The sequence below is a fragment of the Salvelinus sp. IW2-2015 genome, unplaced genomic scaffold (genome assembly GCF_002910315.2).
Source record: "Salvelinus sp. IW2-2015 unplaced genomic scaffold, ASM291031v2 Un_scaffold944, whole genome shotgun sequence".
Lineage (NCBI taxonomy): Eukaryota > Metazoa > Chordata > Actinopteri > Salmoniformes > Salmonidae > Salvelinus > Salvelinus sp. IW2-2015.
The window spans coordinates 163,435-306,453 of NW_019942659.1; the positions used below are offsets into that span (position 1 = coordinate 163,435).

General features: G+C 43.0%; 8 protein-coding genes and 1 pseudogene across 12 annotated transcripts in view; 2 read left to right on the forward strand and 7 right to left on the reverse strand.

Annotated features, from left to right (window-relative positions):
- LOC112069234 (epidermal growth factor receptor kinase substrate 8-like protein 3) overlaps window positions 1-9,816 on the reverse strand; it is a 12,999-nt gene extending 3,183 nt beyond the window's left edge. The window contains exons 1-17 of one of the 2 annotated variants that reach the window (XM_024136524.2): window positions 9,595-9,816; window positions 8,550-8,646; window positions 8,349-8,419; window positions 8,140-8,204; window positions 7,840-7,998; window positions 4,402-4,551; window positions 4,215-4,291; window positions 3,987-4,117; window positions 3,590-3,771; window positions 3,355-3,469; window positions 2,820-2,893; window positions 2,632-2,706; window positions 2,279-2,424; window positions 1,972-2,149; window positions 1,843-1,874; window positions 1,645-1,741; window positions 1,386-1,493 (exon numbers count right to left, since the gene is read on the reverse strand). In XM_024136524.2, coding sequence (XP_023992292.1) covers window positions 1,386-1,493; window positions 1,645-1,741; window positions 1,843-1,874; window positions 1,972-2,149; window positions 2,279-2,424; window positions 2,632-2,706; window positions 2,820-2,893; window positions 3,355-3,469; window positions 3,590-3,771; window positions 3,987-4,117; window positions 4,215-4,291; window positions 4,402-4,551; window positions 7,840-7,998; window positions 8,140-8,204; window positions 8,349-8,419; window positions 8,550-8,623 — 1,734 coding nt within the window. In that variant the 5' untranslated portion in view covers window positions 8,624-8,646; window positions 9,595-9,816. Of the gene's footprint in view, window positions 1-1,385; window positions 1,494-1,644; window positions 1,742-1,842; window positions 1,875-1,971; window positions 2,150-2,278; window positions 2,425-2,631; window positions 2,707-2,819; window positions 2,894-3,354; window positions 3,470-3,589; window positions 3,772-3,986; window positions 4,118-4,214; window positions 4,292-4,401; window positions 4,552-7,839; window positions 7,999-8,139; window positions 8,205-8,348; window positions 8,420-8,549; window positions 8,647-8,797; window positions 8,879-9,594 lie in introns of those variants that run through there. The other variant, XM_024136525.2, reaches the window with a different exon arrangement.
- A 521-nt stretch (window positions 9,817-10,337) lies between these two features.
- Window positions 10,338-18,961, forward strand: LOC112069235 (TRAF3-interacting JNK-activating modulator). Of its 3 annotated transcripts, none has more exons than XM_024136526.2 (13): window positions 10,338-10,426; window positions 10,812-11,199; window positions 11,486-11,627; window positions 11,786-11,861; window positions 11,988-12,015; window positions 12,347-12,376; window positions 12,514-12,609; window positions 13,762-13,833; window positions 15,524-15,664; window positions 15,860-15,997; window positions 16,087-16,285; window positions 17,948-18,039; window positions 18,212-18,961. In XM_024136526.2, the coding sequence occupies exons 2-13, from the start codon at window positions 10,831-10,833 to the stop codon at window positions 18,386-18,388; spliced, it is 1,560 nt and encodes a 519-aa protein (XP_023992294.1). In that variant the 5' UTR covers window positions 10,338-10,426; window positions 10,812-10,830; the 3' UTR covers window positions 18,389-18,961. The 3 variants fall into 3 exon arrangements, with proteins under 3 accessions (XP_023992294.1, XP_023992295.1, XP_070294564.1); XM_024136527.2 differs by having other exon boundaries at window positions 11,789-11,861; XM_070438463.1 differs by lacking the exons at window positions 17,948-18,039; window positions 18,212-18,961 and adding an exon at window positions 16,479-16,600.
- A 488-nt stretch (window positions 18,962-19,449) lies between these two features.
- On the reverse strand, window positions 19,450-23,324 carry LOC112069236 (interferon regulatory factor 6). The gene is made up of 8 exons (XM_024136528.2): window positions 23,082-23,324; window positions 22,164-22,346; window positions 21,803-21,998; window positions 21,553-21,645; window positions 21,048-21,296; window positions 20,516-20,908; window positions 20,215-20,333; window positions 19,450-20,052 (listed from the first exon to the last, which is right to left on the reverse strand). Exons 2-8 carry the CDS (start codon window positions 22,335-22,337, stop codon window positions 19,816-19,818), a joined length of 1,461 nt encoding a protein of 486 aa, XP_023992296.1. The 5' UTR covers window positions 22,338-22,346; window positions 23,082-23,324; the 3' UTR covers window positions 19,450-19,815.
- Window positions 23,325-26,172: 2,848 nt separating this feature from the next.
- LOC112069244 (guanylyl cyclase-activating protein 1-like) lies at window positions 26,173-58,863 on the reverse strand. The gene is made up of 4 exons (XM_070438460.1): window positions 58,488-58,863; window positions 52,107-53,378; window positions 33,224-33,399; window positions 26,173-26,321 (listed from the first exon to the last, which is right to left on the reverse strand). The coding sequence occupies exons 2-4, from the start codon at window positions 52,403-52,405 to the stop codon at window positions 26,173-26,175; spliced, it is 624 nt and encodes a 207-aa protein (XP_070294561.1). The 5' UTR covers window positions 52,406-53,378; window positions 58,488-58,863.
- Window positions 58,864-68,048: 9,185 nt separating this feature from the next.
- On the forward strand, window positions 68,049-84,080 carry LOC112069237 (uncharacterized). 2 transcript variants are annotated; one of them, XM_024136529.2, is made up of 5 exons: window positions 68,049-68,267; window positions 77,129-77,217; window positions 79,394-79,484; window positions 81,337-83,362; window positions 83,620-84,080. In XM_024136529.2, exons 1-5 carry the CDS (start codon window positions 68,189-68,191, stop codon window positions 83,705-83,707), a joined length of 2,373 nt encoding a protein of 790 aa, XP_023992297.1. In that variant the 5' UTR covers window positions 68,049-68,188; the 3' UTR covers window positions 83,708-84,080. The 2 variants fall into 2 exon arrangements, with proteins under 2 accessions (XP_023992297.1, XP_023992298.1); XM_024136530.2 differs by lacking the exons at window positions 68,049-68,267; window positions 77,129-77,217 and adding an exon at window positions 78,987-79,102.
- A 3,874-nt stretch (window positions 84,081-87,954) lies between these two features.
- LOC112069238 (methylosome protein WDR77) lies at window positions 87,955-93,645 on the reverse strand. The gene is made up of 10 exons (XM_024136532.2): window positions 93,327-93,645; window positions 92,623-92,808; window positions 92,296-92,434; window positions 90,293-90,342; window positions 90,091-90,161; window positions 89,841-89,898; window positions 89,216-89,284; window positions 88,989-89,097; window positions 88,838-88,906; window positions 87,955-88,695 (listed from the first exon to the last, which is right to left on the reverse strand). The coding sequence occupies exons 1-10, from the start codon at window positions 93,433-93,435 to the stop codon at window positions 88,539-88,541; spliced, it is 1,017 nt and encodes a 338-aa protein (XP_023992300.1). The 5' UTR covers window positions 93,436-93,645; the 3' UTR covers window positions 87,955-88,538.
- Window positions 93,646-101,224: 7,579 nt separating this feature from the next.
- On the reverse strand, window positions 101,225-109,588 carry LOC112069246 (prefoldin subunit 5-like). Its single transcript, XM_024136543.2, has 6 exons — window positions 109,493-109,588; window positions 103,032-103,134; window positions 102,817-102,848; window positions 102,125-102,199; window positions 101,578-101,683; window positions 101,225-101,449 (listed from the first exon to the last, which is right to left on the reverse strand). The coding sequence occupies exons 1-6, from the start codon at window positions 109,556-109,558 to the stop codon at window positions 101,370-101,372; spliced, it is 462 nt and encodes a 153-aa protein (XP_023992311.1). The 5' UTR covers window positions 109,559-109,588; the 3' UTR covers window positions 101,225-101,369.
- Window positions 109,589-124,054: 14,466 nt separating this feature from the next.
- On the reverse strand, window positions 124,055-128,625 carry LOC139024071 (integrin beta-7-like; annotated as a pseudogene).
- A 3,412-nt stretch (window positions 128,626-132,037) lies between these two features.
- LOC112069245 (ATP-dependent 6-phosphofructokinase, muscle type-like) overlaps window positions 132,038-143,019 on the reverse strand; it is a 27,107-nt gene continuing 16,125 nt past the window's right edge. Inside the window, exons 8-20 of the mRNA XM_070438461.1 lie at window positions 142,974-143,019; window positions 142,748-142,812; window positions 142,592-142,655; window positions 142,281-142,427; window positions 139,933-140,003; window positions 139,658-139,745; window positions 139,282-139,434; window positions 138,575-138,739; window positions 138,385-138,446; window positions 138,139-138,250; window positions 133,456-133,555; window positions 133,035-133,140; window positions 132,038-132,651 (exon numbers count right to left, since the gene is read on the reverse strand). The exon at window positions 142,974-143,019 is cut by the window's right edge and continues 80 nt beyond it. Coding sequence (XP_070294562.1) covers window positions 132,498-132,651; window positions 133,035-133,140; window positions 133,456-133,555; window positions 138,139-138,250; window positions 138,385-138,446; window positions 138,575-138,739; window positions 139,282-139,434; window positions 139,658-139,745; window positions 139,933-140,003; window positions 142,281-142,427; window positions 142,592-142,655; window positions 142,748-142,812; window positions 142,974-143,019 — 1,333 coding nt within the window. The 3' untranslated portion in view covers window positions 132,038-132,497. The remainder of the gene's footprint in view (window positions 132,652-133,034; window positions 133,141-133,455; window positions 133,556-138,138; window positions 138,251-138,384; window positions 138,447-138,574; window positions 138,740-139,281; window positions 139,435-139,657; window positions 139,746-139,932; window positions 140,004-142,280; window positions 142,428-142,591; window positions 142,656-142,747; window positions 142,813-142,973) is intronic.

Consider the following 143,019-nt stretch of genomic DNA (forward strand, 5'->3'; position numbering starts at 1 on the left):
GATGCCAGGAAAACTCTACCTGCCCCAATGCATAGTGCCAACGGTAAAGTTTGGTGGAGGAGGAATAATGGTCTGGGGCTGTTTTTCATGGTTTTGGCTCCTTAGTTCCAATGAAGAGAAATCTTAACGCTACAGCATACAATGACATTCTAGACGATTGAGTGCTTCCAACTTTGTGGCAACAGTTTGGGGAAGGCCCTTTCTTATTTCAGCATGACAATGCCCCCGTGCACAAAGAGAGGTCCATACAGAAATGGTTTGTCAAGATCAGTGTGGAATAACTTGATTGGCCTGCACAGAGCCCTGACCTCAACCCCATCAAACACCTTTGATATGAATTGGATCGCAGACTGCGAGCCATGCCTAATCGCCCAACATTAGTGCCCAACCTCACTAATGCTCTTACATTTACATTACATTTAAGTCATTTAGCAGACGCTCTTATCCAGAGCGACTTGTGGTTGAATAGCAGCAAGTCCCTGCAGCAATGTTCCAACATCTAGTGGAAAGCCTTCCCAGAAGAGTGGAGGTTGTTATAGCAGCAGAGGGGGGACCAACTCCATATTAATGCCCATGATTTTAGTATGACTAGCAGGTGTCCACATACTTTTGGTCATGTAGTGTACCTACATGACCAAAACAAGCTTTTTGGGAGTAAAAACCTGAGAAATGCCTGGGCATATAATTAAAACATTCTAGAGTGCATAAATCAACTAGGTAGGTTGAGCCAAATGTCATCCCCGTAAATTGTGTGAACATACAATTAAAATTGGGAATAACGGCAGAGCTATTTATAGCCTAATTCACTGTGGAAAATGGGCCGAAATACATGTCATGTTGACATGAATTATAGTTTGCTTACATATGACTGGCTTCACATTCGTCGCCAGCGATAAGGAAAAATCATCTAAAACATTGGTAATTACAATCCCCTTCTCCAAACAGATAACTAATTTGCCTAACTCTTATCAATGTATACATTACAGTGCATGGAGAATGGCGTTATTTCTTTCTGAAATAGTAGATGTTTTTTCACTTGGAACTGACAGGTGCTTAACCGTATTCATGGTTCCTCGCGAGTAAAGGTGTTGGAATTATTAGGGAATTAAGTCAAGGTCAGAATAGGTGTATCTGTAGACACACCTCTGCCACCTCCATTTCTGTGATCACCTCCCCAAACTAATATCTGGCGGTCACATGCATTTCCTCATGCTTCAGATGAAGGTCAGAATACGCAGAGAGAAAGTGAATAAGAGAAAGGGAAATTAAGTTCCATTTACGCAGGCGTAACACGGGTCTGAGTTCCCCACATGGAGCAAACACAACATAATAACACACAGCAGGCTTTCCACTATCAAGTGTTGCTGAGTGTTGGGGTATCTTGCCTGCTTTTCCTGCTCCTTGTGCACTGACTCCAGTATGTTGTTGGGCACAAAGCCCTGCTCCCCTCTGTCGCTCCTTACTTTCCACCATTTCTTGGACATGTCCAGTAGCTGTGGAAGCACAGAGCACACACACGCTTCTGTGAAAACCTTCTCTTGGGCGGGCAGACAGACAGCAGACAGACAGACAGAAAGGCAGGCAGGCGGCATGCAGGCAGACTTCAAAGTGCTGTTGACATGTAGTGGTGTTGATGAGGCTCACCTGAACCACTTCTCCCTTGGAGATGCTCAGCTCTCTGTTGTTCCTTGCAGTGAAGTCATACATCACACGCATGTAACTGGGGTTTAGCTCATCTGGACTGAAAACACATACATAGAACTGTAGACACACACAGAACAACATGTATCCATAATGCTTCCATGGCTTTTAAATAGTTTATAATTGTTTCTTAATGCATACCGTGATGGTGGAGGCTTCCATTGGGCCGAACTCTACAGGGGAACATTTTGAAAGAACTTATCGAAAGAAACCTTATTGAAACTACCCAGCCTATAGAGAACTATAAGATGCAGCTCACTGGGTATTTACCTTTTCAGGGGTGGAGAATGGACTCTGACTCTGATTCTGACTCTGCTGCCTACTCTCAGGTTCTCTCTTCTCTGGCTCTCTTCCTGGGGGAGAGTGGGTCACCTCTGGGGGCTGCCAACCATCGTAGAACTCCAGAGTGTAGGTAGGGATGTCCTCGTCATCCTCGGGCCATTTTGTACTGGTAACCAATCAGGGACATAGGAACACATTGTCAAAATGTATGAAAGTACATTTGTATGCACAGAGCACCCCTGACTGACAGTAACTCCCCCAATTCCCTGATAGTCTACTAATCACTGATTCTCACCTGGGGATGTTCCAGGCGTCTCCCAGTGATTGCCACAGCTGGTCCTCCTCAGGGGTGGCTTCCTCACTCAGCAGACGGATACACGCAGGCTCCAGCAGGGGCGCAACGATGGTGGGGGGCAGCTCCTCAGGGCAGTGGGACACCACCTGGAGGAGGGAGGGGGTAGAGGAAGTGTTGGGAAACAAGCGCACAGAACTCATTGATGGGACGTTATCATACACTGTCAATTATTTGCTCATATAATCAAATGGGACAGAAGGTAGGCTGGTTCAAAACATAACGTTGAAAAAGATGATCATGTGTGAAGCCCTTTGTTGAAAACAAAGATGGAGTAAGCAGTAGGAGTAACTTACAAATGCCAGGGTGGAGAAGAGGCAGTGGACGAATTCCGGAGCGTTGGGATTACTAATCTTTCCATTGAGCTCCCCCTATCCCAGTGAACAGACCAAAGGTACTGGATTAAGCTCTCATATTAAATGAATAGCATTTATTAAATCATGAGTCGACAACAACAAAATAACAGAGATATTTGAATACACACCAGAAGGTTGAACCCGTATTTGATTTTGTGAAGACAGGTTTTAAACTCCTCTGCTGGTGGCATGCCGTCAATGCCTCGGAAATGAAACAAATGGCATCAAAAAACTCAAACCTTAGACCATAGTTTTCCCAATGTCATCTTGCACCTGAATATGGGATATCCTAGGGGTTAAATAATGGGTACAAGTTTTGGTAACCTAACTAACCCTGACCCTAACCCTAGCTTCATGTCCACACCCCAGCTCAAGCCTTACCCTATCCATTACCCTGACCCTAACCCTAGCTTCATGTCCACACCCCAGCTCAACCCTTACCCTATCCATTACCCTGACCCTAACCCTAGCTTCATGTCCACACCCCAGCTCAACCCTTACCCTATCCATTACCCTGACCCTAACCATCATTACCCTAACACTTACTTTGGTTTATCATACCTTTATTCTACTTTTCTCTTTGGACACATACAGTAGCTCTGGCCCAATTTAACCACTGCTGTAGCCTTTTTTGGAATAAGGGGAAATACATTTCTAAATCACCTTTATCTTTGTTCTTCTTCTTTTTTTTCTTTTTTTTCATCTCGGCTTTGGCTGCTGTAGCAGCGACTTGGCCCATAAATATCTCAATATCATTGAAAATATGATTCAAGATGTCCTGTGGAAAAAACAAGAAAATGTTGTACAATATTCATATGCAACCCACTAAAAGTACCTTAAGCAATCGTCCACAGTACTGCTAACATGAATAATATATTGATAGAGGCAGAGTACTGACCACATTCCTATCAGTCTCTGCGTATGGGCGTGGATGAGAGACAGGGGTTGTCTCGGGCTTGTCCTCCATAAAGAGGGGTTGGACTGGGGTTTCCTTCCTGTGAGGAGGTGGCTCTTCTCTGGGCATGGGCGGTGTAGGTGTAGGTGTAGGTGTAGGTGTAGGTGTAGGTGTAGGAACTTCATCTATTGAACACACACATTGATAAATGTTTTCAAGATATTTGGCATCACCTTGACTAAAGCTATTCATCTGTCATTAACACTGGAAACAAACCCTTGACCAAATCGTTTCAGGGTTTCTTACAGTGATCTAAACAAGCTCACAACCGTAGTCCTCTTGATCAATGGTTTCCAATGACTACAGAGGTATTTTGGGTTGGAGCATGACATTGACTTACCATAGTCCGGAGCGCTCCATTGAGCTGAGGGTTCTTCTGGAGGAGTCCATTCTCTCTGCTCAGGGGGTGGGCCAGTTTTCTGAAGATTCCCAACAATTTGATGGCCAGACATAACTTCTAGATTGCCCCTGCTAGAGAGGAGAAGAGGTTTACCCAGGGAAAATGAGCATATACTGTGATAACCTACAGTAAACCACCAATTTATACGCATTTGTAGACTGTTATTACCTGTTGTTGCTGTGATTGCTAACGTCATCTCTCTGGTGAGGGAGTGCTCTCTCTAGGTCCCGTTTTATGAAATCGGCCTGAAATGAATCACCAACATCCATTTAAAACCCTTTTGAAAGATGAGAGTAACATAATGATCATAATACAGGCTGGTGACAAGCTCAGGGATAAATAACAGTCTCCTCACCCTGAGGTCCTCACACTGGAACATGAAGACACTGGTGGTCCTCTTGCTGCAGTCCTTGACGGTTGCGGTCAGCAGGGAATTGTACACACAGCTGTCCATCACAGCCTTCAGCTCCACAATGCTGCTCAGAGGCAGGGACTCCAGCTCCTCCTAAACCCCACACAGGGAGAGGGGAGAGGGGGAGAGGGGAGGATGGGGAGAAGGGAGGAGGGGGAGATGATAAGAGAATAGTAGGTCATGAATCAGAACTGATAGAGATTTTTAAGCCATCTGTACATTTGAAAAGGCAAAGAGAAATGTAAAACGACAAACAGAAACCATAGCTATTACTGCCTGTATGTTGTGTACAGCCTGTATGTTGTGTTGTGTACAGTATGTATATTGTGTTGTGTGCAGCCTGTATGTTGTGTACAACCTGTATGTTGTGTTGTGTACAGTATGTATGTTGTGTACAGTATGTATTTTGTGTTGTGTACAGTATGTATGTTGTGTACAGTATGTATTTTGTGTTGGGTACAGTATGTATGTTTTCTTGTGTATAGTATGTATGTTGTGTTCTGTACAGTATGTATGTTTTCTTGTGTATAGTATGTATGTTGTGTTGTGTACAGTATGTATGTTGTGTACAGTATGTATTTTGTGTTGTGTACAGTATATATTTTGTGTTGTGCACAGTATGCACTTGTGTTCTGTACAGTATGTACACTACCGTTCAAAAGTTTGGGATCACTTAGAAATGTCCTTGTTTTTGAAAGAAAAGCACATTTTTTGTCCATTAAAATAACATCAAATTGATCAGATATACAGTGTAGACATTGTTAATGTTGTAAATGACTATTGCAGCTGGAAACGGCAGATTCTTAATGGAATATCTACATAGGCGTACAGAGGCCCATTATCAGCAACCATCACTCCTGTGTTCCAATGGCACGTTGTGTTAGCTAATCCAAGTTTATAATTTTAAAAGGATAATTGATCATTAGGAAACCCTTTTGCAATTACATTAGCACAACTGAAAACTGTTGTTTTGATTAAAGAAGCAATAATACTGGCCTTCTTAAGACTCGTTGAGTATCTGGAGCATCATCATTCGTGGGTTCGATTACAGGCTCAAAATGGCCAGAAACATAGAACTTTCTTCTGAAACTCATCAGTCTATTCTTGTTCTGAGAAATTAAGGCTATTCCATGCAAGAAATTGCCAAGAAACTGAAGATCAATGTTTAACCATCTAGCGTTCAGCGAAATAACAACACAATGTCAAATACAGGTAGCCTAGTCAAATAATAAACAGCCAATCACATTAACCGTTACTCTCTCGCGGGAAACCTTCACTGTTGCGCAGACATTTAAAAATTAAACATGACAATTTGAAAAATAAGCCAGTTTTCTGAGCGAGAATAAAGACAACTTTCGAGTAGTGAGACATGTATAAAAGCAACAGATACCATTAATAAGAAGGGGCTAGAAGTGTCTTATATGGTGAGTAACTGAGTGGCTAGGACAGGCAAGCCCCATACTATTGTGGAGGACTTAATTCTTCCTGCTGCCTGGGATATGGCTGGGACAATGCTGGGGGAAAAGGCCAAAAAAACTATACAGACAATGCCTTCATCAAACAACACTGTTTCACGGAGCATCTGTTACACGGCAGGAGATGTTTCGAAACAATTACTGCTTCGCATACAAGCCAGTGAACTATATGCGTTACAGCTGGATGAGTCAACAGACGTGGCGGGCCTGGCACAGCTCCTGGTATATGTCCATTGCTTTTATGGGGGGTCAATTAAGGAAGACATTCTCTTCTGCAAATCACTGGAAACCAGGACAACAKGAKAGGATATTTTTTAAGTACTGGACAGCTTTGTGACATCAAATGGACTTTGGTGGTCAAGATGTGTTGGTATCTGTACTGATGGCGCAAAAGCCATGACAGGAAGACATAGTGGAGTAGTAACGCGCGTGCAAGCAGTTGCCCCCGACGCAACTTGGGTACACTGTAGCATCCACCTAGAGGCTCTTGCTGCCAAGGGAATGCGTGACAGCGTGAAAGACGTTTTGGACACTACAGTGAAAATGGTTAACTTTGTTTAAGCAAGCCCCTGAACGTTTGTGTATTTCCTGCATTATACAATGATATGGGCAGCGACCATGTAAGTCGCTCTGGATAAGAGCGTCTGCTAAATGACTTAAATGTAATGTAAATGTAACACTTTTACAACATACAGAAGTGCGCTGGTTATCAAGGGGCAAACTATTGACACGTTTTTTTAATAGAGAGCCGAGCTTAAAGTTGTATTTACTGACCATAATTTTCACTTGTCTGACCGCTTGCATGATGACGAGTTTCTCACACGACTGGCCTATCTGGGTGATGTTTTTCGCCTGAATGATCTGAGTCTAGGATTACAGGGACTCTCCGCAACTATATTCAACGTGCGGGACAAAATTGAGGCTATGATTAAGAAGTTGGAGCTCTTCTCTGTCTGCATTAACGAGGACAACACACAGGTCTTTCGATCATTGTATGATTTTTTGTGTGCAGATGAACTCAAGCTTACGGACAATGTCAAATGTGATATAGTGAAGCACCTGAGTGAGCTGGGTGCGCAATTACGTATGTACTTTACCGAAACGGACGACACAAACATCTGGCTTCGTTATCCCTTTCACGCCCTGCCTCCAGTCCACTTACCGATATCTGAACAAGAGAGCCTCATCAAAATTGCAACAAGCGGTTCTGTAAAAATGTAATTTAATCAGAAGCCACTGCCAGATTTCTGGATAGGGCTGCGCTCAGAGTTTTTTGCCTTTGCAAATCGCGCTGTAAGGACACTGATGCCCTTTGCAACCACGTACCTATGTGAGAGTGGATTCTCGGCCCTCGCTAGCATGAAAACTAAATACAGGCACAGACTGTGTGTGGAAAATGATTTAAGACTGAGACTCTCTCCAATACAACCCAACATTGCAGAGTTATGTGCATCCTTTCAAGCACCCCCTTCTCATTAACCTGTGGTGAGTTATTCACAATTTTCATGGAACAAATAAGGTTTTATATGTAAGATGGCTAAATAATGAGCAAAATCATTGATTATTATACTATTATTATTAGTGCCCTGGTCCTATAAGAGCTCTTTGTCACTTCCCACGAGCCGGGTTGTGACAAAAACTCACACTCATTCTTATGTTAAATAAATGTATTGTATAGTGTGTGTGTGTGGCAGGCTTACAATGATGGCAAAAAACAACATTTGACAGTGCGCTGACCCTGGTGCTAGAGGGGGTACACAGCTGGAGGTTGAATGTTTGAAGGGGTATGAGACTATAAGAAGTTTGGGAACTACTGCTCTAGAACACTTAATATCTGCTAGTGAACTATGGATATAGCTTTGCCCACCCAATGTTTTAGTGTCAAGTGTAAAGTGTATGCACCAACCTTGGTCTCGATGTCTGTTAGCAGCAGGTTCCCATCCCGCACCTCCAGGACCATGTCCTGCCCCCACACCCTACCCATCCCATCCAGTATATTCAGCCTCTCAACACAGTCATTCACATCACGCACCTCCTCACCATCCAGGTCACAGGTGAACAGATGCTGGAGAACAGACACAGGGTTTATACATGCATATGATATCACAGAAATAGCTGAGTATCTATTGTGATCAAAGGCAGACCATTATCATGGCCAGATGATTAGCATAGTAAAATCATCATATTGGATAAACCAAAACAATACCTCTACTCTATGATGGAATTTGTCCATAATCTTGGTGATAGAGTCTGCATACTCCTTCCTCTGCACTGATGGGATACATGGAATGATTAACCCGTTATGCATGGTTGCTTTTCACAAAACAATCTATAATAAACAATGCTTTAGGTAACCAGTTTCAACTGCTCAAGGTCAATAGTCAATGTTAATGGTCATGTTTTCTCTTTACTTACTATATATTGACTTGGCACTTGGTCTGGACAGATTTGATATCTGTGATGACCGATCGTCCACTGAATAGCCACTGCCAGAAGAAAATTGAGAGAAAAGCATGATATAGATTCAATTTCAGAGACAGAATATACAAGAGTTAAGAAGAGAAAGAAACATAAACGGGTTATAGCCACAGTGCAAGCACACAAGAGAACACCTACTTGGACTGGATGGACTGGACAGATCCTGCATAACTGCTAGAGTCAGAGCCATAGGGATTGTTAGTCCTGTACATCCTTAAACACCTTGGTCACACAACTGTAACACAAGGAGACATCGATACAGTAAAGACACAAGAACACTCCAGCACAACCTCAACCACAAGAGCGTAATACAACTACTGCTGCAATTGCAACTGGTACTTAATTTCACATTATTGGCTAGTGATAGAGTAACATAAAACCCTCACCTGTGATTGTTGTTATTGTCATGACTATATTCATTTGATTTGATACAGGATGTGCTATGAATGAGTAACATCAGACTCCAGAGCTGAGCTGAACCATGAGGACAAACCTTTAGTCGTCACACCTCATAACCCCTAGTGTTAATCATTCATTATGTTATTACAGGCAGTACAGCGGACTGTATGTATAGCCTAAAGACCATGTTTAGACATTTACAGTATATTAGTTATGTACTATTGCAATTTTTCCCAAAGGAAACAACAACTTGAAACCAGAAACCTCAAAGCTCTGTGAACTTCTGTGATACCTTAATTTATATGATTGAGATGTGCAAACACACATGAACAGTGCAAACAACAAATGTTAATGACATTTTCCATCCACCCTATTAGTTGAAACGAAAGCAACACAAGCGGCTGAAAATGTTGATATTGTTTGAAGTAAAGTCAAACATTGATCCGTTAAGCATTAATAAATGACAAAAGATGGTTTATCCTGGTTTATTATGGGTTAGCTATGGATTTGACACCTAGCAACACATCATATTTTTATCATCAAATCCCAACCCTAATTAGGGCTAGCTATGTACATAGTTTCAAGATAAGTCAGCTTACAGCAGGTAAAGGGGGCCTATATGCTGTATAAATAAGCATTTGAGATACTCATACACTAACTCAGCTATATTAAAAAATGGTTTAAATCAACACTGGACTCATTACCTGATCAAACTCTCACCAGGAAAAACACTGAAAAAAAACACAGGACAACCTATGGTTTATAGATGTTACAGGTACCTTACCTGTTGTATCCGGCAATGTATTTTCTGTGTTATTTGTTGTGGATAAATGTATTTGTCTCTTCTACTTCAAAGCCGATACCACTCATATTTCAGGCCTGGGTTTTTATTGCGGAACAAATACCTCCAAGATTTAGTTCCACATAAAAGACAAGGGCAAAGTCCAGAGTCAAGAGCACATTGATCCAATAGAGGGACAGCACTCAATAAGGTGTTACTGTTGAGACAAATTCCTTATGGGAGAAGATGACAGAAATGTAGACGTTTATACTCAGCTCCAGGGCAGTGGTTGTGGGTGTGTCTGGTATTCATGACGGCATCCCCACAGAGCAAAGGTCTCTGTCAGGGAGGGATCCTTGACTAGCCCATACAGACTCCTGTAAATCTCTCCTGTTGTCAACCAGTTGTGAGTATGATAGCAGTTACCAGACTATTTTAGAGTCAGTTGGGACCAAAATGGAGATATGAAATGTGGTTCAAAGTTTATACATCTTCTGAACATACACCGTGTGGCACACTATAAGCTTTGGCTTATCACTAACCACAGTACCCTTACATTCTGCAGGCCTTCAACTGTCCCACACCACTCTATAGTAGCTCAAAATGTAAGTTTCCTACAAGTCACTTCTCTGATTGTTTGCCCATGTGTGACGACAGTGTGAGGATGCAATGTGGGTGTGATGATAGTGGAACAGAAGTGTGAACATGAGCAGTGTGGTTTCTCTCATTTCCTGTTCTGAGAGCGAGTATGTGACAGTTAGTGAATTCAAAGACAACAGAGGAGGAGAAACCATAGAGGAGACAACAGGCTGCTGGGTTCTTTGAACATTTTCAGGTTTGTTTTTGCTACTCACACTCACAAGGTTTCATCCGTGGAGAGATGTGTGGTTTTGGTCTTCTCTTGACCTATGGTGTGTTGTGAGTGATCTGTCTCAGCTTTGTGTCAGCAGCCTTCTCATACATTGAGATGGCACACTACAGCTAGTTTCTGCTTAAGGTGAAGCAGAACTCATATACATAAAGTAGGACTTCATACCACAGGTGTTTGAATGTCAGGCTTAATTTCCTTCATTCAATTCATACTGAAAGTCATGCTTGCTGTCCTCATTTCTGTAGAGTCAAAGCTGAATGCACTGCATCCTGTTTTGACACACCCATAACCAATCATGCTTTCTTTAAGAATCTGATGGAATGATACTGTCTTATTCTGAATCCTGCAGTTGAAGTTCATCCACCAAAATGGAGATCCAAAAAGACCTCAGGATGAGACGACCTCAGATGGAGAGTTACGACCAAAAGCTGGAACAACGGGCAGCAAAACATGAGTTCTTGAGAGATCGTAACAATGTGACGACATGTCGCAGCCCAGGACACAAGCTGGAGGCAGACTGGAAGAGTGAGATGCAGCAGAAAAGACAGATAGAGTTCCAGAGAAGGAGACAGATTGTCCAGGCTGCCACTCATCAGGCTGATGAAAAGCAGTCAAACAAGGAGACCAAAATCATGATGAGGACCAACAGGCAGAGAGTGCCTCTCATCCACAGACAGTCCCTCATATCAGCAGAGGATCTGGGGATCACCTGGCCAGATGTACACTCCATCGGGAAGGTAAGCACATAATACAGGGCGGCAGGTAGCCTATCAGTTAGGAGCATTTGGCCAGTAACCGAAAGGTTTTAGGTTTGAATCCCCGAGCCGACTAGGTGAAAAATCTGTCGATACGCTCCTTCCTGTGGGTCGCTGTAGATAAGAGCTAAATGACAACAATTTTAAATGTAATACACATTACGTGCGTGACATTATTTTATTATATGTATCTTAATACACAAATACTGGAATATTCCGTTTGGTCAAACACAAAATGAGTGTCACAGATGCAAAACTGTTTCACCAGGCAACATGGATCACCTCACCACCACTGCATGGGGCAGGAGGGAAAAACAAAATAGGGCAGCTTCACTCTGACGTCTCACAGATATTCCCTCAAACACCACAGCAGCCCTCACTGAGGAAGAGTATGGATATCAGAGATAAAGGTAAAATTGGACTCACTGGGTATCCTTATTTTTTAATTGATGGAGGTTGGACACCCATGGCTGTACTGTCAATCATCAAACTTGAATTTCAACATACTTATTAAGTTTGAACACCGAGTTTGTTGGTGAATTTCATGATCTTCCTCTGTCCCTCTTAGTAGTTAAACAGGACCAGAGTGGCCTAGTAATGTTAACCAGGCAGCTCCAACAAAGGAATGTCTGCTGTCAGACAGAGTAAGTACAGTAAGCTACTGGCCTCAACATGAAGACACTGATCTGTTTAACTGTTTTATCTCTGTCATGTACTGCATGTATAACACTTTGACCTCTGACCCCCTACTCATTTCCTGTCATTCACAGGCATGGCTATAGCACTGTGAAGGAGACAGTAAGTAACTCCAATGTACTGCATCTCTGTAATGTTGTGGGTAGATTCTAATTCAAATGTGAGCCATAGCAATGAATCACAGTTCTCATCTACACAATCATTCATCATTCTGACAAGAGGCCGCATTCCCATAAAGTTATGAAGAAGGCATCACTATCAGTTGTGTTGCATAGAAACGTAGAGATAGATGTTATGATATTTTAACTATCATGGGTGCAACATACATAGTCAACCACCCATTATAACTATATATATGATGTCCATGTTGCTCCATGTTGGGAATATCTTTTATGCCTATTGTGAAAAATCTCTCTCCCTCTCCTCTATGTAGGACCTCGTTCAACTCTCTGAGTATCTACAGGTGTGTAATCCTGCTATGCTGACTCCTTAGATTGCTGCAAGTGCTTCTATATTGGAATCTGTAATGATAATCCATATAATTGAGACATGCCATTTAGTCAGAACCTTACTTGTATTATGGTGCATCTCTTTCCATAGGAGGCTCTGCGGCGAGAGGATTCTCTGAAACAGAAGCTTGCTCTACTGCAGCACACCACCTCTACTCTACTGCTCTCACATGATAATGTCTGGAAGGTTAGGACCTGGATCTCTTATACACTGATGTGATTACTGTATTTCTATATCATACTCTGTTTCATGAAGTGACTGCCATGAAGTTGACAGTAGGTTGGTGTAGTGTGTCATATATGTTGACACAGGAGTGAAAATTAATGATCCTGCAACAGTTCTATAACCCCTGAACTTTGCTGTCTCTTCCCTTTAAAAATCACTCCCATTCTGTGCTCATTTTTGCACCCAGAAATATGGGCTATTGTGTTTGTTTACTAACTATTCAAAATAATGTCAGTAACATGAGACTGTGATATGTTAACTTGTCTATTTTAGTTAAATGCACTGATTGTTGGCCTAAATTGCTCTGGATAAGAACATATTCTAAATTACCTAAATGTTTATCGATTAATAAGGCTGAAGGATGAGGACAGAGACCCCAGCAGGACGGTCTGCACATAACAGCACCGGCATAAATCTGTAGCCTACAGTTGAGCACTGCGCACATATGAACATTTACAACACATTAAAATGTATAACATGAACATTAAACACATTATAATAATTCGTGTGGCAGTACTGCATAGGTCAATCTATTTTTATTTCACTCTTCACCTCAGATGGCACGGGATTAGTTAAATATGTGAACAATTGGGCTTGACTGGAATGTGAGTAGAGCAGCTATGCCGTTTTAGGTCGCTTTTCCTCTCTCCAGTTGGTAGCCTATTTGATTAAACCGCAGCATTTTTTACAAGCCATGTATACTGGAGCGAGGCGCGAGAGTGAACCGACTGAAGGGGAGGGGTAATTACATTTTTGTATAGATTTGTACTTTTATTGACACGCTTTACAGCGTGATTGAAATTTAGCGGAGACTGCATTCACGGTAAACGCTGCACATGTCGGCTCAATCTGAAATGACCTTTACATTTCTATCGCGGAAGCGTTACAGATTGAATAGAGCCTTAAATTAGGTAATAGGCTACCGTGTTTGGCTCAGTGATCTGGTTGAAGACTGACTGTGGTTTCAGAGTCGAGTTCACAGTGTTTCCACCCTCATTCTTCTGGAGACTACCCTGCATCCTGTCACTGAGAAGTTGAGAAAGAAATATACAGAGAAAAAAGAAAGGGCCTAATAGCCAATCCCCATTACATCTCATATTTCTCTACCCACAGGTCTGTTGCAAAGAGGACAAGATGAAGGGAAAGATTGGGGCACTAGAGTCACAGCTGAAGATCTGTGTGCAGGTGTGTTCAGGCACAATGTCTGTACCTACACTACCATTCAAAAGTTTGGGGTCACTTAGAAATGGCCTTGTTTTTAAAATAAATACTTTTTTTGTCCATTAAATTACCATAAAATTGATCAGAAATACAGTGTAGACATTGTTAATGTTGTAAATGACTATTGTAGCTGGAAATGGAATATCTACATAGGTGTACAGAGGCCCATTATCAACAATCCTCAATCCTGTGTTCCAATGGCACGTTGTGTTAGCTAATCCAAGTTTATAATTTTAAAGGGCTAATTGATCATTAGAAAAACCCTTTTGCAATTATGTTAGCACAGCTGAAAACTGTTGTGCTGACTAAACAAGTAATACAACTGGCCTTCTTTAGACTAGTTGAGGATCTGGAGCATCAGCATTTGTGGGTTCGATTACAGGCTCAAAATGGCCAGAAACAAAGACCTTTCTTCTGAAACTCGTCATTCTATTCTTGTTCTGAGAAATGAAGGCTATTCCATGCGAGTAACTGCCAACAAACTGAAGATCTCGTACAACGCTGTGTACTACTCCCTTCACAGAACAACTCAAACTGGCTCTAACCAGAATAGAAATAGGAGTGGGAGGCCCCGGTGCACAACTGAGCAAGAGGACAAGTACATTAGAGTGTCTAGTTTGAGAAACAGACGCCTCACAAGTCTTCAACTGACAGCTTCATTAAATAGTACCCGCAAAACACCAGTCTCAACGTCAACAGTGAAGAGGCGACTCTGGGATGCTGGCCTTCTAGGCAGAGTTGACCAGAAAAAGACATATCTCAGACTGGCCAATAAAAATAAAAGATTAAGATGGGCAAAAGAACACAGACACTGGACAGAGGAACTCTGCCTAGAGGGCCAGCATCCCGGAGTCGCCTCTTCACTGTTGACGTTGAGACTGGTGTTTTGCGGGTGCTATTTAATGAAGGTGCCAGTTGAGGACTTGTGAGGCGTCTGTTTCTCAAACTAGACACCCTAATGTACTTATTCTCTTGCTCAGTTGTGCACCAGGGCCTCCCACTCCTCTTTCTATTCTGATTAGAGCAGTTTGCACTGTTCTGTGAAGGGAGTAGTACACAGCGTTGTATGAGATCTTCAGTTTGTTGGCAATTTCTCACATGGAATAGCGTTCATTTCTCAGAACAAGAATAAACTGACAAGTTTCATAAAGTTATTTGTTTCTGTCCATTTTGAGCCTGTTATCGAACCCACAAATGCTGATACTCCAGATACTCAACTAGTCTAAAGAAGGCCAGGTTTATTGCTTCTTTAATCAGAACAACAGTTTTCAGCTGTGCTAACATAATTGCAAAAATTGTTTTCTAATGATCAATTAGCCCTTTAAAATGATAAACTTGGATTAGCTAACACAACGTGCCATTGGAACACAGGAGTGATGGTTGCTGATATTGGGCCTCTACACCTATGTAGATATTCCATAAAAAATCTGCCGTTTCCAGATACAATAGTCATTTACAACATTAACAATGTCTACACTGCATTTCTGATCAATTTTATGTTTTTTTAATGGACATTTCTTTCAAAAACAAGGACATTTCTAAGTGACCCCAAACTTTTGAATGGTAGTGTATATAACTTACAGTATGAATGTACATACAAAATCACCACCAGGCTGAAACACCAAAGAGCAATCATTACTCTCCTCTTCCTCAGAGGCTGTCCAGGGATGGAGCCAAGAAGCTGCTGCTACAGTCGGAGCAGCAGAGGCAGGAGCTGGAGGAGATGGCCGTGGCCTCACTCCAGAGGGTCACTGACCAAAAAAACAAGGCCCAGGACAGGGCTCACAGCCTGGAAGTAAGGGGTCAGACAGGGCTGCACTCTGGATAATGCATAATAGCACTGTGTTCAATTGGTATTTTCCTATTACAGTCAATTATTAATTTAATTAATGTAATTGATTTGCGAAATATGAGATTATTTCATATCAAATGAATATGAAGGGATGTCACAGGAGTTTGACTGTGTGTGTGTACTTTGTGTGTCCAACAGATGGCAATGCAGACTGCCCAGGTTGAGTCATCACAGTGCCGAGAGCGCTATGAGGAAGAGAGGAGGAAATGCACCCAGCTGAGGACGTCTCTGGTGCAGAACATAGACCATATAAACCTATTACAGAGCCAACTAGAGGTATGCACGCATGCACACACACGCTATATTTTATGAGAGTGAAATAATATATGCTTTAAATAGCATCATGTATCTCCCTGTGCATCCAGAAAGTGATGGGACAGGATGCAACTCTGGAGAGTCAGCTGCTGCAGCACCAACACACTGAGGCTGAACTCCACCTCAAGATCAACCTCCTAGAGGACAACCTCCACACCTGCAGGACACAACTAGAGACATGGAGACAGCAGCAGCAAGACACCATGAAACAGCAGGAGATTGTCAGAGGACAGCAACAGGACTCCATAGGTATAGTACCGTCGTGGCCAAAAGTTGAGAATGACACAAATATACATTTTCTCAAAGTCTGCTGCCCCAGTTCGTATGATGGCAATTTGAATATACTCCAGAATGTTATGAAGAGTGATCAGATGAATTGCAAAGTCCCTATTTGCCATGAAAATGAACTGAATCCCCCAAAAACATTTCCACTGCATTTCAGCCCTGCCACAAAAGGACCAGCTGACATCATGTCAGTGATTCTCTCGTTAACACAGTTGTGAGTGTTGACGAGGACAAGGCTGGAAATCACTCTGTCATGCTAATTGAGTTCGAATAACAGACTGGAAGCTTCAAAGGGAGGGTGGTGCTTGGAATCATTGTTCTTCCTCTGTCAACCATGGTTACCTGCAAGGAAACACCTGCCGTCATCATTGCTTTGCACAAAAAGGGCTTCACAGGCAAGGATATTGCTGCCAGTAAGATTGCACCTAAATCAAACATTTATCGGATCATCAAGAACTTCAAGGAGAGCGGTTCAATTGTTGTGAAGAAGGCTTCAGGACGCCCAAGAAAGTCCAGCAAGCGCCAGGACCGTCTCCTAAAGTTGATTCAGCTGCCGGATCGGGGCACCACCAGTACAGAGCTTGCTCAGGAAGGGCAGCAGGCAGGTTTGAGTGCATCTGCACTCACAGTGAGGTGAGGACTTTGAGGATGGCCTGGTGTCAAGAAGGGCAGCAAAGAAGCCACTTCTCTCCAGGAAAAACATCAGGGACAGACTGGTATTCTGCAAAAGGTACAGGGATTGGACTGCTGAGGACTGGGGTAAAGTCATTTTCTCTGATAAATCCCCTTTCTGATTGTTTGGGGCATCTGGAAAAAAGCTTGTCCGGAGAAGACAAGGTGAGCGCTACCATCAGTCCTGTGTCATGCCAACAGTAAAGCATCCTGAGACCATTCATGTGTGGGGTTGCTTCTCAGCCAAGGGAGTAGGCTCACTCACAATTTTGCCTAAGAACACATCCTCCGAGAGCAACTTCCCCAACCATCCAGGAACAGTTTGGTGACGAACAATGCCTTTTCCAGCATGATGGAGCACCTTACCATAAGGCAAAAGTGATAACTAAGTGTCTCGGGGAACAAAACATCGATATTTTGGGTCCATGGCCAGGAAACTCCCCAGACCTTAATCCCATTGAGAACTTGTGGTCAATCCTCAAGAGGCGGGTGGACAAACAAAAACCCACAAATTCTGACAAACTCCAAGCATTGATTATGCAAGAATGGGCTGCCATAAGTCAGGATGTGGCCCAGAAGTTAATTGACAGCATGCCAGGGTGGATTGCAGAGGTCTTGAAAAAGAAGGGTCAACACTGCAAATATTGACTCTTTGCATCAACTTCATGTAATTGTCAATAAAAGCCTTTGACACTTATGAAATGCTTGTAATTATACTTCTGTATTCCATAGTAACATCTGACAAAAATATCTAAAGATACTGAGGCAGCAGACTTTGTGAAAATGTATATTTGTGTCATTCTCAAAACTTTTGGCCACGACTGTACATTATATATCCACTAGCAGATTTAAATAAAAGTTGGATTTCATAAATTACTATAGTAGGTCAAAGTTGTTTTAACTGCTATTTTGACCATGATATTTATTAGTCTGTAAATGTGGTGACATCAATAGAGCATTCATTGGATGAGCAGTTTCAGCCAGCCATGTCACACCACAGCAACAAGAAACAAAGCATGATGGAAGCCAATATCGAAAGGAGAGAGGTCAGTATTTGTCTACAATTCCCTTTCGTCTTAGTCATGTCAAACCCAGAGCATAATCAATCACTTTCTGTCCCCACTGTCTTCATCCTGTATGTCTCCAACATTTTTGTCTCTGCTCGATTTTAATCCTATATTAACTTGATACTGATGGAATCTTTCTTTTTCCACCAAGAGACGTTGTTGTCCCTGGTTCATCCTGACCCTGTTCGTGGTAGTCATGGTGGTGGCCATTTTGACATTGTTACTGGCCAATATCCCCACGACAAGAAATCAGCTGTGGGACCTTTACCAAGTACTACAGGAACACACAGAGAAGTACCTCTATGACATTACCACAGCATTGCTATAGGCCCATATGACAAGACCTGGGAACTGAACAAACCCCTGAAGAACTTGCTCTAAAGGGTTTGGGAAATACAGTATGTTCTATGTATTTTTTACATCACACTGGATGCAATTTATTTTTGTCATCGTAAATATCTTTGCATCTTGAAGTCAATTTGTATTCATAACCATGCGTTATGGTTACTGCCTCGTTCATGCTTACTTGTTGTATTTCCTCAGTATAGTTGACACATTTGCCACTTATAACTGGACAGTAAAACTGACATTTTAAATAAGACCGCTTTGCTAGTTTTGGAAATTTTTATTTCAAAAAAAGGAAAATACAAATCATTAGAGGGAAAAAGAGTTGAGATCCTTTAACATTATATAGTATACTATTTTCATAGGCCAAAACAAATAGTTAAAATTCCATATAATGATAAGTGTAGGATATACATATGGAAAATCATCAACATTTAAATGATTTTCTCTACTAGTACCTTTAAATGATCTCCACAAAAAACTAAGTTATAGTAAACTGTTCACATACCTAGCAAGACCAGTCAGAATCACATGAAGGAATGGATCTCAACAGTCATGGGCGGAAGGTAGTCTAGCAGTTAAGAGCGGGGAGCCAGTAACTGAAAGTTCGCTGGTTCAAATCCCAAGCCGACTAGGTGAAAAATCTGTTGATGTGCCCTTGTGAAAGGCACTTAACCCTAACTGCTCCTGTAAGTCGCTCTGGATAAGTGTGTCTGCTAAATGACTTAAAATGCAAATGTCACAATGATACTTTTTCTTTATATTGTTTATAATAAATGGATAACTTAAAATATATGCATGTATCACTTCTTGATAAAAGTTCAACTAAATCTACTAAAATGCATTAGCACTCAAACAGGTAGCAAACATGAGAATGAGATCATGTTTTATGAACAACAAGGACCAGGACAAAGCTTGATGATTATTCAGAAGTCACTGACTGTATTGTGTAACTGGCGACCAGGGTTATGTCTGTAACTCATTGACGATGTTCAATGTTGACTTGCAGCCTACAGGACTTTGACCCATAATGCTGCTCTAGTTCAAGGCCCTAGAGCTTACAACTGCAGACAGACACCATCATCATCACACCATGTTTTACTGACTGCCACAGTAACAGTATAATTACAATGCCTGGTAGCAGCATTTACCACAATATATACACATGGACCAATGAACCCTATAATAGACCATAATAACAAAAGGGGGAAAAGAAGCTAAATCGATGTGATCCCTCTCCCTATTCTGATGAACATGCCTCTATAAACATAAGTACTAGTTTGCTGATAATAGATCCCCTCTTGGACCAGCAGTAGAGAGGCAGCAGTGTCCAGACAGAGCTGTGTGTGTGTGTGTGTGTGTGAGAGAGAGACTGACTGGCCTGGTAGGGCCGTGGTGGACTAGGCTACTTCACTGGGCATGCAGGGCCTGGGGCAGGTGCATGCCGGCTCCGGGGGCCAGAGCCTGGGGCCAGCCTTCCTGGCCCTGGTGGGTCTGCAACAGGCGGTACAGCTGCTTCAGGTGGGTCACGATGTTGTCCTTGATGTCTGGGATGGAGATCTGCAGGCGCACGCTGCCGCTGTCGAAGGAGCGCATGCAGTCGCCTGAGAACATCTCAGTGATCATACGTGCTACCACTGGAATAATCTGGAGGGGAGCAGAGGGCCAAAGACGTGGCAGTTACAGCGAAGGGACTCAACAAAACATACATGCTTGAGGGTCAATTCAACATTTTAAAATAATGAAAAACAAATATTTAAATGAGTTTTCTATGAATCATTGCATCCTGATACAAAGACAGTCTTGTACCTGCACCATGATGAGCTTCTTCTCTTTGGGTCTGCTGTCAGGCCACTCCTCTCCAAAGCACAGGTTGATGTCGAACTGAGGAGGGCTGGCTGACTGGCCCCTCTGATGGGCTATCACATCTGCACACAAACCCATCACAATCATATCACATAGCAATTCAGTGTCACAGCACACATGCAATAACAGCTACAGTACATGCCACACTATCACAATACCGCATAAGGGCCCTGCCTAAAACACTATAAAACACAAGAAAGCTGTGTGAAGAGTCTATGCTAAGAGGATCGGAGTCACTGCTTACCACTGAGAAAGGACTCCAGACAGAACAGCTTGATCTTCCTCTGCCTCTCTATGAGGTTGGGTGCTTTGGGGTTGGGGGCGCAGGGGCCTGACCAGTACACCTTGCATTGGCAGAGGCGGATGGCATAGATGTCATGGCCGCTGATCTCCAGGACGAGGCCTCGGTCCATGACATCCAGCAGGCGGTTGGTGAAGACCCTCTGCGTGTCGTTGGCGATATGCTCAGTAGAGGGGAACCTCAGCTGCTCCAGGCTGATAGGACCAAACAGCTCCTCCTGGTTGACCATGGGACCTAGGTCCCCGTAAAAAAGCCTACAGCCCTGTGGGTTACTGACCGTCATGGCTGGACACACCTCCTTACCCCGGTACTGGAACTGCACCTCCAGGTCTGTTACTGAGGGAGAAACAAAGAAACACATGAAGATAAAGAGAGTCACTCATTGGTTGTCTGTATGGACAAGTTGCTGTGATACTGTATGCAGTCCTATATTTATCTAATGGAGGAGTTTGTGTAGTTGTGTTAGTGTACTCACTAGGCAAGGAGCTGATCCACATCTCTGGGGAGGCGAACATCACGTCAGGCATGGGAGGGGGAGGCATGTCCAGTGGGGGGGGGGGCGCCATCTCCAGGGGCGAAGGCTGCATCTCCATATCCAAAGGCTCCTCTTTGGGCCACAGCTTAACTTCCTCTTTGGGCCACACTTCAACTGACAAGGGGCAGCTGGGGGGTTGGAGGGGCGATACAGACCCCGGTGGAGACCACATAAGAGCGGGGCTGGTGCCTGATTGGTTACAGAGAAACAAAGCATGATTAGCTAACATACCAAAAACCAGACTGGGATATTGGAATCAAAACTGGGAGTAAGCCAAACAAAAGGGGGGCAGGGGGTTGTTCTTGGACCAGGCAAGTTGGAAAACATTATCTAGAGGCTAGATCTGGACTGTTATGTGGTCTTGGATAAATGATGTGGTAAAAATTAAGAATTAGTATTAGAGGGGGACTCAATTAAATAAAGAGAGATATTTGACATGACTAACCGTTGGATGTTGGATAAGGAGGGAGGGGCTCTGAGCCATCTGATTCATCTTCATCCCCATCATTTGGTGTCCAAGACCCAGGGTCTGAAGATCCTGAGGAGAGAGAGAGAAATGAGAAGGAGAGCAAGGGATGGCAAAAGTTTAAATACGTTTCAGAGCTGCTACCAAACCTGACAAGTGACTGTAAATAATCATATATCTACTATGGTTGTATAATTATTATATTTTTATGTCTTCGATGGCCAGTTACCTGGGTTACTGAGGGGCTGTGGGATGTCGCAGATGTCGTAGATCTTCAGGGGGTTCATGGGGACTTCTTTGGTGCCGTCGTAGACAAGGTTGAACTCTCTGCTCTTGTTGAGGGCGCAGCGGAGCTGAGCTTTCCACTTGGCAGGGTCAGGATCATCAATACCCTCCTGGAACTTTCCGGTCTCTACCGCCCAGGCCTGGTACAGGGTAGAGAGGAAACAGATGAAGAATACATTCAGAGAATATAGTTAACATCAACCTTACTTTACTCACCGTTGATCCAGCCACAACCAGTTCACCTGCCAACACATTAGCCCACATGTATCGTTTCACAAACTGTTACAGAGATGTGCTTTACTCACCTTAAAAATTGTGTTTTCTTCCTCGTGCTGGGGGGTGTGCCGTGTAGCATGTTTCCAAGGGATCCTGAAGCGCTTATTGTCTCGGTCAATCCACACCAGGCCTGGGTAGAACCCACTGTCCACCTGGGCCACTAGCCAGGGCTTGAGCCGGACACGCCGCGGGGTCAACGCCATGCTTATTGTCTGGGGAGGGGGCCACAATGGGCGGGTTAGATATTTACTATCCATATGGTACACTTATGTGGACATCCTGACCAATATCTCAAAACAGTTCTACTAGAAGCACTGTATCAGAAAAACTGCTGTAAGGGTATGACATAACACAACTTGTCTGAGGCAGGCACAAGATGACCAACATTACATGGCTACCAAGATTTCAAACATAGACTGCCACTTTGAGAGGCAAACATTAAAATGTAGTGGCTTCGGGTCAGCCTACAGGTCAGTTTATTTAATTACTCTACTCAGACCTCAAAACGCCCAGAATAGCATGCAATTTCACTGATTTACAGCTATTACTAAAGTTCCTCCCAAAAGTGCATATGGTTGGTCTTATGATACTACTGCAATCTGCAGGACATGGTTGTTACACAGGTCAGTTGAGCATGGAACATAAATAAATGTCCAACGTTAATACATTAATTCAAATGAATGAACCATAAAGTGGACTTCTTCCCAGCAAACAATCCATTAGGATAGGCTACAGACTATTGTAACATGTTGTTGTATGTTATGCCTGCAACCACTTGCTCGTACTGTAAATTCGAGCAACATACGAAAGACCAGTGGATACTTTTTTTCACAAAGAAATTGTTAGTAATGATTTAAATTATTCTTATTTTTTAAATCAAGTTACGAATTTAAAACTATTTCATGGTTGCAAACAAACCAAATCTAGGATACCGCTGTGAAACCTACCTGCTGTTGAACGTGACCAGGAAGTAGGATATTTTCGATCTGGGAGAAGGTAATATAGAACCACAAGCTTCAGGAAAATATTATTCTCCAAAACGTTGGAACTCCTATGTCCTTTGCAATCCAGGTAAACGTATAGATGACCCACGGACACTTCTTATCACGGGAGAACAATTCTGATAATGTCCGGAGCAGGCCGAGCAGTTTATGCCTTTTCCGCTTCCCTTAACGAAACTCAGGTAGAGCCGTGACGTCACACACATTTCATTCTGGCACACCGTTCCAGATTATGTCGCGTTCAAGTGCTAGTCAGAACAGGGAAACGTGGACATTTCCGATTTGATAACTGGTTGAACGCGGCACGTGTATAACTATAACCAGTTAGCAAATGGGACATGTCAGAGTTCGTAGATCCGATTAGCACTTGAATGTGGCACCACTTTCGGTGGAGCCTTCTTGTGACCATGATGACCAAATGACTCACAATATTTGTCAGAACTTTGTTACCATATGAACTGTAAATCGCTATATGTGTTTGTTGTTTTAAAAAATTCAAAAGCTATTTGAAATAAGCAGTTTGGAGTTTGTTGTTATTTAAGCAATAAGGCCTGATGAGGTGTGATATATTGCCAATGGTTTTCTTAAACACGAAGCAACGGCAACGTGGAGTGCCTGTATACAGCCATTAGCCGTGGTATATTGGTCATATACCACAAGCCCCCGAGGTTCCTTATTGCTATTATAAACTGGTTACAAACGTAATTAGAACAGTACAAATATTTTGTGGGGTCATACCCATGATATACATTCTGATATACCACAGCTTTCACCCAATCAGCATTCAGGGCTCAAACCAACCAGTTTATAATTAAGCAATAATGTACGAGGGGGTGTGGCATATGGACAATATACCATGGCTAAGGGCTGTTCATATGCAAGACACAACTCGGACTACCTGGATACAGCCCTGGTATATTGGCCATATACCACAAACCCCAGAGGTGCCTTATTGCTGTTATAAACTGTTTACCAACATAATTAAAACAGTGAAAATATTTTTTGGGGTGGTCATACTGGTGGTATATGGTCTGATATACCATGGCAATCAGCATTCAGGGCTGGAACCACCAGGATTATAATTTCATTTAGCACACACCATGTGCCTTTTACGCATTTACACTGACAGTGAGGGGTTTCGATAAATCTCGCCTGGGCGCCAATGTAGGTGTGTTTTGCAAAAGCTGAAGTTGATTGCATTCGATTCGGAACTGGGCTGCCTCTCGGGTGTGAGCCAGGTAGTACCCTGTTCCAAACCCACGGCGAAGTCGTCTCAAAACAAAAGTGAGATAATTAAGCACATGCAAAAGTGATTGCTTTGGATGAAAACACTTTATCTACCTTCCCACTGAAAACAAATATTTTATGGAAAAGATATGTTGTAAATGTCTGGATGATGCACCATGCTGCCTTGTTGACAAATTGACCGAGCAGCACAGATTACTGTTTGATTTAAGAATGCCTCCCTTCCTGCATTCGCCTGATGACATGACAGGCCTTTGCCCGGTTCCCCGCAGCACAGCATAATCCAATCCGCATGTTGTTACTCGTCCATTACAGGTTTTACTGTATACACGTTGTTACTCGTCCATTACAGGTTTTACTGTATACACGTTGTTACTCGTCCATTACACAGTTTACTGTATACACGTTGTTACCTCGTCCATTACAGGTTTTACTGTATACACGTGTTACTCGTCCATTACAGGTTTTACTGTTACACGTTGTTACTCGTCCATTACAGTTTTACTGTATACACGGTGTTACTCGTCCATTACAAGTTTTACTGTATACACGTTGTTCTACGTCCATTACAAGTTTTACTGTATACACGTTGTTACTCGTCCATTACACAGTTTTACTGTATACACATGGTGGTACAGTCACACCCAGAAACTAGCCACTGGCGAGAGGTCCCCACCGTAGTTTCGGCAGTGACTTGTGCGTGTGAATTTATTTTTAGGCCAGTAAAATCAGATAGCCACATTTTTGTGTGTGTGTGTGTGTGTGTGTGTGTGTGTGTGTGTGTGTGTGTGTGTGTGGTGTGTGTGTGTGTGTGTGTGTGTGTGTGTGTGTGTGTGTGTGTGTGTGTGTGTGGTGTGTGTGTGTGTGTGGTGTGTGTGTGTGTTAGGATGTAAAGCTGTTGTTGGTCAGTTAAAATTGAAAAGGCATTAATAGCAGAGAATTTTTTTTACTGGACCAGTTTGCCATTCACTTCTGTACTTTAATCAGATCTGTGTAGGTCTAGTCTACAATAAAACAATGTTGTCTGTATTTAACTGTTTTGCTTGATCTGTTTAGTTGTCTTTACATAAAGGTCTCAATCAACGACTGATACATCACCAAATCTTCAATATTTCTCGGCAATCATGTGTGATAGGGAGGCAGGTGAGGGACATCCCTCCATTATTCCTGTATTAGTTTTTGCTCGGCAGAGTGCCTCGAAGCTTCTGTCTTTCTATAATGCATTGAAATGACCAAACAAGCAACGGATTGTTCAGAACCAGGTCATTTCACTGAAATCATAGGCAAATGAGGTGGGCCTCTAAACCATGTCTATTGTGCACTTTTGACTTTGAGATGGTGATACAGAATGGAAAAACAATAGGACAGTGTATTGTCACCAAATTGCACAACTATATGCATCATACACACATATTATATGCTTTTTCATAGCAAATGTAATGTGAGTTATTTACTTCTGATTGGTAAAGCAGTACTACGCATACTAATCATATTCAAGCAAGTGCTGTACACTTAAATTAGACATGATGAGTAAAGTATCCTGTTATTGCAAAAGTTGTGCAGGGCCTACTGTACATGGTGGAATGACTGAACTGAGAGTCAGCCATTACTGTATGCAACATTTCGATATGCCTTGAAGGATAACCAGTTCATCTCATCAAACATACAAAAATATAAAAATATACTAATACGTTTGTGTATACATTTTGGGTATCCCTGAGTGTTCTGCGTGGGCAGTCTGTCCTGCGCACTGGCGCTCTCTCTCGCTTGCACTCTGGCGCTCTCGTACTCCTCATAAAATCTTCTTGTGCTGCAACAATAGGGGTTCATCTCGACCTGGATCTTGCTGATGATGTATGAGATCCAGACTCTCGGTCAGTGTCTCCAGCAGCTTCTCATCATTCTGGATGCCCTCCATGAACTCCTCCAGGGACAGCTCACCTGGCACACACACACAAATGAATGAAATATGTAAAGCTGAAATGTCTTGAGTCAATAAGTATTCAACCCCTTTGCTATGGCAACCCTAATAAGTTCAGTAGTAAAAATGTGCTTAACAAGTCACATAATAAGTTGCATGGACTCACTCTGTGTGCAATAATCTCTGTACCACAAACATACAATTATTTGTCAGGTCCCTCAGTCGAGCGGTGAATTTCAAACAGAGATTCCACCACAAACACCAGGGAAGTTTTCAAATGTCTCAAAAAGAACGGCATCTATTGGTAGATGGGTAAAACAAAGCAGACATTGAATATCCCTTTGAGCATGGTGAAGTTATTAATTATGCTTTGGATGGTGTATCAATAAACCCAGTCGCTACAAAGATACAGGTGTCCTTCCTAAATCAGTTGGCGAAGAATAAGGAAACCGTTTAGGGATTTCACCATGAGGCCTTTGGGGTGACTTTAAAACCGTTACAGAGTTTAATCCTCAGTGATAGGAGAAAACTGAGGATGGAGCAACAACATTTTAGTTACTACACAATACTAACCTAAATGACAGAGTGAAAAGAAGGAAGCCTGTACAGAATATAAATATACCAAAACATGCATCCTCTTTGCAATAAGGCACAAGTAAAACTACAAAAAATGTGGCAAAGAAACTTTATGTCCTGAATACAAAGCGTTATGTTTGTGGCAAATCCAACACATCACATCACTGAGTAACACTCTTCATATTTTCAAGCATGGTGGTGGCTGCATCATGTTATCGGTATGCTTGTCATCGGAAAGAAAAAAACAACTAGGGAGTTTTTTTTTGCATAAAAGAAACGTAATAGAGCTAAGCACAGGCAAAATCCTAGAGAAAAACCTTGTTAAGTCTGCTTTCCAAAAGACACTGGGAAACAAATTAATCTTTCAGCAGGAAGAATAAACTAAAACACAAAGGCCAAATATACACTGGAGTTGCTTACCAAGATGACATTGAATATTCCAGAGTGGCTTAGTTACAGTTTTGACTTTAATCGGCCTGAAAATCTATGGCAAGACATGAAAATGGCTGTCTAGCAATGGTCAACAACCAACTTGACAGAGCTTGAAGAATTATAAAAAGAATACTGTGCAAATATTGTACAATCCAGATGTGCAAAGATCTTAGAGACTTACCCAAAAAGATTCACAGATGTAATTGCTGCTAAAACTTCTTTGAGGAAAAGATCATGATCATTAGAAAGCAAATTACGGACTCCTCTTTAAATCTGCGTATTCCTCTAAAGCTCAGCTGTCCTGAGTCTGCACAACTCTGCCAGGACCTAGGATCAAGAGAGACACTTAAGTGTTTTAGTACTATATCTCTTGACACAATGATGAAAATAATCATGGCCTCTAAGCTGCATACTGGACCCTATACCAACTAAACTACTGAAAGAGCTGCTTCCTGTGCTCGGCCCTCCTATGTTGAACATAATAAAGGTAAATTACCTTTTAATGGCATCAGACCAAGGCTCTGCATCTGTCCTCGTGCTCCTAGACCTTAGTGCTGCTTTTGATACCATCGATCACCACATTCTTTTGGAGGGATTGGAAACCCAAATTGGTCTACACGGACAAGTTCTGGCCTGGTTTAGATCTTATCTGTCGGAAAGATATCAGTTTGTCTCTGTGAATGGTTTGTCCTCTGACAAATCAACTGTACATTTCGGTGTTCCTCAAGGTTCCGTTTTGGGACCACTATTGTTTTCACTATATATTTTACCTCTTGGGGATGTCATTCGAAAACATAATGTTAACTTTCACTGCTATGCAAATGACACACAGCTGTACATTTCAATGAAACATGGTGAAGCCCCAAAATTGCCCTCGCTAGAAGCCTGTTTTACAGACATAAGGAAGTGGATGGCTGCCAACTTTCTACTTTTAAACTCGGACAAAACAGAGATGCTTGTTCTAGGTCCCAAGAAACAAAGAGATCTTCTGTTGAATCTGACAATTAATCTTGATGGTTGTAMAGTCGTCTCAAATWAAACTGTGAAGGACCTCGGCGTTACTCTGGACCCTGATCTCTCTTTTGACGAACATATCAAGACTGTTTCAAGGACAGCTTTTTTCCATCTACGTAACATTGCAAAAATCAGAAACTTTCTGTCCAAAAATGATGCAGAAAAATGTATCCATGCTTTTGTTACTTCTAGGTTAGACTACTGCAATGCTCTACTTTCCGGCTACCCGGATAAAGCACGAAATAAACTTCAGTTAGTGCTAAATACGGCTGCTAGAATCCTGACTAGAACCCCAAAAATTGATCATATTACTCCAGTGCTAGCCTCCCTACACTGGCTTCCTGTTAAGGCAAGGGCTGATTTCAAGGTTTTACTGCTAACCTACAAAGCATTACATGGGCTTGCTCCTACCTATCTTTCCGATTTGGTCCTGCTGTACATACCTACACGTACGCTACGGTCACAAGAGGCAGGCCTCCTAATTGTCCCTAGAATTTCTAAGCAAATAGCTGGAGGCAGGGCTTTCTCCTATAGAGCTCCATTTTTATGGAATGGTCTGCCTACCCATGTGAGAGACGCAGACTCGGTCCTCAACTTTTAAGTATTTACTGAAGACTCATCTCGTCAGTGGGTCATATGATTGAGTGTAGTCTGGCCAGGAGTGTGAAGGTGAACGGAAAGGCTCTGGAGCAACGAACGCCCTTGCTGTCTCTGCCTGGCCGGTTCCCATCTCTCCACTGGGATCTCTGCCTCTAACCCTATTACAGGGGCTGAGTCACTGGCTTACTGGTGCTCTTTCATGCCGTCCCTAGGAGGGGTGCGTCACTTGAGTGGGTTGAGTCACTGACGTGATCTTCCTGTCTGGGTTGGCGCACACCCTTGGGTTGTGCCGTGGCGGAGATCTTTGTGGGCTATACTCGGCCTTGTCTCAGGATGGTAAGTCCCAGCAGCATACCACCCTGCATACCACTGCTGGCTTGCTTCTGAAGCTAAGCAGGGTTGGTCCTGGTCAGTCCCTGGATGGGAGACCAGGTGCTGCTGGAAGTGGTGTTGGAGGGCCAGTAGGAGGCACTCTTTCCTCTGGTCTAAACAAAGATCCCAATGCCCCAGGGCAGTGATTGGGGACACTGCTCTGTGTAGGGTGCCGTCTTTTGGATGGGACGTTAAACGGGTGTCCTGACTCTCTGAAGGTCATTAAAGATCCCATGGCACTTATCGTAAGAGTAGGGGTGTTAACCCCGGTGTCCTGGCTAAATTCCCAATCTGGCCCTCAACCATCACGGTCACCTAATAATCCCCAGTTTACAATTGGCTCATTCATCCCCCTCCTCTCCCCTGTAACTATTCCCCAGGTCGTTGCTGCAAATGAGAATGTGTTCTCAGTCAACTTACCTGGTAAAATAACGGTAAAATAAAAAATAAAATAAAAAGTTGGTGGTTGAAGATATTCCTCTAGTGGTGTGGGGGCTGTGCTTTGGCAAAGTGGGTGGGGTTATATCCTTCCTGTTTGGCCCTGTCCAGGGGTATCATCGGATGAGGCCACAGTGTCTCCTGACCCCTCCTGTCTCAGCCTCCAGTATTTATGCTGCAGTAGTTTATGTGTCGGGGGGATAGGGTCAGTTTGTTATATCTGGAGTACTTCCCCTGTCTTATCAGGTGTCCTGTGTGAATTTAAGTATGCTCTCTCTAATTCTCTCTTTCTCTCTTTCTTTCTCTCTCTCGGAGGACCTCAGCCCTAGAACCATGTCTCAGGACTACCTGGCATGATGACTCCTTGCTGTCCCCAGTCCACCTGGCCGTGCTGCTGCTCCAGTTTCAACTGTTCTGCCTGCGGCTATGGAACCCTGACCTGTTCACCGGACGTGTTACCTGTTCCAGACCTGCTGTTTTCAACTCTCTAGAGACTGCAGGAGCGGTAGAGATACGCTTAATGATCGGCTATGAAAAGCCAACTGACATTTACTCCTGAGGTGCTGACCTGCTGCACCCTCGACAACTACAGTGATTATTATTATTTGACCATGCTGGTATTTTATGAACATTTGAATATCTTGGCCATGTTCTGCTATGAGGCCACCCCTCATAGCCTGGTTCCTCTCTAGGTTTCTTCCTAGGTTTTGGCCTTTCTAGGGAGTTTTTCCTAGCCACCGTGATTCTACACCTGCATTGCTTGCTGTTTGGGGTTTTAGGCTGTGTTTCTGTACAGCACTTTGAGATATCAGCTGATGTAAGAAGGGCTATATAATTACATTTGATTTGATTTGATAAAAGTGATTCTAATGTGTATTGACTCAGGTGTGTGAGTAAAATGAGATATTTCTGTATTTCTGTAACGGCAGTCTAAGTCGTCCTCCTCCTCAGACGAGGAGAGGCGAGAAGGATCGGAGGACCAATGTGCAGCGTGGTAAGTTTCCATGATTTAATATACAGGAAGACAAGACACTATACAAAATAACAAACGTACTAACCGTCACAGTCCCGTGTGGCACAAACACTGACACAGGAAACAACCACCCACAAAATCCCCAACACAAAACAAGCCACCTATATATGATTCTCAATCAGGGACAACGATTGACAGCTGCCTCTGATTGAGAACCATATTAGGCTGAACACAGAAACAGACAAACTAGACACACAACATAGAATTCCCACCCAGCTCACGTCCTGACCAACACTAAAACAAGCACAACACATAAGAACTCTGGTCAGGACGTTACAATTTCATTTTCAATAAATTAGCAAACATTTCTAAAAACATGTCTTTACTTTGTCATAATGGGGTAATGTGTGTTGATGGGTAAGAAAAAATCTATTGAATCCATTTTCAGTTCAGGCTGCAACACAACAACATGAGGAATAAGTCAAGGGGTATGAACACTTTCTGAAGGCACTGTACATAAACTATCTGACATAATACTGGTTATATTAGAGAATATTATCATCAGACAATATTATATTATCATCACATCAATGTGTGTTCACACATCTGATTACTCTACTGAGCCATCACACAGACAGAGGTGTGTTCAGCACAGCCCATTCTCCAGCCAGGTCACCTGTGGTACAAGTCATAATTCGATGTCCATCTACAGTATGTCTGAGGACGTCAGAGATGACGTGGAAACCGGCCACTAGGTTCAACAGTGAATGCTGTTACCTTTAAGTTCTGGTTTTGTTAGGGCTTTGTGGATGGGGATGGCAGATGGTGCTGAAAGTTGCATGTTTGAATCCAGCGATATAAGGTTGTTTTTGAGATTTTGTTTTAAGCCTAGCCCAAACCTTAACCCTTACCTTAACCATTCTGAGTTAATGCCTAACCTTAAGATTTCTGAGTTAATGCCTAAACTTAACCCTAACCTTAAAAATGTGGAGTTAATGCCTTCAACACTTAGACACTTGAGAACCATGGATGAATGTCTAACTCTGACATGAGACTGTGAGAGCTTTGTCAGGATTTGGCCAGGATTGTTCCGGTTTTGGCCAGTAGATGCCCCCATTGTGCTTTTTTGACCCTTTTGTTTTCCCTTGTTTCCAGTTATTATTTGCACCTGTGCCTCGTTTCCCTTGAATGTATTTAAACCCTTAGTTTTCCTCAGTTCTTTGCTCTGTGTTTGAATGTTAGCACCCAGCCCTAGCAATGCTGTGAACATTTGTTGCTCCAGTTGGACTCTCTTGTGGTACTCTGTTTTTGTTCTCGTTTATTTATTTTTGATTATCTTTTGAGGCTTTTTCCTGCTGTACCTACCACCTTGTGGATTTACCTTTTGACTTGGAGGATTACCTTTTTCTCTTGGTATTACTTTTGACGTTGTGGATTTATATTTTTGCCTGAAGAACTTTCCTTTTTACTTTATTAAAACACTGTCTCAAGTACTGCTGTGTCTGCCTCATCTTCTGGGTTCTGCCGACCATTAGTGGCTCAGTTTGCTAAGTGACTGTTTCTCACACCGGAGACCCGAGTTCGTAACAGAGTCCTGACAGAAACACAGAGCCAAATTAACCCAGAGGCAGCCAGTTCCCAGGACCTTTTTGCCACGCTGTCCCACCACGAGGGGGCTGTCCAACGCCACGAAGCCGCTCTGGTTCAGCAAGAGACCTTAATGGCTAGACATTCTCAACTTCTGTCGCAGATGCTGACTTCCATAAAGCAGATATCTGATCGACTTCCCCCGGCAACCGCTACCGCTCCTGTACCTCAGATTCAAGTGCCCGTGGCAGTTAACCCCCTGGCTGAACCTCGTCTTCCGCCTCCCCAACGGTTCTCAGGTGATCCGAGTGBTTGTAAGGGGTTTTTCACCCAATGTTCTCTCTCCTTCGAGCTGCAACCCTCGTCGTTTCCCACCGACCGGTCCAAGATCGCATATCATCACCCTGCTGTCGGAAAAAGCCCTAGCCTGGGCTACTGCTGTGTGGGATGCCCAAAGTCCCTGCTGTGCCAGCTACTCTGCCTTTGCTGAGGAATTCAAGCGAGTTTTTCAAGGTCCTACCAGCGGCCCTGACTCAGCCAAACAGCTCCTGACTCTCCGCCAAGGTTGGCGCAGCGTGACGGACTATGCCATCCAGTTCCGCACGGTGGCAGCAGCGAGTGGCTGGAACGACGAGGCGCTCACAGTGTGCTTTTTGAAGGGTCTTTCCGACACCATCCAAGATGAACTGGCCACTCGGGAACCACCGGACAACCTCGAGTCCTTGATCAAGTTGGCCTCGCGCATAGACCAGCGTCTGAGAGAGAGAGAGAACTCAACCGTAGACCTCTCGCCCTAGCTCCTATCGGTCCCAGCTCCGAGTCCCCACCTTTATCCTCGCTGGCTCCACCGGAACCCATGCAGATTGGACGCATCTCCCAGGCTGAGAGACCGCCGGATGAGGGAGCGATGCTGTCTATATTGCGGCAAACCGGGCCATTTCCGCTCCACGTGTCCCGGGCTCCAGGGAAACGCACTGTCCCATGCAGGCCTGGGGGAACTGTAACGGGAGACATAACCTCCTCCCATCCGTCCAACTCCCGCCTGCTCATTCCAGTCACCCTTCCCTGGGACAACCACGAGCTTCCCCTTCAAGCCTTGGTAGACTCTGGAGCCGCAGGAAACTTCATGGATGGTATCTGGGCGAAGGAGAATGGCGTCCCCTCTGAACCTCTAAGGGACCCCATGAGGGTTACTACGTTGGATGGAAGCCCTCTGGGATCTGGACTTGTCACTCGCGTCACTACCCCCTTGCGACTTTCAGTTTCCCAACATCAGGAAGTGATGAACTTTCATCTGATCCCCTGTTGCGAGTTCCCTCTCGTACTTGGCTACCCCTGGCTTCACAGCCATAACCCTCACATCGACTGGTCTGTGGGCACTRTCAAGCAGTGGGGTCCTACGTGCCACGCCACTTGTATCTTCCCGAGTTCTCCTCCCGAGTCTCTAGAATCCATCGACCTGTCCCGAGTTCCCGAGTGTTACCATGACCTCAAACCGGTATTTAGCAAACAGAGCGCCACCATGCTACCACCCCATAGACCTTACGATAGCCCCATCGACCTGTTTCCGGGCACCTGCCCCCCCAGGGGTCGGATCTTTTCCCTATCTCCTCCCGAACGAGCTGCTATGGATACCTACATCAAGGACGCTCTGGCAGCAGGCCTCATTTGTCCGTCCACCTCGCTCGCGGGAGCAGGGTTTTTCTTTCTGGCCAAAAAAGATGTTCTACATCCTGTAGAACATGCGTGTGATGGCCTCGTGTGATGACCTCGAATCCATGATGGCGTAGCAGTCGGACGGACGTGTGTTTGTCTTGTCCCATGTAAATAGTCAGTCTCATTTTTTTCCAGACATATTTTTATCTCACTTTCCACCTATGATCTAAATATACTTTCCGGCAACCCGCCCCACCCAATGTGGTACGGATCTGCTATTTTTATACGTTATAGCTTGAACCTCCATCAGCAGCTAGCTAGCTAACTAGCTAGTAGTCACGGTTAGCCACGGCTAGCGGTCTTCACCTTTAGCTCGGTCACCAGCCAGCTTTAGCTCTGTCAATACCTGCCAGTCTGCACAGCGCGATATCAGACTTATTTTCTCCACCACATCACCGGATTCCTGCCGCAAACTCTGTGCCATTACACCGGATCATCGCAGCTAGCTAGCTGCAATCGAGTGGCTACCGCTGGCTAACGCCTCTGTCCCGAAGCCAGCACCAGTTAGCCTTGAGCTAGCCTCGAACTAGGCCCATCTTCCGGCTATCCGAAGAGGTATACCCGCTAATTCGTGGGCTACAATACCTCTTTTGCCAATTGGTCTGGACCCTTTATTGCCGACACGGAGCCCCGCCGATCCATCACGACTGGTCTGCCGGCGTAATCGTCTGATGTGGTTTCAACAGGCTTTTCCATTGCGTTGTCACTGAATACCCATCTGCTAGCCCCGGCCCGCTAGCTTTCTGAACGCCGTGCCTCCCGCTCGCCTAGCATAGTAGCGACTACCGAACGGCTCCTGGACTCACCTATTGCTGCTCATTGGACCCTATGATCACTCGGCTACACATGCCTCTCTAATGTCAATATGCCTTGTCTTCTGTTTCAGTTAGTTATTGTTTCATTTCACTGTAGAGCCCCTAGTCCAGCTCAACATGCCTTAGATAGCTCTTTCGTGACACACCGCACACATGGGGAGACCTCACCTGGCTTAGCTGGTGTCTCCAGAGATACAAGCTCTCTAATCATCACTCAATGCCTAGGTTTACCCCCACTACACTCACATCCTACCATACCCATGTCTGTACATTATGCCCTGAATCTATTCTACCACGCCCAGAAATGGCGACCACCCCTCATCACTGTCAAAAGCTCCCTAAAACACTTCAGCGAGCAGGCCTTTCTAATCGACCTGGCCCGGGTATCCTGGAAGGATATTGACCTCATCCCATCAGTAGAGGATGCCTGGTTGTTCTTTAAAAGTGCTTTCCTCAACATCTTAAATAAGCATGCCCCATTCAAAAAATGTAGATCTAAGAACAGATATAGCCCTTGGTTCACTCCAGACATGACTGCCCTTGACCAGCACAAGAACATCCTGTGGCGTACTGCATTAGCTTCGATAGCCCCTGCGATATGCAGCTTTTCAGGGAAGTCAGGAACCAATATACCCAGTCAGTTAGGAAAGCTAAAGCTAGCTTTTACAAACAGAAATTTGCATCCTGTAGCACTATTTCCCAAAATTTCTGGGACACTGTAAAGTCCATGGAGAATAAGAGCACCTCCTCCCAGCTGCCCACTGCACTGAGGCTAGGAAATACTGTCACCACCGATAAATCTACGATAATCGAGAATTTCAATAAGCATTTTTCTACGGCTGGCAATGCTTTCCACCTGGCTACCCCTACCCCGGCCAACAGCTCTGCACCCCCCATAGCATCTACTTCAGTGTGTCAAATCAGAGGGACTGTTGTCCGGACCTCTGGCAGTCTCTATCGGGGTGCCACAGGGTTCAATTCCCGGGCCTACTCCTTTCTCTTTGAATATCAATGATATCGCTCTTGCTGCTGGTGATTCTCTGATCTGCCTCTACGCAGACGACACAATTCTGTATACATCTGGCCCTTCCTTGGGTACTGTGCTAACAAACCTCCAAACGAGCTTCAATGCCATACTTCCGTGGCCTCCAACTGCTCTTAAATGCTAGTAAAACTAAATGCATGCTCTTCAACCAATTGCTGCCCGCACCTGCCCGCCTAGCATCACTACTCTGGACGGTTCTGACTTAGAATTTGTGGACCAACTACAAATACCTAGGTGTCTGGTTAGACTGTAAACTCTCCTTCCAGACTCACATTAAGCATCTCCAATCCAAAATTAAATCTAGAATCGGCTTCCTATTTCACAACAAAGCCTCCTTCACTCATGCTGCCAAATATACCCTCGTAAAACTGACTATTCTACCGATCCTTGACTTCGGCAAAGTCATTTACAAAATAGCCTCCAACACTCTTCTCAGCAAATTGGATGTAGTCTATCACAGTGGCATCCATTTTGTCACCAAAGCCCCATATACTTGTCACATCTGCTCCTGCTACGCCCTCTGGTGTTCATCCGGTGTCTTCTTGACCTGCAGTTACTCCCCATGTACACTCTCTCTCTCTCCCTCTCCCTCTCTGTGTGATTGGAGACAGGTGTGCTGGAGTCAAAGCAGATCCCTACCAGCTGAAACTCGTTCCATAATCCAGACCTCTACAAATTCTCAGTCCTGACACTTCCACTTTGCCAGATTGTAATCTCGGCACAGTCAGTTCATGAATCTAGCCATTTATTATTGCTCAAGATCATGTTACTCTGCTGTGCCTGTTTCCCTGCCTGACACCGTTTATCCTCTCATTGCAGTTTACTGCTCTGTCTCTGGCTCCTGTCTCCTGTTCCACATCTCACCACCCAACTACCTTGCTCTGGATTTTACTCACCACCACTACCTTGGATTCCCCTCAGGACCTGTTTACCTTGATTACCCTTAGGACCTGTTTACTCAGCCAACTCCAACCTCAGTCTCCACATCTGGTTTTTCTGCAACTCGTCCGAGCTACCCCGGATTTGCACTCCATATCTCTCTGTGCAACAATAAATATTTTGGTTAATTTATCCCTGTTTCCTCATCTGAGGAACGCTCTTGTGTTCCCCTGTGTCGCTCCGCTTAACAATACTACCCACCACTGCGACTTGTATGCTCTCGTTGGCTGGCCCTCGCTATGTATTCGTCGCCAAACCCACTGGCTCCAGGTCATCTATAAGTCTTTGCTTGGTAAAGCCCCGCCTTTTCTCAGCTCACTGGTCCCCATAGCAACACCCACCCGTTGCACGCGCTCCAGCAGGTATATTTCACTGGTCATCCCCAAAGCCAACACCTCTTTTGGACGCCTTTCCTTCCAGTTCTCTGCTGCCAATGACTGGAAAGAATTCAAAAAATCACTAACTTTAAGCATTCATTTGTCAGAACAGCTTACCGATGACTGTACCTGTACACAGCCTATCTGTAAATACCCCACCCAACTACCTCATCCCCATATTGTTATTTTTTTGCTCTTTTGCACCCAAGTATCTCTACTTGCACATCATCATCTGCACAGTGTCCAGTGTTAATGCTAAATTGTAATTATTTTGCAGCTATGTTCCATTTATTGCCTTACCTCCATAACCTTACTACTTTTGCACACACTGTACGTATATTTTTCTATTGTGTTTTTGACTGTATGTTTGTTTATCCCATGTGTAACTCTGTGTTTTTGTCACACTGCTTTGCTTTATCTTGGCCAGGTCGCAGTTGTAAATGAGAACCTGTTCTCAACTAGCCTACCTGGTGAAATAAAACAAAATAGACGAAGAGTTTTTCTTCAATGAGTCGGACGGGAGGGATATAGTACAGACACCCGACCAGGCCCAGATCCCCGTAATTGGCTGGAGGAAATAGATTTTGCGGAAAAAGATCCGGGTGCCTTGTGAGGATCAGGCGACGAGTGGCTAATCTGCCTTTGCCATCCGTCCTGGTAGCTAACGTTCAATTGCTGGAAAATAAATGGGACGAACTGAAAGCACGTATATCCTACCAACGGGACATTAAAAACGGTCTTATACGGTCTTAATGTCTTATGTTTCAAAGAGTCGTGGCTAAATGACGACATTAAGAACATACAGCTGGTTATACACTCTATTGGCAGGATAGAACAGCAGCCTCTGGTAAGACACGGGGCGGGGGCCCATGCATATTTGTAAACAACAGCTGGTGCACGATATCTAAGGAAGTCTCAAAGTTTTGCTCGCCTGAGGTAGAGTATCAAATGATAAGCTGTAGACCACATTATCTACCTAGAGAGTTTTCATCTGTATTTTTCGTAGCTGTCTACATACCACAACAGACCGATACTGGCACTAAAACCGCACTCAATGAGCTATATACCGCCATAAGCAAACAGGAAAACGCTCACTCAGAGGCGACTCTCCTGGTGGCTGGGGACTTTAAATTAGGGAAACTTAAATACATTTTACCTAATTTCTATCAGCATGTTAAATATGCAATCAGAGGAAAATTAATTCTAGACCACCTTTACTCCACACACAGAGATGCATACAAAGCTTTCCCCTTCCCACCATTTGGCAAATCTGACCATAATTCTATCCTCCTGATACCTGCTTACAAACAAAAATTAAAGCAGGAAGCACCAGTGACTCGGTCTATAAATAAGTAGTCAGATGAAGCAGATGCTAAACTACAGGACTGTTTTGCTAGCACAGACTGGAATATGTTCCAGGATTCTTCTGATGGCATTGAGGAGTACACCTCATCAGTCACTGGCTTCATCAATAAGTACATTGAGGGCGTCGTCCCCACAGTGACTGTACGTACATACCCCAACCAGAAGCCATGGATTACAGGCAACATTCGCACTGAGCTAAAGGGTAGAGCTTCCGCTTTCAAGGAGCGGAACTCTAACCCGGAAGCTTATAAGAAATCCCGCTATGCCCTCCGACGAACCATCAAACAGGCAAAACGTCAATACAGGACTAAGATCGAATCGTACTACACAGACTCCAACACTTGTCGGATGTGGCAGGGCTTGCAAACTATTACAGACTACAAGGGGAAGCACAGCCGAGAGCTGCCCAGTAACACGAGCCTACCAGGCGAGCTAAACAACTTCTATGCTCGCTTCAAAGCAAGTAACACTGAAACATGCATGAGAGCATCAGCTGTTCCGGACGACTGTGTGATCACGCTCTCCTCAGCCGATGTGAATAAGACTTCACTGACATTTTCAATCTCTCCCTGTCTGAGTCTGTAATACCAACATGTTTCAAGCAGACCACCATAGTCCCTGTGCCCAAGAACACTAAGGTAACCTGCCTAAATGACTACCAACCCGTAGCACTCACATCTGTAGCCAGGACGTGCTTTGAAAGGCTGGTCATGGCTCACATCAACACCATTATCCCAGAAACCCTAGACCCACTCCAATGTGATACCACACCAACAGATCCATAGATGATGCAATCTCTATTGCACTCCACACTGCCAGTTCACACCTGGACAAAAGGAACACCTATGTGAGAATGCTATTCATTGACTACAGCTCAGCGTTCAACACCATAGTTCCCTGGGCCTAAACACCTGCCTCTGCAACTGGATCCTGGACTTCCTGACAGGCCACCCCCAGGTGGTAAGGGTAGGTAACAACACATCCGCCACGCTGATCCTCAACACGGGGGACCCTCAGGGATGCGTGCTCAGTCCCCTCCTGTACTCCCTGTTCACTCATGACTGCACGGCCAGGCACGACTCCAACAACATCATGAAGTTTGCTGATCACACAACAGTGGTAGGCCTGATCCCCGACAGCAACGAGACTGCCTACGGGGAGGAGATCAGAGACCTGACTGTGTGGTGCAAGGACAACAACCCCACCCTCAAAGTGATCAAGACAAAGGAGATGATTGTGGACTACAGGAAAAGGAGGCCCGAGCACGCCCCCATTCTCATCGACGGGGCTGTAGTGGAGCAGGTTGAGAGCTTCAAGTTCCTTGGCGTCCACATCACCAACAAACTAACATGGTCCAAGCACACCAAGACATTTTTGAAAAGGTCACGACCAAACCTATTCCCCCTCAGGAGACTGAAAATATTTGGCATGGGTCCTCAGATCCTCAAAAGGTTTAACAGCTGCACCATCGAGAACATCCTGACTGGTTGCATCACTGCCTGGTATAGCAACTGCTCGGCCTCCGACCATAAGGCACTATAGAGGGTAGTGCGTACGGCCCAGTACATCACCGGGGCGAAGCTTCCTGCCATCCAGGACCTCTATACCAGGCGGTGTCAGAGGAAGGCCCTAAAAATCATCAAAGACTCCGGCCACCCTAGTCATAGACTGTTCTCTTTGCTACAACACGTCAAGCGGTACCGGAGCGCCAAGTCTAGGTCCAAGAGGCTTCTTAACAGCTTCTACCCCCAAGCCATAAGACTCCTGAACAGCTAATCAAATGGCTACCCAGACTATTTGCATTGCCCCACCCCCCCTTCTATACTGCTACTACTCTGTTATTATCTATGCATAGTCACTTTAATAACTCTACTTACATGTACATGTTATCTCAATTACCTCGACACCGGTGACCTCGCACATTGACTCTGTACCAGTACCCCCTGTATATAGCCCCGCTATTGTTATTTACTGCTGCTCTTTAATTATTTGCTATTCTTCTCACTTACTTTTTTTTCTGGTATTTTTCTTAAAACTGCATTGTTGGTTAAGGGCATGTAAGTAAGCATTTCACTGTAAGGTCTACACCTGTTGTATTCAGCGCATGTGACAAATAAAATGTGATTTAATTTGATTTGATACCATAGCATGAATCTGTCTAAACAAACACAGTGGTTACTAATAACACCAATACAACTAACTTTACCATTACAATAGTGAAACCAACTAATCTCACATAACTGTAAACATTTACATAAACAATAGGCCTACCCCTACAACTGACATTTACATAACCTTTGCAGTTCCATTATAATGGATGTCTCAGTCCCTCTCAAAATCAGGGGTATTTCAGAATTACACAAAGGCAATTGAGTTGAGCTTTTTCATTGACCAAAAAAGGGCAGATATATTTGTGCCTTTTGGATGAAAGGCATAACTTTTTATAGATGATTCGTTAATTAACTTATTTGGGACAGGGGGCAGTATTGAGTAGCTTGTATAAAAAGGTGCCCAGAGTAAACTGCCTGCTACTCTGTCCTAAATGCTAGAATATGCATATAATTAGTAGATTTGGATAGAAAACACTCTGAAGTTTCTAAAACTGTTTGAATGATGTCTGTGAGTATAACAGAACTCATATGGCAGGCAAAAACCTGAGAAAAAATCCAACCATCTCTTTGCCTATCCAAGATACAGTGGAAATGGGGTCATGTTGCACTTCCTAAGGTTTCCACTAGATGTCAACAGTATTTAGAACCTTGTTTGATGCTTCTACTATAAAGGAGGGGGGAATGAGAGGGGATTGAGTCAGAGGTCTGGCAGAGTGCCACGACCTGGTCATGCGCATTCACATGAGAGGTAGCTTGCGTTCCATAGCATTTCTGAAGACAAAGGAATTCTCCGGTTGGAACATTATTGAAGATTTATGATAAAACATCCTAAAGATTGATAGTATACTTAGTTTGACATGTTTCTACAAACTGTAATATGACTTTTCGTCTGAACTTTCGCCTGGACCTGCCAGCGCGTCGTCAGTTTGGATTGTGTACTAAACGCGCGAACAAAAGGAGGTGTTTGGACATAAATTATGGACTTTATCGAACAAATCAAACATTTATTGTGGAACTGAGATTCCTGGGATTCTGATGAAGATGATCAAAGGTAAGTGAATATTTATAATGCTATTTCTGACTTTGTTGACTGCACAATATGGTGGATATCTCTTTGGCTTGTTTGGGCTCTGAGCGCTGTACTCGGATTATTGCATGGTGTGCTTTTTCGGTAAAGTTTAAAAAAAATCTGACACAGTGTAACGCTCGTCATTGGAATGAGAAGAGATGTCGGACCAATATGCAGCGTGGTAAGTGTCCATATTCGGTTTATTAACTGAACACTAAGAAATATCAAAATAACAACGTGAAATACAAAACGAAAACGAAACAGTCCCGTATGGTGAATAACACAAACACAGGAAACAACCACCCACAAAACCCAAAGGAAAACAGGCTACCTAAATATGGCTCCCAATCAGAGACAACGACTGACTCCTGCCTCTGATTGAGAACCATACTAGGCCAAACACATAGAAACATACAACCTAGACATACAACATAGAATGCCCACCCACATCACACCCTGACCAAACAAAAACATAGAAACATACAAAGCAAACTATGGTCAGGGCGTGACACACAGCGGTTGCATTAAGGAGAAGTTTATCTAAAGTTCCATGCATAACACATGTATTATCATCAACATTTATAATGAGTATTTCTGTAAATTGACGTGGCTCTATGCAAAATCACCAGATGTTTTGGAAGCAAAACATTACAGAACATAACGCGCCAATGTAAACTGAGATTTTTGGATATAAATATGAACTTTATCGAACAAAACATACATGTATTGTGTAACATGAAGTCCTATGAGTGTCATCTGATGAAGATCATCAAAGGTTAGTGATTCATTTTATCTCTATTTATGCTTTTTGTGACTCCTCTCTTTGGCTGGAAAAATGGCTATGTTTTTCTGTGGCTATGCACTGACCTAACATAATCGTTTGGTGTGCTTTCGTCGTAAAGCCTTTTTTGAAATATGACACGTTGGCTGGATTCACAACAAGTGTAGCTTTAATTTGGTGTATTGCATGTGTGATTTCATGAAAGTTAAATTTTTATAGTAATTTATTTTAATTTGGCGCTCTGCGTCCCACATATCTCAGAGAGGTTTTAAGATTGAAGCTGGAATGTATCCAGTGCTTTTATAGTGATACCTTTGCAGACAATTATGTCTTCATTACATCATAAGGTCCTGCATCAATAACAGGGTTAACACAGTGCTCAGATATGCTCTATGTATAGAGTTTAAGATGCAGACATGATGTAGGTCTACAACAAGGCACGTACAAACAACAAAGACTTCTATAATACAGATGAACGTTAATAATGTGCTCTTGTCCCATACTAAGGTGACATCAATTTGGAGTTCATTACTGTTGCATTAATTTGATTAGTGCTCACTCTCACAAACAACTTAAAGAAACCTTGCTTGATGTACAGTGTCGATCAATGCGGAACAATCTAATATTTTCAGGGATGCCGGAGAATGACAACAGCAGAGGCTGTGAGGACACAGTCCGAGACTTTATGTCAACTCAACTAAAACTGCCCACTGATGTTGTGCGTAATGCCACTTTCTCCAGAGTCCATAGAATAGGTAAGGCCTCTGGAAATAGGCCACGGACTATTATTGCATGTTTTGACAAATTTAAGCAAAAGGAAATGACGAAGAACATGGGCAGAGAACTCAGAAACACTGATTTTGGAATGAATGATCACTTCCCCACCGAGATCAATGAAAGGAGAAAAATACTATATCTCATCATGAAGGAAAAGCATTGCCTGAATCAACGAGTCTCCATGGTGATGGATAAACTTTATATCAACGTGCAATTGTATCGGGACTTTGGAGTAACTCCCTGGCTATTTTAATTTAATGTTCAAATTTGAGTTTGTGTGTTGTAGTGTATCATGACAACTTCTACTATAATGAATACATGCTCTATTGATCTCCACTTGATAAGGAAAGGGTTGCATATAGCTCAGGTTAATGTGTGTAGCCTTCCTAACAAAATACATGAGGTTTTTAACTTGGTGAACATAAATAATATTCATATCTTGGCTTTGACCCGAAATGCATTTAGATGCATCTGTAAATGATGGGCAAATTAACATTCAAGGATATAGTCTACTGAGAAGGGACAGGAATAGGAATGGTGGGGGTGCAGCACTATATATTCAGAATCATATACCTTTTAAGAGGAGGGATGACCTTAATGTATGTCAAATAGAGGCACTATGGGCTCAAGTACATCTGCCTCACCAGGCACCCATATTGGTGGGATGTGTGTATAGACCTCCTAGCTCTAAGGTGTCCTATTTGGATGACTTATGTACTGGGTTTGACCAGGCCACAGATAGCAACAGAGATGTATTTATCTTGGGTGATTTTAATATAAATTGGAAGGATCACAATAATTCTAATAGAACAAAATTGATGAGATATGCCAAGAACTGTGGTTTGAAACAAATGGTTAATGATACTACTAGATCTTCAATTAAGTTGGGTCATCGTTCAGACACATGCATTGATCTGATTTTCTGTTAAATACCATTGCAATGCTTAAAAGCCAGATCAATGCCAGTGGGCTGGACAGACCATAATATTGTGACCATAACCATGAACACCAAGGTTCCAAAGAAAMCCCCTAGGATTGTGGTYAAGAGAAATGTTAAAACATTTAATCATGAGCTATTTCTAAATGATTTGGCTGCTGTACCCTGGGAGCTGATTTATCTAGAGGATGATTTAAATCACGCTACAGAATGTTTTATTGATTTGCTCACTGAGGTAATGGACCATCATTTCATAAGAAAGAGTACAGTTGGTGCTCATCCATCTCCATGGATTGATGATGAACTGAGGCTTTTTCTCAAAGAAATATGGAAAAAGTCTTAGCAGCCAAGTCAAAATTAGAAATCGATGAACAGAATTATAGAACATTACGTAATTATGCAGTTAAATTTAATCGAAAGAAAAAAAAAGTTATTTTTCAACAATGCTTTTATTGATTTTAAAAATGATTCTAAAAAGGTATGTAACACAGTTAAGGGCTTACTTGGTACATCTATCTCTTCATGCCCATCTAGTGTGGAGGTTGACGGGAGAATAATAACAAAACCAGTTGATATTGCCAATCATTTAGCAAATTTTTTTACAAAGAAAATTAAATTACTGAGCAACAATGTAAACATACATTCTTCCAAACAAGCTATTGTCCAATGGATTGATGATCATATTATGAGCAACAAGATCTGCTCTTTTAGTCTGCAAACGGTGTCAGTGGAGGAGGTGTTAAACCTATTGAAGTCATTACCTGATGGTAAATCTACAGGTTATGGTCTTATGGAAAAAAATTTGCTTCGCTGTGCTGCTCCCCAGATTGCAGTTCCACTGAGATACATATTTAATTGGTCACTGGAAAAGGGGATGTTTGCAAATGTATGGAAGCATGTGAAACTGTGTCCTATTCCGAAAGACTGCAAAGAACCCATTACTCCTGCCAATAGTCAACCAATTAGTCTACTCCCTACACCCAGTAAGATATTGGAGGGTATTGTGAGTAGACAAATATGGGAGTACATGGAAAAGAATGATCTGATTACAGCCAATCAGCATGCTTATCACAAAAAACATTCCACTACCACTGCATTGGTTGACATGACTGACCAGTGGCTCAATGCTATGGATAATGGCAAGTTTGTGGGTGTACTATTTTAGATTTCAGTGCAGCATTTGATTTAGTGGATCATGAAATAATTTTTACAAAATTAATGCATTATGGTTTTAAGGAGGTAGCATTGAATTGGGTACAGTCATATCTAACTGACAGGAAACAGTCCACCTATATCAATGGTTAATTTTCTTCCCCTCATGTGATAAACTGTGGATTACCGCAGGGCAGCTGCCTTGGGCCACTTCTTTATTTAATATATACCAACGACCTTCCCTATGCCTTAGTTGAAACTCAAGCTACTATATTTGCAGATGATACTACAATTTATGCAGCAAGACAATCGGTTCAACAGGTACAGCAAGCTTTACAAGGAGATTTGGAGAATATCAGGGAGTGGGTTTGCCAAAACAAACTGGTTTTAAACACCAAGAAAACCAAAGTTATGTTGGTCTGTTCCACTAGGAAAAGGCCAAAACAGCATGGGATACAATTACGTATGGGAGGAGTACAAATTGAAGAAGTGGCAGAAACCAAACTATTGGGAGTGTAGCTAGACAACTGCTTATCATGGTCATCTCAAATAACTAATCTATGTAAAAAAAAATATTAAAACAGCATGCATAATCAGAAGGATAGCTAAATATTTACCAGGAAAAATTCTTCAGCAAATAACACAACCATTAATTGAGAGTCAGGTGAACTACTGTTCTGTGGTCTGGGGAAATGCATCATCAAGTGAAGTTAGGAGGCTGCAGAATGCACAGAACAAAGCAGCAAGGATTGTTTTAAGGTGGAGATATGGTTCTTCTGTTGCAGTCATGTGCAGTGTTCTTGGTTGGTCATCAATCGACAAGATAATTGAAAAAAACATGCTTATTTTATTTCATAATATACATCATTTAAAACGGCCAAGTTCTATTCACAACGGTATTCAGTTGATAAGAGACCGACATTCCGTAAATACTAGGAATAGATTGTCCACGATCTATGCGTTATCCAGACAGAAAAGAGAAATAGGCGAAAGAACATTTCGATTTAAAGCAATAAAGAAATTGAATAAATTAACTGAGTAAACCAGAAACCTTTCAATATATACATTTAAACATGATTTTAAAACGATTTAAATATAATACATAGAAATGTTGTGGGACTATAGTAGATGAAGAATCAATATTTTTTAGATTGAGTATTTATTGGGTCATTATGTTAGTATATTATGTATGTTTGTAATAGTGTGTTATATGTGAAAATGTGTTCGTAAGGACTCTTGGAAGATTAGTCCAAATGTGGACTAAAAGAGATCCAAATCAAATCAAAATCAAATCTACAGTGATGCCAATTAAGACTACATATTACAGTTTTACACATTGACATGACACAAAATCTGAACATGACTGACTACTATTAAGAGGTCATGTTATATCATTTACATTATCACATTTATTTGGAAAAGGTAATAACAGCTTTCTGATAAGAATTGAAAGCATTCAGGACCATAAAGAACAATTATATATTTCTCAATGTAGTCCTGTTTTCCATTGCAAAAGTCTGCAGAAACAGGATTCAGACTTATTCTGCTTTCAATTACACTGTGGCAAATGTCTGGAGAAATGTCTGCAGAAGTTATTCTGCTATTTGCACCTGCAAGTGAAGTAGATTATTTCAAGGCTCTAGGCCAGTTGGGTAATGGGAGAAGGCAGATTTTAAACCCTCTTTAATGCGGTGTCCTCATTGTGTCCAAGCTTAAATTAGGCTACAAAACCTCTAAACAGAGTGTCACCCTTGTTTAATTGCATGTAGTTGCATGGAGACAAATTACAATTACAACCACTTAAACTTACACACTCAGTCCTACAGATGAAAACACACCTTTCCTATTACATTTTTTTAAACACCTTTTTAAAAAAGGCTCCAAAACATTTAGATGAATCAATGGTTACTATGATCATATACACTGCTCAAAAAAATAAAGGGAACACTTAAACAACACAATGTAACTCCAAGTCAATCACACTTCTGTGAAATCAAACTGTCCATTTAGGAAGCAACACTGATTGACAATAAATTTCACATGCTGTTGTGCAAATGGAATAGACAACAGGTGGAAATTATAGGCAATTAGCAGGACACCCCCAATAAAGGAGTGGTTCTGCAGGTGGTGACCACAGACCACTTCTCAGTTCCTATGCTTCCTGGCTGATGTTTTGGTCACTTTTGAATGCTGGCGGTGCTTTCACTCTAGTGGTAGCATGAGACGGAGTCTACAACCCACACAAGTGGCTCAGGTAGTGCAGCTCATCCAGGATGGCACATCAATGCGAGCTGTGGCAAGAAGGTTTGTGTCTGTCAGCGTAGTGTCCAGAGCATGGAGGCGCTACCAGGAGACAGGCCAGTACATCAGGAGACGTAGAGGAGGCCGTAGGAGGGCAACAACCCAGCAGCAGGACCGCTACCTCCGCCTTTGTGCAAGGAAGATTAGGAGGAGCACTGCCAGAGCCCTGCAAAATGACCTCCAGCAGGCCACAAATGTGCATGTGTCTGCTCAAACGGTCAGAAACAGACTCCATGAGGGTGGTATGAGGGCCCGACGTCCACAGGAGGGGGTTGTGCTTACAGCCCAACACCGTGCAGGACGTTTGGCATTTGCCAGAGAACACCAAGATTGGCAAATTCGCCACTGGCGCCCTGTGCTCTTCACAGATGAAAACAGGTTCACACGCACATGTGACAGACGTGACAGAGTCTAGAGACGCCGTGGAGAACGTTCTGCTGCCTGCAACATCCTCCAGCATGACCGGTTTGGCGGTGGGTCAGTCATGGTGTGGGGCATTTCTTTGGGGGGCCGCACAGCCCTCCATGTGCTCGCCAGAGGTAGCCTGACTGCCATTAGGTACCGAGATGAGATCCTCAGACCCCTTCTGAGACCATATGCTGGTGCGGTTGGCCCTGGGTTCCTCCTAATGCAAGACAATGCTAGACCTCATGTGGCTGGAGTGTGTCAGCAGTTCCTGCAAGAGGAAGGCATTGATGCTATGGACTGGCCCGCCCGTTCCCCAGACCTGAATCCAATTGAGCACATCTGGGACAACATGTCTCGCTCCATCCACCAACGCCACGTTGCACCACAGACTGTCCAGGAGTTGGCGGATGCTTTAGTCCAGGTCTGGGAGGAGATCCCTCAGGAGACCATCCGCCACCTCATCAGGAGCATGCCCAGGCGTTGTAGGGAGGTCATACAGGCACGTGGAGGCCACACACACTACTGAGCCTCATTTTGACTTGTTTTAAGGACATTACATCAAAGTTGGATCAGCCTGTAGTGTGGTTTTCCACTTTAATTTTGAGTGTGACTCCAAATCCAGACCTCCATGGGTTGATACATTTGATTTCCATTGATAATTTTTGTGTGATTTTGTAGTCAGCACATTCAACTATGTAAAGAAAAAAGTATTTAATAAGAATGTTTCATTCATTCAGATCTAGGATGTGTTATTTTAGTGTTCCCTTAATTTTTTTGAGCAGTGTATATATATATATATTATATATATATATATACAGTACCAGTCAAAAGTTTGGACACACCTACTCATTCAAGGGTTTTTCTTTATTTTTACTATTTTCTACATTGTAGAATAATTTCAATAATTGTTTTGTTACTACATGATTCCAAATGTGTTATTTCATAGTTTTGATGTCCTCCCCAATTTTTCTACAATGTAGAAAATATTAAAAATAAAGAAAAACCCTTAAATGAGTAGATGTGTCCAAACTTTTGACTGGTACTGTATAAATATAGTATATTTTCTGTGCCACTAACCAGGTTTCCATTCAACATTTTTATGCTAATAAAGTGCATGTCGGATAATTTTTTTAAATGACAGGCCTGATAGAAACAGAACGTTTTTCAGTAAACTTTCCAAATGCCGACAAAACAAAATACGCTTGACAAGGTGGGATCTTTTTGTGTCAGTACAACTAATTATGCAAGAAATGACGGTGGAACGCTTTTATGAGCAAATATTGATATAATAACCATATGGAAGAAAACTTGGGAGTCACGCAATGACATATAGTGTGGTCCTCCCACTACGACTCCTTGGGAAAGCATACAACTGTGTTGTTTATTAGGATACAGATGAAATAAATGATGATGAACTTCACAGGCTGGTGATAGTGGAAGGTGATGAGCTTTGCTCCTTTCCAATTAATATCAAGGGTATATTTTTTTAATGTTCACCGATGCTTGGCTGCCATCATCACGCACAGATTTTATCTGCAACAAGTCATTTTGATGGAAACATCTCTGGTGGGAAAAATACTATATTGTTTTTAATGCGGATTGTAGAATATTTGGATGAAAATCTGTTGGATGGAAATCTAGTTCATATATCTAGAAATCTATGTTCTAGATATAATACAAATAGCCTAATATCTGAATGGCCACTGTAACGGAAACAACTTTTTTAAAACTATTAAACCAACACAATTCGAGTGCAATTTCCTTGATACGGAGCTATAGCATAGTTTTCACACAAGTTGTTTAGCAAATATTACAATATGGCTTATCAATTCGTTTAAAGCCAGTTTAAGATTTTAGGGGAGATCCAATTAGGCCAAATCTCTTATAGAGGTACTGTCACGACTTCCGCCGAAGTCGGTCCCTCTTCTTGTTCGGGCGGCGTTCAGCGGTCGACGTCACCGGTCTTCTAGCCACCGCCGATCCACTTTTCATTTTCCATTTGTTTTGTCTTGGTCTTACACACCTGGTTTCACTCACCCAATTACCTGTTTATTATTTAACCCTCTGTTCCCCATGTTTGTTTGTGAGTGATTGTTCTTTGTAAATCGGTCCGTTATTGTGGGCTCGTATATTTGCCTTGTATTTTTGTATTTTGAGTAAAGTACGTTGAGTACTCATTTCTGCTGTCCTACGCCTGACTCTCTACACCAGCTACACACAGGACCCCATTACAGGTACAGTTGTCTCTGGGTACCTCAGTTGACCATAAACCACTGATCTTTGAGTCTTTTTAAGTGTGATGTTATATTGATGATAAAAAAATCCAGACCCCTCAGTCTATATGAAAAAATACATGATGCAAAAACAGGTAGAGTGTCTATAGAACGTCTACACCCCCTTGAACTTTTTCACATTTTGTTGCTTTACAAAGTGGAATTGAAATATACTGAACAAAAATATAATGGCAACACATAAATTGTTGGTCCCATGTTTCATGAGCTGAAATAAAAGATCCCAAAATGTTTTCATACACATCAAAAGCTTATTTCTCTCAAATGTTGTGCACAAATTTGTTTACATCCCTGTTAGTGAGCATTTTTTCTTTGCCAAGATAATCCTGAAGCTGATTAAACAGCATGATCATTACACAGGTGCACTTTGTGCTGGTGACAAAAAAGTCCACTCTAAAATGTGCAGTTTTGTCACACAACACAACACAATGCCAGATGTCTCAAGTTTTTAGGGAGCGTGCAATTGGCATGCTGACTGCACCTGACCCGCCACAGGAGTCCCTGGCGCACGATGGGACAAGGACATCCCTGCCGGACAAACCCTCCCCTAACCTAACCTGGACGACGCTGGGCCAATTGTGCGCCTCCCCATGGGTCTCCCAGTCACAACCTGGACTTGAACCCAGAATCTCTAGTGGCACAGCTAGCAGTTCCTTAGACTACTGCACCACTCGGGAGGCCCCATGGTATGGGTATGCTTGACATCGGCAAAGACCGGGGAGTTTTTCAGGATAAAAAGGAACAGGATGGAGCTGAGCACAGGCAAAACTCTAGAGAAAAACCTTTGTACCAGGCACTGTGAGAGAAATTCACCTTATAGCAGGACAATAACCTACAACACAAAGCCAAATCTGCACTGGAGTTGTTCACCAAGAAGACAGCTAATGTTCCGGAGTGGCCAAGTTACCGTTTTTACTTAAATCTGCTTGAAAATCTATGGCAAGACTAGAAAATTGCTGTCTAGCCATGATCCCCAACCCCTTGACAAAGCTTGAACATTTTTTTAAAGAATATTGGCCTAATATTGCTCAACACAGTTGCTTGAGTTTGAGTTTATTTTTACAGGGACAGTGCACCATAATCAACGTTTCAATAAAGGTGCCGGTTTTAGCCAGCCGACTAATTTTCAACCGCAGTCCCTGGGCAGGTTTAAAAATAAAATTACAATAACTAATACAGACGAACAATGAGCAGTGAGCACATGCAGAGCAACATAGGACAAGCAACACGTCACACGCAGACAGAGCAATAGCACAAAAAGCAACAAAATAAAATACATAAAAGCAACAAAGTGTTTCCACACCTCACAAGCTACAGACAACAGACAACATGGAAAGCGGCAATACACAGCTAGGGATTATGTTCACAAGTCTGATTAGCCTTTAGCCATGTCTTTATGTTTTGTGTGAAGGTTTTAATGTTGTAGAGCAAGCTTGGGCCCAACTGCATGCTATGTGTGGGAGAATCATAGTATTGAAGTACAGTTTTGCCTCCTCTGTAGTCAAAGTTCTTATGACACTTACCCAAGGAGACTCACAGCTGTAATCTCTGCCAGAGGTGATTCTAACATGTATTGACTCAGGGGGTTGAATAATTATCTAATCAAGGTATATTAGTGTTTTATTTTTTTTAATAACAAATCAGAATAAAAAGTCTTCCACTTTGACATTACAGAGTATTTTGTGTAGATCGTTGACAAAAAATGAAATGAAATCCATTTTAATCCCACTTTGTAACAATAAAATGTGAAGAAATCCAAGGGCGGTGTAGACGTTCTATAGGCACTGTATAAACGATGAACATTAGTGATCGAGATAAAAGTAATCTTACGTCATTCATATCCAACATTTCAAACATGCTCATGATGTAGGCCTTAGAAGCTTCAGATAGGTTTTTCAGGCCGAATAACTGTTTGAATTCGCAAAAGGTGAGCTGTCCAGATGGGCATTCCGTTCTGAATTTCCTGTACCACTGATGATTCTCACAGGTTCCAAGTCCTTCAATAGAGACACCACTGTTATTCCCCATAATTTTACTGCCTGCAAACTATTTACTAAACAATTATCTAAATAAAAGATGAGAAAAGAAAAACACTGCAAATAAAATAATTCCACAATATAGAACTTCTGTGTGTGAACCCATCCAGCGAAAGTTTACAGTCAAACAATGTTTTGCAATGAGAGGGATGCTGAGAGCCCCTTAACAGCCAATCAGAACTTTGTGCGTCTTTGACAAAGTAACTAACCCCTCGCAAATCCACTTGCTTATCAATCAATGAGCAATAGACAGACACAAAACAGAGACCTGTTTTGTGTCTGTTTTGTAATGCGGTCTGCTAGTGTTTTGGTCTCAGTGTTAGTACTAAGCCTTTAGGTCTTTATAAATACCCTTTGGGAAGGGGCATGTGGGAACTGCCAAGGAGATCTGTTTACACACACTGTCCACTATGACAGAGCATCAAGGGGTTGTATAAGGTCTTGTGTGCTACATTTTAATGTCAGTCATAAGAAACAATTCATATTCTTATTCTTATACAAACTTTGAATTTCAGTAGGTTTTGATTTAAATACTAATTTGGCAAGCTGGGGAAAGTTCTGACATACAATTTAGTCAATTCAGGGCAGCTTTAGGCTACTTCATGTTTATTGTGAGACCATGCCTAGCAGCTCCTCCACATGACTGGGTTGCTGGCGGGGATGCCGATGTGCCGGCGCTTGTGGTCTGCCTCCCTGGAGAAGCGGTAGCCGCAGGTGGGCTTCACCACTGTGTAGAAGGGCATCAGGGAATTGGAGCCCACGTTGAGCCAAGGCAGGGGCTCCGAGCTGCAGGGAGGACCACTGGATTGTTTGATGGCATGGCCTGGGTGGGTCATGGGGGGCAGCAGGGCCCTCCCATTCTGTCGTCGCCTCCAGGAGAAGACAAGGAGCTCCATCTGTTTGTCCACCACTCTGTTCCTGCTGGCATTGACAGGCACCAGGGTTTTCAGTGGGTTCCTCAGGACCTGAGGGGATCAAAGACACGCATATTTTTAAAATAACTACATATCCAGTATGGATTCATATTGTTCAGATTAGGGGGAGGGTATGGCTGGCCCAAAATATGTCAGGATATGATTAATTATTGCAGTGAAATACTGATAAGTACACGACATGACCAAAAGTATGTGGACACCTGCTTGTCGAACGTTTCATTCCAAAATCATGGGCATTAATCATGGGCATTTGGGGCTCCCGAGTGGCACAGTGGTCTAAGGCATTGCATCTCAGTGCTAGAGGCGTCACTACAGACCCTGGTTCGATTCCAGGCTGGAACACAACTGGCCGTGATTGGGAGTCCCATAGGGCTGCTCACAATTGGCCCAGCGTCGTTAGGGTTTGGCCGGGGTAGGCTGTCATTGTAAATACGAATTTGTTCTTAACTGACTTGCCTAGATAAATAAAGGATACAAAAATAAATTATGGAGTTGGTCCCCCCTTTGCTGCTATAACAGCCTCCACTTTTCTGGGAAGGCTTTCCAGTAGAAATTGGAACATTGCTGTGGGGACTTGCTTCCATTCAGCCACAAGAGCATTAGTGAGGTCGGGCACTGATGTTGGGCGATTAGGCCTGGTTCACAGTTGGCATTCCAATTCATCCCACAGGTGTTCGATGGGGTTGAAGTCAGGGCTCTGTGCAGGCTAGTCAAGTTCTTACACACAGATCTAAAAAAAAAAAACATTTCTGTATGGACCTCGCTTTGTGCACAGGGGCATTGTCATGCTAAAACAGAAAAGGGCCTTCCCCAAACTGTTGCCACAAAGTTGGAAGCACAGAAGAATGTCATTGTATGCTGTATCGTTAAGACTTCCCTTCACTGGAACTAAGAGGCCTAGCCCGAACCATAAACACAGCCCGAGACTATTATTCCTCCTCCACCAAAATGTACAGTTGGCACTATGCATTCAAGCAGGTAGCGTTCTCCTAGCATCCGCCAAACCCAGATTCGTCCGTCGGACTGCCAGATGGTGAAACGTGATTCATCACTCCAGGGAACGTGTTTCCACTGCTCCAGAGTCCAATGGCGGTGAGCTTTACACCATTCCAGCTGACTGTGAGCTTGTGTGGCCTACCACTTTGCGGCTGAGCCATTGTTGCTCGTAGACGTTTCCACTTCACAATTACAGTTGAACAGGGCAGCTCTAGCAGGGCAGAAATTTGACAGACTGACTTGTTGGAAAGGTGGCATTCTATGACAGTGCCATGTTGAAAGTCACTGAGTTCTTCCATAAGGCCATTCTACTGCCAAGGTTTGTTTATAAAGATTGCATGGCTGTGTGTTTGATTTGATCTAATTTGAAGGGGTGTCCACATACTTTTGTACTGTATATACAGCAAAAACCACGCGCTATGATGAAACTGGCTCCATGAAAGGAAGACCCAGAGTTACCTCTGCTGCAGAGGATAAGTTCATTAGAGTTACCAGCCTCACAAATTGCAGCCTAAATTAATGCTTCACAGAGTTTAAGTAACAAACACATTTCAACATCAACTGTTCAGAGGAGACTGTGTGAATCAGCCCTTCATGGTCGAATTGCTGCAAAGAAACCACTACTAAAGGACACCAATAATAAGAAGAGATGCTTGGGGCAAGAAACACAAGCAATGGACCTTAGACCGGTGGAAATCTGTGCTTTGGTCTGATGAGTCCAAATTTGAGATTTTTGGTTCCAACCACTGTGTCTTTCTGAGACGCAGAGTAGGTGAATGGATGATCTCCTCATGTGTGGTTCCCACCGTGAAGCATGGAGGAGGAGGTGTGATGGTTTGGGGTTGCTTTGCTGGTGACATTGTCAGTGATTTATTTAGAATTCAAGGCAGACTTAACCAGCATGGCTACCATGGCATTCTGCAATGATACGCCATCTCTGGTTTGCGCTTAGTGGGACTATCATTTGTTTTTCAACAGGACAATGACCCAACACACCTCCAGGCTGTGTAAGGGCTATTTGACCAAGAAGGAGAGTGATGAAGTGATGCATCAGATGACCTGGCCTCCACAATCAACCGACCTCAACTCAATTGAGATGGTTTGGGATGAGTTGGAACGCAGAGTGAAGGAAAAGCAGCCAACAAGTGCTCAGCATATGTGGGAACTCCTTCAAGACTGTTGGAAAAGCATTCCAGATAAAGCTGGTTGAGAGAATGCCAAGAGTGTGCAGTAAATAAAACCCTTGAATGAGTAGGTGTCCAAACTTTTGACTGGTACTGTATATATAGTGTGTGTAGCTAAGATACATTTGATGTTCTCGATATCAGTGTCCAACTGTAGAAGACCACTGCCAGACAAGTCTTCTACATAAACAGAATACTTCAGTGAGACCACTGACCAGCCCAGTATTTTAGGAGGTCTTGAAGTGCTTGTGTTATTGGTCTGTCTCTCCCACAAAAACCTTCCCTCAAGCACCTTTTACTCAATCAATCAAGTTTATTTTATATAGCCCTTCGTACATCAGCTAATATCTCGAAGTGCTGTACAGAAACCCAGCCTAAAACCCCAAACAGCAAGCAATGCAGGTGTAGAAGCACAGTGGCTAGGAAAAACTCCCTAGAAAGGCCAAAACCTAGGAAGAAACCTAGAGAGGAACCAGGCTATGAGGGGTGGCCAGTCCTCTTCTGGTGGAGATTATAACAGAACATGGCCAAGATGTTCAAAATGTTCATAAATGACAAGCATGGTCAAATAATAATCAGGAATAAATGTCAGTCGGCTTTTCATAGCCGATAATTAAGATAATTACTCAGCCCAAAGTGATCCATTCAGCTTGCCCTAGTTTACTCTAAAGACTGTAAATCTACAACAGTTGTTGAGCTACCTGAGACATTTTTAAGGCTCGTCCATCTGGTGTCATCTCCATCACAGTGAGAGAATGGGCTGAACGGTGTGACTGGACTGAGCAGAGACAGCAATAGGCGTCTAGCCTCAAATTCCCCTTCTTCTTCCCCCTACAAACAGAGACTGCCTCCTGGTGGCCCTGCCGAGAGCTACTGAGGCCTCAGAGTCAACCACAAAACAAGTTGTTGATGTTGGGCCTATGACATCACAATGCAGTTTGGTAGCATCATCAATGACAGAACCCTTGGGGGGAATCCAAATCCCTTTGTGTGTCACAATCACAGAATTTGAATGACTATAATAAACGAATTACTCTATTTCTATGGTAACAATATCTCATACATTGAGTCAAAACACAATCAACTCTATGTGGCTCAGTTTAAACTTCCTTGCTGTGATTGTGCTTAGTTTAATCACTGCAGATATTTTTAGGCTAGTCAAATCAATGTCAGTCAGACTTTTAATGTTTTGGCCATCAGATGACCCCAGATACTCATTTACTCATGAGTAATCAGCGGAGGTGGGACCAAGTCATTGTTTTACAAGTCACAAGTAAGTCTCAAGTCTTAGCACTCAAGTCCCAAGTCATGTCCCAAGTCAAGACAGGCAAGTCCGAGTCAAGTCTCAAGTCAAGACCGTCAAGTATCACGTCAAGTCTCAAGTCCTAAACTTTGAGTTTCGAGTCCTAAACAAGTCATAATGTGCTCTTCACCAAATGTAACACCATTTCATATTTTTAACAAGAGTAGTAGTATATGACATTTACGCAAATCATGAATGCTTTTAAAAATATCTATATATTTATTACTTTACAAATAAACGTTATATTTCCATGGAAATACATGGGTAGCCATGAGAAAGACACCCTCGCTATAGGGCGCAATAGGCTTGTACATGTAACAGTATAACTTTATACCATCCCCTCGCCCCGACACGGGCGCGAACCAGGGACTCTCTGCACACATCAACAACGGTCGCCCACGAAGCATCGTTACCCATCGCTCCACAAAGGACACGGCCCTTGCAGAGCAAGGGGCAATACTACTTCTAGGTTTCAGAGCAAGTGACGTAACTGATTGAAACGCTAGTAGCGCGTACCCGCTAATAGCTAGCCATTTACATTTACATTTACATTTAAGTCATTTAGCAGACGCTCTTATCCAGAGGACTTACAAATTGGTGCATTCACCTTATGATATCCAGTGGAACAACCACTTTACAATAGTGCATCTATTGTAGGGGGGGGGTTAGAAGGATTACTTTTATATCCTAGGTATTCCTTAAAGAGGTGGGTTTCAGGTGTCTCCGGAAGGTGGTGATTGACTCCGCTGACCTGGCGTCGTGAGGGAGTTTGTTCACCATTGGGTGCCAGAGCAGCGAACAGTTTTGACTGGGCTGAGCGGAACTGTACTTCCTCAGAGGTAGGGAGGCGAGCAGGCCAGAGGTGGATGAACGCAGTGCCCTTGTTTGGGTGTAGGGCCTGATCAGAGCCTGAAGGTACGGAGGTGCCGTTCCCCTCACAGCTCCGTAGGCAAGCACCATGGTCTTGTAGCGGATGCGAGCTTCAACTGGAAGCCAGTGGAGAGAGCGGAGGAGCGGGTGACGTGAGAGAACTTGGGAAAGTTGAACACCAGACGGGCTGCGGCGTTCTGGATGAGTTGTAGGGTTTAATGGCACAGGCAGGGAGCCCAGCCAACAGCGAGTTGCAGTAATCCAGACGGGAGATGACAAGTGCCTGGATTAGGACCTGCGCCGCTTCCTGCGTGAGGCAGGGTCGTACTCTGCGAATGTTGTAGAGCATGAACCTACAGGAACGGGTCACCACCTTGATGTTAGTTGAGAACGACAGGGTGTTGTCCAGGATCACGCCAAGGTTCTTAGCACTCTGGGAGGAGGACACAATGGAGTTGTCAACCGTGATGGCGAGATCATTTCACATCCGTTACATACACAATCGCCCAACCTTAACACACACACACACACACTCTCTCTCTCTGTGTGGTTACAGTAGGCTAATCTATGTCAATGGTTTTAGGAACAGCAGTAACATCAGGCAGGATTTAGGCTACCAACTGCCTAGCCAGTTGTAGCTCAATCTTGGGTGCAATGATCACGTTCCCGCACTGACGCACTGACTGACTGTGTGGAGGATAATTGATTTAATGTTACGTTAGCCGACATGATACACCAGTAAAGTAATAAAATATATAGCAGTCGGCTATATTAGCCACGACTTACCGTTCTTTGTGCAGCTTCAAATGTCGAACAAAGTTGGAAATTGTTGCGCCTCCTTCTGTAATTTTCTTCCCGCATGTTTTGCAAGTTGCAATTCGTTTTGCAAGTTGCAATTTGTTTTTTGTTGATACAGCGTAGTCTTTATATCCGAAAATAATAATTTGCGGTATCATCTTTCCAAGGGCTCCATCTGAATTCACCCGCCGACGTTCCTCTGCATTGGCACGCACAACTTTTTCTCAGCTGGCACAATTTGATTGACTGCTGTCCGATTCAAACTGTAAAACCGTTAAATGAAGAGTTGATGCGCAGCACACTTTTTTTAATAGCATCATTTTTAATATTTGGGCTTGGGGAGGGTATCAAGTCAGGTCGAGTCATAAGGCTCAAGTCCAAGTCATGTCACGAGTCATTGGTGTTAAAGTCAAAGTCAAGTTGCAAGTCATCATATTTGTGACTGGAGTCTGACTGATTCACTGATTTTACATGTCAGGAGGACACTTATAAAACAATCAGGGAATAAGTCATCGGTAAGAATGCAGAAGTCACTCTCTATTATCCACTGCTGTTGTCACAGATAGCGATCTAGTGTTTTATGAGCTATAGAAACAGGGTTTAAAGGTGCAGCAAATTGCAGTCATAACACAGAGCTTTGACTCATGTCTCTGGTGCTCACATAATTTATCTTCCATATGAATTCCACTTAACTGTATCCAGAAGACTTCTTCACCTCTAAGATCTTATGTGCATAAAGAACATTACTCACAATTGTCAAACTATACTGTTACTCACAATTGTCAAAATATACTGTACTACAATCGGTCAAAATCGATGTATAGAATTTGACTTCATCATATCATAGTATGTCCAGAAACATCCAAGGCACTTTTGACATGCACAGCTGCTGGCACTGCAGCTGATCCACTGGATAGACTACAGGTACTGGATAGACTACAGGTACTGGATAGACTACAGGTACTGGATAGACTACAGGTACTGGATAGACTACAGGTACTGGNTACTGGATAGACTACAGGTACTGGATAGACTACAGGTACTGGATAGACTACAGGTACTGGATAGACTACAGGTACTGGATAGACTACAGGTACTGAATAGACTACAGGTAGCTGTGCTCTCTGAGCCATGGGGAGGGAGTCTGAGAAAAGCCTGCCAGCATATTTTAAACATCTCTCAGTATCGGTCGCCGGTAAACATGGTGACTTCCCACTGGTGAAATAGAAACAGTGTTAGTACCTGTCTCCAAGAAAACCATAAGAAGGTGCCGAAGATGGTCTCTACTAATTGACTTCACGGTCTAAGTTTACATAGATGTATAGACAGAAGTGTGTGTTTCTGCACATTTCTGAGATTCATTTCACAAGTCTACATGTCATCAGGTAACATCCTTTTGGTTGTGAACTTCTGAATTCAAATCAAACTTTATTTGTCACATGCGCCGAATACAACAAGTGTAGACTTTACTGTGAAAAGCTTACTTACAAGCCCTTAACCAACAGTGCAATTCAAGAAAAGTTAAGAGAATATTTACCAAGTAGACTAAAATAAAAAGTAATAATAAAAAGTAACACAAAAAGAATAACAATAAGGAGGCTATATACAGGGGGCACCGGTACCGAGTCAGTGTGCGAGGGTACAGGTTAGTTGAGGTCATTTGTAGATGTAGGTGGGAGTGAAGTGACTATGCATTGATAATAAACAGAGAGTAGCAGCGGTGTACAAAAGGGAGGGGGAGGGTCAATGTAAATCGCCCGGTGGCGATTTTAGTAATTGTTCAGCAGTATTATGACTTGGGGGTAGAAGCTGTTGAGGAGCCTTTTTGTCCTAAACTTGGTGCTTCGGTACCGCTTGCCGTGCGGTAGCAGAGAAAACAGTCTATAACTTGGGTGACTGGAGTCTCTGACAATTTTTTGGGGCTTTCCTCTGACACCACCTATTGTATAGGTCCTGGATGGCAGGAAGCTTGGCCCCAGTGATGTACTGTGTCGTACGCACTACCCTCTGTAGCGCCTTATGGTCAGATGCCGAGCAGTTGCCATACCAGGCGGTGATGCAACCAGTCAGGATGCTCTCAATGGTACAGCTGTAGAACCTTTTGAGGATCTGGGGACCCGTGCCAAATCTTTTCAGTCTCCTGAGGGGCAAAAGGTTTTGTCGTGCCCTCTTCACGGCTGTCTTGGTATGTTTGGACCATGATAGTTTGTTGGTGATGTGGACCTCAAGGAACTTGAAACTCTCGACCCGCTCCACTACAGCCCCGTCGATGTTAATGGGGGCCTATTCGGCCAGCCTTTTCCAGTAGTCCACGATCAGCTCCTTTGTCTTGCTCACATTGAGGGAGAGGTTGTTGTCCTGGCAGCACACTGCCAGTTCTCTGACCTCCCTATAGGCCATCTCATTGTTGTCGGTGATCAGGCCTACCACTGTTGTGTCGTCAGCAAACTTAATGATGCGGTCATGTTCATACCCATGCGTGTCTCTAGAAACTTACCTTCTTTATCCAGTTTGTTACATTCTCCATTCAACCCCAACCAACTGAATAGAAAAACACCATAGCTTAGTAATAAATCCATTTTTACAGACTTGTCTTTATGGTATGGCCCTCTGACCCACATTCAGAGAGATTAACAAGCTAACTACCGAGATTGGCCTTTGCCATCAAACAATACCAAAAATCAAGAATGCCAATCAAGCTAGTGCCAGTGTTTACTTTAACCTATGACCTCTTCAAAACCTTGGGTCACTGGTGGAAGATGAAATTACTAATCAAGTCACACCCTCTTCGTGAACCCAATATGGTGCAGCTGGTGGGTAGGGTGTACATAGTGTAGACCCATTGTGTGAGAGGATTCTTGATCCTCTTAACGAAGCTCTCATCTCACATCTTTGCATTAGTATGCTTACCTGGGCCACTCCAGCGGAATAAATAAGTGTTTATTCTACCCACAGAAACGCATACAAGGCCCTCCCTCGTCCTCCCTTCAGCAAATCTGACCATGATTCCAGTCTCCTGATTCCTGTTTATGCTCCAGGATTCATCCGATAACATTGAGGAGTTTACCACAACAATCACAGGTTTCATCAATAAGTGCATAGACAATGTCAACCCCACAGTGATTATAAGAATGTATCCAAACCAGAAACCATGGATTACAGGCAATATCCAAGCTGGGCTAAAGGCTTGAGCTACTGCTTACAATTATCCTGACATGGACATGGACGCATAGAAGAAATCCCGCTACAACCTCTGACGAAACATCAAACATGCAAAATTACAATATAGGAGGAAGGTGGAATCCTATTTATTTTTTATTGAACCTTTATTGAACTAGGTAAGTCAGTTAAGAACTAATTCTTATTTACAATGACGGCCTGCCCTGGGCCAAACCCTAACCCGGACGACGATGGGCCAATCACAGCTAGTTGTGATACAGCCCAGGATCAAACCAAGGTCTATAATGATGCCTCTAGCATGGAGATTCAGTGCCTTAGACCGCTGTGCCACTCGGGAGCCCACCAAAACACCGTCCCCCCAATTACAGCGGCTACAGCACTCGTCGTATGTGGCAGGGCTTGCAGTCAATAACCCAGTCATGAGTTTCCCAGTGATGCAGAACTCTCAAACAAGCTAATTGCCTTTTATGATCACTTCAAGGAATATAACACTGTGCCTTGAGTGAAAGACGCTGTTTTTCTGGATGACTGTGTGATCTCGCTCTCCGTGGCCGATGTGAGCAAAACGTTTAGAGGTTAACAATCAGCGGCCAGACGGAATACTAGGGCTTCACAGACATTTTCAATGTCACCTTGTCCCCGTCTGTAATCCCAACATGTTTCAAGCTGACCACCATTGTCCCTGTTCCCAAGAGCTCCAAGGTAACCTACCTAAATGACTATTGCCCTGTAGCACTCACATCCGTAATTATGAATTTATTTGAAAGGCTGGTCATGACAACATCAACAACATCAGGCCTCCCGGGTGGCACAGTGGTCTAGGGCACTGCATCGCAGTGCTAGCTGTGCCACCAGAGACTCTGGGTTCGCGCCCAGGCTCTGTCGCAGCCGGCCGTGACCAGGAGGTCTGTAGGGCGACGCACAATTGGCCTAGCGTCGTCTGGGTTAGGGAAGATTTGGCCGGTAGGGATATCATTGTCTCATCTTGCAGTAGCGACTCCTGTGGCGGGCCGGGCTCAGTGCGCGCTAACCAGGTCGCCAGGTGCACGGTGTTTCCTCCGACACACTGGCTTCCGGGTTGGATGCGCGCTGTGTTAAGAAGCAGTGCGGCTTGATTGGGTTGTGTTTCGGAGGACGCAGTTGTAGCGATGAGACAAGATAGTAACTACTAACAATTGGATACCACGAAAAGGGGGTAAAATTAATTAATTACATTTTTTTTTTTAAACAAAAAAAAACACCCTAGGGTTAGACACACTCCAAGTCGCATACAGATCCACTCAATCTCTATCGCACTTCACACTACCCTCTCCCACCTGGACAAGAGGGGAAATGCTGTTCATAGACTACATCTCAGCGTTCCACACCATAGTCTCCTCCAAACTCATCACCAAGCTAGGGACCCTGGGACTGAACCTCTGCAACTGGATCCTGGACTTCTTGATGGGCCAGCTCCAGTTGGTGAGGGTAGGCAACAACACCTCTGCCACATTGACCCTCAACATGGGGTGTGTGCTTAGTCGCCTCCTGTACTCCATGTTCACCCATGACGCCAACACCATCATCAAGTTTGCTGATGACACGACAGTGGTGGGCTTGATCACCGATGGTGATGAGACAGCCTACAGGGAGGGGAGGTCAGAGACATAGCAGTGTGGTGCCAGGACAACAACCTGTCCCTCAACATCAGTAAGACCAAGGAGCTGATTGTGAACCATAGGAGAAAGAGGGGAGAGCATGCCTCCATCCACATTGATAGGGTTGTTGTGGAGCGGGTCGAGAGCTTTAAGTTCCTTGGCATCCACTAAAGCCTTAACATGGTCCACACACACCCGCACAGTCGTGAAGAGGGTACGGCAGGCTGAAAATGTTTGGCATGGGCCCTCAGATGCTCACAAAATTCTACAGCTGCACCAAAGAGCTTCTTGACTGGCTGCATCACCGCTTGGTATGGCAACTCCACCACCCTTGACCGCAAAGCGCTACAGAGGGTGGTGCAGACAGCCGAGTACATCACTGGAGCCGTTATATCAATCGGTGTCAGAGGAAGGGCTAAAGAATTGCCAAAGTCTTCAGCCACCCAAGCCATAGATTGTTCACTCTGCTACCGTCCGGCAAACAGTACCGGAGCATCGGCTCTTGGACCAACAGGCTCTGAGACAGCTTCTACCCCCAAGCCATAAGACTGCAAAATAGCCAGACTGCTAAATAGCCAGACTGCTAAATAGTCAATTAATGGTACATGTACTATCTGCACTGACTCCATCTTGCACTGACCCTACACACACTCACTAGACTTTATATACACACACACTACACTGTCACACTACACTGTCACTCCCACACATAACCCTCACACCTTCACATACACTACATATGCACACACGCACACAACACACACACGCAGACCAACACAACATAAACACACATACATACACAAACTTTTACACTCATCATTTGCTGCTGCTACTCTGTTCTTTATTTTACTCTTATTATTATCTATCCTGATGCCTAGTCACTTTACCCTGCCTTCATGCACATATCTACAGTTGAAGTCGAAAGTTTACATACACTTTAGCTAAATACATTTGAACTCAGTTTTTCACAATTCCTGACATTTAATCCTAGTAAAAATTCCCTGTCTTAGGTCAGCTAGGATCACAACTTTATTTTAAGAATGTGAAATGTCAGAATAATATAGAGAGAATGATTAATTTCAGCTTTTATTTCTTTCGTCACATTCCCAGTGGGTCAGAAGTTTACATACACTCAATTAGTATTTGGTAGCATTGCCTTTAAATTGTATAACTTGGGTCAAACGTTTTGGGTAGCCTTCCACAAGCTTCTATAGGATTGAGGTCAGGGCTTTGTGATGGCCACTCCAAGAACTTGATTTTTGTTGTCCTTAAGCCATTTTGCCACAACTTTGCTTGCAAGTATGCTTGGGGTCAATGTCCATTTGGAAGACCTATTTGCGACCAAACTTGAACTTCCTGACTGATGTCTTGAGATCTTGCTTCAATATATCCACCTAATTTTCCTGCCTCATGATGCCATCTATTTTGTGAAGTGCAACCAGTCCCTCCTGCAGCAAAGCACCCCCGTGCTTCACGGTTGGGATGGTGTTCTTTGGCTTGCAAGCATCCCCCTTTTTCCTCCAAGGATAACGATGGTCATTATGGCCAAACAGTTCTATTATTGTTTCATCAGACAAGAGGACATTTCTCCAAAAAGTACGATCTTTGTCCCCATGTGCAGTTGCAAACTGTAGTCTGGCTTTTTTTAATGGCGGTTTTGGAGCAGTGGCCTCTTCCTTGCTAAGCGGCCTTTCAAGTTATGTTGATATAGGACTCGTTTTACTGTGGATATAGATACTTTTGTACCTGTTTCCTCCAGCATCTTCACAAGGTCCTTTGCTGTTATTCTGGGATTGATTTGAACTTTTCGCACCAAAGTACGTTCATCTCAAGGAGACAGAACGCGTCTCCTTACTGAGCGGTATGACGGCTGCGTGGTCCCGTGGTGTTTATATTTGCGTACTATTGTTTGCACAGATGAACGTGGTACCTTCAGGCGTTTGGAAATTTCTCCAGAGGATGAACCAGACTTGTGGACATCTACATTTTTTTTCCTGAGGTCTTGGCTGATTTCTTTTGTCTTTCCCATGATGTCAAGCAAAGAGGCACTGAGTTTGAAGGTAGGCCTTGAAATACATCCACAGGTACACCTCCAATTGACTCAAATGATGTCAATTAGCCTATCAGAAGCTTCTAAAGCCATGACAACATTTTCTGGAATATTCCAAGCTATTTAAAGGCACAGGCAACTTCTGACCCACTGGAATTGTGATACAGTGAATTATAAATGAAATAATCTGTCTGTAAACAGTTGTTGGAAAAATTACTTGTGTCATGCACAAAGTAGATGTCCTAACCGACTTGCCAAAACAATTGTTTGTTACAAGAAATTTGTGGAGTAGTTGAAAAACGAGTTTTAATGACTCCAACCTAAGTGTATGTAAACTTCCGACTTCAACTGTACCTTAAATACCTAGTACCTCTGCACATTTATCTGGTACTGGTACTCCCTGTATATAGCTCCATTCTTGTGTATTTTATTCCATTCTTTGTGTTAGTTACTATTTTATTTTTTTATTATTTTTTTAAAACTCTGAATCATTGGGAAAGGTTTGTGAGCAAGCTTGTCACTGTAAAGTCTACACCAGTTGTATTCGGCGCATGTAATAAATACAATTTGATTTGATTTGTGTTGTGACTGTTATCGAGATACCAAACCATGACCAATGTCTTACCAATGGCCATGTGCTACTCTGATTCAGCAATCTGCCAAGGGAGGTAAATCAAATCATGGACAAAAAAATGAAACAATTCTTAGCAACTGACAGAACTGGTTTAACGAAGTAAAGCAGGAAAACAAAAAGATCAGGTAAAAAAAAACCTCTCAAATAACACAAATTCGGGCCCTCAATTCACACACTCACATCTCAAGATTGTAAAATACTTGTGTTTGGCTGCTATCAGCTAGCATACAGTGCCTTTTTCCACATTTTGTTGTGTTACAGGCTGAATTTAAAATGGATCAAATTGAGATGTTGGGTCACTGGCCTACACACAATACCCCATAAGTGGAACTATGTGTTTAGACATTTTTACAAATTACTTACAAATTAAAATCTGAAATGACTTGAGTCAATAAGTATTCTACCTCTTTGTTACAGCAATCCTAAATAAGTTCAGGAGTACAAATGGGCTCAACAAGTCACATAATAAGTTGAATGGACTCTGTGTGTAATAATAGTGTTAAAATGATTTCTTAATGACTACCTAATCTCTGTACCCCACACATACAGTACACTTATCTGTAAGGTCCCTCAGTTGAGCAGTGGATTTCAAACACTGATTCAACCACAAAGACCAGGGTGGTTTTCCAATGCATCGCAAAGAAGGGCACCTATTGGTAGATGGGTAAAAAAAAAAAGCAGATACTTAATATCCCTTTGAACATGGTGAAGTTAATAATTACACTTTGGATGAAGTATCAATATACCCAGTCCCTACAAAGGTACAGGCATCCTTCCTAATTCAGTTGCCGGAGAGGAAGGAAACTGCTCAGGAATTTCACCATGAGGCCAATGGTGACTTTAAAACAGTTACAGAGTTTAATGGCTGTGATAGGAGAAAACTGAGAATGGATCAATAACATTGTAGTTACTCCACAATACTAACCTAATAGACAGAATAAACTGCCTTGCTCAGGGGCAGAACAACAGATCTTTACCTATGCTTCTGTATTTCATTTTCAATAAATTTGCTAACATTTCCCCAAAAACATGTTTTAATTTTGTCATTATGGGGTATGGTGTGTTGGTGGGTGAGAGAAGAAATCAATTTAATCAATTTGAATTCAGACTGTAACACAACAAAAGTGGAATAAGTCAAGGGGTATGAATACTTCCTGAAGGCACTGTAAGTCTCATTTGAATTTGATTCTAATGAAGAGCATGGTCCTCGTAACGAAGCCTAATGTATCGTTATGGGGCTTATACTGTACAGGGGCTTATACTTATACTGGATCTAAATTTGATCACTCTTTTGTTGCTGAGAAATTCCTGCATCACAGGAAATGCTGACGAGCTTTGTGAGTTACATAAATTCACTGAAAACTCTGGGCCTAACACACGGTTATATAAACAGTATTGCACTTTTCATGTATCTTAATTTTGGTCAGCTAGTAGCCTAACCATCGATCAAGCCTAAACGGTCCAATAACTTGCTGTCTTTGGCTGAGAGGTTTGGAATTCTTTGTTATTGGTCTATTAACCAATTTACCACCTGGTGATGTCACCAGGCAAACTTGTATTTTCAGCCAGCAATCAGCAATCAGGAAATAACAGTGATGAAAATAATTTCACACTTTTACAGTTTTAGTTTCAACAGCTGTTGTACAATATGATACAAAACACAGAAAAACAGAATATTGGCTGCACTGGGCCTTTAAGATTCTACACCTGTGCCAGCTCATCATGACAAACCATTGGCTTGAAGAGGGCAACCGATTTATAAGCTACTCTTCTAAGTCAACAGTAATAATCATTATTTTGCCAAGTCTAACAAGCACATCACCACCCACAATGAAACATAACAGGGAAAGTGGGAGGACAGTTGGAAAGATCTGTATGATATTGGAATGTTGCTGTGATACATTGTAGGCAGGCACAGGGTTGGGGATGATGTATGTTTGTTCTTTCTCTGCTTCCCCTGTGGGCTTACAAAAGAGGGAGGCACAGGAAAAGGGGAGGAGGCAGGGGCGGTGGCCATTTTCTATCTACCTCGAAGTTTCCACCGAATCAGTGAGGATTCAGTAATACACCTGTCGTTAAGACTAATTAATGAATTAATACGTTTTTGACGAATGGCTATGGAAGCGCCTGCATAATATCACGTGTTAACGATTCATCTGTACAATAGGTCTACCAATAGGACAAAAAAATGAAAAAGGGACCGTTGCATTTTTTGGGTCGAAAGAACCAGTCTCTCTTCGACACCAATATTAAAATCAAGGAGATGGGTAAGTGTTTACTGTCATATTTAACAATTAACTAATAATAATGATCGAATGTTTAATCTATCATGCCGATCAGCATTCTCTCACTACTGTCCCGACCTTTGCACTTGTTACAGTGACAGATCAATGGCAAATGTGGTCTAAATGTTCACATTCTAGAATAAGAAAAATGCTGGTTGAGTCAAATGAATACACAATGTCTTACACAATGCTAGTAATCATCGAACGTAATCAGCGGGGTCATTAGGTCTCCCAACAGTGGTAAACCTACATTTACCTGAGACAGTCACTAGACTCTACGTTCATGACGGTGCAGGTAGAATGTAAGGTGTCTGTTTTAACTAAGTATTATATAGCTGCAGCATTGAATAAAAAAAACAATTTTCGTTGCGATTATTTTAGAACATGTCAATCAAAACAATAATACAGATCTTATTTTTTCACTTGGGAATTGCGTATACTGCCCGCTGATGCGTAATAAAAGTAGTGTAGTGGAGGTATACACCGTATCACTTATGTGTACAATAGAGAAATCGTGTTCAAAGCAGCCTACACAAACGCAAAGCACGTGAGTTCCATTCATGTAAAACCGCACACAGCCTAATTTCAGCGGAATATCGCCCGTCAGGCAGCAAGAGCGCGCAGCTCTCCACTTGTTGTCGCATAGAGAGCAGCTCACAGAAGAACGACATCCGTAGCAGGTAGGTAGTGTTGGGGAAAGAAGATTTAATGTATGATATCTACTAGCAAATACTAACTAAAAAGCAACAATGGGTATGCGAACCAAAAGATTGCTCCGAAATCTTGGTTGAATCTTTGCAATGCGCAATTCAGTCATCATGCGCTGTTTGAATGAAAACTGTGTCGGTTTTCTACAAAAAAAGTGTGGTTTTGAGAGTGAAAACCTGCATTTTTTTATTACAACATGATGTAGGCCTACCTATTATTACCAGTAGGCCTAGGTATGTTATTGAGATCTTATAACAGACTGCGCCCTAATTTAATTTTTTATTTTTATTATATAGAATCATTATAGTCAAAGGAGAACATGATGGCATAATTATTAGACCTAAAGATTTTTTTAGTCCAGGTCTTGGGAAGTGTGAACTAATTCAAAATGAATATGAATAAACCCCCTAGAGATCTGAAAACTGTTCTCAGAACTAAAAACGGGACAAATTGACATATTTTGCATTGCTCTGACTTCTGGGTATTCTATTTGATGAGGCCTCTATAACAATGGAAAGGTCAAATAAAATTAGTATTTGTCACGCTTCCTAAACAACAGGTGTGGACTAACAGTGAAATGCTTAATTACTGCCCTTTCCAACAATGCAGAGAGAAACATTTAGAAATAATAGAAAAATAGCATGAGGAATACATTTACCATGAGTAAGGATAACTTGGCTATATACACTGGGTACCAGTACCGAGTGGATGTGCAGGGGTATGAGGTAATTGTGGTAGATATGTACATATAGGTAAATATAAAGTGGCTAGGCAACAGGACAGATGATAAACAGTAGCAGCAGCGTATGTGATGAGTCAAAAGAGTTTGTGCAAAAAAAGGTCAATGCAAACAGTTAAATAGTTAACCAAATAGCTATCCTGACTAACTATTTAGCAGTCGTATGGCTTGGGGGTAGAAGCTGTTCAGGTTCCTGTTGGTTCCAGACTTGGTGCATCGGAACCACTTGTCGTGCGGTAGCAGAGAGAACAGTCTATGACTAGGGTAGCTGAGTCTGACCAATTTTAGGGCCTTCCTCTGACACCGCCTGGTATAGAGGTCCTGGATCCACGGCCTGTTCACCCCGCTACCATCTAGAAGGTGGAGACAATACAGGTGCATCAAAGCTAGGACAGAGAAACTGATAAACAGCTTTTATCTCCAGGCCATCAGACTGATAAAGTCACTACTAGCCAGTCTCTGCCCAGTACCCTGCCCTGAACTTAGTCACTGTTACTAGCCGGCTACCATCCGGTACTCTACCCCTGCACCTAGAGACTGCTGCCCTATGCACATAGTTATTGAACACTGGTCAGTTTAATCATGTTTACATACTGTTTTACCCACTTCATATGTGTATATACAGTGCCTTGCAAAAGTATTCACCCCCTTGGCATTTTTCCTATTTTGTAGCATTACAACCTGTAATTTAAATGGATTTTTTAATTTGGATTACATGTAATGGACATACAAAAAAATTATCCAAATTGGTGAAGTGAAATGAAAAAAAATAAAATGAAAAAGAAAAAGTGGTGCGTGCATATGTATACACCCCCTTTGCTATGAAGCCCCTAAATAAGATTTGGTGAAACCAATGTGGAGGATGAATCAGAATTAGTTGAGTAACATAGATAAATAAGATGTCTTATCTACATAATATGCTTATGTGAGATACTTGTCATTAGAATGTCTCCCTTTGGACTATACTGTTGGCAGTTGCACTTTTCCCTTCTCAGCTAGGCCTCAGTCACTTGGAGCCCAGAGAGGGGAGAGGTCAGGCTTGTCTTTTACATGTCTCTGGTAATATGCAGAATATCAGAAAGGGAGAGGTCAGAATGGAACATTGTCTTCATATGTGAATGTATCTGTTAAACCATGTGAAGGGATGGCGTGATTAAGGGGGAACCAATTATCTCTTGGCTCCACAATGTCTGTGCGCAAGTCACCTCCCTCAGTGAGCTTGTCCAGGAGTGGGGAGAAGAGGGGGTTTACTTGAGATGGGAGTATATAGAGTTGATAATTGAGTTATGCCTTGGATGAGGTAATGTTTTGGTACTATGAAGTACCAGGAACGAGATTAGAACCTCGTCTTAGAGACCAAACTGAACGAAAATTTATAGCTAATGCTATCTGGCTATGGCATACTCCTTTCTCAAGTAAAAGGCCCTTTGTGAAGTTTTCCTAAGATCTGTGGTTCGTCATGTAAGTTGAGAGGGGTGTATCTTTGCTATAAAAGATCTCAGTTGCCATTATGTTGACACTCAACTATTCATTAGAGATAGTGAATTGTTGAAAGTCAAATGCTATTGCAAAGCTTAATTATTATTAAAGTTTAAGTATAACTGACTGGTGTGTGGTTTGTAACTCTCCTCATTTGGTAATACAGGAAATTGCCACGACACCAATTGCCTTCAGAAGTCACATAATTAGTTAAATAAAGTCTACCTGTGTGCAATCTAAGTGACACATGATCTGTCACATGATCTCGGTATATATACACCTGTTCTGAAAGGCCCTAGAGTCTGCAACACCACTAAGCAAGGGGCACCATGAAGACCAAGGAGCTCTCCAAACAGGTCAGGGACAATGTTGTGGAGAAGCACAGATCAGGGTTGGGTTATAAAAAATACCAGAAACTTTGAACATCCCACAGAGCACCATTAAATCCATTATTAAGAAATGGAAAGAATATGGCACCACAACAAACCTGCCAAGAGCGGGCCGCCCACCAAAACTAACGAACCAGGCAAAGAGGGCATTAATCAGAGGCAACAAAGAGACCCAAGATAACCCTGAAGGAGCTGCAAAGCTCCACAGCGGAGATTGGAGTATCTGTCCATAGGACCACTTTAAGCCGCACACTCCACAGAGCTGGGTTTTACGGAAGAGTGGCCAGAGAAAACGTTTGGTGTTCGCCAAAAGGCATGTGGGAGACTCCCCAAACATATGGAAGAATGTACTCTGGTTAGATGAGAAAACGCTATGTCTGGCGCAAACCCAACACCTCTTATCACCCCGAGAACACCATTCCCACAGTGAAGCATGCTGGTGGCAGCATCGTGCTGTGGGGATGTTTTTCATCGACAGGGACTGGGAAACTGGTCAGAATTGAAGGAATGATGGATGGCGCTAAATACAGGTAAATGTTTGAGGGAAACCTGTTTCAGTCTTCAAGAGATTTGATACTGGGACAGAGGTTCACTTTCCAGCAGGACAATGACCCTAAGCATCCTGCTAAAGCAACACTTGAGTGGTTTAAGGGGAAACATTTCAATGACTTGGAATGGCCTAGTTAAAGCCCAGACTTCAATCCAATTGAGAATCTGTGGTATGACTTAAAGATTGCTGTAAACCAGCGGAACCCATCCAACTTGAAGGAGCTGGAGCAGTTTTGCCTTGAAGAATGGGCAAAAATCCAAGTGGCTAGATGTGCCAAGCTTATGGAGACATACCCCAGGAGACTTGCAGCTGTAATTGCTGCAAAAGGTGGCTCTACAAAGTATTGACTTTTTGGTGGTGAATAGTAATGCATGCTCAAGTTAAAAATGTTATGTCTTATTTCTTGTTTGTTTCACAAGAAAAACATTTTGCATCTTCAAAGTGGTAGGCATATCAAATGATACAAACCCCCCAAAAATCTATTTTAATTCCAGGTTGTAAGGCAACAAAATAGGAAAAATGCCAAGGGGGTGAATACTTTCGCAAGCCACTGTATTCTAGTCAAGGCTCATCCTATATAACTATTGCTGTAAACACCTTTTCTATTCATATACTGTCCATACACACCATCATATATACAGCTGAAGTCGGAAGTTTACATACACCTTAGCCAAATACATTTAAACTCAGTTTTTCACAATTCTTGACATTTATTCCTAATAAAAATTCCCTGTTAGTGTTAGTTCAGTTAGGATCACCACTTTATTTTAAGAATGTGAAATGTCAGAATAATAGTAGAGAATGATTTATTTCATCACATTCCCAGTGGGTCAGAATGTTACATACACTCAATTAGTATTTGGTAGATTTGCCTTCAAATTGTTTAACTTTGGGTCAAACGTTTTGGGTAGCCTTCCACAAGCTTCCCACAATAAGTTGGGTGAATTTTGGTCCATTCCTCCTGACAGAGCTGGTGTGACTGAGTCAGGTTTGTAGGCCTCCTTGCTCGCACACACTTTTTCAGTTCTGCTCACAAATTTTCTATAGGATTGAGGTCAGGGTTTTGTGATGGCCACTCCAAAACCTTGACTTTGTTGTCCTTAAGCCATTTTGCTACAATTTTGGAAGTATGCTTGGGGTCATTGTCCATTTGGAAGACCCATTTGCGACCGAGCTTGAACTTCCTGACTGATGTCTTGAGATGCTGCTTCAATATATCCACCTAATTTTCCTGCCTCATGATGTCATCTATTTTGTGAAGTGCACCAGTCCCTCCTGCAGCAAAGCACCCCCACAACATGATGCTGCCACCCCCGTGCTTCACGGTTGGGATGGTGTTCTTCGGCTTGCAAGCCTCCCCCTTTTTCCTCCAAAAATAACGATGGGTATTATGGCCAAACAGTCCTATTTTTGTTTCATCAGACCAGAGGACATTTCTCCAAAAAGTACGACCTTTGTCCCCTTAGTCTGGTTTCTTTATTGCGGTTTTGGAGCAGTGGCTTCTTCCTTGCTGAGCGGCCTTTCAGGTTATGTCGATATAGGACTCGTTTTACTGTGGATATAGATACTTTTGTACCTGTTTCCTCCAGCATCTTCACAAGGTCCTTTGCTGTTATTCTGGGATTGATTTGTACTTTTCGCACCAAAGTACGTTCATCTCTAGGAGACAGCGTCTCCTTCCTGAGCGGTATGACGGCTGCGTGGTCCCATGGTGTTTATACTATTGTTTGTACAGATGAACGTGGTACCTTCAGGCGTTTGGAAATTGCTCCCAAGGATGAACCAGACTTGTGGAGGTCTACAATTTTCTTTCTGAGGTCTTGGATGATTTCTTTTGACTTTCCCATGATGTCAAGCAAAGAGGAACTGAGTTTGAAGGTAGGCCTTGAAATACATCCACAGGTACACCTCCAATTGACTCAAATTATGTCAATTAGCCTATCAGAAGCTTCTAAAGCCATGACATCATTTTCTGGAATTTTCCAAACTGTTTAAAGGCACGTAAACTTCTGACCCACTGGAATTGTGAAACAGTGAATAATAAGTGAAATAATCTGTCTGTAAACAATTGTTGGAAAAATAACTAGTGTCATGCACAAAGTAGATATCCTAACCGACTTGCCAAAACTATAGTTTGTTAACAAGAAATTTGTGGAGTGGTTGAAAAACGAGTTTTAATTACAACATAAGTGTATGTAAACTTCCGACTTCAACTGTATATATATATGTATCAGTATATATATGTATCATATATATATATATATATATATACAGTTGTAGTCGGAAGTTTACATACACTTATGCTGGAGTCATTAAAACTCGTTTGTCAATCACTCCACAAATTTGCTGGTTGAGAGAATGCCAAGAGTGTGCAAAGCTGTCATCATGGCAAAGGGTGGTTACTTTGAAGAACTTCAAATATATTTTGATTAGTTTAATACTTTTTTTGGTTACTTTCATGATTCCATATGTGTTATTTCATAGTTTTGATGTCTTCACTATTATTCTACAATGTGCAAAATAGTAAAAATAAACTTTTTTGTGTGTGTATATATGTGTACATATATATATTATACTGAACAAAAATATAAACGCAACATGTAAAGTGTTGGTCCCATGTTTCATGAGCTGAAATAAAATATCCCCGAAATTTTCCATACGCACAAAAATCTTATTTCTCTCAAATTCTGTGCACAAATTTGTTTATGTCCCCTTTAGTGAACATTTCTCCTTTGTCATGATAATCCATCAACCTGACAAGCGTGGCATATCAAGAAGCTGATTAAACAGCATGATCATGGGACAATAAAAGACAATGCCACAGATGTCTCAAGTTGAGGGAGGGTGCAATTGGCACGCTGACTGCACGAATGTCTACCAGAGCTGTTGCCAGAGAATTGGATATTAATTTCTCTACCATAAGCCGCCTCCAACGTCATTTTAGAGAATTTGGCAGTACGTCCAACCGACCGCAGAACCACAGATCATGTGTATGTTGTCGCGAGGAGTAGCGGTTTTCTGATGTCAACGTTGTTTACAGACTGCACCATGGTGGGGTTATGGTATGGGCAGGCAGGCATAAGCTACGGACAATGAACACAATTGCCTTTTATCGATGGCAGAGATACAATGACGAGATCCTGAGGCCCATCGTCTTGTCATTCAAAATTCCACAGGCTACAATCAACAGCCTTTGCGAAGGAGATGTGTTGCTCTGAATGAGTATATTTATATTACGGACTCAAACATTGCTGGTTCTGATATTTCTTAGTTTTTGGGATTTGTGTTTATTGTTTTGTATTGTTCGGTATTACTGCACTGTTGGAGCAAGAAACATAAGCATTTCTCTGCACCTGAGAACATCTGCAAAACGTGTACGCGACCAATAAAATGTGATTTGATTTGTATGGCAGGGAGCTCGGCCCCAGTGTTGTACTGGAACATACGCACTACCTTGCGGTCGGATGCCGAGCAGTGGCCATACCAAGCAGTGATGCAGCCAGTCAAGATGCTCTCAATGTTGCAGCTGTAGACATTTTTGAGGATCTGAGTGCACAATGCTGAATCTTTCAAGCTTCCTGAGGGGGAAGAGGCATTGCCGTGTCTTCTTCATGACTGTGGTGTGTGTGGACCATGATCATTCCTTAGTGTTGTAGACACAGAGGAACTTGACGCTTTCGATGGGGGGCGTGCTCGGATTTCCATTTCATGTAGTTCACGATCAGCTCCTTTGTCTTGTTGACATTGAGGGAGAGGTTGTTGTCACTGACATCCTCCCTATAGGCTGTCTCATCGTCAGGTGGTTGTGTGCAAACATGCCACAGGATGGGGATATTTGCATATTTCAATTATGCAGGAACTCAATAGGGAAATGCCTGCCATGCCCCATTGGGAAATGTATCTGTAGATGCCAAAATACTTTAAACACTGCCTGTTGTTTCCATACTCGGTTAACAAAGTTTTGCTCATAGTTATATCAGGTGATGTAATGCATGTTAATCTGAGTTCTCTTTGAAATTCTTTGAGGTCTCTGTGCTTGACGTAAATGCAGATCATGACCCGTGTCTCACTAACTGCTGTCTCTCAATGACATTTCTCTCATCAGTTAGTTACTTGGCAGGGACATGCCTGACTGAATGGCTGTTTTGTGTAGTTACAGATAAGTTGGTCCTTTATATAGTAACGTCAAAGCCTGTTGCAAACATTATAGATAGCCATCTCTGGTAAAGTCTTTTACTCTGAAAACAATCAGGTGGTGAGTGGCCTAAAGTCCAGATCAGTGTGTCACACAATCTTTTATAAAGATCCATTCTATATGCCACAATCCCAAATGCATGATGCAGGGCTGTGATAAGTGTGTTCAGTATGGATTAATGCCTGTGGCTGTGCTGAGTGCCATTGCTATGACATTGTCCCTCTCCACCTTCTCTGCCCAGGAATAACCTCAGGTCAGTATTGATGAACTGCAAACACTCATGACAGGGAGGCCAACAGAAAGTTGACCCCCAGAATTATGAATGTTGCACCACACTTCTATGACCCTCCTGAAATTCCATTGGTAAATAGGGGTTCATTGATGATGCGTGAAGAACTCTATTTTCTACCCTATGGCACCCCATTACATTTAGGCTTAAGTGTTTGAGCAATAGGGTGACATTACTTTTTTATTTTGGTTAGATTAATCCTTCAACTGCTTTGAATAGTTGTTAGCTTTACCCAATTACTATTTTGCTGTCAACAAGAGAAATCCCCCCGACAGAGTACACTGCATAGCATTACATAATAGTTTGTCAAGAATTATGAGAACTGCAGACAAAATGCCATAACTTATTATGTACATCCATAATTACTCAACTTTGCAGTCACTAGACTGCATCTCCTTACAGAGCTGCGCTGATCGGTTGAATGGTAGACTTGTTGGTTTTGATCTGTACTGTAGACTTAAGCAGTGAGTTGTGCTGTTCTTTTTTTCTTTTAGACAATGTTGAGCTCGTGTTGGATTCATCAGCCATTCCTGAATTAGGCACTGCCAAAGTGAGGTCCAGACCCACAGTCAAGCACTACATGGTAAGTTCCTCTGCATGATGTGGAAAAATATATATTTTAATCTAATATATACTTCAAATCTACATTTCAACACTGGAGACGGTGTTGCAGCTTTTATTGAGACTGCTGTCCAGCTTCTAGGTGGTGTTCTCTAACACTTCAAGATGAAAAATCACATGGAATTTGTTATAGGCCTTGTCTTTAGTTCTTGTCAATGCATTAGGCTCCACATAACTTTCCCACATTTGCATAAGTCTGTGGAATTGTGAATTCTTTCTCAACAAGGCCTTTGTAGTACCTGAAAGAGAAACTGCATTGCCTCATGAAGGGCATTCCTGTAATCATTGATCACTGTGTGACCACCTCAGTTAGACCTATCCACCACTCACACCTGGTCACTCTGAAAGCATACTTTTCTAACCGGCAGGTTTCACCTGCGCAGGCTTTTCACATATATAAAGAGGGAGTAACCTAAGTTTACTTGCAGTTAGGCTATCCATGTGACACAGGTCAATTTGTTTGCGTGTTGACCCAGTCCTCTCAAGTAATTTCTGTCGTCAGAAATTCTCACTCTATTGACTTAGACATTCTCATCCAGGACAGTAACTATAAGAATGTCACCTTGGTTCACACAATCTTGGGTCTTGTACAGTCTGCCACAATTATGGCACCTAGCTCATTTGTGCTCGATTCATCATGCTGTCCCTGTAGGTGATCCAGAAAAGCACAGCCGTATCTGATTTTTTTAAACAAGTTGTACTACGTTATTTTGTTGTAGATATGAAAGCCTACCTCAAAGGGGAGTGTCCTATATGATATCTCCTCTGTTATGTGTTAGATGTGCCACACCCAGCAGCACAGGGGTTGGACTGCTCTGACTGACTGCTCTGATTTACACCTGTGAGTCATGGAAAAGAAACATAAGGAATTAAGCCGGTTCAGAAACTGCATTTAATGCCGCACCCTTTCCCCCTTGTGAAATGGTCATGCCTTTGCAATGAGCTGCCTGCCTCTATGAATAGTCTGCCATGATGACATATTTAAGGCATGACATAAGGGAGGTGTTCCGTTCATGTTAGATGTTTTAAAGATAGTGTAACCGAGGTTCTTGAGAAAGGACCACACCTGAACCTATCCACTAATAACTTAATATTTACATAGCTGCATGAAAGTTATTTATGTGTCTGCTGCCTGAACTTTGGAGAATTATGTGTACCAAGTTCTAAACAAAGCAAGTGGTGGTGGCCTGACCATCAGGCCAAGGACAGGAAGTTGATTACAGTTTACAGTTACAGGGGTGGACCTAACTTCGGATTGTTTTGGTGGATTAGAGGCTCTCAGACCCGTAGTTACACTGGTCAATGTGTTTTTTTTGTCTGTAACAGTGACTTCCAGTCCCTGGTGTAGGGTGATTCTGACCACAGTCTAACAGCTTTGGAAGGGCACATCTCTGTTCTGTCTGCAGGGCATGTGTTGTGTCAACACAGTCTGTTTATTTATAGTGATGTTTGGGCTGTGATGCAAACGGTCAGTCACACAGGCAGGCAGCAACATGATGGCACATCCCTTTTTCTCTGAGGCAGTCACACCCACTTAACATTTTCATACGTGAAGAGATGGGAGTGTTGCCTGTGCCTTATCCACAGGCAGGGCGTAGTGTGGGCGAGGCATGACAGCGTGGCTATAAAAGGCAGTAATGTTCTGAAAAGTGCAGTATACCAATGGAAAATATATTGCTGAATCATTTCAAGTGGGATACTCAGTGTCAGAGATCATGTAGCCTCAATCTGCACCAGGAGGCTTTGCTGTTATTGAAAATGACTCCAACTGTTCAGAGGCCTAGACTAAAAGGAATTTTGGATGAAAAGCCCTTTCCGATTTAATGTGCCTGGCCTTCCTGTCTTTGGTAATTGACACTGATGTACTTGTTTGTTTTCTGAGTGCAAGGTTTAGTAAATTAATAGTTTTTGCATCAGTGGTGTCATCACGCAGCAAACATGATAACCTGTTCTAAAGTAGATGCAAGTAGTCATTTGGATAACAGGTTGGATCACTGCAAGCCATAGTGCAGTCTAGAAAGAATCCATTCCTTTCCCTCTCACACTCAGTTCCTCTTACAATCTCAACAGTGAGTCTCTAAGCTGACACCAGGGTGAAATGTCAACCGTCTGATGGCTCTTGTCCTTGTTTCCCACAGTCCTCCTCTGATGTTGTGCAAGGGTTTGCTGTCCCAACACCCAAAGTTCCTGTCCTCCCCCCTTTCAACAGTCCAAAGATCAACAGGGCAGGTGAGGGTCTCCCAAGTCTCTGTTTACCAGAGTTAAGCTGTGCAGCTAAATCATTTACATTTCTATGAACTTAAACCATAGTGCTGGTTTTAGACAGATTCAGTTGATTGATCAAAGTTCAGCACAAACCCAAAGCAACTCTGTTTTCATAAAGGGCTTAAATATACAGTACCAGTCAAAAGTTGACACCTATTCATGAAGAAAAAAAAAATTAAACTATTTTCAAAATTGTAGAATAATAGTGAAGACATAAACTATGAATTAACACATATGGAATCATGTAGTAACCAAAGAAGTGTTAAATCAAAATGTTATTTGATATTCTTCAAGGTAGCCACCCTTTGCCTTGATGACAGCTTTGCACACTCTTGGCATTCTCTCAACCAACTTCATGAGGTAGTCACCTGGAATACATTTCAATTAACAGGTCTGACTTGTTTAAAGTTCTTTCCTTCTTAATGCATTGGAGCCAATCAGTTGTGTTGTGACAAGGTAGGGATGGTATACAGAAGATAGCCTAATTGGTAAAAGACCAAGTCCATTGTAACGTAGACACTGAGTCGGGAAGCAAGTGCAGGTGGTGAGTTTAATAATAAACGAAACAATACAAGAGTAGCGTACGGACATAAAACATCAATACTTTAAGACATGAAGGTCAGTCAATCCAGAAATTAAGAACAGTCGCAAAAACCATCAAGCGCTATGATCAAACTGGCTCTCATGAGGACCGCCACAGGAAAGGAAGACCCAGAGTTACCTCTGCTGCAGAGGATAACTTCATTAGAGTTAACTGTACCTCAGATTGCAGCCCAAATAAATGTTTCACAGAGTTCAAGTAAGAGACATCTCAACAGCAACTTTTCAGAGGAGACTGTGTGAATCAGGCCTTTGTGGTCAAATTGCTGCTGCAAAAAACACTACTAAAGGAAACCAATAAGAAGACTTGCTTGGGCCAAGAAACACGAGGAATGGACCTTAGACCGGTGGAAATCTGTCCTTTGGTCTGATGAGTCCAACCGCCCTGTCTTTGTGACGCAGAGTAGGTGAAAGGTTGACCTCCGCATGTGTGGTTCCTACCGTGAAGCATGGAGGTGGTGTGATGGTGCTTTGTTGGTGACACTGATTAATTTTTTTAGAATTCAAGGCACACTTAACCAGCATGGCTGCCACAGCATTCTGCAGCGATACGCCATCCCATCTGGTTTGCGCTTAGTGGGACTATCATTTGTTTTTCACAACAGGACAATGACCCAAAACACACCTCCAGGCTGTGTAATGGCTATTTGACCAAGAAGGAGAGTGATGGAGTGCTGCATCAGATGACCTGGCCTCCAGTCACCTGACCTCAACCCAATTGAGATGGTTTGGGATGAGGGACCGCAGAGTGAAGGAAAAGCAGCCAACAAGTGCTCAGCATATGTGGAACTCCTTCAAGACTGTTGGAAAAGCATTCCAGGTGAAGCTGGTTGAGAGAATGCCAAGAGTGTGCAAAGCTGTAAAATATAAAGAAAAACCCTTGAATGAGTAGGCGTGTCAACTTGACTGGTATTGTACATAAGTTATTTAATTTTCAATATTTTTTTAACATGTTTTTTTCACTTTAATTATTGGGTATTGTGTGTAGATGGTGAGAGAAATTTTGAATTTAGGCTGTAACAACTAAATGTGGAATAAGTGAAGGGGTATGAATACTTTCTGGAAGCACAGTAAATGTTTGTCTAAGATCTTGCACAAGAACACTACAAATATCCAAGCAGCCATTCACAAGCATGTTTGCAGAGTGGGAGGGTACAGATCAAATGTAATTGAATCAATAAAACACTTGACTCTGATGTTAGTTCTCTCTTTATAGTAAATGGCGATCGGTTTTCCAATGGATCAGCTATATCTGTACCTGATTTGGTGGAGGGAGAGATATTTATTCCACCTCCACCTTCGATGGCCCCCCCACCCCCTCCACCCATATTCAACCCTCCCCCACCAGATTTCTTGGGTGACTTGGACTCCATTCAGCCTCCCTCCATGCCCCCTCCAAAACCACAATCAGTGGTTCTGTCTAAAGAGTACGAGGATTTCTCCTCCCTGAAACCTCCACTAATGGCCCCCCCGAAGCCCCCGTCAACTTCCTCCAGTGCTTCTAGTTCCTCTTTGTCCAGTTCTACACCACCACCAACCACTGTCCCTGATATCACAGAGCCCCCAAAGTTTGCCCCTCCACAGCCCCCTACAGACATGAGGCAAGCTGCTCTGAAAGCCCTGAAGACACCGCCTACAAAGCCAATGAGGCTGTCCTCCATCCCCATTATGTGTGAACTCCCCCAGGTTCCAGCACCCCCTGTACAGAACCCTAGACCCTCCAGCTTCAACCCCCAGAACACAGCTAAGCTCTACAGTGTTCCTAAGACCGGCATTCTAGATAGGCAGGTGGAAGGTGAAAATAGGCACAAGCAGATCCTACTGCTGCATGACCCTGGGTCTACTGACTCCATCCATGTCCAGGTCAATGGGACAGCCCCCTCTGTGGCACCGCCAGTTAAGCCAGCCCGGAGAAACAGCTCGGGTATGCTGCTGGAGCAAGACCTGAAGGAGTTAAAGGATAATTTTCAAGCCACCCTTCAAGGCCAACCCACCCCACCTGAGACTCGGGAGGAAGTGAAAGTGGAGCCGTTGCCTTTATTAGCACAGCAGGCTATCAACAAACCTGCCGAAACCCCCACTAAAGCATCACCAACACTTCAGGTGATCACTGCCCCTGTAACCATAGAGGCTAGCCAGGTCAAACACGAAGTGTCTCCAAACCGGAGTCGCAAGTTCAGTCCTATGCTGGATCGTAAACTGCGCAACCTAAAGTTCAGTGCGGTCACTGGGACGAGGGAGGGTCCTGCCACTTCCCCCCTGGCTCTTCTCATGGCGGCTAAAGAGCGAGAGAAGCACAGGTCCACTTTGTCACACGAAAACAGCACAAAGAGTAATGAGCCATCCACCAGCATCCAGCACAGCGAATCCAATCCCAATTCTTTCACCATCGTCCCCAGGTCCACCTCATTCACTTCTGTGACCTCACAAGATAATCCACAGTCTGTGGTCCCAGTGCAGCCCCCAGTGGTGATCCAGACTCCAGCAAAACCCCAGATCATTGAGTCAGTGGTGGAAAAGAAGCCAATTGTAAATCCAGTATTTCAGGGGCTCCTGGCTGTGGAGAAACAAAGTGGAGAGCAGAGGATTCCTTCCCCCTTTAGCCTTGTCAGGAATGAAGAGAACAGGGAGGACCTATGCTTGCCATTACTCCCTCCCCCTCCCGAATTCGATGACCATGATGTCGTGGACTCTCCTCCCAGCTTACCTCCACCTGACCCTCCGCTGAAGAAGGTCCTGCCTCCCACTCCCAGCCCTGTCCTTCCAGTCCTGTCCTCTACTGCCATCCCTGTCCTTCCTGTCAAAACTCCCTCGCCTCCCCCTCCAAAACCTAAATCTCCAAGCCCTCCCAAATTCCCCCCTCCTGTCATGGAGATCAAACCCAAACTGCCTGTTCAGACCAAACCCAAGCCGCCTCCCACCCAGGCCCTCTCCTCCCTCTCAGCCAGCCAGGCCACGCTCCAGAGCATCCTGCAGAAGAAGATGCTAGAGATGGACTGCAAAATGGACATCAAAATGCTGGCCATGAAGGAAACAGACTCTGATGACTGGGGATCTCCCTTATCTGATGAGACCAAGTTCCCGGTTGTCCCCAGAGTCACCCCGAAAAACCCTGTTATCACTGCAAAGAGCAAGAGTGCCACTGTGCCAGCAAAAACACAAGGACTGGACATGAAGGAGATGGAGACAAAAATGGCCATGAAAGGTCAGGGTTTGTCAGAGCCATCAAAAGTTCCCACAAGGTAGGCCTTACTCTCTGTCCTTTATCTTTGTCTGCTTGGCTTTTTGACAAAATGTGAAAAAAACTACTTCATTATGGTTCAAGGTTAGGGTGTTGTGACTAGTTGGACTTAGTTTCTGTTTGTCTAGTAGTGTCCCTAATTGCATGTTTTGACTCATAGTAAAGAATGTTAGCTAGATGTATTAAATAATCGCTAAATGCAACAAGATCAACCTGATATGTGTTTCAATGTTAATGATTTATTCCTCTACTTTTTAGCAATGGGCCACGGTCAAAGCAGGCGTATGGCATGACTTTCATGGTACAACCCGGAACCAAACAACCAATCACTGTTGTCAGCAAATGAGGATCCAACTCAATTATACCACACACTGTACCATACAGCCCCTGTCAAGAGCAAGGACAATGGAAAGAGCACCTTAAATACAGCTAAAAATTGATATATCCAATAAAAACACTAAGTATGTATGCCAAGGATGTTTTCACCAAGCCCCTGGTACAAGAATGTGCTAAGCATTTGTCTAGAAAAGGTTTTGCTGTACCACAGCACATAAACCTGCCCTCCAGAGGTGCTGTGTCAAATAGCTTCTTGTCTAGGTGCCAAAGTCTAAAGAGTGGGTGGACTGTTGGAACAGCTTTCAACAGTATCTTTGACTGCTACGGTTTAATCAGTGCTAGTACACATTGCCTTATTTTTACCTCGGGTATCGGTCTGACCTAATAGATTCAAAGCAGATTGTGAGGCTGTTTTTAAAAATAGGAGCTGTAATTTGCCAGCCTTAATATACACTGAATAATGCCATGCATCATAAGGATATTTATATAAATGTCTTGAAGAATTACTATAAGGATGTGTACAGATTGTTTTTGCTTATGCTTCCATTGTGTCACAGTACCTGTACATACTGTATATTTTTAGAGCATAAAGGTAATTTAACTAGTCTACTACAATACATTAAGAACAAATGTTGTATATTGTTCACTATATTATACTTAAGGGTGCAACAACTATGTAAACTGTTTATCTTTTGATCTTCTACTTCAGTCAGGTGAGCAAGATATGTTCCATACAATGGAGGACTAAATAGAAGCAAAACAGATGTCAGCCATTTACCACATAAGGACAGGAGAAGTAATATGGTCTCCATGGTCTGTAGAACCTACAGTGGTCAGTTTATTAGGTACACCACCCCCATTCACAAAAATAGTTCGCTCCTACAGTCAAGCAGCTGTGGTTTGTTATATAACTGAACATTAGAATGAGCAGAATGAGTGACCTAAGCAACTATGAGCGAGGTATGATTGTCGGTGCCAGGCGCGCCGGTTCCACTATATCAGAAACAGCCAGCCTCCTGGGCTTTTCATGCACAACAGTGTCTATGGTTTACTGAGAATAGTATGACAAACAGATCCAGTCAGCGGCAGTCCTGTGGGTGAAAACATGTCGTTGATGAGAGGTCGGAGGAGAGTGGCAAGAATCGTGCAAGCTAACAGGCAAATAACAACAGTGGTGTGCAAAACAGCATCTCAGAACGCACAACTAGTCTGTCCTTATAGTAGCAGACAACCACACCGGGTTCCACTCGTATCAGCTAAAAACAAGGAGATCCAGTGGGCACGTGATCACAAACACTGGTCTAGAGGTCGACCAATTAATCAGAATGGCCGATTAATTAGGGCCGATTTCAAGTTTTCATAACAATCGGAAATCAGTATATATATATATTTTTTTACACCTTTATTTAACTAGGCAAGTCAGTTAAGAACACGTTCTTATTTTCAATGACAGCCTAGGAACGGTGGGTTAACTGCCTTGTTCATGGGCAGAACTACAGTTTACCTTGTCAGCTCGGGGATTCAATCTTGCAACCTTACGGTTAACAAGTCCAACGCTCTAACCACCTACCTTACATTGCACTCCACGAGGAGCCTGCCTGTTACGCGAATGCAGTAAGAAGCCAAGGTAAGTTGCTAGCTAGCATTAAACTTATCTTATAAAAAACAATCAATCATAATCACTAGTTAACTACACATGGTTGATGATATTACTAGTTTATCTAGCGTGTCCTGCGTTGCATATAATCGATGCGGTGCTCATTCGCAAAAAAGGACTGTCGTTGCTCCAACGTGTACCTAACCATAAACATCAATGCCTTAAAATCAATACACAAGTACATATTTTTAAACCTGCATATTTAGTTAAAATTGCCTGCTAACATGAATTTATTTTTAACTAGGAAAAATGGTGTCACTTCTCTTGCAACAGAGTCAGGGTATATGCAGCAGTTTGGGCCGCCTAGCTCATTGCAAACTGTGTTTAGACTATTTCTTCCTAACAAAGACAGCCAACTTTGCCAAACGGTGGATGATTTAACAAAAGCGCATTTGCGAAAAAAGCACAATCGTTGCACAACTGTACCTAACCATAAATGCCTTTCTTAAAATCAATACACAGAAGTATATATTTTGAAACCTGCATATTTAGCTAAAAGAAATCCAGGTTAGCAGGCAATATTAACCAGGTGAAATTGTGTTCATTGCACGCAGAGTCAGGGTATATGCAACAGTTTGGGCCGCCTGGCTCATTGCGAACTAATTTGCCAGAATATTACGGAATTATGACATAACATTGAAGGTTGTGCAATGTAACAGGAATATTTAGATTTATGGATGCCACTCCTTAGATAAAATACGGAACAGTTCCGTATTTCACTGAAAGAATAAACGTTTTGTTTGAGATGATAGATTCCGGATTCGACCATATTAATCACCTAAGGCTCGTATTTCTGTGTTATGTTATAATTAAGTCTATGATTTGATAGAGCAGTCTGACTGAGCGATGGTAGGCACCAGCAGGCTCGTAAGCATTCATTCAAACAGCACTTTCGTGCGTTTTGCCAGCAGCTCTTCAAACATTGCGCTGTTAATGACTTCAAGCCTATCAACTCCCGAGATTAGGCTGGTGTAACCGATATGAAATGGCTAGCTAGTTGGCAGGGTGCGCGCTAATAGCGTTTCAAACGTCACTCGCTCTGAGACTTGGAGTAGTTGTTCCCATTGCTCTGCATGGGTAACGCTGCTTCGAGGGTGGCTGTTATCAAATTGTTCCTGGTTCGAGCCCAGGTAGGAGCGAGGGACAGAAGCTATACTGTTACACAAGAAGCTATACTGTAACTACAACCTAAAACTTCTTACCTGGAAATATTAAAGACTCATGTTAGAAGGAACCACCAGCTTTCATATGTTCTCATATCCTGAGCAAGGAACTTAAACGTTAGCTTTCTTACATGGCACATATTGCACTTTTACTTTCTTCTCCAACACTTTGTTTTTGCATTACTTAAACGAAATTGAACATGTTTCATTATTTATTTGAGGCTAAATTGATTTTATTGATGTATTATATAAAGTTAAGTGTTGATTCAGTATTGTTGTAATTGTCATTGGCTTTTTTTGGTCGTCCAATAATCGGTATCGGTGTTGAAAAATCATAATCTGTCAAACTCTACACTGGACAATTGAGGAGTGGACAAACATTGCCTGAAAATTATATTTCAGATGGTGTCAATTTAATTTAGGAGTAGAACGTTCTTAACCTAAGCAGTTCAAATAAATGCAGAGGCATGCCCCTGCACGCTACTTTTGCCATTGTGTCTGTCATTACTTAAGCTGCTCATTTATACAAAAATAAACAGTTATTAATGTAGTTATCCAAGGCTGTTGATATCTCCTGACACGAGTCCAAGTTGACATGACCATCTGATTTTTGGTAACTTTGGCATGTTCCAAGTCCTTTTAGAATGATTTGGCACAAAAGCCACCACATTCAGAAACAATTGAAACTATAATTACCCTGGATTGCCTTCCCTGGATTTCTGGTTTTAAACATTGAATTAGGCCAAATATACCAGTGCAAAGGTCAGGGCACAGGCCACTCCTTTGTATTGTTGTTTTACCTGTGATATTAAAATGTAAAGTTACAAATTAATTTGTTTCTACCAAATTGTCTGAGAATAATTTCCTACAGAGGACTAAAAGTTAAGTAACATTCAAGTGCTTGGAAAACCAAAAGCAACTCATGACTATACAGTAATCAGACATACTTTATTCAAGGATGGAAAAAGTAGATTAAGTCAGTTAAGTAGCACTGCTCGGACTTCCAAAAAGCAACACCAGACATGTACTGTACATACAATCCAAGGAGCAGCCTTGTGTGGATGAAAACCGTTAACTGTGCTTTCTGTTTCTGGCACACATGAGACGAGACCATCTAAACAAAAGAAAGTGCCAAGGGGGGAAGATATGGAATCACAATGGGACAAATAAGCCATGTAGTGAAGTCAAGGACTTTACAGAAATGATTCATTAATTTAGAAAACAAATTGCCCATGGTATTGATTATGGTTACAACTTGAACCAGGTCATTCTAGTCTAGTGTGATTTCAGAATGCTTGGATGAGCCATGGTTTAATTGAGTCCAATTAACCCACAATCTTGCTATCCAATGAGCCAGTGGCTCCCACTTCTCAGACTGGCGTACATGCCACGTAATACAGCACCCCCAGGGTGGGTAAACAAAGGTTACATGGGGTTGGACTCACTGGAGTATAAGCGTGATCAGATGGGTTCATTAGATTAAAGATGACCATTGCCTTTGGCAGCATTCCCAAACCCAAGTCTAAAAGTACCCCTCATGATAACTAGACAACAATCCATCTGTTCATTTCCCTACAAACTGCAAAACAAAGGTGATATCCAAAAAGTGGTTAACATACACCTTAAAACAGACTCAGCATATGACATTGCCATGAACAGAAAATATGCAACACAAGACTGAACTCCCCAGAAATGTAGGTCCATGTGCGCTTCACGCTGCTGCAATGTGATCACTGCTGGACCAAAACAGCAGAGATGTGTAGCCTCTTGATTCCCCCAGTTGTTGTGAAAAACATCCCGATTTACTTTGTTTATCGCTGACTACCTTCACACATGATTTAACAAATCAGTTGGAAAGATAACCCACTATGGCCAGGGGTACTTAGACTAGGAAAACCATCTTAATACTGCTCTGCTCCGGTGTTGACAATTTCTACCCTCATGCCAACCCCTCAAATTCTCCCCCACAAAACCATACTTTTACAACTCCCCCCTCTCCTGACCCAGGCTGGGTGGTGGGTCTACAGTGGGGACGTGGAGTATCCAGTGGCGGGTACATCCTGTCCCATGACATGGTGGAGGACCTGGTGGTCCCAGCCCACGGTGGTCAGTGTGTCAGAACCGCCAGGGGCCCAGCAGACACCCCGAACAAAGTCCTGGTGCCTCTTGTCTCTCAACCTGGAGGGGAGCAGTAGAGCCACATGTTGGAGAGATTGGGTACAAATACATTATTTTCACAATTTTATTGCATAGCTCGAGTTAACAAGCCAAAAGGATGAACTAGGAAGCAATTGTAAACAGCCCATACATAGACACTTACATTTCCTTAAGCTCGGAGTTCATCACAGCAACAGTGCAGTCATCACTGATTGAGGCAAGCAAGGGGGCACTGTGTTGGAAGGTAAGAGATCATTGTGTTAGTTTAGTCTGACAAACCATTGACTGCTGTAGATGTGTGAGTTGGTGTTTACCTGTGTGATGAGAAGGCTAGGCCGCAGACCCTGCGGCTGTGGGTGCTCTGTGTCTGGCCAGGCTCTGTTCCCTGAAAGTCCTTCAGAGTCACTCGTCCCAGCTCATCGCCTAAATCAACACAAACACCATTATCAACAAACATATCATTAAAGCCTGGCAGATCAATCATTGAGAACAATGTGCTTGGACCACTATGCATCATGGGAAATGTAGCACTGGTCCTTACCGTAGGCGATTGTGGTCCTGCGGTGGGGATGCCAGGCTACTGATGTAGGACAACAGCTGGGCTCTACGTCTGAGACAAGATAAAATCTCCAAAGTCAGCTGGGAAATCACCAACATGCACTGGACAACATGGTTGGACACACCTGACCATGTACATGTTTTTGATTTCCACTATTTACATGTATTGCATGTGCACTTTGAACACAACGAATGGGTAATTGGTGTGCTGCAGAAGTCTAGATACCTTTGAAGTGGATATTTATTTTTAAAAAACACAGAATTGTCCCAACACACAATTATTGAAATTACTAGGGTCGCTAGAAAAGTTTGCTTAATACATTTGGAAAATTAAACCATATTTTCCAAACAATCCTGTTTTTCAACAACATGTTGTTCTGAGTTCCTACTGCAGTGACCCGACCTGCATTTATCACAATTCATAAGATTGTGCTACTCAAGGATATACACTTCGACAACAGAATCCAAGGCTACCTTAAAAACCATGAACCACTGACAAGCCAAGATAAAATGTCACTGTCAATCCATTGGCAACAGAAGACTATGCATCTCGGCCCCGTGAAAATCCTGCTGCCTAGCTGACTGCAGTTCAGACTTGTTCTATTCACCTAATCTAGAGGCTGGTTTGGTGGGTTTCCTCCTGTCCCAAAGCAACAGACGACCATCCTGAGTGAAGGGGAATGGAGAGAGACATCAATGAGAGGAGACCGTGCATTAACACGTTTCATACAGTTACAAGGTTCTCCTTTCAGTAAGTTACAACCTACTGTATCTAGCTTCATATCACACAATAGAAAAGCCACATTCCAAACTGAACCAATTAAAACAGACAACCCTCTAATTAGTCTTGGCTCTTACCTGGCCACATGAGAGGAAGAGGGAGTCATCGGATGGATTGCAGGACACACAAGTGACTGGCTTCGAGTGAGCTGTGGAACAGGTGACCGATCCAGTTAAATAAATACACAAGCTATAGAAACATGAGAAACTGCCACTGACATGTTCACCAGTTAAGACATAGTGCAGCTCAAAATACAGAGATGAGGTATAGTTTCCTTACCATTATATGTGCTGACCACTTCCCCCTGAATAAGGTCCCAGACTTTGATTCTGCAGCAGGTAGAAAAGAGAAAGAACCGAGCAAGACTTAGGCCTATGACAGCATTAAAATGATATCTTCACCAGGAAATGCAAACCAAGCTACAACACTCCCATTACCTGCAGCTGTCAAAATAGACTCACAGCCAGGCCAGTTACACTGAGGGCCTAGGTCTGTCATACCATTAATCCAAAATTTGCATGAGACCAGAGTATGTGAGCGGAGTTGAGCGGTCTGATCCCACTCATCACTCAAGGAGCGTTGCTTGCACACCGCTCAGGTGCTCCACCTTTCCAACCACTCCTCGCTCACAAGGAAAACAAATTCGCTCCGTTCATTAAAATCACAATTGAACCAACACCAATTTATTTTTTTACTACTTGGACCTACCATTTAGTTTTTAAGTATTGAACCCAAACCATATGATTAATGAAAAGTATTTTAATAAACATGAAAAGGTGAATGTAAGAAGCACTCATTTAAAATAGGATACATGTCATTAAACAGAAAATAAATACTAAATATGTCAGGAGCCAGACAGAGAGCCCAAGGAACAAACTAATTTAGGCTATATTTTCATTATTTCAAGGCTATAGACTACAAAGAAATAAATTGTGAAGCATTTGAGTGTGACACAATAGGCTGGTAGGGACAAAGTGCTCAGCATTTAAACATTTTGTTGTATTAAATCATTAGTCTATAAACGGCACATATAGGCTGTGACTGACTTAAAATGAAAAAAAAATTAAACAAAAAAAGTCTCATTTTTAGAAACACGAGTTTGGCCAGTCTGGGGCTTCAGGCTCACGCGATGGTGTCTGGAGAGCCGGCCAGCAGCGGAGAATATCCTCTCCACACTTGCAATGCCACTGGAGACACTAAAGGCCAGCATCTCTGAGTCACGGTTGTGGGCGGAGCAGTTGCAGTACCAGGCGGTGATACAGCCCGACAGGATGCTCTCGATTGTGCATCTGTAGAAGTTTGTGAGTGCTTTTGGTGACAAGCCAAATTTCTTCAGCCTCCTGAGGTTGAAGAGGCGCCTTCTTCACCACGCTGTCTGTGTGGGTGGACCAATTCAGTTTGTGATGTGTACGCCAAGGAACTTAACTTACTACCCTCTCCACTACTGTCCCGTCGATGTGGATAGGGGGGTGCTCCCTCAGCTGTTTCCTGAAGCTGAAGTTTCCTCCACAATCATCTCCTTTGTTTTGACGTTGAGTGTGAGGTTATTTTCCTGACACCACACTCCGAGGGCCCTCGCCTCCTCCCTGTAGGCCATCTCGTCGTTGTTGGTAATCAAGCCTACCACTGTAGTGTCGTCCGCAAACTTGTTGATTGAGTTGGAGGCGTGCATGCCCAGTGTTGAGGATCAGCGGGGTGGAGATGTTGTTACCTACCCCCACCCCCACCTAATATATTGTATTATATTCTACTGTATTTTAGTCAATGGCACTCCGACATCGCTTGTCCTAATATTTATATATATTTTACTTTAGATGTGTGTATTGTTATGAAATGTTATGATATTACTGCACTGTTGGAACAAGTATTTCACTACACCCGCAATTACATCTGCTAAATATACGTATGTGACCATTAAAATTTGATTTATTAGTTAGACACCATCACTGCACTCCCTCTTGCGCTTGGTCCTCATCTTTGTAACTCACCTTGATTTTGCACCCATGTTTTATCCGTTTCTTTGTGAAAATATTAAGTGAACTCCATGTTAGTAGCTAAAGCAAGGGGCTACCGCAGCACAAGTAAACTACAAATGCATGCTTGGTCAGGAAAGCCCTGAGCTTGTGACGTGAGCTCTTACTGGATTGAAATTACAAGTGGGCGAGAAGGCCAACGCTCCAGCCTTCGGGAATATCGCATAACGCTTCAGTCAAATTGGTCACACTCCGCTCCTCGCTCACATACTCTGAATGAGACACAAATAGAGACTGCCCCCTACTGACCGGTTGTCCATACTGCCGCTGATGGCGTGGCTTGACCCAGCAGGGCTCACGCTGGTAACGATGTGATCATGCTCGAGTTTGGCAAACCGATTCACCAGCAGACTCTCATCCTCTGCTAGCTCCCACAGCTCAACAGCACCTACAACACCAGTCAAACCACATTGCATCCACACTTTTGTATAGCTCGCAAATAATCTAGATGATATCGGCCTGAATTAAATGTAATCATTGTACTTTTAACAACTATATTTCCCTCACTTTAGACCAGCCTTATTTACAGCAGAATATGATATGCATTTAGTAATGATTACTGTCATGCCTACTTACCAGAGTCAGATGCAACTAGGATACCCCTCTCCGAAACCCACTTTGCCTCTGTGATGCCTGCCTCTGTCTGGACACCAGCCTTGCAGAAGCCCTCGTTGGGAGACTGCTTGGGATCACAGTAGACCCAGATGGAGCCCTGCCAACACCTGCCTGTCAGACTGGAGGCCCCCAGCAACAGGGTGCCATCTATGGGAAGAAAATAGAAAAATGTCAATAGCTGAATCATATGGTGTCTTGTGCCTGTGCTGAAGTGCCATAGGATAGGGTGGCAGGTTATTTAGCATAGCTAGCAAGCTATAATTGTTAGCTTATGTCCAACGGTAGCTAGCTTGCAATATGATAACGTTAGAGGAACTAGTAACGCACCATTGAAGCGCGTTGAGGTTGTTATGAAAAGCGCTATAGAAATATAAATTATCATTCTCTTCGAAATAACAAGTTAGCTACAGTAGCTTACTAGCTACAGTACATTTTACCTTAGAACAAACATGCTTTTACTGTGTGTTTTTGCTGTTAATTATGTAAATTCGATAGGTTATGACTTTTGTCTTAGTGGCTGATTTACATGTCCACAATATAACACTTTATTCTGCGACAACACAACGTGCTGTGCCGGTAGTTAGCTAGCCCTTTCTAATAGCCATGTGTCTGGAAGCTAACTACCACACAAGGCTGCATCACACACTAGCTGTGACTTTGCTTACCTCCCCTGTACTGCGCCGAGTCCAAATGCTTCTCCATACACGCGGGGGCATTTGGTGGTATGTTCCATCCGTTTGCCTTTATCATATTGGCATTTACTGTACTTTTCATCCAGGCAACACTGATTCACTCAAGCTAGAGCTTGCAATACAAATACTATTTATTTGTACAATAAATGTAAGCTAGCTATTCGAGAAACGACGGACGAAGAAACTCCTTGATTTAGGTTTACGTTCTAGTAGTCCATCGTTTACGCCAGAATGAATGAACTTTCAAACAGCCAAAGAACTCCATCGTGTACGTTCCCCAATTATCGTCAATGGGCCGCGCGATGCATTCTGGGCGATTCTGGACAAGAACACTCCCCCAAGGAGTCAATTGAACGATTGCTCAAAAACACAACATTAAATCAAATCAAATCAAATTTTATTTGTCACATACACATGGTTAGCAGATGTTAATGCGAGTGTAGCAAAATGCTTTTGCTTCTAGTTCCAACAATGCAGTAATAACCAACGAGTAATCTAACCTAACAATTTCACAACAACTACCTTATACACACAAGTGTAAAGGGATGAAGAATATGTACATAAAAATATATGAATGAGTGATGGTACAGAACGGCATAGGCAAGGTGCAGTAGATGGTATAGAGTACAGTATATACATATGATATGAGTAATGTAGGGTATGTAAACATATAAAAGTGGCATTGTTTAAAATGGCTAGTGATACATGTATTACATAAAGATGGCAAGATGCAGTAGATGGTATAGAGTACAGTATATACATATGAGATGAGTAATATAGGGTATGTAAACATTATATTAAGTGGTATTGTTTAAAGTGTCTAGTGGAAAGAAAATTTACATACATTTTTCCATTATTAAAGTGGCTGGAGTTGAGTCAGTATGTTGGCAGCAGCCACTCAATGTTAGTGGTTTAACATTACCATTATTTTCAGAGATGTGAGATAATTAACTTGTTCTCTATAGTATAGTATAGCTTTCAACTCGTGACATACCGTACTTCAAGGAAATAGGCTGGTTTCTCGACTCATACCCTGACTTTTAAAAAGGGATTACGTGACAATTAGCTAGTTTAGCAACCGCGTGACGCACATGACAACGTGAACGCAATTGGTCGACAATCTGCTGGGCAGAGCATTATACGTTTCTCCAATTCATTTCCAGCTGGGATTCTTATCCCATCCTTTTCTACCTTTTAATGGGGTGATTGTAGTCGAATCGGGTGTTTTCTAATACTGACATAGTGAGATTGTAGACTCCTACATTTATACCACAGATTATCCATTATATTGACCAGATACTGAAGTGGCCGCTTTAGGGATGAGAAGAGAAGTCTTAAAATGGAAGGCAGTCGGAAGGAGGCAAGATCAAGTGGGACCATTATAGCCAATGAGAAGGTAGATAGGTGTGTGGACAAAAGGCACAACTCAGCTGTAAAGTGTTTTTTTCTCCAAAGCTGCCGGGATGTCACGTGTTGTACTTTACATTAGTAGACTTGTAACAACCGAAGCATTACGAAACTTATATTCGATCAAATATGCCATTCAATTTAATGTTAACCAAATTCGAAACTCATTGACTTCTATACTCCTTGCTCGGTGAGCGAAAAAAATACAAAACTCCACCTGCTGGAGAAGAGAGATTTGGGGCGCATTTACACGGTCATGGCTAGGATGGATCATGCTTTTTTTGGGGGGGGGGAGTTAAGGTTAGGGACATAGTTAGGATTAGCTAAAATCCCCCAAAATTAAAATTGCCGTTATTTTGACCAAATTTTTTTTTTCATTTTAGCCAGGGTTGTACAATATTTGTATAACTAATCCAAGATAGAGCAGAGCCTGTCGTTTCCAATGGGAGCAAATTAATCATAGTGGGCAGAATAAGCAAGGAGGTGGGCGGAGGCTAGGCTGAGCTAATGACATCCTATTTGCACGTTCTAGAATTTATTTGCACATTTCCGTTGGGGAATGCTTACTTCTGAAGTGCACGTGTGCAACAACTAAATTAGCCCTTGCACTCCTAAACTTTGGCAGTCTTTACAGATTCTAGTTTTGGAATACAGAAAACTGTATGGAGATCAAATGTTTAATCGATGAGAAATTGTGCAGAATGTCGGCCAAAATCCATTTCGCTTCTCACACTGCCAGCCACTGGGCTTCCTCTCATCACCATATTTGGTAGAGTGTAAACACCAAACGGATGCTTCACATTTATATATCCTGTGAAAATTCTGTGGGGTTATCCCTCTCACTTCTCCTCTTCCTCTGTTTATACAACTGAGGTACAAGGGCTGCAGTCCAAGCACTTTATTTGAATCTCCTCAGCCCTTACACTAGCCACTTTGGGGGAATCCCTGTTGCAACCAGATGCAGTTTGATTGCCATCTTAAGTGCCAGTCCAATTCACTACCGTTGCCCCCTTGGCCCCCGATTTCATTTGAGGCAGTGAGTGAAGAACTTTGCTCACTTGTGGGGTTGATATGACCTACAATTCAATGCAAACTGTAGTCACGTGTCATTCTATTTTATGTTTTACCTTTATTTAACTACGCAACTGAGTTAAATTCTTATTTACAATGACAGCCTACCCCGGCCAAACGCTCCCCTAACCCAGACGACACTGGGCCAATTGTTCGCCACCCTATGGTACTCCCAATCACGGCCGATTGTGATACAGCCCGGGATTGAACCAGGGTCTGCAGTGACACCTCTAGCACTGCGATTCAGTGCCTTAGACCGCTGCGCCACTCGGGAAGCCTTCTCATACTCTGGTGGCCACGAAGTGTCAAATTTAAATCAACATTTCGGCATGTCAGTCAAAATTATGACGCTAGCTTGCTTAAAAATATACAGTACCAGTCAGAAGTTTGGACACACCTACTCATTCAAGGGTTATTTATTCATTTTTACTATTTTCTACATTTTAGATTACTAGTGAAGACATCAACTACGAAACATTTACATTACATTTACATTTAAGTCATTTAGCAGACGCTCTTATCCAGAGCGACTTACAAATTGGTGCATTCACCTTATGATATCCAGTGGAACAACCACTTTACAATAGTGCATCTAACTCTTTTAAGGGGGGGGGTTAGAAGGATTACTTTATCCTATCCTAGGTATTCCTTAAAGAGGTGGGGTTTCAGGTGTCTCCGGAAGGTGGTGATTGACTCCGCTGACCTGGCGTCGGCGTCGTGAGGGAGTTTGTTCCACCATTGGGGTGCCAGAGCAGCGAACAGTTTTGACTGGGCTGAGCGGAACTGTACTTCCTCAGAGGTAGGGAGGCGAGCAGCGCAGAGGTGGATGACGCAGTGCCCTTGTTTGGGTGTAGGCCTGATCAGAGCCTGAAGGTACGGAGGTGCCCTCTCCCTCACAGCTCCGTAGGCAAGCACCATGGTCTTGTAGCGGATGCGAGCTTCAACGGAAGCCAGTGGAGAGAGCGGAGGAGCGGGTGACGTGAGAGAGAACTTGGGAAAGTTGAACACCAGACGGGCTGCGGCGTTCTGGATGAGCTGTAGGGGTTTAATGGCACAGGCAGGGAGCCCAGCCAACAGCGAGTTGCAGTAATCCAGACGGGAGATGACAAGTGCCTGGATTTAGGACCTGCGCGCTTCCTGCGTGAGGCAGGGTCGTACTCTGCGAATGTTGTAGAGCATGAACCTACAGGAACGGGTCACCGCCTTGATGTTAGTTTGAGAACGACAGGGTGTTGTCCAGGATCACGCCAAGGTTCTTAGCACATCTGGAGGGAGGACACAATGGAGTTGTCAACCGATGGCGAGATCATGGAACGGGCAGTCCTTTCCCCGGGAGGAAGAGCAGCTCCGTCTTGCGAGGTTCAGCTTGAGGTGGTGATCCGTCATCCACACTGATATGTCTGCCAGACATGCAGATGCGATTCACCACCTGGTTATCAGAGGGGGAAAGGAGAAGATATAATTGTGTGTCGTCTGCATAGCAATGATAGGAGAGACCATGTGAGGATATGACAGAGCCAAGTGACTTGGTGTATAGCGAGGAATAGGAGAGGGCCTAGAACAGAGCCCTGGGGACACCAGTGGTGAGAGCACGTGGATGCAGAGACAGATTCTCGCACACGCCACCTGGTAGGGCGACCTGTCAGGTAGGACGCAATCCAAGCGTGGGCCGCGCCGGAGATGCCCAGCTCGGAGAGGTGGGAGGAGGAGGATCTGATGGTTCACAGTATCAAAGGCAGCCGATAGTCTAGAAGGATGAGAGCAGAGAGAGGAGTTAGCTTTAGCAGTGCGGAGCGCCTCCGTGACACAGAGAAGAGCAGTCTCAGTTGAATGACTAGTCTTGAAACCTGACTGATTTGATCAAGAAGGTCATTCTGAGAGAGATAGCAGGAGAGAGCTGGCCAAGGACGGCACGTTCAATAGTTTTGGAGAGAAAAGAAAGAAGGGAATACTGGTCTGTAGTTGTTGACATCGGAAGGGATCGAAGTGGAGTTTTTTTTAGAAGGGTGCAACTCTCACTCTCTTGAAGACGGGAAGGGACGTAGCCAGCGGTCAAGGATGGTTGATGAGCGAGGTGAGGTAAGGAGAGGTTCTCCGGAAATGGTCTGGAGAAGAGAGGAGGGGATAGGGTCAAGCGGGGGGTTGTTGGGCGGCCGGCCGTCACAAGACGCGAGATTTCATCTGGAGAGAGAGGGGAGAAAGAGGTCAAAGCACAGGGTAGGAACAACACACATGGAGTCATGTAGTGGGAGGGACTGGCCACCCCTCATAGCCTGGTTCCTCTCTAGGTTTCTTCCTAGGTTTTGGCCTTTCTAGGGAGTTTTTCCTAGCCACCGTGCTTCTACACCTGCATTGCTTGCTGTTTGGGTTTTAGGCTGGGTTTCTGTACAGCACTTTGAGATATCAGTTGATGTCAGAAGGGTTATATAAATAAATTTGATTTGATGTAGTAACCAAAAAAAGTGTTCAACACTTCAAAGTATATTTTATGTTTGAGATTCAAAGTAACCACCCTTTGCCTTGATGACAGCTTTGCACAGTCTTGGCATTCTGTCAACCAGCTTCATGAGGTAGTCACCTGGAATGTTTTTCCAACAATCTTGAAGGAGTTCCCACATATGCTGAGCAATTGTTGGCTGCTTTTCCTTCACCATCTCAATTGGGTTGAGGTCGGGGGGATGCAGAACTCCATCACCCCCCTTCTTGGTCAAATAGCCCTTCCACAGCCTGGAGGAGTGTTTTGGGTCATTGTCCTGTTGAAAAACAAATGATAGTGGGACTAAGTGCAAAACAGATGGGATGGCGTATCACTGCAGAATGCTGTGGTAGCAATGCTGGTTAAGTGTGCCTTGAATTCTAAATATATCACAGTGTCACCAGCAAAACGCCCCCACATCCATGCTTCTAGGTGGGAACCGAACATTTCGAGATCATCCATTCACCTACTCTGCGTCTCACAAAGACACGGCAGTTGGAACCAAAAATCAAACATTTGGACTCATCAGACCAAAGGACAGATTTCCACCGGGGTCTAATGTCCATTGCTTGTGTTTCTTGGCCCAAGCAAGTCTTCTTCTTCTTATTGGTGACCTTTAGATGTGATTTCTTTGCAGCAATTCGACCATGAAGGCCTGATTCACGCAGTCTCCTCTGAAAAGTTGATGTTGAGATGTGTCTGTTACTTGACCTCTGTGAAGCATTTATTTGGGCTGCAATCTGAGGTGCAGTTAATTGACGATTTCTGAGGCTGGTAACTAATGAACTTATCCTCTGCAGCAGAGGTAACTCTGGGCCTTCCTTTCCTGTGGCTGTCCTCATGAGAGCCAGCTTCATTTCACATTTACATTTTAGTCATTTAGCAGACGCTCTTATCCAGAGCGACTTACAGTAGAGTGCATACATTTTATTACATTTTTACATACTGAGACAAGGATATCCCTACCGGCCAAACCCTCCCTACCGGCCTAACCCGGACGACGCTATGCCAATTGTGCGTCGCCCCACGGATCTCCCGGTTGCGGCCGGCTGCGACAGAGCCTGGGCGCGAACCCAGCCCAGCCTGGGCGCGAACCCAGAGACTCTGGTGGCGCAGCTAGCACTGCGATGCAGTGCCCTAGACCACTGCGCCACCCGGGAGACTTCATACCGCTTGAAGAAACTTTCAAAGTTCTTGAGAATTTTCTGGATTGACTGACCTTCATGATGATGGACTGCCGTTTCTCTTTGCTTATTTGAGCTGTTCTTGCTATAATATGGACTTGGTCTTTTACCAAATAGGGCTATCTTCTGTATACCACCCCTACCATGTCACAACGCCACTGATTGGCTCAGACGCATTAAGGAAAGAAATTCCACCAATTAACTTAAGGCACACCTGTTAATTGAAATGGATTCCAGGTGACTACCTCATGAAGCTGGTTGAGAGAATGTCAAGAGTGTGCAAAGCTGTCATCAAGGCAAATGGTGGCTATTTGAAGAATCTCAAATATATTTTGATTTGTTTAACACTTTTTTGGTTACTACATGATTCCATATGTGTTGTCATAGTTTTGATGTCTTCACTATTATTCTACAATGTAGAAAATAGTAAAATAAAGAAAAACCCTGGAATGAGTAGGTGTGTCCAAACTTTTGACTGGTACTGTGTGTGTGTTTGTGTATAGATAGATAGATGAAATTAATTTGCGTTGGCAAATTGGCTTAGTCTCGTAGCTAGGAGCCTATCAAACATAGCTAGCTTCATGCACATATTTTTTGGAATTCTGAAATGTATTGGTATAAATGTCCAAACTAGCCAGTTATAACTGTAACTGTAGCTAGCTAGCTACCTGACAGGAGTGCTAGCTAGTTACGTTAGCTTGCTAGGTACTTAACAGCTTTAGGTTGGTTGTTTTTAAGCTCAATTTCAAGATTTCCACCAAGGACGTTGCATCTCCGATCATCACTCTCCCTCGCTTGGGCAAGGGACATTTAAGGTACACTCGGATGTGACGATGTAAAATGTAATTCAAGAGCTGAGGGTTTGGGGCCGAGGGATGTCTACTTTGAGTTTGGACTGTTGCCAAGGTTTACGTATACTGCACTTTTGAAACAGAAACCTGAAAGTGGACTGCATACTTCCACTTCCTGGCACCACACAGCTGAAGGTTTTGGTTGTCACAGCCACAAAGTCAAAATAGCTTTTTGGTCTTAATTTAAAAAAGTTAGGCATAAGGTTAGCAGTGTGGTTATAGTTAGGTTTAAGGCCCAGTGCAGTCAAACACACACACACACACACACACACACACACACACACACACACACACACACACACACANCACACACACACACACACACACACACTATGGAGGTTGGAAATTGTAATATCTTTTTCACAATATAATGCCCTTTTAGTGTAAGAGATGTTTGAAAAGGCAGCCTGAAATTTCAGCCGGTTGTGGTGGGATGGCGTTTTGGCACCAGGCGGTAAATTAGTTTAGACCAATAAGAAAGAGTTCCAAACATCTCTGCCAAGAACAGATAGTTTTCAGTTTTCCTCTCCCCACAAAGACCACTCCCTGACAGTCTTAGCTAAATTCTTGCTTGCAAAATTGGTCTTTGCTAAGAAGGTATTTTTGTTTCTGCTTGACCATTTTAATTGAAAAACAATCACAGTAAGGTACTTAATTGTTCCTCCGAAATTATTTGATATCAAGATAAAAACAGCTGCATTGGACCTTTTTAAATCAGATTTGAATAAATAATAGAAATAGGCGGGTTTAGCCATAATTATGACTTTGTGGCTGTGGTAACTAGTGACGACAGGCGGTTTTAGCCATAGACTGTTTTAGCCTGTACGTTGGGACTGTTTTATGGTAGTTTTAAAATTGTTTTATTTTTGATCTGTGGATTTGAACAAAATGGAAAATATACTTGTCTTTCGTTCACTTTTACCTTAGATCAACCAATTAACAGTTCATGCAGAATTTGTTTTCAGTAACTCTAAATCCCCATCATGAAGAACCCAAGCAGACTGGTGTAAGCCCCATCTTCACCTGGTTAGGCTTCAGTGGTCCCCAACTGTGAAGCCTGTTGACTCTGAAGCTGTTGGATCTTAATATTCATCCCCTCAATTACAGCTAGAAGACAGAACAAAAAACACAGATAGGAAGGGATGAGCAAAATAAACTACAAGTGAAGTTCTATTGCATTTAAGTGAAATACTTGTATTACAAATATGACAAACATTTGTATTTGTGTGTGTTACCTTGTTTCATGCCATGTTTCTCCTGCAGAGCCGGTTGAACCTTCTCTATCTGCTTGGTGAGGAACTCTATTTTGCGCTTGAAAAACTCTTTTGTGCCATCAACATTCTGCAGAGATATTTCAAATGAGGCTTACAAACTCATATTATACAGACAGATTTCCAAATAATTGTACTAACAAGCAAATACATGTATATGGAACAGCAGAGTTTAACAAAATATAGTCAAATGACTCCTGGGTTCCCTGATCAAAACAAAAAGTTGAAAAAAACAAGTGAAACTTGTAGGAACAATCTTTCAGAATGTGTCTTGTTTTCCTTTTTCCATTGCTACAGTGTGCCTCCATGAACACGACCCTGATAAAAGCAAAGGATTGGGTCATGTCAGCGTACACGAAATTAGAAGATATTATTGCTCCGGCTGGGCAAGGTTAAAATAAAAAAATCTAAATTGGGACTGGAAAACAGATTACTTACCCAAAGTGAACTTATGCGTCAACTGTACAATGAAGGGTATTAGCAATTTGTTATCAATTACTTTTCTGCCCACCTTTTCAACGTAGTATCCTGTCCCCACATCCACTAAGACATGTTCCACGTCATTAAGTGTTCCAGGGATGTACATCTAATAGCAAGTGATGTTAAAAGGACAACAGAAAACTTCCAACAACACTATTAAGAAATGCATACTGAAGATATTGTAGCGAACTCGGGTCCAGTGACTGTCAAGCCAACACCTTAACCGTTACGCCAAGAGGTTCGAACCTCTTGACGAGGTATTATAGTTGTTGGGTTAAGGTCGCTACACTACCCCCTGTCTTACGAGAGAGTATGTCCCCACTATTCTCTATACTAAGTCCTTCACTTATACACGCGTCTCCGATTGCCTCACAGGCACCATCCCACTTCTGATACCAATGTAGCGAATTCGGGGGTAGCCCCGACCGGGATACCTCAACTGTTACACCAAAAGGTCTGAACCTTTTGACGAGGTCATTAGGTATTGGGTTAAGGTTGCTACAATATAAAATGGCAGAGAAGGCGCTGTGGACTCATTTTCATGTTTTAAATACTGTATTTAACAATGCACCTTCAATCAATCTCAAATTACAGTAATCAAGTGTGTTGAATATGAGAAAAATGTGTTTGCTTGTATGTTTGAAGACTAGGAGGCTTTCAGTAGGCAAAAGTTTAAAAATAAAATACATATATAGGCATCTCCGATCAGTAACATAAGGATACAGAGCTTGTGAGGGGCACCAGCAATTCTTTTCCTAAAAGAAAAAGGTAAAATGTAAATTATCAATTGAAGTGTCATACTTACAAACACCAATGTGGGGTGAGATCTTCATAAAAGATCATTTCAATACATTTATTTCAGTATCTGTAAAAGCTTCCATACAAAACAAAAACTGAACAAAACATAGAATGCATTAAGTGTAGTTCGAGCAGCTCACCTGCATTGTTTTTGTTGAGGACACTCAAACTGTCCTTAGCTTCTACATATTTCATCTGGACAACTTTGAGCTGACCTATAGAGGAGGTCAAAAACTCTGCCTCCTGCAAAAAAATGAAAGAATCAGGTGATGCAACTTAGACGGATACCAGACACATTAGCTGCGGTATTTTCATTCATGAGGTAAAGAACTAAGTTTACCTGGCCCAAATATATTGCATTGATTGCTTATATCAATATTGTGGGAATATATATATATATATATGAGTACTAGTCAAAAGTTTGGACACCTACTCATTCAAGGGTTTTTATTTATTTTTAGTATTTTTCGAATAATAGTGAAGACATCAAAACTATGAAACATGGAATCATGTAGTAACCAAACAAAACCAAACAAAAAAACACTTAAAAGTAGCCACCCTTTGCCTTGACGACAGCTTTGCACACACTTGGCATTCTCTCCACCAGCTTCATGAGTCATTTGGAATGTATTTCAATTAACGTGTGTGCCTTGTTAAAAGTTAATTTGTGGAATTTATTTCCTTCTTAATGCATTTGAGCCAATAAGTTGTGTTGTGACAAGGTAGGGGGGTATACAGAATATTTGGTAAAAGACCAAGTCCATATCTTGGCAAGAACAGCTCAAATAAGCAAAGAAACAACAGTCCATCATTACTTTAAGACATGGAGGTTAGTCAATCTGGAAAATTTCAAGAACTTTGAAAGTGCAGTCGCAAAAACTATCATGCGCTATGAAGAAATTGGCTCTCATGAAAGGAAGACCCAGAGTTACCTCTGCTGCAGAGGATGAGTTCATTAGAGTAACCAGCCTCACAAATTGCAGCCCAAATTCAAGGAACAGGCACATCTCAACATCAGCTGTCCAGAGGAGACTGTGTGAATCAGGCTTTCATGGTCGAATTGCTGCAAAGAACCACTACTAAAGGACACCAATAATAAGAAGAGACTTGCTTGGGCCAAGAAACACAAGCAATGGACATTAGAAAGCGGAAATCTGTTCTTTGGTCTAGAGTCCAAATTTTAGATTTTGGTTGCGACCTGTCTTTGTGAGACGCTGTGTGGGTGAATGGATGATCTCCGCATGTGTATTTCCCACCATAAAGAATGGAGGAAGTGTTATGGTGTGGGGGTGCTTTGCTGGTGACACCGTCTGTGATTTATTTAGAATTCAAGGCATACTTAACCAGCATGGCTACCACAACATTCTGCAGTGATACACCATGCCATCTGGTTTGGGCTTAGTGGGACTATCATTTGTTTTTCAACAGGACAATGACCCAACACACCTCCAGGCTGTGTAAGGGCTATTTGACCAAGGAGGAGAGTGATGGAGTGCTGCATCAGATGACCTGGCCTCCACAATCCCCCGACCGCAACCAATTTAAAAAAAAAATGTTATTTATTTCACCTCTATTTAGCCAGGCAGGCAAGTTGAGAACAAGTTCTCATTCACAACTGTGACCTGGCCAATAATAAAGCAAAGCAGTTCGACACATACTACAACAGAGTTACACATAAACAATAAATAAACAAAACATACAGTCAATAATACAGTTGAAGAAAATCTATATACAGTGTGTGCAAATGAGGTAAGAAAAGGGAGGTAAGGCAATAAATAGGCCATGGTGACGAAGTAATTACAATATACCAATTAGACACTGGAGTGATTGATGTGCAGAATATGAATGTGCAAGTAGATATACAGGGGTGCAAAGGAGACAGATAAATAAATAAATACAGTATGGGGATGAGGTAGTTGGTTGGGCTATTTACAGATGGGCTATGTACAGGTGCAGTTATCTGTGAGCTGCTCAGACAGCTGGTGCTTAACTTCTTTGGGACTGGGGGGCAGTATTGAGTAGCTTGGATAAAAAGGTGCCCAGAGTAAACTGCCTGCTACTCAGTCCTAAAAGCTAGAATATGCATATAATTAGTAGATTTGGATAGAGAACACTCCGAAGTTTCTAAAACAGTTTGAATGATGTCTGTGAGTATAACAGAACTCATATGGCAGGCAAAAACCAGAGAAAAATCCAACCAGGAAGTGGGAAATCTGAGGTTTGTAGTTTTTCAAGTCATTGCCTATCAAATATACAGTGTCTATGGGGTCATATTGCACTACCTACAGCTTCCACTAGATGTCAACAGTCTTTAGAACCTTGTTTGATGCTTCTACTGTGAAGGAGGGGGGAATAAGAGCTGACTGAGTCAGGGGTCTGGCAGAGTGCCACAAGCTCATTCTCGCGCACTTCTGTGAGAGTTAACTGCTTTCCATTGCATTTCTACAGACAAAGGAATTCTCCGGTTGAAATATTATTGAAGATTTATGATAAAAACATCCTAAAGATTGATTCTATACTTAATTTGACATGTTTCTACGAACTGTAATAGGACTTTTCGTCTGAACTATCGCCATTTTTGCTCGCGCCTCCTGAGTTTGGATTTGTGTACTAAACGTGCAAACAAAAAGGAGGTATTTGGACATAAATTATGGACTTTATCGAAACAAAACAAACATTTGTGGAACTGGGATTCCTGGGAGTGCATTCTGATGAAGATCATCAAAGGTAAGTGAATATTTATAATGCTATTTCTGACTTCTGTTGACTCCACAACATGGTGGGTATCTGTATGGCATGTTTTTGTGTCTGAGCGCCGTACTCAGATTATTGCATGGTGTGCTTTTTCCGCAAAGTTTTTGGGAAATCTGACACAGCGGTTGCATTAAGGAGAAATGTATCTATAATTCCATGCATAACAATTCTATCTTTTAGCAATGTTTATTATGAGTATTTCTGTAAATTGATGTGGCTCTCTGCAAAATCACCAGATGTTTTGGAGGCAAAACATTACTGAACATAATGCGCCAATGTAAACTAAGATTTTTGGAAATAAATATGAACTTTATCAAACAAAACATACATGTATTGTGTAACATGAAGTCCTATGAGTGTCATCTGATGAAGATCATCAAAGGTTAGTGATTCATTTTCTCTATTTCTGCTTTTTGTGACTCCTCTCTTTTGCTGGAAAAATGGCTGTGTTTTTCTGTGACTAGGTGCTGACCTAACATAATCGTTTGGTGTGCTTTCGTCGTAAAGTGAAATCGGACACTGTGGCTGGATTTACAACAAGTTTATCTTTAAAATGGTGTAAAATACTTGTATGTTTGAGGAATTTTAATTATGGGATTTCTGTTTTGAATTTGGCGCTCTGCAATTTCACTGGCTGTTGTTGAGGTGGGACGCTAGCGTCCCGAATATCCCAGAGAGGTTAAAGCTAGTAAGGGAGATATGAGTCTCCAGCTTCAGTGATTTTTGCAACTCATTCCAGTCATTGGCAGCAGAGAACTGGAAGGAAAGGCAGCCAAAGGAGGAATTGGCTTTGGGGGTGACTAGAGAGATATACCTGCTGGAGCTCGTGCTACGGGTGGGTGCTACTATGGTGACCAATGAGCTAAGATAAGGCGGGGCCTTACCTATCAGAGACTTGTAGATGACCTGAAGCCAGTGGGGTTGGCGACGAATATGAAGCGAGGGCCAGCCAACGAGAGCATACAGGTCGCAGTGGTGGGTAGTATATGGGGCTTTGGTGACAAAACGGATGGCACTGTGATAGACTGCATCCAATTTGTTGAGTAGAGTGTTTGTGGCTATTTTGTAAATGACATCGCCGAAGTCGAGTATCGGTAGGATGGTCAGTTTTACGAGGGTATGTTTGGCAGCATGAGTGAAGGATGCTTTGTTGCGAAATAAGAAGCCGATTCTAGATTTAATTTTGGATTGGAGATGTTTAATGTGAGTCTGGAAGGAGAGTTTACAGTCTAACCAGACACCTAGGTATTTGTAGTTAGAACCGTCCAGAGTAGTGATGCTGGGTGGGCAAGCAGGTGTTTAGTTTTACTTGCATTTAAGAGCAGTTGGAGGCCGCGGAAGGAGAGTTGTATGGCATTGAAGCTTGTCTGGAGGTTAGTTAACACAGTGTTCAAAGAAGGTCCAGAAGCATACAGAATGGTGTCGTCTGCGTAGAGGTGGATCAAGGAATCACCAGCAGCAAGAGCGACATCATTGATGTATACAGAGAAGAGAGTCGGCCCGAGAATTGAACCCTGTGGCACCCCCATAGAGACTGCCAGAGGTCCGGACAACAGGCCCTCCGATTTGACACACTGAACTCTATCAGAGAAGTAGTTGGTGAACCAGGCGAGGCAGTCATTTGAGAAACCAAGGCGGTTTAGTCTGCCGATAAGAATGTGGTGATTGACAGAGTCGAAAGCCTTGGCCAGGTCGATGAAAACGGCTACACCGTACTGTCTTTTATCGATGGCAGTTATGATACCGTTTAGGACCTTGAGAATGGCTGAGGTGCACCCATGACCAACTCTGAAACCAGATTGCATAGCAGAGAAGGTACGGTGGGATTCGAAATGGTCGGTAATCTGTTTGTTAACTTGGCTTTCGAAGACTTTAGAAAGGCAGGGTAGGATAGATATAGGTCTGTAGCAGTTTGGGTCTAGAGTGTCTCCCCCTTTGAACAGGGGGATGACCGCGGCAGCTTTCCAATCTTTGGGAATCTCAGACGATATGAAAGAGAGGTTGAACAAGCTAGTAATAGGGGTTGCAACAATTTCGGCAGATAATTTTAGAAAGAGAGGGTCCAGATTGTCTAGCCCGGCTGATTTGTAGGAGTCCAGATTTTGCAACTCTTTCAGAACATCAGCTATCTGGATTTGGGTGGAGGAGAAATGGTGGGGGCTTGGGCAGGTTGCTGTGGAGGGTGCTGGGCAGTTAACCGGGGTAGGGGTAGCAAGGTGGAAAGCATGGCCAGCCGTAGAGAAATGCTTATTGAAATTCTCAGTTATAGTGGATTTATCGGTAGTGACAGTGTTTCCTAGCCTCAGTGCAGTGGGCAGCTGGGAGGTGCTCTTATTCTCCATGGACTTTAGTGTCCCAGAACTTTTTTGAGTTTGTACTACAAGATGCACATTTCTGTTTGAAAAAGCTAGCCTTAGCTTTCCTAACTGCCTGTGTATATTGGTTCCTCACTTACCTGAAAAGTTGCATATCACGGGGGCTATTCGATGCTAATGCAGAACACCACAGGATGTTTTTGTGCTGGTCAAGGGCAGACAGGTCTGGAGTGAACCAAGGGCTATATCTATTCCTGGTTCAATTTTTTTTTTGAATGGAGCATGCTTATTTAAGATGGTGAGGAAGGCACTTCTAAAAAATAACCAGGCATCCTCTACTGACGGGATGAGGTCAATGTCATTCTAGGATACCCCGGCCAGGTCGATTAGAAAGGCCTGTTCACCGAAGTGTTTTAGGGAGCGTTTGACACCGAAGGGTGGTCGTTTGACCGCAGACCCATTACGGATGCAGGCAATGAGGCAGTGATCGCTGAGATCTTGGTTGAAAACAGCAGAGGTGTATTTAGAGGGCGAGTTAGTTAGGATGCTATCTATGAGAGTGCCCGTGTTTACGAATTTGGGGTTGTACCTGGTAAATTGATTGATAATTTGTGTGAGATTGAGGGCATCAAGCTTAGATTGAGAAGGTTTGGGATGAGTTGGACCACAGAGTGGAGGAAAAGCAGCCAAACAAGTGCTCAGCATATGTGAATACTCCTTCAAGACTTTTGGAAAAGCATTCCAGGTGAAGCTGGTTGAGAGAATGCCAAGCATGTGCAAATATGTCATCAAGGCAAAGGGTGGCTATTTGAAGAATCTGAAATATAAAATATATTTTGATTTGGTTAACACCTTTTTGGTTACTACATGATTCCATGTGTTATTTCATAGTTTTGATGTATTCACTATTATTCTACAAATGTAGAAAATAGTACAAATAAAGAAAAACCCTTGAATGAGTAGGTGTTCTAAAACTTGACAGGTAGTGTATATCTACATTTTGAACAGGATTATCTATTTTGGATGCAAAAAAAAAGAGCAGAGGGTCACATGAACTAGCAATTTAGAGGTTAGTTGGTTTGTTAACTACAGTAGTTGGCTACTGCCATCAAGTTGTTGTTTTATCAGATTTAGCCTGTTCCAGTTTGCAGAATGCATACAGGTATTTGAATATAAGCTAGCGCGTGGAAAAGGGAATCCGGTCAGAGTAGACGTTTAAAATGTAGGTGTACTGTAGACGCATGACCTGTTCGGAATTCCATGATTAGAACTCCATTATCAGAATACAAAAACTGCATAAACTGTCAAGTGTAGACACTGCCTCGTAACCATAATTGCATTCCAAACCCAATACAGCTCGGTGTAAACAAGCGTAGTGGTAGGATCTGAATCTTCTGCCAACCGGTAACGTAGATAGCTAACGTTAGTTACTCAGATGGCATGACTGGCTAATCAGCTGGGCTGGCACAAGCAACAGTAGAAAATAATGGCCCCAGAATGACTTCAACCGAGATTCAAGATCCCTCTGTTACCTGCTCAAATTGAGTCTTTAGTCCCTCCAACTGAGGAAGAGAAAGCTCTGTCAGATTTACCGCCATGTTGAAAATGTGAGACAAATCAGATTGACCCTTCTGACTAACGTATTTCCAGTTTGAGAAAACGCCCTTTTCATTGCGAAGGTGCAGAAGAAGTGATATACTGACCCCTACTGAGGGATATACTGCCCCCAATTCCTTTCTAGACCAAAGTGCAAGGATTGTTTGGCAAATATACTGCATTTTTATTGTCAAGCATTTATTAATACATTTATGTACACATTTCACTAGCATTCAAAAAGGAAAATCAAAGGATACAACATTGTTTACATTTAAGAAGGCAGCCTTAGCAGATAATACACACAAGCAAGTCTAAAATCACATCCTCCAATTCATGTTTTGGGGATCAGTGGCTTCGGATCAGTGGTGTTACTAAATTCATTAAACTTTGTGTGTTTGGGGATGTCCTTTCGCAGGTAGATGGGGAGTCTGTAGACCACAGGTGCTTGAGGCCTGGCGGGACAGGGCCATGCTTTTATTTAACTAGGCAAATCAGTGAAGAACAAATTCTTATTTACAATGATGGCCTAGGAACAGTGGGCTGCCTTGTTCGAGGCAGAACAACAGATTTTTACCTTGTTAGGTCAGGGATTCGATCTAGCAATCTTTCGGTTACTGGTCCAACGCTCTAACCACTAGGCTACTTGCCGCCCCATGCGGTCCAGGAGTGGAGCCCCGGGACTTGCAGACAGCCAGGACTCCAGCAGAGCCTTGGTGAAGCTGTAAATGTCTCGGTCCATCACATCCCACAGGCTCCCCAGAACCAATGGGCTACATGTCAAAATCACACACAGACAGGCAAAATCACACACAGACAGGCAAGTTAATCTAGGATTTTTTGGGGTCAGTGTATGGCAGTAAAACAGAATACAGGAAATGCCCTCCTTTGCAATGATTTCTGAAAAAATGATGAAAGCCTGTTTTATCTCTTGATCTTTTTAGGTCTGTGTGTGCCAGTCTTCCCAGCCAGCCATGAGGTAGCTGAGGATGATTCTGCCAGCCAAAGAGCATAGAGGCATCTCTCATCTCCTTCAGGATCCTCTGCCAGTCCAGGAACCGTAAAAGGCCTCTGGCAGAAGTAAATTCATCCAAAACACAAATATAATTTGATATAGAGTATCTTAAATGACCGCATTTTCACAAATGTGAATACATAATCGTGAAGCCCATTAAAAAAGACTATAAGACAGAACCTGGAAGTAAAAAAAAAAAAAAAAAAAAAAAGGGAAAACCTAGTCAGTTGTCCAAATGAATGTATTTAACTGAAATGTGTCTTCCGCATTTAACCCAACCCCTCTGAATCAGAGAGGTGCGGGGGGCTGCCTTAATCACTACATATTCTGCTCTTCTATCGTGTGTGCAATGCTGTCCGAGGGGGAAAAAACAGTGTTTGTTGTTTGCAGTAACTTCTTTGTTGTTGTTTTATAGCAGTTTCACCATTAAGGATTCCAGCTTTAAGTAAGAACAGTTGAATTCTGACACCAATTCAAAGCATCTAACATCTAGCATGATACCAGTCATGAGAGAAAGTCAAGCTTCATGTTAAACAAGATAAGAACAGTGTGTGTGTAGTAAGGCAAACTATTGACATCTCTGCTGTTATAAACTTCTCCCTAACATGTAAAGGTCTTTGGCAGTCACAGCCTCCTGCAGTAGATCTGGGTCAGGAGCCACCCCACACAGAGAGAGAGAGAGAGAAAGAGAGAGAGAGAGGGATGCTGAGGAGGAGAGGGATTCATCAAATTCTAAAGGACACAGAGATAAGGCAGACAAATAAAGCCCCCTGAAACAGTGCTGTACTCACCTGGTGAACCACAAGTTGTCATCAAGGTTGAGCACGTAGAACACCTGCTTGGGGTCCACACCTCCATTCAGGAGATTCCCGGTCAGACTGAGGGCCAGAAGAGAAAGAGACGTGCATACATAAGTATTCAACAACTAATCTTTGTGAAATAAAATAGCGTTTTCTTTATTAACGTTTTAATTGGCAAATGTGTGTGTGTGTGTGTGGTTTGACCTCTCTTAGAGCACAGTGGCCAAGCAGTGAGTGTAGAGAGGGCATGTGGGTGACAGAGCGAGGCCTGAGGCAGGAGATGCTCTCCCATGGCAGCTTCTGGAGGTACTGCAAGATAGGACAAGACAAACATTTCACTGGGCGTTATCACAGCAGTCACACTCATAGGCAATGTGTTCATGCCACAGTAGACTTTCCTCAAATCTCCTCTACACAAAGAAAGTGCATCGTTCCGCTTTGTACGTTGATCTTGCACATTAGAGGCGATTTGAGTGTAGGGTGCAAGTGTGAGAGACTCCCATCCTGTCCAAGATGAGCACCATGTGTCCTTGTGGACTCGGGCCTCTGCCAGTACAGCCGCAGTTGTCTGCAGAAGGTCCAAACACTCCTTCCTCTGCTCCACACACTCCCTGGGCAAACCACTGCAGCTGGGACTGGGAGAGCAGAGGAGAGGCAGACAGCACAGCCTGGAACACACAGGATTAAAATAACAGTTATTTAAGTTTTTCCTAGCCAATGTGCCTCTGGTTTTGCTTGTCTTGGCTTGGTTACTGTGAAAGCACTTTGTAACAACCGCGGATGTAAAAAGGGTTTTAGAGACAAATGTGATATCTATGATATACAGTACACTATAAGTGTACAATTATTTTTGTCTAAAATCTATTAAATGTGACTAATTAATTTTACATAAATGTCAGAACCTTATAGTCCCACGGTGTCGATTTGTAGTTGAACAAGCCATTGCATGTATAGATGTTTTTTACTCAACTTGAGGCTTGACTTGAAAAGACTTGTGACTCGACTTGCTCTTAGAATGCACAATTTGGACTTGACTCGAGATTTGATCTGTTTGACTTCAGACTCTGACCTTGTGACGTGAGACTTGCTTGTGATAGTGACTTGGTCCCACCTCTGGCGTGTACCTCTGGGGAGCATCCCCTACCTCTCGTTGGGCCATAGGGATGTCGAAGGAATGATGGGAGCTGAGCCCCTTTCCAGCCGGAACAGCAGGATGGTGTCCCCCACATAGCCACAGGAAGTAGGGGTGCTGAGGGTGCTGTAGCACCCCCTGATAAATCAGAATAGAATATATATATTTTTTCTCTCACAAAGTAGTACACTAGGACTTTATTACTCCTGTATGAGTGGCAGTGGTATAAAGTACTTAAGTAAAAAATACTTTAAAGTACTAATTAAGTCGATTTTTGGGGTATCTGTCCTTTACTATTTATATTCTGACTACTTTTACTTTTACTCCACTACATTCCTAAAGAAAATAATGTACTTTTTACTCCTTACATTTTCCCTGACACCCAAAAGTACTCACTACGTTTTGAACGTTTTGAACTGAATCTGATCTGGCGGACTTACTAAACACAAATGCTTTGTTTGTAAATTATGTCTGAGTGTCGGAGTGTGCCCATGGCTATCCGTAAATCTTTTAAAAACAAGAAAATCCTGCCGACTGGTTTGCTTAATATAAGGAATTTGAAATTATTTATACTTTTGATACTTAAGTATATTGTAGCAATTACATTTACTTTCGATACTTAAGTATATTTAAAACCAAATACTTTTTAACTTTTACTCAAGTAGGATTTTACTAGGTGACTTTTACTATTAAGGTATCTTTACTTTTACTCAAGTATGAAAATTGGGTACTTTTTCCACCAGTGATGAGTGGACAAGAAAATGACCATCAGCAGCGCGGGGAGAAATTCTCTCAGCATCCACTCAGCACCCACTTACATGAGGCGATTGGCCAGGTATCGTGTCATGTGATGGCGGGTGGTTATGCCTAGGGATTAGGCATGGAGGATTGCCATGGGGACGGGATCCCTTTGCCCCAGTGACAGGGCCAGTAGACCACAGAGGCGGGGGTAGAGGTTGGGTTGGGGGAAATGCTGCAGAGCCAAACAGGCGGAGTGAAGCAGAGACTGCACTGCCTCCACAGAGAGACCATCTGTATGGAGAGAACAGAGAAAGGGGGAGGAGGGGAAAAGTGTTCGGTTTAAACTGAGGACTCCTATTCACCCTAAAACCATGTTCATTAGCGCTGTAGCAGGGTGCTGCCGTCAGCCTTACCTGGTCCAGTGTTAGAGCGAGAGAGGTGGGCCTGGGCTTGCAGGACCCTCCCTGTGTGCCCCCCACTCCTCAGCTTAGACAGACAGTCTCGCTCTCTGTCACCACACAGGTCCCTCCTCAGGACCTCAAAATATATGTCTGGGGCGTCCAACAGCATCCACCTCTTGAATGGTCTTCATCCGCTCTGGCTCCTCACTGTGTCCTATCCCTGTCCAGGCTGCTGTCTTCTGGCCTGCCTCTCCTGGCCGGGGCAGACTGGGAGGAAGAGGACGCAGAGGAGGCCAGACAGGAGGCCAGAGCTTTAGCCACCAGAAACCTGGCCCTCAGGGACCCCTGATCCAGAGAGGACTTGGAGGCCACGAAACCAGCTTCCAGGACTTTCCAGGTACCTGCAGCCTTCCCTAGCCTTAGCTCCAGACCTGACAGGGCCATGCCACCAGGTCCTGGAGCTATAGGGTTTGGGCGAGAGGGTCTTTAGGGGGAAGAGCTAGCCAGTTTGGCAGCCATCTTGGCAATAATGCTCTTGCAGCGGGCCAGGACGGCCATTTGAAACTGACGGCTGGCTCAGTCGTCAGCTGGAGCCTGTGTGGTGGCCCAGCGAGCAGTCAGGCTGGGCTCGGAGCAGCAGGGACAGTGGCAGTCTTCCCCATGGCCCAGGGAGGAGAGACCCAATGCTGGGGCCGGGCTTTGAGGGGTGGGGAGCTGGAACGATCCCTCTCGATGGGCTCCTTGGGGAACCAGCGGGTGCTCAGGAAGGCCTGACAGTCCTCCTCACCATTGGGGAGACGAGACTTTGGCTTCGGTGCCGGACGGCCTTTCCTTAGTTTGAACTTCACCTCCACCTTCTGCTACGCATTAGGAAAGTCTATAGGAGAACCAGAACAGGATTGGTAATGTTACAGAGAATGGCAGAAACTGCCTGGAGAAGGAGTCTCTGGCTCCTCCTCCAGCAATCTCAGGGCTTTGTGGGTATTTGTATTTATTATGGAATCCCATTAGCTCAGCTACTCTTCCTGGGGTCCAGCAAAATTAAGGCAGTTTATAAAATTTTTAAAACATTACAAAACATTCACAGATGTATTGTAAGGACCCTACTCCACCACTACCACATATCTACAGTACTGAATCCATGTGTATGTGTGTATAGTGCGTATGTTATCGTATATGTGTGTGTGTATGCATGTGTCTGTGCCTATAATTGTGTTGCTTCACAGTCCCTGCTGTTCCATAAGGTGTTTTTTTTCTTTTTTAAATCAAATTTTACTGCTTGCATCAGTTACTTGATGTGGAATAGAGTTCCATGTAGTCATGGCTCTATGTAGTACTGTGCGCCTCCCATAGTCTGTTCTGGACTTGGGGACTGTGAAGAGACCTCTTGTGACATGTCTTGTGGGGTATGCATCTGTATCTGAGCTGTGTGCCAGTAGTTCAGACAGACAGCTCGGTGCATTCAACATGTCAATACCTCTCATAAATACAAGTAATGATAAAGTCAATCTCTCCTCCAATTTTAGCCAGGAGAGATTAACATGCATATTATTAATATTAGCTCTCTGTGTACATCCAAAGGCCAGCCGTGCTGCCCTGTTCTGAGCCAATTGCAATTTTCCTAAGTCCTTTTTTGTGTCACCTGAGCAGTAGTCAATTTGCGACAAAACTAGGGCCTGTAGGACCTGCCTTGTTGATCGGAGAAAACGGAGAATGGATCAACAACATTGTAGTTACCCCACAATACTAACCTAATTAACAGAGTGAAAAGAAGGACAGAAAAAATATTCCAAAGCATGCATCTTGTTTGCAAAGTTCCACCAAAGCAATACTGCAAAGAAAATTGGCAAAGCAATTAACATTTTGTCCTGAATACAAAAAGTTGTGTTTGGGGCAAATACAATACGTTACTGAGTACCACTCTCCATATTTTCAAGCATAGTGGTGGCTGCAACATGTTATGTTATGTCGCTTGTAATTGTTAAGGACTGGGGAGATTTCCAGGGTAAAAAATAAGCGGAATGGAGTTAAGCACAGGCAAAATCCTAGAGCTAAACCTTGTTCAGTCTGCTTTCCACCAGACACTGGGATATGAAGTCACCTTTCAGCAGGACAATAAGCACTTTGCAACATCTGCTGATGTAAATAGGGCTTTATAAATACATTTGATGATAATTTGATTTAATCTGATTGGAAAACACAAGGTCAAATCTACACCGGACTTGCTTACCAAGAAGACCGTGAATGTTTCTGAGAGGCTGAGTTACAGTTTTGACTTAAACCTGCTTGAAAATCTATGGCAAGACTTGAAAATGTTTGTCTAGCAATACTCAACAACCAATTTGATGGAGCTTGAAGAATTTTGAAAATAATAAATGGGCAAATACTGTACAACCCAGGCATTTATTATTAAAAACGGTACTATATGATTTCAATGACACAGACAATGGTCACATAGGCCTATATAATGAATACACTGTACAGAGAATACTTTATGTAATAATATTGAGAAACATACTTACAAGACCATTATCCTACATCACAGCTATATTTCTTAATTCAGACCAAAACACAAAAATAATTCATTAGGAAAACTGTATGTAATTCAATACCATGTGCACAAACTGGAAAGGAATGACACTTCACAAGACTTCATACCAAGTTCAGAACATTTTATCTATCTAAGCGTTTTGTAATGTTCTCATGACAATGTCATTTGTTCCTCTTACTCCCGATGTCCACCAGATGCCTGTTCGTTTTGTTTTTCCGTACTTGACGCAAGTGCTTCGCTTTTCAACTAGCTAAACGCTTGCTAGTTGGAGTCTGTGTGTTTAGGCCTACTTCTGTTTGTATCACCATACAGTAAAGCAATGCACGAGTTTAAAATACTGAAAGCATGCGGTACACCGAACGCAGCTTAGTGCAGCACCCCCAACGTAGCGTTGCGGACTGCTCCATTGACAATGAATTACTTCCGCCGGAATGCAAAGAGTTTGCTGTATCTGATGTTTGCTGCATAATAACAATAAATAAAAAATCCCTTATGTATTATTCTCCCCTAACCCTACCACCACACCCCTAATTGGAGTAAACGAATGGATAACAATATTTAGACTTCTACTTCCAGCTTATACACACTATAAACATTTTACGGACATGGTACATTTTACAGCTAGTGTCCGTCCTCCTCTGGGATCATTGAATTCAATACAAAGCCTGAACAGTTTTGAACAAATTAATTTCTCAAAAAATGAAGGAGAAGCAAGAGAGAGAGAGAACTATATTTAGTTGTATTTTATTCACTTTCACTTACTTAGTTAGTTAGCTAAGGCAGCTAGCTAATTTAGCCTATTCACACACCTGGCTCAAACAGAGAAGGATGTTAGCTATGCTATGTTAGCTAGCTGGCTCAGGATATCCAACACTGGAACTCTTCCAACGCAAGGTATGTTTTCGGTTTTATGAATTTATTGCCACTGGGGCCCCCCAGTGTAACTGCTAAACTGCTTGCTGTACACTGCACTGCATGATTGTAGCGTGTTTACTAAATCATTATTTCTAGTAGCCATGTTGACTATGACATTAGCTAATATGGTGACATATTAGGTGACCAATATGGTGACGTAGGATGTGTGTAGCGGTTAGCAGTTATGATATGAAGGTTTGGCTAGGAAAGGTTTTTTCACCTGGGGATAAACATACTTGGATTTGTCCAATATAAACTTTTGATTGCAACTGTTTGGACTAATAATTACACTCTAGATCAGCTAGAAGCAGGCAACAGTGTGCAAGGCGGTATTGATTATGTCACTGTCTGTCACCTTGATTACTCACATTTTTCTCTTGACCTGTTGTAAACTTTCATTCGTAGGCTAGGTTGTAGCAATGTCATGATGGGTATAGGGACAATTCGAGGATCACGTAGTAGCCTAAACCTATCGATGTTACATTGACCTGGGTGAATGTAATATGAATGACAGTCATCAATATGTAAGGTATAATCAACGAGGGGCTATGCATTGCAAATAATGAACATGTGGAAGGTGTAGCGCGGAGTGGAACTGACCTTCCACAGAGCAATTTTTTTTCCAGAGAACGCATTGAGCCACAAGTTGTTTATCCATTTTATACCATGGCTATAATTTTAAACATTTGCCGCTAGAAATCTGGTCAACATCCACTGAAGTAGCTAGCAAGTTTATTAGATAACTACAGTAGTTGCCTTGGTAACCAAACAAACATACTTGCTAGTTAGCTAACCAAACGATCAGTCCTAGTTTGTTATTCTGAAAATCCAATTAAACAATGCTGATATACCGTGCGAGTTATAGGGAAATAATGCACGCTCTAGAATGCCCTTCAAACACATCAGAAACGAGTATTCAACAATGCCACGGTATAAGATGTATTATAAACTGGGTGGTTCGAGCCCTGAATGCTGATTGGCTGAAAGCCGTAGTATATCAGACCGTATACCAGGGGTATGTTGAAACATTTATTTTTACTGCTCTAAATACGTTGGTAACCAATTTATAATAGCAGTAAGGCACCTCGGGAGGTTGTGGTATATGGCCAATATACCATGGCTAAGGGCTGTATCCAGGCACTCCTAGTTGCGTCGTACAAAAGAACAGCCCTTTGCCGTGGTACAGTTGCTTGCGAAAGTATTCACCCCCTTGGCATTTTTCATATTTATTGCCTTACAACCTGGAATTAAAATGGATTTTTTTGGGGGGGGGTTGTATCATTTGATTTACACAACATGCCTACCAGTTTAAAAAGAAGAAAGACAAGAAATAAGACAACAAAACAGAAAACTTGAGCATGCTTAACTATTCACCCCCCAAAGTCAATACTTTGTAGAGCCACCTTTTGCAGCAATTACAGCTGCAAGTCTCTTGGGGTAGGTCTCTATAAGCTTGGCACATCTAGCCACTGGGATTTTTGCCCAATCTTCAAGGCAAAACTGCTCCAGCTCCTTCAAGTTGGATGGGTTCTGCTGGTGTACAGCAATATTTAAGTCATACCACAGATTCTTAATTGGATTGAGGTCAGGGCTTTGACTAGGCCATTCCAAGACATTTAAATGTTTCCCCTTAAACCACTCGAGTGTTGCTTTAGCAGTATGCTTAGGGTTATTGTCCTGCTGGAAGATGAACCTCTGTCCCAGTCTCAAATCTTTGGAAGACAAACAGGTTTCCCTCAAATATTTCCCTGTATTTAGCGTCATCCATCATTCCTTCAATTCTGACCAGTTTCCCAGTCCCTGCCGATGAAAAACATCCCCACAGCATGATGCTGCCACCACCATGCTTCACTGTGGGGATGTTGTTCTCGGGGTGATGAGAGGTGTTGGGTTTGCGCCAGACATAGCGTTTTCCTTGATGACCAAAAAGCTACATTTTTGTCACATCTGACCAGAGTACCTTCTTCCATATGCTTGGGGAGTCTCCCACATGCCTTTTAGCGAACACCAAACGTCTTTGCCTATTTCTTTCTTTAAGCAATGTTTTTTTCTGGCCACTCTTCCGTAAAGCCCAGCTCTGTGGAGTGTACGGCTTAAAGTGGTCCTATGGACAGATACTCCAATGTCCGCTGTGGAGCTTTGCAACTCCTTCAGGGTTATCTTTGGTCTCTTTGTTGCCTCTCAGATTAATTCCCTCCTTGCCTGGTCCATGAATTTTGGTGGGCGGCCCTTTCTTGGCAGGTTTGTTGTGATGCCATATTCTTTAAATTTTTTACTAATGGATTTAATGGTGCTCCATAGGATGTTCAAAGTTTCGTATATTATTTTATAACCCAACACTGATCTGTACTTCTATACAACTTTGTCCCTGACCTGTTTGGAGAGCTCCTCGGTCTTCATGGTGCCGCTTGCTTGGTGGTGCCGCTTGCTTAGTGGTGTTGCAGACTAAGGGGCCTTTCGTGTATATATATATATATATATATATACACACTGTGATCATGTGACAGATCATGTGACACAGATTGCACACAGGTGAACTTTATTTAACTAATTATGTGACTTCTGAAGGTAATTGGTTGCACCAGATCTTATATAGGGGCTTCATAGTAAAGGGGGTGAATGCATATGCACGCACCACTTTTCATTATTTTAAGTAATTTTTTTCATTTCACTTCACCAATTTGGACAATTTTGTGTATGTCCATTACATGAAATCCAAATAAAAATCAATTTAAATTACAAATTGAACCAAAACCTCAAGGAGTGATGAACACTTTTGCAAGGCATATACCACACCACCCTCATTCCTTATTGCTTAAATAGAAATAAGACCATGCTCGTAAAAAAATATTGTCCTCCCTAATCTTAAACGGTACCGACCGCCATTGGTTTCTACAGATGGTAAATTAAAGATTACATTTTTATTATTATATTGATTGATTGACTATGGCTTTTCAAGTCAACCAGCAGTGCTATTTGCAGAGTTAGTTCTAGGTAAATGGTGTGATTTTTCAGCCATTCCTGAACTTGTAACCAAAAACAAGCTACATACATATGAGCAGTACCAAAACAATTTATCTAATGCTTCTGTCTCTTCGCAGCAAAATCTGTAGAGCTGGGATGGTTGTATTCCCCATATACAATTTACATCAACAACATAGCTCAGGCAGTAGGAAGCAGTCTTATTCTAAACTGGCCCCTCCCTGGATTATGTGTTAAACGCTCTACAACAAAACTTTCTTAGTGTCCAACAAGCTTTCTCTGCCCTTAACCTTGTTCTGAACACCTCCAAAGGTCATGTGGTTCGGTAGGAAAAATGAAACTGAAATTGTAACCATCTTTCTATGGCTTGTTTAAAAAATAGGGATATTTTGGAGAGGTTTTCATTTTAAAATAACCGAAAGTGAGAGGTTATAATCTGGACAAAGGGAAAAAGGCAATTTTTGAACAAGGGGTGAGCCATTCTTACTAATCTGCTGGAGAACCAGTTCCGATTTGCCTTTAGAGAGATTCAATATTCTAATAATTTATAATTTTAGCCCTTCAAATTCATATTTATTATATAAATAAGCCCATTGAATTATTCCGATTGAAGTGGATAAAGGAACAAGCGGTTCCTCTTCTAGACGTTAACATCAGTATATGGTCCCGCATTCGCTTATTACTGTATAGAACAGATTTTCCTAAAGTAAAGTGTTGGTTGGTTTCAGAGTTTAATGGGTTTGGATTAGAGGTCGACCGATTATGATTTTTCAATGCCGATACCGATACCGATTATTGGAGGACAAAAAAAGCCGATACCGATTAATCGGCCGATTTAATTTAAAAACATTTTTTTTATTTTTATATTATATATATATACAGTGGGGAGAACAAGTATTTGATACACTGCCGATTTTGCAGGTTTTCCTACTTACAAAGCATGTAGAGGTCTGTCATTTTTATCATAGGTACACTTCCAAACTTGGTGAAGAGAACGAATCTAAAACAAAAATCCAGAAAATCACATTGTATGATTTTTAAGTAATTAATTTGCATTTTATTGCATGACATAAGTATTTGATCACCTACAACCAGTAAGAATTCCGGCTCTCACAGACCTGTTAGTTTTTCTTTAAGAAGCCCTCCTGTTCTCCACTCATTACCTGTATTAACTGCACCTGTTTGAACTCGTTACCTGTATAAAAGACACCTGTCCACACACTCAATCAAACAGACTCCAACCTCTCCACAATGGCCAAGACCAGAGAGCTGTGTAAGGACATCAGGGATAATTGTAGACCTGTACAAGGCTGGGATGGGCTACAGGACAATAGGCAAGCAGCTTGTTGAGAAGGCAACAACTGTTGGCACAATTATTAGAAAATGGAAGAAGTTCAAGATGACGGTCAATCACCCTCGGTCTGGGGCTCCATGCAAGATCTCACCTCGTGGGGCATCAATGATCATGAGGAATGTGAGGGATCAGCCCAGAACTACACGGCAGGACCTGGTCAATGACCTGAGAGAAGCTGGGACCACAGTCTCAAAGAAAACCATTAGTAACACACTACGCCGTCATGGATTAAAAATCCTGCAGCGCACGCAAGGTCCCCCTGCTCAAGCCAGCGCATGTCCAGGCCCGTCGAGTTTGCCAATGACCATCTGGATGATCCAGAGGAGGAATGGGAGAAGGTCATGTGGTCTGATGAGACAAAATTGAGCTTTTTGGTCTAAACTCCACTCGCCGTGTTTGGAGGAAAGAAGAAGGATGAGTACAACCCCAAGAAACAATCCCAACCGTGAAGCATGGAGGTGGAAACATCATTCTTTGGGGATGCTTTTCTGCAAAGGGGACAGGACGACTGCACCGTATTGAGGAGAGGATGGATGGGGCCATGTATCGCGAGATTTTGACCAACAACCTCCTTCCTCAGTAAGAGCATTGAAGATGGGTCGTGGCTGGGTCTTCCAGCATGACAACGACCCGAAACACACAGCCAGGGCACTAAGGAGTGGCTCCGTAAGAAGCATCTCAAGGTCCTGGAGTGGCCTAGCCAGTCTCCAGACCTGAACCCAATAGAACATCTTTGGAGGGAGCTGAAAGTCCGTATTGCCCAGCGACAGCCCCGAAACCTGAAGAATCTGGAGAAGGTCTGTATGGAGGAGTGGGCCAAAATCCCTGCTGCAGTGTGTGCAAACCTGGTCAAGAACACAGGAAACGTATGATCTCTGTAATTGCAAACTAAGGTTTCTGTACCAAATATTAAGTTCTGCTTTTCTGATGTATCAAATACTTATGTCATGCAATAAAATGCCAATTAATTACTTAAAAATCATAACTTGTGATTTTCTGGATTTTTGTTTAGATTCCTTCTCTCACAGTTGAAGTGTACCTATGATAAAAATGACAGACCTCTACATGCTTTGTAAGTAGGAAAACCTGCAAAATCGTCAGTGTATCAAATACTTGTTCTCCCCATGTATATCATACACACACACATTTTTGTAATAATGACAATTGCAACATACTGAATGAACAATGAACACTTATTTTAATTTAATATAATACATAATACACACACGCACACAGCTCTGAAGTGACAATGATACTGAAGAGTCTGGTTAGTAGACAAATACTCTCAACTGTTTGAATAAAAATAGAGTTTAAGTTACCTGGGATGAATGTCAAAAACAAAAACTTTAATTTCTATATGCAGGAAATCCTATTTTAATAATGGCATGTAAGATTTGACAACCAAAGTGCGAGTCATAATTCCCATGACACTTAGCAAAATCTGAAAAGCGGTTCCTTCATTAATTCCATAGGATATTTTTAGATTTATTTTTTTAGATAGAACTTAAAATAAGGTCTGTGTTTCGTGTAGGCTTACATCACCGTGCCAATTTTATAACTGTGTAGATATCCATAGGACAAGGTAACTCTGATCAATATTGGCTAAATATAAGCGAAGATTAAAAAAAAATTGTAGAGTGAATTTATGAAAATATGTTGACAAACATTACCTTATCCTAGTGAGATTTACACGGGTATCAAAACGTCGAGACGGTTTAAGCCTGCACGAAACACAGACCTTATTTGAAGTAGATCAAGACATTCTCTATGGAAGACATGAACGGTAAAATAACGAAGTAACCCCTTTCAAATTCAGCCGCAAGTTATTACAGGAATTATAACGCGTCGACTATTTCTCTCTAAACCATATACCTTTGACTAATCCGGAAACTATCACCTCGAAAACAAAACGTTTATTCCGTTYCGTATTTTATCTAACGGGTGGCATCCATGAGTCTAAATATTCCTGTTACATTGCACAACCTTCAATGTTGTCATAATTACGTAAGGTTCTGGCAAATTAGTTCGCAAAGAGCCAGGCGGCCCAAACTGTTGCATATACCCTGACTCTAAATGCGTGCAATGAACGCAAGAGAAATGACACAATTTCACCTGGTTAATATTGCCTGCTAACCTGGATTTCTTTTAGCTAAATATGCAGGTTTAAAAATATATACTTGTGTATTGATTTTAAGAAAGGCATTGATGTTTATGGTTAAGTACACATTAGAGCAATGACAGTCATTGATTGATTGTTTTTTATAAGATAAGTTTAATGCTAGCTAGCAACTTACCTTAGCTTACTGCATTCGCTAACAGGCAGGCTCCTCGTGGAGTGCAATGTAATCAATGCAAGATTGGATCCCCCGAGCCGACAAGGTCGTTCTGCCTCGTTTTTCCTAGGCCGTCATTGAAAATAAGAATGTGTTCTTAACTGACTTGCCTAGTTAAATAAAGATTAAATAAAGGTGATTAAAAAATATGTTTTTTTTTTTTTTTAATAAACGGCAAATCGGCGCCCAAAAATACCGATTTCCGATTGTTACGAAAACTTGAAATCGGCCCCGATTAATCGGCCATTCCGATTAATCGGTCGACCTCTAGTTTTGATCAGTCCTCTTGAATGTGTATGGGGTTCATAACTATGGTTGTGGCGTCCTGTGGCGTCCGGAACAAAGGATTTTCGACTCCTTAAGTTGATTATTTGCCCCAAAAAATTACAAAACAACAATAAGAAGACCAAACACATTCACAAATAATAGAGAAATCCACTATTCATACAATAAACTATGAAACTGAGAACAATAGACAGATATTTGGTTATGAGAAACGACCAGTTAACGCAGAGACATCTAGCCTATTTGACATATCATGGTGATTCATTATCAGGTGTATACTGTTCTTTCTCTCACATTTTTCCAGACTACAGTCTCTGTTGCTTTGAAGAATCTGGCGTACTCTCTCCGGTAGTGGAACTCCAGCATCAGCCAACTGATAAGGATCACTGCGATGCCGATGAAGATGATGCTGGACACCGAGCTGCCAATGATCACATAAGTCTTGTCAACAGAGCCTGCCAGGGATGTGAAGAGGAAGAGTTTGTAGTAGAACGTGAGTCCTGACTTTTTGTCTAATGCAAAGCATCTTTGATCAAACAACTATAGCAGAATAGGTCCATATATGCAGAATAAGGATGTCATAGGAGTGACCTTTTTTAGGTGTGCCTAAGAGCTAGCAATATTATGAATTGCTCCAATGAGCAGTGAGAATAGAAATGGTAAAAACAGTAAGCCAGTTGGATACATAGCCATGTCAAAATCTTGAAAATAAAGGATAATGATTAGAGATGAACTTAAGGTCTCACGGGGTAGATCTGTGTAGAGGACCAGGATGTTGCCGTCAGGGAACAGCTCCACTTTGTAGGAGATGGTGTCTTCTCTGCATGGGAACTCCTGGGGTCCCTCAACCCAAGTGGGCTTGACTGAGCCACATGGTCGGCTACAGTTACTCTTTAGGCCGTCACTTTCCTTATTGGACAATTCACACGTCACACAGGCCCTGGAAATGTTACACAAAGACAGGTTAACAGACATACTGAAGGTACACAGGCACACACACAAGCACACACACAGACACTGCATTATTGTAATGTAAAGTGTTCCTGTAAGGTCACAATTGAAGTACTAAACTTTGGCAACCTGGAAACTCAATCCAAAATGACTAAGTTATTGTCTTGTACTCACAGGAATTTTGCGCATGCATTAGCAATCTTTGAGCAGTTCATGCCAAAGCAGTCTTTGTTGCACTGGCACTGGTTACACTGGCATGTTCCCTGGCCATTGCACAGCTTCCCAGCAGTCCTGCACTGGTCGGTGAGGGTGGTAACAGTCACACGCAGAGCCTGTGTAGTTGTCATGACACTTACATGTTCCACACTGCCACAGTCACGCGGCAAATGTTGTCAAACACAGCTGAAAAATGGTCTGCAATAAGGTGCAGCTATAAGGAACACATTCTTAACCAATCAAAATGCATGGCCTGAACTAACTGTTTTAGTTTACTCACCACCGCAGAGCATGTTGTTGTGGCGGTCACAGCTGTTGTCATCACATTGGCAGAAATCACCACGGTGGGTGCCCTGGCACACACATATGCCACACTCACAGCTCCCATGCCCGCTGCATAGCAGCGAGGAGCTGTCTTGGGGACATGTTGCGTCCATAGAGTCGGCAGAGATCATGTCCTTAGGCCGTTTACACTCACACCTCTGACCCAGGTGATCCTCGTCACAGCTAAAGGGCACAGCATTTTACAAAAACAATGAAAAGAATTGGGTAAAACAACAAAAAACAGAACATTCTGGGACTTAATTTGGGCTAGGAGTTTTTTCTGGTCAGGTCACGTAATCAGGGAAGACTTCTAGCCCTACTCATCAGTACCTCAAAAACACTTTAATCACTGTAACAATGGAAAACTATTAACTTGAATCCCCTCAAGTTTTGATTGTGAGAACTTTTATATTTGATACATTTCTTTAACTATAGAAACTTGTTTACTGCTATGTGGTAACAGTCAAACTGCAGTCTGCAGCTGTTTCCCTTACTGTGTGCAATTTGTAAGCACAGTTCTCTATCTCACCAACCAGGAGGTGCTGTGAGTTCTCGTCTTAATTTGAGGACTTGCCTGCAGATTCCGCAGTTGAGCGTTCCCTTTTCACTGCAGTGTGTGGACTGCTGTTCTCTGTCATGGCAGTCACAGTCACACAGGGATTCCACTGAGACCTTCAGGGTCTCGCTGATGCCCTGAAGTTTGAGGAAAAACTGCTTCTTCTCCTTCAGACATTCTCCTTCAGACGTTGAAATATTCAGACTCACTGTGAAGTCAACCTGGGCGCAAGGGAGAGTAAATAGGTCTGTACACAATAAATAGGTCTGTAACACAAGTCCTATACAGTATACCATTAAATAAACCCAGTGTATGCTGTTTTTTGTTGTTTTCAGCCATTGACTTCAAGTGAACAACTATTACATAACTACATATATTACATGACTAAATCCATTAAAGACATGAGCCTTGCTCTCCTTGTTCACATCTTGTTTTTGCCCTCCACCCCTTCTTTGTGCCAGACCTGCTTGTTGAGCTTGACGTTCATGCACGCGCCCCTCTGCCACGGGGTGTTGTCCCCTTCGGCAGGGGTGCAGTGGGATCTGTAGGTCACGTCCAGACCTGAGGGGGCTCCATGGTGCTCCAATAAGATAGTGGAGGACAGGTTCTGTGAACAGATATGCATTACTATAGATAGGAGAGTTGATGATGTTACATTTTTGTCTATGTGTCCAATAAATGGAATTTCATTGCAAAGCCACAGTGATACGTTTGTTTGTAAGTAATACATTTCAAAAGTAGTTTATATTTCTCTAGGCCTAAATGTCTTAAATTCCTAGAGAAATGTAGGTCTATCATGTATGAAACCTTACCTTTACCACTAGGAAGATTGACACATAATTTGCCAGTATATTTTTCCACCCGTGAGAGCATAGCACACACTATATCCGTCACTAGCTAACCATGAGGCCAGGGATTCCAGTGAAAATACGTATGGGAGCTGGTTCTACATTTTTAGTCTGCTGTGTGAGTCATGGCCATAACCACAGACATGATTTTATGTCCTCTTTTGAATACGCATTTTATTGGTCATTGCAGCCTTTTGCCATTGAAGTATTTCACGACTTTGCAGTAGCTTGGCACTAATTATTGTCAACTGTGTTCTAGGCTTGAGACCGTTTAGATACTCACATTGTAGGCCTCTAAGATGAGCTGGACCACGTTGCTGGAGTCGACTCCCAGCACTGACTGAGGGATTAGTTTACTCAATGCCTAGAGAAGTGTGTGTGTGTGTATACAGTATGTGTGTTTGTTTAGGTATGGGCACAATAGAGAGAGACGGGCGAAGGTAGAAATACAGAGGTTAAACATTTTGTGAACTTTTGTAATTTGCTTTAACAAACTATCTCTCCTGTCAGTCCTGACCTTGTAGGCAGCAACACTGTCCTCGGTGACAGCAAAGATGAGCTGGATGTTATTGGCTGCCAGGACCCTGGCGAGCTGGCCAACCGATGGGTAGTCCTTAGACACATAGGAAGTGGATTAAATAACCACAGAAAGGCGTCGTAGTTGCCCAGCTCTTCCACAACAAATGTCACTGAAACAAGCTCACGTCTTCTAAGTGTTGATCATCCCACCCCTCTGTTGATAACTCACATATTTAGTGCCATCGTAGAAGCCGCTGCCATTGAGATGACACTTCCCATCATTAGGTTTGAATATCCCAGCCAGCCTGCCGTCCCCGGCAATGTGGAAGGTGTCATCTGACGTGTAAACCAGGATCCGGGTGACATTGTTCCAACCAATCACACCCTGGAGGGAGGGAGGGAGAGAGAGAAAGGGAGAGAAATAGAAATGGACATTGTAGACATACGTTGTAGCAGACTGGTCTCCTAGACTAAACGTAACATAGTAAATGTAAATCTGGGGCATTCACATTAATATGATATGTAACGTTTGGTATGGTTTCATAAGACGGAAGGTTACTTAAGGCAAAAACGAAAGGAGGGTGGTTGGTCGGATTGGATGGGTGGCCGTATATAATTTGTTTGAATCTCATTACGGACAATTTTAGCATTTTAGCAACTTTGCAACTACTTCCTACTTTTTAGACTTTGCAACTACTTAGCATGTTAGCTAACCCTTCCCCTAATCATTTCAGCTAACCCTTCCCCTAACCCTAACCATTTAATCTAAATCCTAACCCTAACCTTAACCCCGAACCCCTAACCTAGCTAACGTTAGCCACCTAACTAATGTTAGCGTTAGCCACCTAGCCACCCCTAGCTAACATTAGCCACAACAAAATGGAATTTGTAACATATGATACGTTTTGAAAATTCGTAGCATATCGTACATTTTGCAAATTCGTAAGATATCGTATGAATTGCAATTCGTAACATATCATACAAAATGGAGTGTCTCGTATTTACTACTAAATGCTCTGGGACCGCATTGGTTGTAGACATCCTAGCCTCTATACAGAGGTAACTGTGTTTGGTCATGTATGACAGTCCTACCTGGCAGACAGCTGCCTGCATGATGGCGTCAAAGCCAGACTCGGGGGAGTCCACCATTTGGGGGAGTCCACCATTTGTTGCACAAATTTGTTTACATTCCTGTTAGTGAGCATTTCTTCTTTGCCAAGATAATCCATCCACCTGAAAGGGGTGGCATATCAAGAAGCTGATTAAACAGCATGATCATTACACAGGTGCACCTTGTGCTGGGAACAATAAAAGGCCACTCTAAAATATACAGTTTTGTCACACAACACAATGCCACAGATGTCTCAAGTGTTGAGGGGGCATGCAATTGCCATGCCGATTGCAGGAATGTCCACCAAAGCTGTTGCCAGATAATTTAATGTTAATTTCTCTACCATAAAACGCCTCCAACGTCGTTTTAGAGAATTTGGCTGTACGTCCAACCAGCCTCACAACCGCAGACCACGTGTAACCATGCCAACCCAGGACCTCTACATCCATCTTCTTCACCTGTGGGATCGTTTGAGACCAGCGACCCGGACAGCTGATGAAACTGTGGGTTTGCACAACCGAAGAACTTCTGCACAAACTGTCAGAAACCGTCTCAGGGAAGCTCATCTGTGTGCCCATCATCCTCCCCAGGGTTTTGACCTGACTACAGTTCGGCATCAGAAACGACTTCAATGGGAAAATGCTCACCTTCGATGGCAACTGGCATGCTGGAGAACTGTGCTCTTCGTGGATGAATCCCAGTTTCAACTGTACCGGGCAGATGGCAGACAGCAGGTATGGTGTGTGAGCGAGCGGTTTGCTGATGTCAACGTTGGGAACAGAGTGCCCCATAGTGGGGGTGGGGTTATGGTAGGGGCAGGCATAAGCTACGGACAACGAACACAATTCTATTTTATTGATGGAAATTTGAATGCACAGAGATACCGTAATGAGATCCTGAGGCCCATTGTTGTGCCATTCATCCACCGCCAACACGTCATATTTCAGCATGATAATGCATGGCCCCATGTCGAAAAGATCTGTACACAATTCCTGGAAGCTGAAAATGTCCCATTTCTTCCATAGCCTGCATACTCACCAGACATGTCACCCATTGAACATGTTTGGGATTCTCTAGATCGACGTGTATGACATCGTGTTTCAGTTCCCACAAATATCCAGCAACTTCGCACAGCCTTTGAAGAGGAGTGGAACAACATTCCACAGGCCACAATCAACAGCCTGATCAACTCTATGCGAAGGAGCTGCAACCTGCCTAAATGACTACAGACTCGTAGCACTCACGTCCGTAGCCATGAAGTGCTTTGAAAGGTTGGTAATGGCTCACATCAACACCATTATCCCAGAAACCCTAGACCCACTCCAATTTGCATACCGCCCAAACAGATCCACAGATGATGCAATCTCTATTGCACTCCACACTGCCCTTTCCCACCTGGACAAAAAGGAACACTTATGTGAGAATGCTATTCATTGACTACAGCTCAGCGTTCAACACCATAGTGCCCTCAAAGCTCATCACTAAGCTAAGGATCCTGGGACTCCTTCTGCAACTGGATCCTGGACTTCCTGACGGGCCACCCCCAGGTGGTGAGGGTAGGCAGCAACACATCTGCCACGCTGATCCTCAATACTGGAGCTCCCCAGGGGTGCGTGCTCAGTCCCCTCCTGTACTCCCTGTTCACCCACGACTGCATGGCCAGGCATGACTCCAACACCATCATTAAGGAAGTCAGAGACCTGGCCGGGTGGTGCCAGAATAACAACCTATCCCTCAACGTAACCAAGACTAAAGAGATTATTGTGGACTACAAGAAAAGGAGGACCGAGCACGCCCCCATTCTCATCGACGGGGCTGTAGTGGAGCAGGTTGAGAGCTTCAAGTTCCTTGGTGTCCACATCAACAACAAACTAGAATGGTCCAAACACACCAAGACAGTCGTGAAGAGGGCACGACAAAGCCTATTCCCCCTCAGGAAACTAAAAAGATTTGGCATGGGTTCTGAGGTCCTCAAAAGGTCTACAGCTGCAACATTGAGAGCATCCTGACTGGTTGCATCACTGCCTGGTACGGCAATTGCTCGGCCTCTGACCGCAAGGCACTACAGAGGGTAGTGTGTACGGCCCAGTACTTCACTGGGGCTAAGCTGCCTGCCATTCAGGACCTTTACACCAGACGGTGTCAGAGGAAGGCCCTAAAAATGTATCCGGAAGCCAGCCGCACCAATGTGTCGGAGGAAACATTGTTTAACTGACAACCGAGGTCAACCTACAGGCGCCCGGCCCGCCACAAGGAGTCGCTAAAGCGCAATGAGCCAAGTAAAGCCCCACGGCCAAACCATCCCCTAATCCGGACAACCCTGGGCCAATTGTGCGCCGCCCTATGGGACTCTCGATCACGGCCGATTGTGATACAGCCTGGGATCAAACCCAGGTCTGTAGTGACGCCTCTAGCACTGAGATGCAGGGTCTTAGAACGCTGTGCCACTCGGGAGGCCCCCTTACATTTTTTTTGTAAGGTATCTTTGACCAACAGATGCATATCTGTATTCCCAGTCATGTGAAATCCATAGATTAGGGCCTAATTTATTTATTTAAATTGACTGATTTCCTTATATAACTCAGTAAAATCTTTGAAATTGTTGCATGTTGCATTTATATTTTTGTTCAGTGTACTTACTCATCCACAACTATACCCAACATTTAAAAAAAAGCTGCTCATCCACCTACTTTACATACATTACACTCATACATTTCAAGGCCTGCTTTGAACTTGGCTTTTGGGCATTACAGCCCCATATCTATGGGCCTCATCCAAGATATGCTCTCTTTCTCTCTCTCTCTCACACATACACACACAGCAGATGTTCTGGGAAGGAAGTTGACCTGTCTGGCTCTGAAATGGAGCAGACGTTGACTAGCACAAACCACAGACTGCAGATTACTTAGTGCATCTTTTCTGACTGGCTGGGAGAATACCTGTAGTTACATAGAGGTCATCATATTGTGTACACACACACACACACTTTACACACACGTTTGGTACACTTTATAACATTTGTAACTGAAGGAGAAAGAGTAAAGAGGGAAATGGTAATGGTTAAGCTTCATGACTCATAGAAACCAGGAGACCTTGCACTAGCAGGTGCCACGGTCTTCATCTCTTCTGTCAGTCATCATCATCATCATTGTTACCAATCAGCCATTTAGCCTTTTCGAACCCATACCTTACATTTGGTATTTGTTCAATTACTAAATGCATAACAATTTTATTATTGGGGTTGGCTGTACTTAGTCAGCCTATTAGGAATATTTTAATAAAAGACAATGTAAGTTATTGTGGTAAAAAGCCCCACAAAATGAGTCACATTTTCCATGCAATACATTGTTACCCTTTTATCACTAAATATTCGATATTCATTAAACATAGTAAATTTGACATTATCTTTCATCATGTCATGTGTGTAGCAAAAAAACAAATAAAACCTCAAAAAATGAAGCAGTTTTATTACATATCCTAGTTCAGTTTCAATGCAAGAAATAAGTCTTCATTTTGTAAACTGTTCTGCCATACAAACAGGGGAGAAAGCAGTGAGCCAGACACAGGAAACAGCACACAGAGAGTGTTTTTGTGGCTTTGAGATAAAAGTGTTAGACTGACTCCACTGAGAGATCTGCACAGTATTGTTGCAGGGATTCTGCAGAATGGTGTAGAATGACTTCTGTGATGTAGAACAGTTCAAAGCTCCACACAACAAACTGTATGTACAGTCTCTTCCTCATAACCACTAGGACTACACTGAGATGCTACACACATCTGTTGACTGAATGGTTGACTGTTACCATCCCGTTCTCTTCATAGGAGTGGGTGGGCCGAGATGCAATACCAAGGGTCGGTATGTGTTTGTTTATGTGAGGTTGTGTTTATGTGTGTGTGTTTATTTGTTTGTTTACATTTTGCCACCCTTGACTAGGCCTGTCTTCTTGATGACGTGCTCCATGGCAGCCACCTCAGAGGTGTCCATTTCCACAGTGTCATATTTGGCCAGGATTTTCAGGATGGGCCTTAGCCTCAGCCACCACTCTGTCTTTGGGATACGGTGCCTATGGAGGGAGGAGGGAAGGGTGGAGTGAGGGAGAAGAGGGGGAGGAGAGAGAAGACAGGGTGGTGGAAGAGGGGAGCGAGGAGGAGGAGGACAAAGGGATGAGAGGAAGAAAACAGGATATAGAGGAAAAATAACAAGGGCAATGCTAGAAGGAACCTGGGCTGGCTTTCTGTGAGCAATCTGTTCAAAGAAACATTTAATGGTTCTAAATGGATTGGCACAGACTTCCAGACAACAGCACTTTCAACTTAACTACCATTGGTCGTCAGTAAAACCCAATTGAACTCAATGTGGAACACATAAAGAATAGTCACAATCAGGAGGGAGAAGGAGGAGAGAAAGAGAAGGAATTGTGGAAACAGAGGGATGACTAGGACTTACTCAAAGTCAGTGTCGTCCTTGAGGGAAGCCAGGGGCTGGAAGACCAGGGATCTCTTCTTCATGCCCAGCACACAGGCAGAGTCTGGCATGTTGGCAAAGATACGACCTGGGGACACAAAGAGGGCCAGCATCAGTATAGGAGGGCAGTAGCCTGGCTGATCCCAGACCTGTTTATATGGGATTTATCCAGCTCCTCTCTCATGGCAGGACAATAGTAGTCAGAGGAGTTGGATTAAACACCTATCTAGGACCAGGATGGGGGTAGTGGGCACAGAAGGTCATGAATCTATGTAAATGCATTATAGAGAGCAAGTTATGAAGACATTGTGCTTCTTGATGGGAAAAGTATTGAGGTGATCGAAGAAATGAAGTCAATTCCATCTGATGAAGACATTTGGTCCAGCGTGTCAATGATCCTCACCGTGTCTGTAGCACTCCTTCAGCTTGTCAGTCAGCCACAGGACAGACTTGGATCCCATCTTGGTACCAAAATTCCTGTCAAAGGGACTGGGGGTTCCACCCTGGTGGTGAGACACAGAGAAAGAGAGAGAGACATTGAGAGAGAGAGCATGAGAGCAAGAGAGAGAGAGATAGAGAGAGAGAGAGAGGGAGAGAGAAAGATAGATAGATCATGAGAGAGAGTTATTCCCATATGAGCATATACATAAATTGATTCCAGGGAAAAAATTATATACACTGCTCAAAAAAATAAAGGGAACACTAAAATAACACATCCTAGATCTGAATGAATGAAATATTCTTATTAAATACTTTTTTCTGTACATAGTTGAATGTGCTGACAACAAAATCACACAAAAATGATCAATGGAAATCAAATTTATCAACCCATGGAGGTCTGGGATTTGGAGTCACACTCAAAATTAAAGTGAAACCACACTACAGGCTGATCCAACTTTGATGTAATGTCCTTAAAAACAAGTCAAAATGAGGCTCAGTAGTGTGTGTGGCCTCCACTGCCTGTAATGACCTCCCTACAACGCCTGGGCATGCTCCTGATGAGGTGGCGGATGGTCTCCTGAGGGATCTCCTCCTAGACCTGGACTAAGCATCCGCCAACTCCTGGACGCCTGTGTGCAACGTGGCGTTGTGGATGGAGCAGGACATGATTCCCAGATGTGCTCAATTGGATTCAGGTCTGGGGAACGGGCGGGCCAGTCCCATAGCATCAATGCTCCTCTTTGCAGGAACTGCTGACACTCCAGCCACATGAGGTCTAGCATTGTCTTGCATTAGGAGGGAACCAGGGCCACCCGCACAGCATATGGTCTCACAAGGAGTCTGAGGATCTCATCTCGGACCTAATGGCAGTCAGGCTACCTCTGGCGAACATGGGGGGCTGTGCTGCCCCAAGAAAGCCCACACCATGACTGACCACCGCCAAACCGGTCATGCTGGAGATGTTGCAGGCAGCAGAACGTTTCACAGGGTCTCAGACTCTGTCACGTCTGTCACGTGCTCAGTGTGAAACTGCTTTCATCTGTTGAAAGAGCAAGGGCGCGGTGGCGAATTTGCCAATCTTGGTTCTCTGGCAAATGCAAACGTCCTGCACGGTGTTGGGCTGGTAAGCACAACCCACCTGTGGAAGTGCGGGCCCTCATACACCTCATGGGGTCTGTGTTCTGACCGTTTGAGCAGACACATGCACATTTGTGGCCTGCTGGGAGTCATTTTGCAGGGCTTGGCAAGCTGCTCCTCCTAACTCCTTGCACAAAGGTGGAGGTAGCGGTCCTGCTGCTGGGTTGTTGCCCTCTACTGCGCCTCACCTCTCCTGATGTACTGGTGTGTCTCTGGTAGCGCTCCTATGCTCTGGACACTCGACGTGAGATCACAGCAAACCTTCTTGCCCACAGCTGCATTGATGTGCCATCCTGGATGAGCTGCACTACTGAGCCACTTGGTGGTGCGTGTAGACTCTACGTCTCATGCTACACACTAGAGTGAAAGCACCGCGAAGCATTCAAAAGTGACCAAAACATCAGCCAGGAAGCATGAGGAACTGAGAAGTGGTCTGTGGTCACCACAGTGCAGTACCACTCCTTTATATGGGGTGTCTTGCTAATTGCCTATAATTTCCACCTGTTGTCTATTCATTTGCACAACAGACATTGTAGAATTTATTGATGCTCATTCAGGTGTTGCTTCTAGTCGGACAGTTTTGATTTACAGAAGTGGGATTGTGGAGTTACATTGTGTTGTTTAAGTGTTCCTTTATTTTTTGAGCAGTGTATATATAAAGTGGGGGAGAACAAGTATTTGATACACTGCGCGATTTTGCAGGTTTTCCGTACTTGTACCGAAGCATGTAGAGTTCTGTCATTTTGTTGCGATATGGCTAACTGTCAACTGATGAGAGACGGAATTAAAACACAAATCCAGAAATTTCACATTGTTATGATTTGATTTGGATAGGGTATGTAGATGATTGGCATTGTTAGTTGCATCAATACAGCTACTTTTGATCACCTACCACGTAGGAATTCTCGCTCTCACAGACTGTTGTTACGACATTATTTGTTTATGTGTTAATGAAGCCGCCTCGCTGGGTATCCAGTCATTGGTTACGCTGTATATAAATCGTGGGCACATGTTTGAGAGCTACGGTTATCCGTGCGTATACGAAGACCAGCCTCCGTGAAACTGTTCCAGCACAACTCGCCATCATAACGAGTCCGCATAGTTCATACATATGCGCCAAGACCAGAGAGCTGTGATAAGGATCAGTTAGCGGATAAATTGGTAGACGTGTAACAAGGTGGGATGGTAATCAAGACAATAGTGCCCAAGACTGGCGTGTGTGAGAAAGGCAAAACATGACTTGTTTGGCAATGTAGTTAGAGAATGGGAAGAAGGTTACAGGGAGCATGAGGTCAACACCTTGCGCTCGGTCTAGCGGGCTTCAGTGCAAGATCTGCGCTCTCGGTGGGGGCGAATAATGAGTGAGTTATCGGAATGTGAGGAGATACCCAGAACTACACGGAGGACGGTATTGACCTGAAGAGATGGACTACAGTCTGCAAGAAAACCATTAGTACAACACGCCGTCATGGATTAAATCCTCGCAGCGCACGCAAGGTCCCCTGCTCAAGGGCAGCGCATGTCCAGGCCGTCTGAAGTTTGCCAATGACCATCTGGATGATCCCAGAAACAGGAAAGAAGAAGGAGAAGTATGTGGTCTGAATGCAGAACAAATTGAGCTTTTGGTCTAAATCTCACTCGCGTGTGTTGGAAGAAGAAGAAGGATGAGTAGCAACCAATGAACAACCATCCGCCGTGAATAGCATGGAGGTGAAACTGATTCGTTTGTTGGAGTAAGCTATTTGTCTGCGAGAGAGGGGGATCAGTTGGACGAACTGGTCCCAACCTGTAATTGGGAGAGGATGATGGGGCTTGATAGTCGCGGAGAGTCTTTACAGATATATCCTCGACTGTCAGGTAGTCAGGTTAAGAAGACGATGAAGATGGTCGTGGCTGGGTCTACAAGCTGAAAACGACGAACGCACTGCCAGGTGCACTAAGGAGTGGGCTCTGACGTACGGAAGCGATTAGTCCTGGAGGTGGCCTAGCCGTGCAGTCCAGACGTGAAGCAATAGAACATCTATTGGAGGGAGGCATGAAGAGGTCGGTGTATTGACCCCAGTTCGACAGCCGAACACTGAAGGTCTGGGAAGTGTGTGTAGTGGAGGAGGTGGGGCCAAGAATTCCTGACGCGCAGGTGTGTGCAAACCTGGTCAGGCGGACGCTTACAGGATAACGTATGATCTCTGTAATTGGCGTCGAAACTGAAGGTGTTCTGTACACAATTGAATGGTTCTTGTTTTTCCTGAGTGGTTAATTAAGGATACGTTTATGTCATGCAATAAAATGGGCGAGATTATTAAGTCGCTGCTAGAAAAAGTGCATACATATGTGGGAATTTTATTTCATTGGTGGTAGATCGATTTTTGTTTTTCAGGATTGCTAGTCTCGCTTACCACAGGTTGAAGTGTACGTCTAATGATAAATAATGGAACAGACGCTTAACATGCTTTTGTAAGTAGGAAAACCTGCAAAATCGTCAGTGTATCAAATACTTGTTCTCCCCACTGTACACTGAGTGTACAAAACATAAGAACACCTGCTCTTTCCATGACATAGACTGACCAGGTGAATCCAGGTGAAAGCTATGATCCCTTATTGATGTAATTTCAATCAGTGTAGATGAAGGGGAGGAGAAAGGTTAAAGAAGAATTTTTAAGCCTTGACACAGTTGAATGCACCAAAGAGCACCAAAGAGTGGATGGGCAAGACAAGAGATTTAAGTGCCTTTGAACAGGGTATGGTAGTAGGTGCCAGGAAAAAACAGGTTGAGTGTGTCAAGAACTACAACGTTGCCTGGGATTTCACACTCAACAGTTTTCGTGTGTATCAAGAATGGTCCACCAAACAAAGGACATCCAGCCAACTTGACATAACTGTGGGAAGCAATGGAATCAACATGGGCCAGCATCCCTGTGGAACGCTTTCGACACCTTGTGTAGTCCATGCCAGACGAAAGGAAGCTGTTCTGAGGGCAAAAGGTGGTGCAACTCAATATTAGGAACTCAGTGTACAAAACCTTTTAGGGATGGGAAAAAACGCTTTCGGTATTAACTAAAACAACTAAAACCAGATATAAAGTATGTGGAAAAGATAATGGACCTAATATATACTGTATATATATATATTTATCTTTGAGAACTAACAATCACCAAAATAAAAATTTGACAGTCAGGGAAAATAATAAAAAAACAACAACAATACATTTAACAGTATATATTTTGATCTTTAAAATGCAACCAAGGGCCAACAGTACCCACTGCAACACCCCCTGCCACACTCCCTGCCACACCCCCTGCCACACCCCCCGCCTCACCCCCTGCCACGCCCCCTGCCACACCCCCTGCCACATTCCCTGCCACGCCCCCTGCCACACACCCCGCCACACCCACCACCTAAGCCCCTTTTTGATCCAGAAAAACCCTGGAATCCTTATATTACTTCAGAAATATTAGCTACAGGTTTAGAGTTGAGTCCATGAAACAGCTAGAAGAAGCGTCCATCAGACCTGCTGCATGTGTCCTAGGACATTCATCCTGCAGTCGAACGTGCCCTTTCCCTCCTCTGAGTACAGGTTGTAGAGGAACTGTGTGGTGTAGTTCTCATTGGCATTAGAGTTCCTGTGGGCAGGAGGAGGGCAGTATTATTATAAGACAATACATAATTTGTTAGTTGTAGTAACAAGAGAAACAAGAGAATGATAATGTCTGAGGGATATCAGGCAAGGATGTGATTTTGAGGAGAGCACACCCACCTGAGAATGAGGCCTCTCTTCACTGAGGTCTTCATCTTTTCTATCAGATGCTCCACGTTCAGCTGCAATAAAACAATACAACAGTAAAACCATGATTCAACAGCCCAAGGTCCCCATTTTTTGGGATATGTCTGAAATATACCACATAATCTATCCATCCATCTTTGTTATTCTGCGTATGGCCTCTGACCTCTAGGTCACGGATATGGAAAGGCTCTTCATAGATGTAGGCATCATCAGCCCCAGATGACAAGCCAGCCATGGTTGCTAAGTAGCCGCAGTATCCCCCCATGGTCTCAATGATGAACACTCTCCTCTTAGTGCCAGCAGCAGACTGCTTTATCCTGTCGCAAGTCTGACAGAGGAAAGAAGAGAAAGAGAGAGAGAGAGGGGCAAGTATGAGGAGGGATGTGTGTCTGGGTATTGTCATATGTGTATTTAAACCTTTGTGTGTATGGGGTACAGTGTGTGTGTGAGTGTGTGTTTGCCTGCATGTGTGTATTTGGGGTACAGTGTGTGTGTGTGTGTGTGTGTGTGGTGGTGTGTGTTGTGTGTGGCTGTGTGTGTGTGGTGTGTTGTGTTGGTGTGTTGTGTGTGTGTGTGTGTGTGTGTGTGTGTGTGGGTGTGGTGTGTGTGTGTGTTTATCTGGGGTACAGCGTGTGTGTGTGTCAAATCAAATGTTATTTGTCAGATGCGCTGAATTAAATGGGTGTAGACTTTACCGTGAAATGCTTGTTAGGAGTCCTTCCCAACGGTGCAGAGTATGTAAAATACACAAGAATGAATCTATATACAGGGAGTATAAGTACCAGATCAATGTGCAGAGGTATGAAGTATTTGAGGTAGATATGTACATAAAGGCAGGGTAAAGTGACGAAGCATCAGGATATGTCTGACCATGGTGATGGTGTTAAGGGCGGTATCAGCTCCGATGCTGAAGTCCGATCCGGGAACATTGTTGGAGACGGTGGCGGGAATGACCACCATGGGGATACACAACTCCTCGTACATCTCCCTGGCTGTCACCAGCTCCAGACCACCCAGATACGCCTGACAAGGAGACAACGGCATCAACATCTGGATTAGGCATCAACAGACATGACAATATTCATGATACTAATAGTTCGTCAACTATAGTGCTTATACTTAATGAATATCTTCAATCAATAATATTTGTACACTTATACTTTAAGGACCGATTCTATGAAGTGTCATGACGGTGGGCCAGTGAACCATCATAACACTCTCTCCAATCCTACCCCTCGATCCTCACCTCAAAGCCTCCGATGATGATCAGAGAATGGATGTTGAACTTGGTAATGTTCAGGCTGATTTGCTCAATGTTTTTACCTGGCAGGTGTCTTCACACCAGAGAGGAGAAACAGAGAGTTAAATGTGACCATCTGGTTAATCTGTCAACAGAAGCTTCTATTCCTATAATTAGGGCCCTGGGTTCATCCTAAACACGTGACTTTTAGCTTTTCCTGGACAGGTCACATGGTCAGGAAGACCTCGAGGCACTGTGTGGGCTCTGTGGAGATGTCTCACCTCTTGGTACCGAGATTGGACCCTCCCTTCCCAGTCCATCCACCCACTTGAGCCCAGATGATAGGCTCAATCTGGAGAAGAGGAAAGAGAGATGAGTATGGTATGTTTGTGCGTGCGTGCGTGTGCACATGCGTGTGTGTCATTTGTGTTGAGCTGTGCAACAACTTGGCAATGAACTGATGTTCCTGATGATGTCACTTGTTCACTTCCCTTCGCTGAATTTAAAGGAAATGATTAGTATAAGAAATGGTGGAAACCTCCACTAGCCCAGGCCTCCACCAATCCAATGCTTTAAGTCCCCGATTCTGACCCGAGTTAAGCGTGTGTAAATGGAATGGAATTCCCTTTTTATGCACTTTTCTCTCTATGCCTTTTCTGACCTTGAACTTAAGCACGAGAATAGCGTGCTATTCACCTGCTATTCATTTTGGTTGGCATCAAAAAAATGAAGATGTGTTGGAGGTGTGTGTACAGATACACCGTATTCTGACCTTGACTTAATTCCATAATAATTCCACCCCCTTTATGTGCCAGGAAACCATGAATAAGGTCTAGTGAACCTACCGGTTCCAAGTGGAAAAAGCATCTACTTAATTTTTTTACAATATAAATAACACCATTCTTCATGCTCTGTAATTTACAACTTGATAAGAGCTATTGAAAAGAGATGGGTAAATGAGTAATCTGTTTGGATAAGGGAATTGTAAATATAAATGACACTTGTTATAGATATATTTTACCTTCTAATGGCTGGAGACAAATATGAAACCAGTCATATGGCAGCAAACTAAAGCATATCAACATATCAACCTTCCCCCAGTGAAGTTGAAATGCTGTGCCATTACGCATCATTTGAATTGTATGGCCTTTTAAGTTGGAGGAATGTGTACTCTGGATTGTCTTAATTATAGGCTCCCCTGACTTTCTCTGCTTCCTATTTCTATCATGTTGAATATTAGCCAGTATCAGTGTTGACTGTCAGTAGGCCTAATAACAACACATATTACACTGCTAATTTACTGTTAGTTCTCTTCAGTTGGTATAGACTACATTATCATTCCATTTAATTCCATTGTTTCGTTTACCTTCATTTGCTTCCTCTGTAAATGCCGCCACGGCCGTGTGGTTGTTGCTGAGGATCATTAGTAACGGTTGATAATATAAACATGACATGTAGGCTAATTAAATCGTTCGGAGCGCAGACCAAGCCGTAACAGTTTGAACCTGACACATGGCGCAAAACTTGGCCGTGTCATGACACAGCACAGTTCCTTAGTTAGCGCAGGCAACAAACGAGAGTATAGCCTAATATTGTACACTATTCTTTCGTGCGTTTATGATTCATAAATACTTTCCTAACCCTAAATAATCTACGAAAATGTTTCCCTACCAATTATTGCTGAAACGGAGATGAATCTGCATATATTTAGATGGCTTTCTTTCATTGAGCCGTAATATTCTGAACCCGTTCTCTCGATATATTCTAGTGAGTCTGTTGACAAAAATATAACTAAAAGGTACACCGTATTTAAAGGGATGGCTTAAGATAAATGTACTGAAAATGTTATTGAATGGAAACTCAACAAGAAAATCTGTTTGCCAGCAAGTGGAAGGGATTTCAGCACTTGAATTAAATGTATTCAGCGTTTGCAAGGGAACCACGCCTGCAAAGCCCATTACACTCATTCACTGAGAAGTGCATAGTGTAAGAAATTGTATAAGATACTGGTAACTTGTTTTAACCACTTCTCAACATAAGCTATTCTTGGCACAACATGCACCCATCCCCTCTACTTTGTCAGACCCACACACACATCCCCTCCCCCATGAATAGGGCCTGTGAAAACAAACGCACATGCAGGATGCCTTTGGATGTGAATAGGACAAAGAACTGTGTGAAAAGCCAATGGAATGTCGACATCAGGCCGAACAGGACTACCTACGACCCAGATCGACCAATCGGAAGGCCAGACGACAAGATCAACCTACTTTGCTTGTTGTCTATATAATCTGTATGTACTGCTTAGAGGGGCTCTCTTCTCCGACGATTTCATAAGAATCTGACAGAAAGGGGCCGTGCACGGCTTTGCCTAATATCTTTACACTTGAATAAACCTGCCTTATTATAAAATTATCCACCTCGTCCTATGTCTCCACTTGGTCTCCTGTCTCAAGTAAAACGAATTATCAACAATAGGAAAGGTGTGTGTAAGAAAAACATAATTTCCTAAATTGGAATCGGGCCCTACAATTTGTGGGAAGTAGTGACGGAGTGCACCCTTCAAGAGATAGGAGATATCTCCTAACAAGTTGTCCACTACAGGAAATCCTCAGGTGGAATGACCCACCTGTCCGTTAGCCAGGCCGTCAAAGCCGTCATGTACAGCTAGCATCTGGTGTCCCTGGATGATACCGACCCTGACAGCTGCACGCACTGCTGCATTCATCCCAGCACAGGGGGCGCCAACATTTATAATGGCAATGTTGATGTTGCTCTGAGAGTGGGAGAACAGGAGAGAGAGAGGATGTATTTTGGGCGCAACATGATTATAAGAACTACACTGTTGGAAAAAAGTCCTATAACGCCTTCAAATGTGCAACCAGTTGCCCAAACACGTGACCAAGACAGCAAGAAAAAGAAAATGCTGCTGTTACTCACCTTCATTTCTGGTGGGGTTACGTGAGCCAGCATTTTGTATGTGTCCCAGTTATTCTGAAAGCTCCTACAAACAGACAGTGAAAAGAAAATGACCAACGTTTTTTTTCTCAAAGCGCAAATAAAGAAGGAATAAAAGAAGCCAAGTAAAAGGCTCACTTTCCCCTGAGCTTTACAGCATCTTCAAATCTCCCCTCAGTCATGGCTACGGTCACATCTTTAGTCTGAGAGAAAGAGAGAGAGGGAGGGAGGGGGTAATGGAGTGAGGAGAGAATGAAAATGTTAGAGTTAAAGGAAATAGAACTCTCTGTAGATAATAAAGGTGATTTATCAACAATAAGAGAGGAAATATAACAGTTTGATGTGGCATAGGTGTATAGCTCACCACTTGGACACACTCCATGAGAGGCAGCCTGACGGCCATGTTCCCA

Excerpts from the sequence above, each read along its gene's own strand:
- LOC112069235 (XM_024136526.2), top strand. The coding sequence starts at position 10,831 with ATGGAGATCCAAAAAGACCTCAGGATGAGACGACCTCAGATGGAGAGT. Across the intron at positions 11,628-11,785 it reads TATGGATATCAGAGATAAAG|TAGTTAAACAGGACCAGAGT; the intron begins GTAAAATTGGAC and ends TGTCCCTCTTAG. Across the intron at positions 16,286-17,947 it reads ACAGCAACAGGACTCCATAG|AGCATTCATTGGATGAGCAG; the intron begins GTATAGTACCGT and ends TGACATCAATAG.
- LOC112069236 (XM_024136528.2), bottom strand. The coding sequence starts at position 22,337 with ATGGCGTTGACCCCGCGGCGTGTCCGGCTCAAGCCCTGGCTAGTGGCC. Across the intron at positions 21,646-21,802 it reads ACAGCCCCTCAGTAACCCAG|GATCTTCAGACCCTGGGTCT; the intron begins GTAACTGGCCAT and ends CTCTCTCCTCAG. Across the intron at positions 20,909-21,047 it reads GTGGATCAGCTCCTTGCCTA|TAACAGACCTGGAGGTGCAG; the intron begins GTGAGTACACTA and ends TTTCTCCCTCAG.
- LOC112069244 (XM_070438460.1), bottom strand. The coding sequence starts at position 52,405 with ATGGGGAATAACAGTGGTGTCTCTATTGAAGGACTTGGAACCTGTGAG. Across the intron at positions 33,400-52,106 it reads TCACATTTTATTGTTACAAA|AGTCTACCAAGGCTTGAAGG; the intron begins GTGGGATTAAAA and ends CTGCGGCTCCAG. Across the intron at positions 26,322-33,223 it reads CGTGGAGCGGAAATGGCCCG|GTGAGCTGTCCCTGGAGGAG; the intron begins GTTTGCCGCAAT and ends TGTGTGTGCCAG.
- LOC112069237 (XM_024136529.2), top strand. The coding sequence starts at position 68,189 with ATGAAAAAGGGACCGTTGCATTTTTTGGGTCGAAAGAACCAGTCTCTC. Across the intron at positions 79,485-81,336 it reads TCCAAAGATCAACAGGGCAG|TAAATGGCGATCGGTTTTCC; the intron begins GTGAGGGTCTCC and ends CTCTCTTTATAG. Across the intron at positions 83,363-83,619 it reads CCATCAAAAGTTCCCACAAG|CAATGGGCCACGGTCAAAGC; the intron begins GTAGGCCTTACT and ends TCTACTTTTTAG.
- LOC112069238 (XM_024136532.2), bottom strand. The coding sequence starts at position 93,435 with ATGAAAAGTACAGTAAATGCCAATATGATAAAGGCAAACGGATGGAAC. Across the intron at positions 92,435-92,622 it reads CCTAGTTGCATCTGACTCTG|GTGCTGTTGAGCTGTGGGAG; the intron begins GTAAGTAGGCAT and ends CTGGTGTTGTAG. Across the intron at positions 89,098-89,215 it reads CAGGACCACAATCGCCTACG|GCGATGAGCTGGGACGAGTG; the intron begins GTAAGGACCAGT and ends GTGTTGATTTAG.
- LOC112069246 (XM_024136543.2), bottom strand. The coding sequence starts at position 109,558 with ATGGCGGTAAATCTGACAGAGCTTTCTCTTCCTCAGTTGGAGGGACTA. Across the intron at positions 102,849-103,031 it reads CCTCAACAAAAACAATGCAG|GAAAAGAATTGCTGGTGCCC; the intron begins GTGAGCTGCTCG and ends TTTTTCTTTTAG. Across the intron at positions 101,450-101,577 it reads GAAACATGGCATGAAACAAG|CTGTAATTGAGGGGATGAAT; the intron begins GTAACACACACA and ends TCTGTCTTCTAG.